At 39.7% G+C, this 129,978-nt stretch overlaps 3 protein-coding genes across 3 annotated transcripts; 2 read left to right on the forward strand and 1 right to left on the reverse strand.

The window, feature by feature from the left end:
* The first annotated feature begins 5,877 nt into the window (after window positions 1–5,877).
* On the forward strand, window positions 5,878–11,586 carry NCOA4 (nuclear receptor coactivator 4). Its single transcript, XM_082002146.1, has 8 exons — window positions 5,878–6,027; window positions 6,476–6,616; window positions 6,737–6,825; window positions 7,275–7,383; window positions 8,006–8,077; window positions 8,737–8,880; window positions 9,094–10,098; window positions 10,473–11,586. The coding sequence occupies exons 1-8, from the start codon at window positions 5,887–5,889 to the stop codon at window positions 10,638–10,640; spliced, it is 1,869 nt and encodes a 622-aa protein (XP_081858272.1). The 5' UTR covers window positions 5,878–5,886; the 3' UTR covers window positions 10,641–11,586.
* Window positions 11,587–17,458: 5,872 nt separating this feature from the next.
* On the reverse strand, window positions 17,459–36,099 carry LOC309407133 (mitochondrial import inner membrane translocase subunit Tim23; the record flags this gene model as incomplete). Its single annotated transcript, XM_082002586.1, has 7 exons — window positions 17,459–17,574; window positions 26,597–26,707; window positions 29,326–29,384; window positions 31,867–31,951; window positions 32,178–32,271; window positions 35,366–35,424; window positions 36,003–36,099. The coding sequence occupies 7 exons, from the start codon at window positions 36,097–36,099 to the stop codon at window positions 17,459–17,461; spliced, it is 621 nt and encodes a 206-aa protein (XP_081858712.1).
* Window positions 36,100–36,548: 449 nt separating this feature from the next.
* On the forward strand, window positions 36,549–107,346 carry PARG (poly(ADP-ribose) glycohydrolase; the record flags this gene model as incomplete). Its single annotated transcript, XM_082002239.1, has 18 exons — window positions 36,549–36,723; window positions 39,847–39,913; window positions 42,394–43,377; window positions 45,890–46,073; window positions 47,212–47,334; window positions 48,663–48,746; window positions 49,733–49,807; window positions 68,040–68,132; window positions 70,305–70,462; window positions 83,806–83,885; window positions 86,320–86,380; window positions 87,058–87,133; window positions 89,938–90,085; window positions 95,738–95,816; window positions 96,626–96,734; window positions 101,081–101,186; window positions 106,127–106,255; window positions 107,025–107,346. The coding sequence occupies 18 exons, from the start codon at window positions 36,549–36,551 to the stop codon at window positions 107,186–107,188; spliced, it is 2,895 nt and encodes a 964-aa protein (XP_081858365.1). The 3' UTR covers window positions 107,189–107,346.
* Between the last annotated feature and the right edge of the window lie 22,632 nt (window positions 107,347–129,978).

Genomic DNA, 129,978 nt, shown 5'->3' on the forward strand with positions numbered 1-129,978 from the left:
CCGAACGCCGGTAAGCGCGGCCTCGCCGGGCACCGCCGGCCGCGGGCTCGGGGTCAGGGCTGGGCTGGTGGCGGCTGCGGGCGGGGGGACACGGACGGACACGCGTTCCCGAGCCGCGGGCGGGTGGACGGGGGTGGCGGCGGCGGTGGTATGTCGTTAATGTCCGTGAGGGTTTTCGCGATCGCGGCGTCGCCACCTGCTTCAGGCTGGTTTAAGAGAAGCGCCCGTCCCTGTTGTTTAGGACGTGGTGGCCGCACCCCCGCGTGTCGCGGCGCTGCGAGGCCGTGTTTCCGCGCAGGGAGCATGGCTGGGCCCGGCGTGCCGCCTGAGGCCGGGCGTCCGCCGCCGCTGCGGGGCCGGGCCCCGCCGCTCTTCGGCGGAGGGCAGGCGGCCCGGCGGGCCCGGCATCCCTCCCTGGGTGCGACCCAGGAGTGATCGGCTGAAGGTCGTGCGGGGGGCCCGGCTGGGGCCGGGCGTGACCGGGCAGGCTAGCCAGGAAATTGTAATTCCGTGGTGGAGGGCTAACACGGATCGAGTATGAAGGTGTGGGTTTTGGTTGGGTTTTTTTTGTTACTAATCTTGTTTTCTTTTTATGCGAAGTGAGAAGTTAAGCTGCAAGCACTTCTAAAATCGCCTCGCTCCTTAATGGAAAGGTCAAAATAACTGCACTTTTCAAAGGTTACATAAGCAATTAGCAATCTGGGTTAGAAACTATCGGAGTCGTCGTGCACCGTGTTTACTGAAAGTTTGGAAAACGTCTGTTACTAAGTGGATTGAGCCGGAGCTTTCAGGGTTATGTTAGTCATTCTTTCAGCTGTAAACTCCGAATTTGTGGCTGAGATTAAAGGGAAAAGCTGACAGAGGAACAAGATTGTCTTTCACTGGGGTTTTAGGGAAGGTGTGCAGTCACAAGAGGGGAACAAAGTTGACGGTCATTTAAAAAATACCATTCATAACCCTGCAAGTGCATAACGTATTGATGGATATACAAAGAGCATGGCACTGCCATCTTTGGGGCCAATATGCATCAAGTAGAGCGAGGGATTTGTCAGTTGTTTTCCAAAGGGTTTTAAATATAGGGGTTTGAAAGATGGTTGTGTTGGAACGTGAAATCTGTATTAAGATAACATTGTGTCTTTTTTGCTCTGGGATATCTACTTTGGTATTGTATATGTGCAATATTGTATGATATTGTACTACAGTGCTTTGGTATTGTATGTAATTATGGCATAGTGATTTCAGGCCTTCATGCTCACATATTTTGTGATTTTAATTATGTGCCTGCTGTGCTGTACTTAAAAAAAATATTTACAACAGATGGAATAAAACGATGAGACTTCTTGTCTCAGCTGCACTGGTGACTTGCGACTCTTCGGTTGCATGCCTTCAGGTTTGTGGCGCAGATCCAATATGGCACAGGCAGGTAAAACCTATTTGAATTTTAGAAAACATATTATCTGAAACTTTAAAAATTATTATTCCTTCAGGTGTTCGTGTCACTTTCTCTTTTATTCAGAACTGTTGGAAGTAATTTTTCCTGTATGTGGCTTGTGACTTACAAAACACGGTGGTACACGCTTGTTTCGGAGCAAAATAATCTCCCCAGCAGAAGCTCCACACAGATGCTGGCTTGTGATATTGATGCTGTAGTGTATAAAATGCTTGTTATGTTTGGATGTAAATGGAAATTTCTGAGTCTCAGCTCATGTACTTACAGTACTTCCCTCCCTGACCACAACTCCCACGTACCCAATTTGGCATAGTTACTTAAGAGGAACTACTGTTTTTTGGTGGGGGGAAATGGAAATGAAGAGGGATTTCGGTTCAAACGCACCAGCTGGTTTAAAACCACATGAAGTCAGGTCAGAGAGACCTTTGGAACAGCCTTGTCCAGCTGACTGAAAGACATCGTTCCATATTTATAAATAGCATCTGTCTGACATGAGGTTTTGTTCCCTTCAGAAGCTTTTCCCCAGCAAAGGCTCGGCACGGCCATCATTTTGAGATTGTTCAACACCCATATGAAATGGAAAACAATGATCTTCTGAGCAGCAGCGGGGATGCCTGTGCTGGAAGCGAAAAGCTGGTAAAGCCAGTTTTCTGCTGGCCTGTTAGCAGATTGAGGAAGGGTTGTCCCCTCCTCCTCTGCTCCCCAGCCACGTGATATTTTAATTAAAATCTTAAAAAAAAAAAAGATTTTTGATCTACAAATAAGGGCAGAAGGTGGCAAATATAGGATGCGATACCTGGGGGTTGTGGCAGGCAGCCTGGCTGAAGACGGGGGGTGGTCCGGAGCATTAGAAGCAGCCCTTGTGAAGCAGGCTCTCTGCGGTGACAGCCCTCCAGTGAGGCTTTTGGGTGTGAGTAGAGACAGCCAAAAATCTATTAGTGAAGGCTGGTAGTTATTTTGCAATCAGGAGCGACAATATTTTATCTTCCCGCCTCATCTGGGCAGTTTTTCGGTTTCGTAGCCGTAACTCGTGTGCCGCTTGCACTCAGGGGTGTACGCGCGCCTTCTTCCTGGGTGTGTGAAATGGCGGGGACAGCGGCTGCGTGCCTGAGCGCCCTTCCCGTACCCGCAGGAGTCGGCCGCAGCCGGGCGGCCTGTCGCCGGGAGGATTTCAGGAACGCGGCGGGCCGGGGCTGCGGGGCCGGGGGCGGAGGCTGTCCGGAGGCAGCCCGGCTGCCGCGGAGGCCCCTCGGCCCCCTTTGCTGCATAAGCAGCGGGCGCGGGACGGCTCGGCCCCCGGGTGCGCTTTTTTGCATTTGTTACGTGAAAAAGGCATGTGGCCACGCTTCTGAAGTTGCAAGAAATGGCGGTTTTGTTGCAAAACTTGGTAGGTTTGCAGTTTAAGCGGCCGGTGGGGTGCTGGGAGGCGTTTGGTATTTCAGATGAGAGGGCGGGGACGGCAGCACGCCCGGGGCTCCGCCGCCGCTTGCTCGCCGGGCAGGGCCCGCCCTGCAGCAAGGCTTGTGCTCGGCGGCCCCGCCGCAGCCCCCGGCTCGGCCCTCCCGCGCCCCCGGGGCGGTTCCGGAGCCGCCCCGATAACGGGCGGGCGGGGCTGCGGGGAGCGCCGGCTTTTCCCCCGCTTTGAGCTGGGTGGGATCGCGGCCGCGCGGCCAGCGAGCGTTCGGAGCGCGGTTTGCCAGCGGGGCGGAAAACAAGTTGTGTGCGGCTATTCAAAAGCAAGTTTGGAGTCCGTGCTTCTGCTGGATGGGAGGTTGAAAATGGAAACGGCTTTATGAAGCAGAGCGCTGCTGAATTGCGTCCTTCGCCCGGAAAGTAAGTGCAAGTTCAGCTGGTGGGGCTCGGGGGCATATCCCGTGAGGCAGCATGCCCACGGTGGGATACCTCCCTGTGCTTGGAAGTGGTTCCGTGACCTGCAAATCGCCAAAAATTCCTATTTAACTCTGTATTGCAACCGTGTATCCTGTTGCAGAAGTAACCGTATTTTGTTACTTTTGAGCCCAAGTGTCTGATCTCAGGTATTTCAGAGCATGGGAGCTGAAAATGGCTTTAACTCCTAGTGCAGTTTGGTGATAATTGGGAAGCAAGGAAATAGGTGGTTACCCCCACTTGTTTTTTTGTTAGAAGCTTGCAGAAATTGAGACGGGTGGGTTGACTCCCATCCTCTACTGTAATGTTAGTTTTATTGGCTAATTCTTGACAAAGCATAAGAACAGCCATTTTACAAGAGCTGGCTGGCTGGAGGAAAGCAGCATTCATTCCTTTCTGTATACATTTTGGAGAGATACTCTTGCAATCAAATGAAAAACCAGAAAAGCAACAAACACAGGTATTTTCAGAGCTAATTCAAGGAGTATGTGTAAGTTTCTTAAATTTGACTGTGCCAGTATGAAGTTGCTAATGCAAAGTGTGAAAAAGTAGCATTTCTTCAGGCATTGAGCCCAATTCCCTGGTGGCATAAATTCAGAAAACACATAAATGGCAATGCAGCATACTTTGGACTTGGTATTTGTAGATACACAGTTTAACATAATTTTCACAGAACTCTTTTAAGTACATTCTCTGCTGTGAGCAAACATGGCGATTACATTTAGCCATTCAGACTTTGACTCGTTTGTTACATAAGAATATGATAAATGAAATAATAATGGACAATATGATTTTTTTGTTTGTTTACTTTTGAGTAAATGACAGCTTTTAGTATCTCTAATGTCCTTGTTTTCTTGGCTGGGTATATCTCTGCCTTTGCGTTTTTACCATGCCTTTGCATGTTTTAGATTACATCCGAGGCCTAGGATTCCCACTTACATGTTCCTGTAGGTTGGACATGAGAGACTTGACAAGCAAGATAAAATTTAAAAGGGCTGTTGTGAAGAGAAAGTTTACCTTTTATTGAACATTGCTAGCAAAGTGAAGGTCATGAAACTGTACAGAATTGAATGAATTAGAGTATGCAAATAAGAGGACAAAACTGGCATTCGCAGCACAGAATGGAGAATGATGTATTTTGGACTTCTCTACCCTGTTTAATTTGGTGTAGAACTAATGTAAGCTTAAAAAATAAATTAACGTTCACTTCTCTTGTATTTGTGCTCTGTGCTTCCTAGAAGATGAGATGCTATGGTGAGGATGGGGTTGAGTTGGTGTGGCTTCTGTGCCTGCTCTGTGCCTCACAGCTGGGGGCACCTGGGAGTCGGGAAGCTCACAGTGTGGAGGAAACCAAGGGAGATGCAGCCTCTGCCACTGCCTTAGAGCAAGCCTTGCTTTTTCTGTCAGCTTCCACTTGCAAACCATTCCTATCCCTCTGCTCTCTGAAATACACAGCTTATATGTATCTGGTGGGTCTTGGCTGCAGAAGGATTTTTTGAGTTGCAGTTTACTATGGTCATGGGGCTTGGAAATTGTAGGGTAAATAGCTGCTCAGTAATACAAGCTCTGCAGTAGTCGTACTCAAAATACTCTTTTCGGTTCCCTCCAGAGGAGTGCTAAAATCTGTGAAATATTGAGATTTGTACATGTGTACACTTTAATTAATTCTGCTGGGAATTTCCGTAGCTTTCATAGCTGAACGCTTGCTTTAAATAGGATGTTTACTATGAATCTTTAGTTAGTCCTTCAGGAATCCCATGAAACTAACAGGAGAATTGAAACTCTCTGTTAACAAGATACCTGCTGTTCAGGAAAAAAAATCTTATATTGATGCTTCCCATTTTTACTAAAAATCCATATTTAGCTTTTTCCCCTGACTTGCAGAATCCTTATCAGTGTAACTTTGTAGAAACTTTGTTTCTGAGCCTGTTTTACTTGAGGATATGCTGGAGCTAAGTAAGTTACCAAGGCTGTGACCACAACAAAAATAATGGGCAGCTGCTATAAGTTTTGGCCTTTGCAGCTTAGTAGAGAGGGATCTGTGTATCAACACTTGGTTTTTCAGTTGATCAAACTGTATTAGAGTTTTCTCATTTATGGGAGCCAGTTCATTTGCCTGCAGCTGATAAAAGGGTGACCACAACAGTTCCTGCCCCGTGCCTGGCCATTCTCCCCCAGCTCTGGCAGAGCTGCTGAACCTTGCCTGAATTAGCCCTGTAGACATAAAAGCCAGAGGAAGGTGAATGGTAGGGGAGGATTGCCTAAGCTCCTGCCGTTGAAGCTGTTGTCAAGTATCTATTGGTTTTCCTGTGATTGTGCAAATTCTGTGGACTGAGGTGTTCGGGAGACCATTGTTGCTCCTTGAGAAAGCTTTATCTATGTTTAGAAAACTGCATTGGTGCAGGGTCTGAGGGGGGTGGGATTTTTTGTTCACCTTTGTAGTGAAGTAGAGCAGATGGTTTTTGGTACGATGCTCTTCCTCTTCTGTTAAAGGGGAATAGAAACTATTAAGAAATTTTTTTTCATTGTGTTTTAGGAACACTTCAAGAATGAGTCCACCACAAGAGAGAAGTAGAAATTCCTGCAGCAGTGAGCCTCTGGCAAAGTGCCTTCAAGCAAAGAAGGACTTGGAAACAGCTATATCTGGAATTGTCAAAGCTGAACAACAGATTAAAGAGAACTGGCGGGAGGTAATTTTAAACTATTTTTTAATATGTTTTAATAACTAACATGACTTTGACAGTTTTTGTTACTTCAGAGTACTTTCTATTATGATGATGGTCTGAAATTTTCCTAGAGACTTGCAAGCATCTTGTATAATTTGGTCATGCTCTTGGTAAAGGTATTCCTGTATTACTAGCTTAGGCCCGCAGAGTTTACTAAAGCTGTTGGTTGAAACATCAGAATCAAGAGATATTGCAAATACTATTGTTCTTTGATACTTCTTTAAAAGTAGCCTTGGAACGTTTACTAATTTGAGTCACATGGTGCTGTGGTTGACTGTGGTTTGTGTTTGAGAAATAAATTACTCCAAAAATGCCACTTATCTGTGACAAATACTATTTTGTAGTTGGCGCGGCATAGGCTTGTTTGTACTCTTTGACAGCTGCTCTAGAAATGGTACATGTTACCTTACAGGTAAAAGCCAAGATTCACAGCCACATAAGCCGCCACCTGGAATGCCTGCGCAGTCGGGAAGTTTGGCTGTTTGAGCAGGTAGATCTCATCCAGCAGCTGAAAGAGGAGGCGTTGCAGCAGCAGGCGCAGCAGCTCTATTGGGTACGATTTGGTTGTAAATTGTTCCACTGGCACCTTCATGTAAACTTTGTCCTTGCAAGTGTTTTCTCTATTTTAATCTTAGAAGCTGAAACAATAGCATGTATTTTGTCTTCCCTGCAGTATTTGGGACAATTCAATTGCCTTATTCATCAGCTGGAACGCTCCTACAGTAACGAGCTAGCAAAACAGATTTCAGTTTGCCTGGAGAGGTAAATATAGTCTAATATGCAAGTTAACACAATTGGTATTTATTTTGACTTATGAAGTTAGTCTGATTTTTGATTCTAATAGAACTAATAATAGATCTAATTCACTGTTTCCCCATTTTTAATGGTTCCTAGAAATAAGATCTTTAAAGCAGTCTGAGATACGATTCCTCTCATTTATTTTTATCTTGGATTGAAAATACAGGACTATAGTGAGCAGTGGAGGTACTCATTTGCGCAGAGTATTTCAAATACAGTTGTTGATGGCAGATGAAGTAATAAGGAGAACATTGTGTTTTGCTGGCTATTTATTCTGTTCTTGGTTTGTGGATAGGCATCTCTTTATTTTTATGCAAGTATTAAAAATTTTTCTGTTACCTAATTAGTACCAAGTCAGATGAAGATTGTAATTTTTTTTTCTTCTTTTTGTAATTATTATTTTACTGTTTCAGACTGGAAAGTCTTACTCTTAAACCAGAGGAGTCTTCCATCCTGAATTTTGAGGCTGACACATCTAACCTTCGCCAGGCTATTACCTCATTTGGTTCAATTAAAACGATGGTAAGCACCAAGACTTGCCTGGGTTGGAATATTTGGAAAAAAACCAAAACACACAACAACTTTTTTTTTGAGGCAGTAGTGTGATATATTTCAAGTGATATTTCTACTTTTAGTTATAGCTTCAGTGATCTTGTGTACAGGTCATATAGTTTTAGCTGTATAATATAGACACAGTGGTTTATTAACTATTGCATGTAGCTCTGCTTTTGACTGAGCTTAGATCTAGTTATGTAGATGTTGTTTTAATGTATTTTGGCCAAGACTGAGGGAATGATGGTTATATTCTTACTCTATTCTAGCAACTGAAAATTAACATGGTTTTCTTTAAATATTAAGAGTTATACATAGTAGATGGCTTTCTGTGATACAAATATTCTGGGATTCTTATGTAAGCAGCATATCTTCTGTATTATTGTAGTTAATTCCCTTAAAGGAAGTGGACTGAAGGTAGTGTTTTTGTAGTAAATCTTTCTCCATTCTGTTTTCAAATGTTGAGAAAATTGTTAGCCACAAAGAACTGACCAGTTGTAACTGGTTTTACTTCTACTTTATAGCAGAATTCATCCTAGAAACTGGACAAAATTGAGATTTTAAATTACCTCTCACTTTTCTTTCCTTACAGCAAACCTCAGAGAGAGAGAATACTTCTCCCTGGTTCCCAGGGCAGAACTGTGCCCTAATGAACTGTGAGCAGGTAAAATTAAGGCTTGTATCTGTGAATGTTTAATTGTATTAAAGTGAAAAGGAGAACTCAAGCACAATACATTAGCTTGCTTGAATAATGACTTCTGTTTGTTTGTTAAGATGTTTGAGTAGTCTACTGGTCGCTGTGCTGAGCATTACTGATTGATGTTTTAGCTGCTCCAGGAACAGATGTGCAAGAACAGAGTATGAAAGTGAATTTGGAGTGTGACTGTCAGCTAGAAATTTTTAATTGAATATTTCTTGATGTTGTCAAGTTAGGACTTAAACTAGCTGATTCCTTTCAATACAGAAATTAATGGGAAATCTTCTGTTGGGCTCTGCACAGAAACAGTGTCAGTGAAGGAGGTAGCAAATTAGTAATGGGAATTGTGGAAGGGTTATGGTTGGGTTACACGTATCAGAACTGTACGCTGTAGAAATGTCCCTTTCTTGTCATTTGCCCTTTGAAGAACCTGGGATCACAAAACAATCTATTGCAGTGGCTTACAGTCATACAGGCGATAGATTTACTTTTTGCTTAATTAGAAGGGACTGGTTTTTCTTTTGGTTCAGAAATACTGATGCATGTTGAATGCCTGTTTTGATGTTCACCATAGATTACCTCAGCAATTAGACTTTCTCATAACTAAGAACATTCTTTCTCAGCAGAAAACATTGTGTGGGACAGTGAGTGACTCGCTTGCTGACTGGTTACTTGGAAGCAGACCTGTGAGTGCTTGCCAGGCTCCGTATGTTCCCAGCACCAATCTTGAAGAATGGGTTACACAAAAATGTGTGTCAGAGCCCAGCCAGGTAAGCCTTTTATGCACTAACCTAGTTTTTAATAAAGGGGAAAGCGCAGTATCCGATTGCAGGCAGAATATGGTGGGAATTAAACCTTCTGTAATTCTCCTCAACTAATACTTTTGCACTTACTCTCAGAATGTGCCAAGCTGTAACCGTGCAAGCAGTTACTGAACATTGTCTTTTAGTGTTAATAGATGCATTTAAATTTGTCTTTACTAGGATTTAAATTCTTCCAAAGTCTGTTACTTTGAGCAAGCCTGGGGAAATCTGAAAGATTTGGAAAACTGGCTCCTGCAGAATCAACAGCGTAATGTTGCTGGGAAGACAGACTCCCCTGGACGCAAGGAATCCACATCTACTTTCAACTCATCCTTTTCCACTATTGAAAAGCTGGAGGAATTGGAATCCCTTGGACAAGAAGAGATGGACCTTTCTGACTGGCTGCTTACTCCTGACACAAAAAATGGCAGTGGTGCTTCAGATGAGAAATGGAAGTATGAATTTAAACCTTTTAGGGAAGAATTTAATTTGAATGATTGGCTCCTCAAAGCTGAAACGTGTACCAGTTGTCGTGGCAGCCAGATCAAAAGTGTGGAAATTGAGAACCTGGGAAATCTGAAGTGCCTGAATGAGCATCTTGACGGAAAGAAATCACCCACTACATCTGCTGTAAATGCTTGGCTTCTTCAGCATCCCCAGGCCCCATTTAAGGTGGAAGATGTGTGCAAAGCTAATGAGCTGTGTGCCAGCTTTTCTGAGTGTGTGTGTGATGAAAACTGTGGAAAAGAGGCTCTGTGTAAATGGCTTCTGAAGAAAGAAGGGAAGGATAAAAATGGAGTCAGCCAGAAAGATGTACCAAACCCTGAGCACGAGAAGACAAAGTCTGCTGCCAGTACCTGGCTTAACCCCACACAGCAGCTCACAGGGGAACCTGTTAGTTCAGAGAAAGCGGATTATTCAGCAGAGATCGCAGAACCCTTGAAAGTATTGCTGGAAAGGCCCCTGACGAGCTGGCTAGCCAAGTCTGAGCACACGGCAGAAAGCGCAGAAGAGAAGGCGTGTAGGGAGAAAGCAGATAATAATTTCAAGAGTCCTTTCCTAGACCTCTTGGCTCCATTCCACCTCCCCTTGAATGTAAACAGTTGGGTGTTGACTTCAAACAACCTAGAAAATGCTAACCCGCCTCCAGCAGAAGATAAATGGCTTCTACGCAAGAAAGCACAGGTGAGTATGCTCCTAAGTTACTGCTGTGTTCTTAAGCCAATGTTCTGGGTTTATTGTTTTACTGAATTTAATGCCTGCCTTCTCTTCCAAACTCATAGCTCTTCTGGATGATACTGACTGACAATTTTTAGGTTTCTTAGCACTTTTAATGTTTTCAGTGATTATTACTAAGTTACTTAAACGCTGGCCTCATCCACTTAACACAAAACAAGTTAATTTTGAAGTACAGTTAGGTGTGCTAAAACGAAGAAAGTATTCATCCCCAAGACTCAGAAGTCAGTTTTATTTTCTTTGTGAACACTTTACAGAAGTTGAAGATGCATCAGAATGTATTTATGTTTGGAGATCAGTAATTAAGGTGACTTCTCTTTCAGGACTTTGGCCTTCCTACAGTTTGCGACCTTTTTGCCTGTATGAAACTCAATGGAGATAAAGAAAAATGGCTGTATCGGACTCCTTTACAGGTAGGATGCACAGAATATATTAGAACAGCTGAGCCTAAACAAAACTCGGGGGTACAGCATACAGATGATGGCAGCTAACTGACGTCTTCAGAGTTCTCTACATGTGACGTTTAACAGCATTGTGATTTTCTCCACATATGCCTTTTTAATAGCTTGGACCATTCTGTTTTTTCATTATTCCTCCTCTTTTGATTGCAAGCCAGGGAGAGACTTACGTTCTTGCATAGATCACTCTTCAGCTGATTGACAGGTGGTAAAATATTGGTAACTTCTATTGTAACTAAAACGTGCAATTATTGTCTAAATTTCCAGGCAGCTTCTTTCTTATCTTGGTTGTGTATTTACAGCTGATGTCATGTTTCTTCTCTCTGCCAAGATAACTCTTTTAACATTGTTTTGGAAATTAATGAAAAAAGTTCTTTCTTAGCAGGCGTACTTCAAACCCTAATAGGCAAGAAATGCGGTTCCAGGAAGTATTCAGTATGATTTTTTTTTTTTTTGTCCCATAGTATAATTTTTTTTTGTCTTATACATGTTTGGTTTTGTTTTGTTTTTTTTTTTTTTTTCAAAAAGTGTTGCTCTCTGTTTATCAAAGAGAATAACCCAATTTTAAATTTGTTTAGATGTGAAGAACTGGAAGCATTGAAATCATCCCCTTCCTGCTGATCAATCGCACATCACGCTGAGTGACTGCAGCCACCTGAATTCCTGTGTTTGTGTTTGGCTGTCTGCTTTTTCTTCTAAAATTATAACAAAAAGAAAGATTACTCATATAACAGAGTTATGGTGCAGAAGATGCCTTTTTGTTATGATTAATTCTGAAATGTAAACCCACTGAGTATAAGCAATCTGATACTATAGAGGTGTTAGTAAATTGGCATCTGTTACGGGACTGCGTGAATCTTGTTGAAGCCAGTGCAAGTATAAAGCAGAATCTCCCTGGTGCTGTGAAACATCCACCTTTGGCAGTGACTTTGGAAGTGTTGCTGTTCCTTTCAGCTGCTACAACTTTGTCATGAATTGGGTTCCAGCTTACTGGGATTGCAAGATACCTTGGACTGTATTTGGAAGCAATTTCTTTTACTGAGCAGTTGCTAACTTTAAAAGTTTCATTTGCATCTTGTATTGGTGCATCTCCCAGCTGAGTATGTGTAGTCCAGATTTTGAAAAACACTGAAAAAGCTGCAAGATGAAATGTGTTTGTTTCTGCTAGTTTTAGATAATTCATAACGAACTTTTATTGACCCAACCACTGGAAAGCAGGCATCTTAGCCATGTAATAGTTAAAACGTAGTATTTAGGAATTTGATGCCTGCTCATCAGATTGATGTCATGCTTTTTTATTGGGAAACACTAACTTTGCAGACTGCGTGGCTCCTGCTGATCTGTTTTAAAGCTGTTGAAGCTGTGGATTTCCATGTTACTATGCATGTGAAAGCAGAGTCGAGTCACTCTGATCCCTATAGCTGTGGACATAATATGACCAATACCTCTTTAGGTACGTAGCATTTTGAACCCGTAGGAAGGAGTGTGGAGATGTTTGATGGAAATGTGGGTCACGCCTGCCAGCTTGCATGAAAAACTGTGACTTTTTTTTTTGTTTCTGGTGCGGCTTCTACTCACTTAACCAATTGCATTTAATGACTATAAAAATAGCCACCCTTTCTCCCCATCCCTGCAGCCTGCCTGGGAATAAAAGTGATTTCAGTTCTTCACAACACTTAGAAACGTTATTAGCAAGATCCAACCTTGGTATCATTTTGCAATGTGAAGGCATTCCTGTCTGATAGAACCTGTGCATTTGGTTAAAAATAAGTTTTTAGTCTGAGAGGTGGACACTGCACATCTGAAACCAGACCCCAAAAGGGCTTAACATCAGGGACCACTTGAGGCTTTCATACTTTCATAGCTGGGGCTTTCTGCTGGAAGCAGGAAGGTGTTTTTGAAGTTTCCCTTCCCCTTTGAATGTGTCCTTGTTGCCGTATGGGAAGAGTGCACTGTGACTAACTCCCATAATAGCCTAATTTCATTAGTAGTTGAAATCAAAAGAAGGTGATTGACATGCAGCCCACTTCTTATAATTCCTCGTAGTTGTCATTGTGTGCTATTTTGTCAGTTCATTATGAGCCTTTAAAACTTGGGGGTATGTATTCCTTTACTTACTCAACTGACTTGTTATCACTAATTGGTATTTACGTAAAACATTGATTAGTCTTTTCCATTAAAAAACAATTGCAACCAGAGGTGTGGTATGTCTCCTTTGCAAGATGGTTAACTAAGAATGCTGCGGCACCTTGCCTAGATAACTTCTGTTTAGAAGCCACTGCAGCTCTGCTTCCATCCCCGTACTGGACTCACATGTTTTAGTTCTGGCCCTGGCACCCTGAATACTCCTCACGGGTAACTCCTGTCAACTGCTGTGCTGAAATGTAAGCCCCTGGACAGGCAGCTGGTATCTCTAAGTCACCCGGCCCTTACTCAGCTGCTTTAAGTAGTACAGATTTAGACAGTGATGTGTCTTTCTTATCACTTTCAAACACTTGAGGAGGATTTATGGATTTTAGTGGCCTTCAGTCCTCCCATGGCTGTAGAACAGCTCTGGTCTGGGTCCACAACTGGAAGTTAATTCCTGTCTGGCTCTTCTGTTCTCCTGGTTTTTGAGCATCAGACATGTTTTGTTCCTCCTTTGAGGATTTTTCCATTCCTTTAAGCTGGTAGAGGTGACTTAATCCAGGCTGCATTGTAGCATTAAGAGAACGTTCTTATGAGACAGCATGCAGCTGGGCCTGGCAGCCTTTCAATGATGATACCTTGAATTTCATGTGTGGGTGTGCACACACACAGTTCTTAAAATGGACTAGAGGTTCTTTGTTAGAAGCAGCCACGTGCAGAACTCCTGAACATCTATCCCGAGAATAGCTTTCAAAGAGAGGGAGAAAAAATACTTCACCTCTTCCAAAGATGAGGAAGACAGAGTAGCTGGAGCAGAGAATGCTATTCCTGGCTTCTCTGGATAGCAGTTGGAGACCTTTTTTTGATTATCAGGTTGTACCGAGGAATGGGGTCCTTTCTGAAATGCTTAATTCTACTTCTCTCCCTCCCTGTGGAGCTGGAGCAGCTATCTCCCACTTCTCCCTCAGCTGAGTTTCTGTAACAAACGAATCCTCCTAACTTGCTTCCATGCCAAATAAATAAACAACATGCGTTGTGGTCACATATGTATATATTGGTGGAAGCATGGAGCTTTATGGCTAATCTCAGGCGGGAGACTCTTCATGAGCTGAGAGCGTGCCTGGTGCTGGCCTGTTCAGTCCCTGCCGCCCAGAGCTGCTGCGGGCAGCAGGGGCTGGCACCCAGCTTCAGCTGGTGGGGGGCAGAGGCCGGCGCTCGGTGGGCAGCTGCTGATGGCAGTGGTGCAGTCTGGGCGAGTCACGAAAGCGAACTGCTTTCTCTGCTGGACACGCACGGAGCTGGGGATGCCCATTGCAAAGGTGCAAGCCAGCCCCACTGCAGAGCCCTGTAAAGGGAGGAGCAGGTGGGTGCCAGTGGCAGCGGAGGCATCCTTCCCTCACCGGCGCCGACCTGGAGCCGGGCTGCTCGCGGGGCTGCTGGGGCACCCAGACCCCCGACTCCTTGGGCTCAGACCTGCTGCGGTGGAATTCACAGGACAGGGAGAGAGGGTGGCTGACGGCGGAGAGGGACATCCGAGGGGAACATAAGGCCGGTACTAATGATGCTGTGGAAGCACCAGAAGAGGCTGTAGTGCCCTTTGGTGTCACAGCAGTGCCTGGCATGCAACAGCACAGGCCAGTACTCAGAGCGTACACAAAGCTCCACTTAAAACATACCAATTTCCTATCTAGAATTTATTAAGTACAAGTGTAACCTTCTGTTAAAGCAAAAAAAGGATTTTTCTCCTGCTTTTTCAGTCACAGATTAGGTCAGAGGAAACACAGGCTATGAACACTGGATCATTTTTCTGCCCTAACATACATTTCTTTCCTGTTTTCAGAAGTAGCTTCCACTTCCTGGAGGAAGCTGGAGATTCTACCACATGACTAGTGATTTTTCAACAAATTCCCCCAACTGTAAGAGAAGTTGCCTGCTGACAGGGAATGGTCAAAGTGGTTTGCCTTTCTCTGTTCCAAAGACTACATAAAAGCAGCTTTACAAGATTCAGAAAGCTTTCACTATTCCGTTTGTTTCAAATTCCCTCACTTACTGCCACAGCATGGAAAGCTGTCTCAGATCTATCAGCAGAACTAGATGCTGTGACTGGCACTGCAGGAGGATAAAACACCACTCTTCAAGATGGCCAAGGTCTCCCATGCTCACAGGTAACATGACATGGGAGGACTATTGCTTGCTTGCCACATCCTGTTTACAGCTTGATTTTAGTTCTTTTTATTCCTATTGAACTCAGATATACTTTTGGTCACAGTTTTAAGTAGCAACTTTGTACTGATTAAATTGTGAACACAGCAAGTCTTGACATAGAACATCATAAAGATGTTCTCTGTATTCCATACTTAAAATTCACCTCCCTCACTGCTGCCTCCATGTTGATTGTATTTCACTGCTCAAGCTATGGGTCACTCCATTTACAAACAGGTTATGAACAAAAGCTTTTAATTGCCCTAGAAACACAGCTATTTCAGAAAAATAGCTATTTCAGAAAAACGCACTCAGCTATGCGCAAGGCAAGCAATTCCAGGAAATTTGAGGTTATTGCAGATCCGATAACATGCTAAGTTGTCTCAAGAGTCAGCCTAGCCTTAAGGTTGTGGCAACTGTGAACTTGCAAAAGCTTGTTCCTACATTATCTGCAGTGCACCTAAAAGGAAATTTGTGAAGCTTCACAGTTTTCCCGCTTCAATTAGGGACAGAGTGCTTCTGGCTTGTATTTCAGTCCTGAAAAAGTCTCTAGCTAAACTGAAAGACACCTTTCAAAGTTCCTCACACTTAGAAAGCAGCCCTCCCCCACCACCAGCCACCAAAGCAGCTATCAGTCCTTCATCCAGCATCGTCAAGGGCATAGGAGAATAAGTCCTACTAAGAATAACAGAAACATGGGTGGGGAGGAACACACCGATGCCTATGGGCAGAGAAGAAGCAGCAGCTCGGGAAGAAAGCGCATGCGTTTTCCTGATGTCCCACCCAACAGTGCTGTGCAGCTGGTGCCTATGTCACCTTCCTGCAGCCTGTGAGAAGGACAGTTTCTTTGGTGGCACGGCCCTCAAAAAATGCATGCTGGGAGGTCCAGCTCTTACACCACAGCAGTAATGGCCCACTGTCTTTTAGCCCACTAAAAGACAGCAGAACATAAGGCTTAACAAGAAACAGCATTTACAAAGCAGGTGAGAAAAGACCTGTTCTCTTTCCTTTATGGTACATCTAGTTAAGTGCTGGCATATAGCATCTGCTGTGTATCTAAGCAAAGCTAATAATTGGGTTCAACTGTGAAGCCTTGTTAGCTAGAGCACTTGCTCCATAAAAACCTAGTCTCAGTAGTCATTATCTCCTAAAGAGGCTTCTCAGCAAAGTTGCGTTTCTCATCAGAGGAAGGTAAGAGCTACTACCTTCCCTCTATTGCTTTTTTGAAGTTTCTGTTTTGTTGTGCAACAGTTATCAAGAGCTGTTTAAATAGGGAGAGCTCAAAGTAAATTCTTTGTTTTGCATTAAGTTGTCTACCGAGCAGCAAGTTTCTCATTTTTCCCTTGCCCTGCCTTTCTGCTGTCTCAGACCTGTTTAATTATTTAAAAACTTAAGGAATGAGATGTTACACAGTAACTCTGATTACTGAACTAATTCACAATTTACTGTTTAATTTATCTGCAAACAATGCTTGGTACATGGTTTAATTTTAACACCAAAGAAGGTGAAGGTTCATCGCACTTCTTCATTCTGCCGATAACCTGCAAACATTATTTTTTGGGGGAAAAAGCTTGTCACTGATTAAAAATAAGCAATGAGAAGAGTATTTATATTGCTTGGTTTCTAGCTGTTGGCTAAACGAGTTCCAAGATCCTGGAGCACCCAAGTGTTCTGATGATCCAGTGGCAGCTGTTCTGCCACAGCAGCTGTACCTCATCCAGAAACCACCAGTTCCTTATTTATTAGAGCACATAAGGGGATGGAGTCAAGCCCTGGTATGCCTCACCACTACCTCGCATCAGGAGACAATCAGCCTGTTAGTTCATTTCCCCTCACCCCCTAGGTCCCCCAGGATTTTATCACATCAGTCCCTCAAAACAAAACTGTAAATAAGAGTTGCTGGATGTGGCACATCTTTGCCTTACCAGCAGTAGGAACAGCAATGCATACAGACGGTGTTGCGGAAGTACCACCCGTTTTATTAATGAAGATGTTCCTTTTTACCGCTTACCCTGTGCTGCCAGAATAACAAGCCGTGCTCTGTGCCAGCTGCTACGGAAGGCTCCTGCTGGCTCCAGCTGCCCAGGAGCTGGCTGCCTGGGCGATGTGCGTTGAAAGACTGCAGTGAATAGCTCTATGGACACAGACTTTATTACGCAGCGCTATCGTTGTAGTAGGCGCAACCGAGCAACCTGGTCGTGCAGCAGGTACAGCTATGGGACTTGAGCATGCCTCATAGCTCTGGCCCAGGGCTAGCTGGTGAGCGTGTCAGGGAGACTCTATCTCGGTGGCCACTCTGCTCACTTGTGGGTCCAACAAATATTGCCGCCTCTCCAGCAACTAGCTGGCAGGAAGGAAAGGGCCAGTTCAGCTATGTGGTGTCAAGAGGTTCCTCCCAGCATAGCTTCCTTCGGTTTCACGCTAATTGTAAATAAAATAGGAAGGGGCACCAGACAGATCTCGCAACTGATTTGATTGGTGACTATGCAAGTGTGTCCTCCGTCCAGCGCTGGCTGCCCTGCTCAGAGGGACTGCCGGGTTATAGAGCCCTTCATGTGCTCCCAGTTGTTATAGAGAGCGTAGAGGCCAGTAAGTGTCAGACCTGCAATACCACCTCGTGCTATCCCACGCACTCCACCTGAAAAAGAGAAACAGATTAAAAGCCATTAAAGTTATGTCCAAGGAAATGGTCAGCTACAGCAACTCCCAAGCAGCTGTTCAAATCCAGAGGCATCTTAATCCAACACAGTTTTTCTTTGAGTAACCTTCTAAAGTGTACCTGTGCTAATTCCACCCTCCCCAAAAAACCTGCTGCCAGGCTCAAGAAAGGTCATTCCTGATCCTGACGCTAATTCTGCTGGTATGACTTCCTCTCAAACTATGTTTGCACTACTGCCCGAGTGAACCACTACAGAACACTTGAAGCAAAGATGGCTTTTCCCAAGTCCTACTTTACCTATTCCATCTGTCTTCAGCACAGGTGTTTACAGACAGATATGATCTTTTCCTGCTTTAAGAACTTCTCTGATTAGGATTTTGGATGAGGAATAATAATAATGTCTGTATGTTATGGTAACTAGGTTTGGGGGGAAGGAGAAAGTATGGGAGCAAAATAAGTGAACACAACAGCAGCTGATCTGGACTTGACCTTGGGTGCCACAGATTCATGAGGGTCATCATGCAGCACATCACTGCTTTTGTCTCTTTGGAATTTTAAAACTTTTTGGAAAAAAAAAAGTATATGAAACCAATCAACTGGCAAGAATTTACTAGGGCATACACTGAACAACTTTCTTTATTCTTACTATTACTAATCTTCAAAATTGTAATCGTATTGCAATGGCAAAAATTGAGTCATGCAGGTGATTAAAAAAAAATTTTTTTTTAACTGCCTCCTCAAAACTTGAAGCTCCTGCAAGTTGTGAAGGTAAAAATACAGTGCAAGTTTGGCTACTACTGGCAGCCAGCACACGTGGCTGGAGCTGGGAGTCATATGGCATTACAAACCCAATTCCACCCATGTGAGGGTTGTGGTGTACAGGGGCAGAAGTAGAGACTTCTGTTTCTTTTACTAAACAGCAGAATGTTTCTATTTCTCAATAGGAGAAAGTGCCTTGGGAAAGCTCCCAGTATGTACTGTAAATGCACAGGAACACCTGAGAGTATGGTCCTCACCACTAGGAAAATTTCATAGAATTTGATTCTGCAATGTTTATCAATCCCAGCTGAAGCAAGTTAGATAATGTGTACAGTATATAGAACAAGGCCAATTTCACCTTACAGCTTGATAAAACCTGCCTGCTTTATTGGTAAAACTGATAGTGGAATTCAGGTTCCTCAAACTTGAAAAGAAATGCATCTCAGTAATCGGTGGTGGATTTTTTTTTTCCCCCCATCATGGGTCATAAAGTTGTCTCACTTAGGCTTGTGCATTTAGGCTTGTACTGGGGCAAAAAGCTGTTGGCGTCATCTAGACTGAGACTGCATTACCTGTGCTACAAGATTAAATGGATATCATTGGAGTTGTTAAACCTACTTGCATTGCCCAGGCACGTAACTAAACCAAGAAGCTGCAGAAGTGATAGCAGAAGTTGGACTTTGTACTGGAGATCATGTCTAGCCATAGTTTCTAGAAGTTTCATTGCCAGATTAGCTGTGATGATTCACGTTTTTTTGGGATGTAAGTCCAACTGAGTTCACTGCCCTACAAGAACTCAACAGCTCTAAGGAAAGACACACACCATTTATGCACCTACGTGCCTAAATCAGGATTTAGGAACATGAATGTAGACTTCTATTTTTAATAATTCGTCCTGAGGTTTTTTCACAACAAGCTTTTCATATGAAGGGGCTGCAGCTGGGTACACAGAACTAACCATGTGCAAGCAGCTTCTGGCAAAAAGCCACAGGTGAAATTTAAAGGACACTTTGTGCAAAACAAATATTTGAGATAGTCTGTAAAAATACTAACTCCTCATTACTTTTGGGAAAATGAATAAAATGTTAGAGCCTCATTTTTCTGCTGTTCACATTAGGAAGCAATTGCTCAGAGATGGAACCCCCAAACAGGGCTCCTAACCATTCTGGTGTACGGGGAAATGCACGAAACGTGGAACATCTTCATAGAACACAACACAGTACAGAGTTATGACTATTCCTGCAGACTCTTCCCTCAGCCCCTGTGTTCAATTCCTCTGCCTCCTTAAAATCCTATTCTCCCCATGGAAGAAAGGTAGGTTGAAAGCTGATCAAGCCTGGTTCCAGATTCTGTCAAGTCAGGATTGTACAAGAAAGGAATCTTCTTTAATTTGGATAGCTGAGCCACTTTCTAGCATCCATGCAGACTTGGACACAGTGCTGCTAAGATGTACTGCTCCTAACACAAAAAACGTTGTTAATGTTTTCCTGTGCTGAGGTCAGCCAGGTGAAGATGGCAGCTCTGAATCCACTTACAAAGTGTCAACCATCAGGCCTAAAGCAGTCTGTAGGTCTTGCAGACAGCTCAAGGACTTTGCTGAAGATGTTTCAGTGGAAGCTTGTTTCATGAACGGGAACTAAACTTGTGCAGTTGGTATAGGTGCATTACTGAGTGAGTCAGAAAAAAATCCAAGAAGAAAACATGTCAGAAATGTTTCTTACCAGGTTCCCTATGCCTCTGCTATAAAACTTAACCAGCAATTTGTTTTGTAGCAGTTGCACTTGGTTTCTGAGCTATCCGCAGTAATTACAAAAAAGCGAAAGAAAAAACTTTCCTTTCCCTAAATGGTTAGATTTGCATTTGAGTAAATACCTCCAGGTCTGTGGCAGACTTCAAACAGTAATGCACTGTAGAATGCAGACCAGTTGCTGGGCAGAAAATGTTAAGACCTCTGAGAAGATTACATTGTTTAAAAAAAAAAAAAAAAAATTCCACTCCCATCCCAGCTGTGTTTGCATGATAGAACATGTTCCCACCCCTCCTCTGCAGTCACTCTCTGCAAGCTTCTGATACCAAGTCTGCCTTGACAAACCCTGCTAGAAATATGGTCGTAAGCCTCTAATCTTGCATGTCTGAGTAAGATAACTTGAAGTTCCAGCTGACAGACGTTTCTGAAAGCAGGTATTTTGAGATCAGGCAACTTGCACAATAGCTGAGAAGCTGCTATGGGCTTCCAAAGATACATCTGATGCTGTCTAAATGAGAATTTGGTTCTCTGTTTGGCTTTAGCTGCTGCACCCTTTCACCACAGAGTATTGTCCATCTTCTACGCACTTAAAATAGGTTTCAGAGCACACTATGCAATGACACACAGCATCCTAATAGCACAGCTTTGCATTTCTTCATGGCATGATCCACTCCTAACACTGAATTGGACTCGTATAGTAGGTAAAGCCAGTACCTGTATTTCATAACGAGGGCAAAATCTTCCATTCAGGACCTTGCTGTCTATATTTTCAGAATGTGTTACTACACTATCCTGGGATAGTTCTGGGGATCTTTAAAGCAAGAACCATCCAAGAGCAAACATCAGAAATATTTTAACTGAAAACCCCAATGCACGTATTTATGCCAAGCAAAAGAAGTGTAATAGACTGGAAGACAAAAAACTAATCACAATTTGTCTCAGATATTCAGAATGCAAACAGTTTCTCCTCCTTCAGGGCTTCCAGGAACAAAAATATTTTAAGATGTTTTCAAGAACTTGACTTTTCAAATGTACAAGGCAACCTCAGTTTTGCTCCAAATTCAAGCACAGTGGTAGCTAACCAGATTCTCTGAACCATCAGGCAGACAATTGTTTTGTGGGTGGTCTTATGTCAGTAGAAAATGTGAACAGTTTCCTCCTCCTGCTCCCCAGGGGTCATTTTATGAAATCTTGTAAGTGTGGATGAAGTCTGTGGGTACAGAAATTACTGAAGAAACTGATAAACTTCTTTTCTGGAAACAAGATACATTCCAGAAAAGCATGTTCTGCTTACATACTGCTGCAGCTAAGACAGTATTGTGGTTAAAATACAGAAACAACAAAGCTTGAAACAGGGAAATCTTCCTGTGGTGTGAAGGCTAAATTAGAAAAACGGTAAGAACTTACGATTTAATTTACAAGTATTAAAGCTATTGAAATTACTTTGCAAACATTAAAATCCCTATTTTCTCACGGAGTGAAAGCAGCAGCACCTGACTGACAGGACACTACTTCAGCTACTCTAAATGGCAGCAAGAAGCCTGCAAACCCCTGCAGCACTGAGAACTTAGTTCACTGTTTCTTCTGCTTTGCAGAGCTGGGCAGAAGGCAGCGCTGCTCTCAGTGGCCACACGTATTCTTAAGACATTAGCCTTCAAGTAACAAAGCTAGCTATCACCTGTAGCGCCTGCTTGTACTTTGCCCTTAGCTTTCTTATTTCAGACCCGAAAGAAAATCCTTTCATTAAGCACCATTTGATTAATAGTCCCGTAGACTTGCTATGATAAAAGCAGGTTTTAACAGAGATTCTTAATTTCTAAAATGCCTGACAACCCTGAACTTCAAAGTTCACAAGCAAGTTCTTTACTTGCTTTTCCCCAAATAATGCAGAAAACTAAGATATTCCAGAGCCATACCTGCAGCAGTCTACAAAAAGCTCCTCCTTTCCCCCTCCCCACCAAACAAAAACAGGAAAAAAAACCAACCCTGTCTGGCCCAAAGGAAAACACAGATTGAGCCCAAAGGAAAGAGGCTTTTATAGCTCAAGAATTAGTTAGCTAACACAAGTGCCCTGAACTCCTACCCACTGAATGTCACAAAACTGATCTTTAGCTCTGGCCAGACTTTACTGCTAGCAATAAAACATTTAGCCCTTCTTAATGAATTCATAATGTATTGACTTTCAGGGTTGTGTTCTGAGGTCTTGAAATGACAACTACTCCCTTCAGCTATTGCTAGCATGCAATTCCCTTCTCTTCAGATGCACACCATTTTATACCAGATAATGTAACATCTATTGTGCAAAAGGCATGAGATGCTCTATCTAGTATCAGGTTCCTACTGCACAGAAGTACAATAAACAAAATAATTTAGTTTGTCCAAAGCATTATTCTTTTTCCTGCTTCCCCCAACCTCCAAAGGCAAAAAGAAATTAAGAAAAAGAACATCTACAACCTGTGTAACCCTCAGATAAAAGGTAAAGGTTATTTAACTTTTTTTGCTTACTGAAGTCTCTGTCGGGAATTTCAATGAGAAATTAATGGCTGTTATACTGTGTCAGACCAAAGTCCCACCTAGCCCAGTATCTTTTTTCTGAGTGATCAATCTTGCATGCTTGAGGAGGAACATAAGATCCTCAGCCAGCTGCACCTTTGACATGATGACTGGAACCACGTGCATTTCCATGGCGGGAGGGAATAATAGTGACATAGTGCACAATGACAATCGTCTTTTTGATTTTTGCTACTTTCAGACACTAATACAATTACGAGGAAACAAACTGAAGATGCTTAATTTAGAAAAGAGGTTGAAAATGCATGCAAGAGGGCTAATGATTTGTTTTAAGCTCTGTTAGTATTTGCGCTTTGTAACTTTTACCAGAAAAAGACTTGGCATAACAGATCTTAATTTCTGCCTTTGCTTGAAGTTGAAGAATAAAGAATAGTATTTTATTAAATGGAAAAGCCATCCTCGTGGACTTAGGATAGCAGACTCCCTTTTAGCAAAACTCAAACAGGCTTGGCTAAGTTGCAACAACATTTCTACTACAGATACCGCTGGCAAAGGAACACAAAGAGTTTTCTTTCATCTGTTTCTCAACTTCTACCCAGAACATCCAGTTTAAGTTGTGAACTCAAAACACACCTTCCATAAAGTTGCAAGTCTCGTGTAACAAGTTAATACTGTACTCATATTGCTACATTTGGGCTAAAATCTAGTAAGTGATCTTGGTATTAAATTTCATTTCAAATAAATGTGAAAGCTAGAGATCGCTTTGGTCAAAGGGATCAACTAGTATGCTGTTTCAAAGCTCCTCAAATCAGTTTTGCTTTCAAACTCAACTCAGCATCTGTTAACCTAAGCCATACAGCGTGCTAAGACAGATTCCAGCTAACAACTAACAGTATCTGACTCACTCCAAGGAGGACTATCAGAAGTCTTGGGGACTTACTGCCTTAGTCACTTGCAATGGGGAACTTTCAGTGATTAAGGCCACTTCCAGTGAGCAGAGTAGGGCTGAACTTCCACAGCTCTCACTTGCAGACTTTTTAATCTTCTTAGGCACAAGCTGTGCGTTAAGTAGCCTTGCACACTGCTCACAATCTAATGGTTTTGGAATGTGGGTATTTTGGAAAGCCTTTTTTTTTTATTGCTGGCATTTTGGTAATGATTAACACCTCTACAAGGACAAATTGTGAAAACTGGGACCAGTTTTGGGCAGCAAATCTCAGCCTTCAAAAAGTCTTCTCACTACTTTTTTTTCTTGTCCACTAAACCGCCTCAGCAAAAGCTTAATCATTTGTTTCAGAAATTCAATCTAGGCTTTGTAATGTACACAAGAGTATTTTTCAGTGCAGTGGGGTTGCTGATGTTATTTTTCCATAAGTAAGTGCTATATTTAAAGATGAACCAGAAAGTCGTAACAATAAACTTGCCATACTTTTACAGTTTCTTCTTAAATACGTTCCTGATCTCTTTACAAAACAGGAATGATGGAAGTGAGAAACCTGAGTGTTTGAACAGCACTGCATCCAACTTTGTATCCACCCTTTGTGGATTACAGAACAGCCTTGATTTGAAATGGTGTATCTGTGGGAGCTCCCAGCTGACACTAAAATACAGGGATTTATAACAGACATGTTGTGACGGCTTTCAAATTTTCTTTTTTTAATGCCAACACAACATGGCATTCTGTGTAACGCAGGAAATTATAATAATCTTGATATGTCACAGAGGTGAACTGATCATTTGCATATGGTTTAAATATTAAAAATTTTTAAGGTAAATATATATTGATGCTGGGTAAAGGTGTAACTTAGAGGGAAGCTTTACCATACAGAATTGGGAAGGGCATTCAGGGGTAAGGTGACAGGAGAGGAAGCATTGGAGAAGTGGCAGGAGGGACAGAGCATGAAAGAAAAAAAAAAAAAAGGAAAATAAGACTGGAATTAAATTTTTCAGATGTATTATCTTTTTCACTTACAGAACTAATCCTTCACTTCTAAGGTCCATTGTACCACTCAAAGCTCCTGTATATGGTGAAAAATGTTTCTTTGGTGTTTCTGTGCACTACAGTTCATAAGTACAACACATTCTTGAAATACAATACTGTTACGAATAGAGACTTATTCACTACATTTACCTTTATCAGTGTTACTGTTAGCTCAGCAGATCTTATGTTACAAAACAAAAGCCCCACTGTGCTCTGGTAAGAAAATTTTTTGTAGTCTCAGATGACTGTGCATGTGACTGGAGTAGTTATCCATGGTTGCACTGTGCCAGAAAAAAAAGATTACACATAATGCCAGCTTTATACTTCTGAAGGGGGAAGCTTCTGCTGGAATGTAAGATGGCAGTTCTTCTTAATGATAACTTCCTGCAGAAAATATTATACTTCTATACTGCTACCCTATCCAGCTGTTGTTGGCAATCTGGCATATCACTCATGAAATCCCAAAAAAGTAATTGATTACAAGAGAGCCATGTGCTGTTGCAAGATTAAGTGCATAAGCTTGTATTTATGAAGGCTGCTCAAGACAGTTATTTCTGGTTTCAGTTAGTCTAGGCCAACAGGAAAGTAAGACTTCTCAAAACGTTTTGCCTCATATATAAAGCTGGCCTTCAGGAACACTTCTAAGATGCTGGGGCTCAGTGACATATGTGAAAGTACATAGACTAATTCTAGAATTATCTCCTCAGTAAAACACACGTGAATCGTATAGACAAAACTTTATTGAGGTACTTAAAACTTTTTTCCTGTGGTAATGTCAACCTGTGGTACCTAGTAGCCCTCAAAAGAAAATAAAAAGATAATCCCTCCAGTTGTTGAGCTTGGAGTACGTGTTAACAGGCATTTTGCTGATGAAGCTCAGACCCTCTGTTCTGCAAACAATTCAGTATGCATCAGCAAACTAACCTTAAATCCACACTGTTCTCAAATAACGTTGTTTGTTGGTTTTGATCACTATGCAAAGACTAGAGTCCTACCATAAAACAACAGTTTCACAAACAGCTAAGTAACAACTTTATAAATATTAGTTTCTTTATGCATGGTTTAGTGATGTGAATATGTAAAACAAGTTTACCAAAATCTTTTGTCTTAAGGAAAAAAAAAAAATCTGTGTTAAATTTGAATTCCTGATTTGCACCTTCTTGGGAGTGAATTTTTTATTGACCCTGATTTGGAAAGAAATTTTGTCTTACGCTCTACTTAGGATTGTACTGGATGAATACCACTGTTTCATGTATGCTTAGAGAAGGTAATCTCATCTTAATATTTCTGGTTATTGTTGCTTAATCTCAGAAGTAGACAGCATCAATTAAAACTTTTCCTGTTTGGCATAAAAAATTAATTTCAACAGCTGAAAAAAGACACTTAGCTGCACTGCATCTATCAGATAACTGAGCCCTATTAGTTCAATATCCCCTAACCTACACATTGTTTTTCACACAGCTATGACTTACCTAAGGAAAAGTTGTACTTACAAAAATATTAAAAAAAAAAAAAATCCAGATGAATTAAATTGGATTCTTTCCAACTCGGACTAATAGGACTAACAATAACCATGAGAGCCAAACTATGTCTGTTATACATATATACTGACTAAACACTCACAATTTTTACTCAGATTTATAGTGAGATTGTATAAAATACATACCCAGCTCATTCTTAGCCATGTTTTTCAGGTATAGCAGGAATAAAACAAATAGTCTCTCAAGTCCATGAATGGATGCAGGTAAATGGGAACTACCTTTCAAAGTGAAAGCAGGAGGAAGCAACACACAACACAGCTTAACTGTTTCAAGATGAAACTCCCTACAAGTGGTTCATGTGCTAGTACCTAGAGCTGCAAAAAACTACATTCTAGTTCTGTGTTCCTAGTGTAACATTTTTACACTGTCAATTTTCAGAGCAGGACAGTAGTTAGTAAAAGTAATGAGAATTCTGGGATAAAGCACAAGAAGAGGAAAATTAGACACATTTTGCTACTCTACCAGTGCTTTTGTACAGCATTCCTGTCAAGGTTCCAGCAGCTATGGTGTTCAGGTCATCTTCTGCACCTCGTGTTTTTTCAATGATGACTCCGAACGCACTGTAAAGAAGAGCTGGGAAAGAAAAACATATTAAAAAAACCTCGAGTTAAAAGTCCTGTTCTCTGAGATTCAAGGCTTAGAATCCAGCCTCAATGTAACTACTTAGACTACACTTCCGAAGCTCAGATTTTCGGTTTATTTAAAGAGGGGAATCCTCTGCCAAATCCTGTTTTTGGTGGTTTTTTTACAGACCTATTTCTATTTGACTGATAATTTTTCTTTCTCTAGCTATAGTTTGGTTGTAAAGTAGCATTCTTCATGACATCTAGTACTGCCTCAAGACATGATAAGTATGTGACAGAAAACACTGACTGAAGCTTAAGCTCATTTTGCTAGTTCAAATTTGTTTAAAAAAAACGTTTGAGGGTTTAACTTTGTACTGGCAGGCTTTATACTGTCTTCTGTGAATGCCATGAAACTACACGCAGCAACACTTTCTATGTAGCAGAGAAAATTGTTGCCCACGTGTGACCGAGATGAAATGCAAGTTAAGTGCAGCATTCCGGTCATGTTATCAAGGGCCGGAGTATAGTGGGCTACATTTGTCTCATAAATGACTATTAGACTGCTTGGGACTTGACATTTCACAGCTGCTTCACCTCTGTCTGCATATGAAAACCTTGTCCCCAAAGGGCTTTTGCTTTGGGAGAACTTTGGGGACTGTCCTGGAAAGGATTAGAAAGAGAAATGCATGGGCTCTTAGTATGGATGCATATATAATCTCTGTATTTTGATGAAGGGAGAAGGCACCCCCGTCCTTGCTTCTCATGATATTTCAAAGAACAGTAGAATATGTCATAATTTTCAAGTGATAAAGACATCATACCACTTTAACTCGTCCCTTGTCATCCAAGAATTTAAAATCTTTACTTCTGCTAAAAAGCATGTAAATCCTTCATAAGCAACTGTATTAATGTCAATGAGTTGAACAGTAGAATCTTTCCCCATTCGGCATAGGCAATAGCATTCTACCTTGTCCTTAGTAGCATGTAGTATTAACAAAGAGGGGAAGGAAAGGCTAAATTCAACAACATTTTTTAACAATAGTTTTAACACAGACCTTGCTACCTCTGTTCAGGAACAGAATAACAAAAATTGTGAGTACTGACAAAAGGAATCTCCGAGGTACAGAAATGCTGCACAAGTGAAATAAGATGCAAAAATACTTCAGCTCCTTGAAAAGAACTTCTCTGGTAGCTAGAACAAGGCAGAGCTATACCAAATCCCAAAATACCAAGTTCTGCTTCACTCAGTGACTTGGGAGACCATATTTTATAAGAAAAATAACAACTTGTTACCGGAATGCACAAACATTTTCTGGAGTAATCTTTCTTCAAACACAGCTGAAAAAATCTGTTAATGTGTCACTGAACCTGGAACCTTGAACTGCAGTGTGCCTGCATCTCAGTTTTCAGACATGTTTTGATGAGATTTGGAATAGAAAATAAGGAAAAAAAATCCCACAACACCAAAAAATCAAAAAACCAATACCCCACAAAACTCACAATATGCATCTCACGAAAAGTGCCATTCTCACCATAGTTCAGAATCCCATCTCTAACCATAGCTTCTACATTATGCCTTAAAAGCTGATATCTGAGTTAAAAGGCAAGCTAATCTACTCTTTAGAAATAAGACTGAGATATAAAATGTAATAAATGCAACTTAGCCCATGCTTTGATACATTTCTCAAAATTCAAATATGTGGAAGCTGGGTTATAACATGATGTAATCTCTGTTTTAAATAATTGCTAATTTCTCTTATTACCACTTTGTGGGGTAATGAGTTCATTAATCTTCAAAATAATTTCATCAGTTTTGGATTTCTCCTTTCAAAGTAGTTGAGCACTCTTTGCTTTTTTAAGATTGCAGAGGGCAGAAGCTGAAGAGCTTGCATTCTCTAGGGTGTTAGTTATTCTACTGACTTCTATGAAACCATTTGAATGTTTTTCTGAGGCAACTGATATGATTTTACTTCCTGCCCCTCTCCCCCACCAAACCTCACTTCACAGCAGTTTTTCTCCTATATCAGGCTTTTGATCACTTTATTTTCTCTTTTTTCTAACCCGTATTAGTTACAAGCAACATTTAGATTTAAAGTGGATGGTATCAAATGTGATTTTTCTAGCTAAGCTACTGTCATGAGAGGATAGATCTTCGTAGTCACTATCACATTTCTTCTACAGATAAACATTTTGTTGACTCCTTAACTGGAAACAGATATCTGGCAGTTGCTCACATGACCACTGAGTGTCTTCTTAGGTTATTGAAGTTATTTCAGAAGTATTCAATTACATTTTTTGCCTTAAGTTGTGAATTGACTGAAATTTATTAACAAGTAAGCATTACCTACAATTTTCAGTTATTCCTGTTATTCCACAGCTAGAGTTCTTGTTTGTAATATACTAAATATTTTGGGGTTTAATTACAGGCATTTGGCTACCTATGCTTGAAAACCTATTTTAGCCTTTAATTTCCTTTTCAATGTCTACTGAAATGCCCTCATGTCCTAAAGAAAAAAACCTGCAGTTTTTCCTGATGGATTTCATATTGAAAATTTAAAGAATACACTTTCCCATCAAACAGTTATGTCTTTAAATTGTTTTCCCTACAAAATAAAGTTTACTTACCCAGAGATCCCAGAGTGTTAGCCCATAACGCTCCTTGCCTTGTCACCATATTTAGAATTCTGTAAAGGTGTTTAAAAGTATTAAAACCTTTAGCGCTCTATTTACACTGAGGGAGTGTTTATGACAGTAGGTGTAATATGCATATACATTTGATTAATAACGCCGGAATAATGAACCAAAAGCCCTTCAAAACAAAACAGTTAAGGAAAAGCACACAGCTTGGTGTTGTGCATAACCTCCTCTATCATGCATACTATAAATAGTAATGCATGCAATACTGAAGGCAAATATTTAGTCCTGTCAAATCTTAAGAAAATTCTTCTTTCTTTTCAAGTCAAACTTGCAGCTTAACAGGAATCCAATCTCTTCCCTTCAAATAATCTTCTAGCCCAAGTTGATAAATGTTCTTTTCTAGCCCAAATGATAAATGTGGTGACTACACACAGCTAGTGAGAATGACTGATGCACTTATGCTGACTTAACCAGGTAAAAAAGTTCCAAGAAAGCTAGAGTGCTCTTCTAGAAGGTGCAAGCAATACAGGGACAATCTGTCAGGGAGCATGGTGATGCCTGAACAAATGGCACAGGTATTAAAAGCAAGTCAGGAAGAGAAGAGGCAATCTTTTGCACTTCCATTTGTCAAACTTAGCACTCAGCAAAAATGCCAAGTATTTTTGTATGAGTATGAGTATTTCTGTATGCCTCCGGACTAGCACTAAAGAGGGAAAACAAGTCTTTAGTGCACTCTCAGGGAAGCACAATGCCACTTCTTTTTGGTATACACTGTCTTCAGAAGCAGCAGCCAGAAGAAATGACTGATATTTATCTCCCAGCAGTGTAACACTATCACAGGCACAGTACTGCTCTGGACAGCTGACTACCGCTGGAACACAGTTTATCATTTAAAGCAATGGAAGTGTCACACATTATGTTCCTTCTGATTTGAGTTCATTTCCCACTACTTCTCCTTTTTTGTAATTTTCATTAGGACACACAGGCCATTATTGAATATGGTTAAGAAATGAACTAAACAATAATGGAAAACTTCATTTTTAAACAAGTGAAAAAAAGCCTAGAAGCAAGGGTATTGTCAGTCTCCTCCTAATTACAACCCCACCTCCTTTTTGTTAACATTACATCAACTCTGAGAAAATTCATAATTTAATAACCATGACATATTATGATATCTGACAGGTGATTAATAGCAAAATTTAAAGTCATTAAAAAAAAAACCTGTGTGTACATTAAGGCTAAATGAAGGAAATGTAGCTAGGCAAGTCTCTTCCCTGCATCTGATTAGGAAAACATGGAAGGAACTTAATACAGTGTTTCAAGATGATGACCTTCAACAGGCCTCCTCCCTTGAAGAGCACGGATTAACAGCAGTGCGTGCAGACTGCCACCTGCTGGGATCGACCCATCAGTTTGCCCTTAACAACATGTTTTTGTCTGGCTCGGTCCATTCCAAATACATAAAATACAATTTTGTTCATCTAGAACACTATGGAAGAGTCATAATTATAGCAGGGAATTTGGTTCTGTATCTAATTCTAGAGATGGTAAAGAAGGGGATGAAGAATACAGAAACAGAATTTAAAAAGGAGCAGAGCCAGTACAAACTGTATTAGGAAATATTAAATTCCTCCTCTCAAATTCCTGTTTTCCAGAGTATTGTGCAACTGAAAATGGTTTCCCCCAGTTACTTCACTTCTCTAGTTTCTTATGTCTCCTTCACAGGCACTTAAGTTTTCTTATACTTATGTCTAAACCACTGATAATACTAGGAGAAGCATACTGCAGGGAAAAAAGTGTTCTTATCTTTACTCTGTTCTTTCAAACAATCAGGTAAGATGAAAACATGGGAATGCCAGGGGTGTTTGTGGATGCTGTGATCCAGAACAACTTCCAGAGAGATGTGGAGTCTCCTTCTCTGGAGATCTTCAAAACCTAACTGGATGTGTTCCTGTCCAACCTGCCCTAGGTGATCCTGCCCTGGCAGGAGGGCTGGACCAAATGATCTTCAGAGGTCCCTTCCAACCTCTATGATTCTGTGATTCCACTGTGCAACACCTGCTCAGCAGCACACCCCTATGTCATCCCTAATGCAAAGCTAGGCAGGCCCAGCTTCTGCATTTTAATCTCTTCCTGGTTTTCGAAAGTTTGGGAAAGAAGAGAGAACTTGCTCTCAGATAAGTGACAGAAAAAATAGGTCAAACCAAACTGTGCTGCTCTAGGAATATTTCAACATATAAAACCACTGTTTTGACTTTGAAGTAGATTTCTAGTAAGTATCATAGTAGTAATTTATTCTCAAATATTTAAGGTAAGTCAGAGGACATACCAATTGTCACTAAACAAAAAGCTTGACCTGAACATCATTATAACATTTTATAACTTGATGAAGACAAACAATGACCCTCATTTGTCCCCACTAAAACCACAAAAATACTTATTTTTACAGTATATGCAGATCTAACTTTGTACAAGCTGGAAGAAACAACTCTGTCACAAAGGTGTATTTTTTTGAGATTAAATACTTACTGTACATTTCTAGGTTTTGACCATGCCATATTCTGCGTCTCCTTCAAGCCAAGTCGCAAACCATTCAGTGCACCAAGTGCTGCCCCTATTTAGCATAACATAAGTTATTACTTTTTAAGAAGAAGAAAAAGGAGCAAAAAGAACAATACTAGATGCAAATAATAAGAATAGACTTCAGTGTACAGACTGAAGTCAAATAGCTGTTTATCTAAGACTAGACTGCAGAACAAGACATTTACAATCTTGTCCATTACTGTAGTACATAGGTGTTACCTGGACAGCTGGGAAAAGTGAAAAACACAACCACCTACCTGTCATACAACATCCTCCAATGGTAAAAAAAGCGAGCTCAAATCTGCCTCTAGTTTTGTTGGCTCCTGTGGGCAAGATAAACTCATCTGTATCCTGGAGGAAAACAAAACAAACATACACTTTTGTATTTTGCAAGTGTACCTGCTTCAAAATGTAGGCCCTATTAAAATTTTTTCTTTAATCCATACATGAGCTAAAGAAAAAACATACAACCAGTGTTTCTGGAAAATTGCCTACACTAGCATGGAGATGGAATATACTACTTGTATACTTTAATAAATACCTTAAAAAGATAAACTAAGAGCTTTTTTTACTCTCCTAGCTGTCCTAAGTTTTTATGAGTTACATCAGGCAGCCAAGGAACTCATATTGCATGGGTTGTTGAGTTTGTTTCTTACTTTTTTAATGACTACTTGCTTAATTATTATATCTTGCAGCAGGCAATGCAAGACACTGCCCTCTCAAAACCTTCCTGTTGTCTGATTATGCATCACTGTTTCCTCGGTGAGCAACCTATACTGATGCAATAATGCATTAATGTTTCCCACTACTCTGACACTAAAGAAAAACAGCCTTTGTATCAAAAAAAGTATTCCCTTGCACTGAAATAAATGACCTATTTTAAAGACATGAAAAAAGCAAGGAATACATTCAAAACCAGTGATGATTTGGTGTGAAATATGTAGGGTTGGTAGTTTTTTACTTGTGCATCTTTCTCCCACAGGGATAGACTTGGTCTAAAAAGATGAACAGCCAGTGAAACAGTCTGATAACTAGCATATGTATAGAGATAAGGTCAGCCAAAGCACTTTTTCAATATGAGACATTGATAAAATGCACACGTGTTGGTAAGGTGCTAGAGCAGTAAGATTTCTCTTTTTACTTCTGTGCTTTCCAGTCATAGTATTATTCAACCCCTGTTTAATTGATATATGACCATGACAACTGCAGGCTCAAGTAATTGCATTCTAAGGGGTTTTCTTAGTCCATACTTGGCACTGAACAGGGATGGCAATACAGAAAAGATACACAGCTTCTATAATTGTGAATACTTTATCAATAAACTGAACTTATAATATGGTTTCTATCTTCCCTGTAACTTGATATTCAGTGTGTATGCTAGTTTAACAATTTCTTACAGTTTTCAAACCAAAAAGTCAGGATGAAGTAATCACTGTCTGTATGTAACCTGTACATTTCTATAGAGACAACAACCTAGGAAGCCCATCCTCTAGTTTCTGACAAAGGCTGTCATGCTATTTTATAATGGATATCTGCTGAAGGTAACAAAAGCATTGCAGAAAACACATTGTTTTGTGCCTGCATTAATGGACTACCAAAGAAAGTGGGTTTTAAAGTCATGAGTACCACTGTAGCATTTGTTATTATGGGAAAGATAGGATCAAAATGTAAGGTTCTCAACGATAAGGCTGACTTGCCCTCTGCATTCTGAAAGCAAATGGATGGTCTTTAAATACAGGAGACCCCCACCCCTCCATGCACACCTTCACAGTCAACCCAATTTTAAAAGCTAATAATTAAAGTTCTTGTCTTTTAAAATATTAGCTACATCTTTTTCTTTGAATTTTTAGGATCACAGCATGGTTAAGGTTGCATGGGACCTGCGGAGACTGTTAAGTGCAATCCCCCTGCTCAAAGCAGGGTCAGCTAGGGCTGGTTGCTCAGGGCTGTACCCCAGTATTGTGCATCTGCAAGGATGGAGACCCTACAGCTTGTCTGGGCAACTTGTTCAAGTAAAAAAGTTTTTCTTCACATTTAAATGGAATTCCCTTTTGTTTCAATGTACTTGCTAGTACTAAGCACAAAAAGCAGTGAAGTGTTAAAACACAAACTGTAGCCTCTAGTGTTACGTCAAAAGGTATTTTTAGAACTGTTTTAGAAGTTACTCATGGCACTAATGCCAATACCTTCTTTTTTTTCAAAGCAAGCTTAAAAAAAAAAACAAACAACAAACTATTAGTACACACACACACTTTGTTCCAAAACCTCTGTTATACCATTTTTAACATGAACATGTTCCCAGATATATGCTTACTAACTAAAGAAGACAACTGTAGAGAGTATTTTTGGAAGAGGTCTATATAATCACTTAGCATCTTTTTGACCACTCAACAATAGCAGGCAAGATAATCATGCTAGTGAATCCACTTCAAACAGAGGCAGATGCAATGTTTTCTACCATTACGGGAATATTATGTTGTAATCTTGACTATAACAGCTTCTAGTGAAAGAGAAATATAAAAAACAGCCCGCAGAACTGAATTCAGAGCTTTCCACTTACAAAAGCAGCAGTGACCCAGTGTACCATGAAACAAGAGACACACAGATTAGCAGATACTATACAACTGTTGACCTTCAGTGCTAATTCTGCAAAATTTAATGTTCTCAGATAATATAAGCTATATTTAAAAATACATAGAAAATATTAACTAAATAAAATCATTAAGACATGCCTCCCTATTGGATTAACATAAGCCTTTTCAGCCACAGTTAACATTGCTGAGAAAGAAAAACATTATAGAATTTTAAATTATTTTATTTTCTTTATGGTGGCCTACAGGCCATAATGTTATGTTAACAAAAATTAAGCTGTGTAAGCATGACAGCTACATTATTCTGTAGAATAAACCAGAAAGCTTTACTTCATGATGGTTTCCCTTCAGCTAGGAAATAACATGAGGAAAGTGGTGTGAAATTTGCTGCTGCTGCTACAATGACAAAGCCTGCATCAGGTATGGGGTTTGGCTGAACACCTTTGTAATGTGATCGAACTCATCACAGTACAGAAAGCTAATCCATCAAAAGAGTGGGGAGTTTCTGGCTGCTCTTAATGACTGAAGGGGCTTAGTGGAGGGTGTGACAAATGCCAGAACATGTGCAAGGGCACGTTGGAGATGTATGCCTCCGAGTAGGGAGGGAGACCTCCTCTTTTCAATAGTGGCAGGCTTATATTACCACAACAGTCTTACTTGTCCTCTATATTAAAAGTGGTTTTCTCCTCCTAGATAACATGGCATCGCATGAAAAAATCGTTCCTTTCAACTGTTCATCAGTTCAAGACTTCAGTACACACTGCACAGCACTGCAGGAATTTTGAGGTCTTCACATATCACCATATAAACAATGGAATCGAGTTCAACATGATAAAAACAAGCCACCTTCTCACCTGTACTAGATACCTGGGATCCAAGTTTAAATACGGGGACAAAGGGCTCATTCCTGTTACTGAAAGGAAAAAAAAAGAACATTTTAACACCAATTTCCCTAGTAACAATTTCACATCCAGCGAGTTAAAGGGGGCAGACCGAGCACATGGCAGCAGTGAAAATCCTGCCGTTAAGTTGCACAATTGATTAAAACACAACACCGACAGGCAAACCCCCGTTTTCAGGCCGCGCCACGGGAGCAGCACGGATGGGACGGGCACACCGCCTCTGTAACCCGTGCCCGTCGCAACACGCTGCCAGCGCCGTGGGACGGGCCGGCTGTAGCGGAAGCCGTCCCTTCCCCGCTCCCCGTCGGCTTCCCGCGGGCGAGGCGGCTGGCTCGGCCTCAGCCCGTTGCCGGCGCGGCCCCTCAGCCGCCCCGCTCGGCCGGACCGGCCCTCCCCCCAGGCCCCGCCATGTTGATTTCCGAGAGCGGCGCCGCCACCCCCGGGCCCGCAGCGATCGGCCATCGGCTGCCCGGCCCTGCCCCGCCGACGCGAAACGGATACCAGCCCCCCCCCGCCCAGCCCCGCCACCCGGGCCGCGGGCGGGAGCCGCCGCAGGCCTCGCCAGTCACCCCTGCGCGCAGGTACTCACGCGGCACCCCGGCCAGGTCGGCGTGGGAGTACCCTACCCCGCCGGCGCCGAAGAGGCCGCCGAGACCCGTGCCCTTGGAGTTGCCGCCGCCCTCCATGGCGCCGCCGGGCCCCGCGCCCGCCGCCTGCCGCCCGCAGCAGCAACGACCTCCGCGCGCCGCCGTAAAGCGCTCCTCGCGCCACACTGCTTTCCGGCCCGCGCGCCCGCTATCGGCGGGGGGAGGAGCGCGGTCGCCATGGTGAGAGGGGTGAGGCGGGCGGGGAGCCATTTTGCTGCGAGCGGCGGCAACCCACGGCCCCCCTCGTTGGACGCGGCTCGGTCTTGGCCCCGGCCCCGGCCCCGGCCCCGCCGCTCCTTGCGCGCCTCCCGCCGAGGGGGCGGCCGGCGGGACGAGTCCGGCGCCGCGGGCTGGAGGATGCGGAGGGGTAGAGCCGCCGCCGCATCGTCGCGCCGTCCCCGCGGGGCGGCTGCCGCCTGGCCCCGGCAGCCGCTGGCGGGCCCGCGCGGCTGAGGCGCGCTGGGCGGGCGGAGGCGGGCCCGCCGAGGATGAGTGCGGGCTGCGGGCGGGATCCCCCTCCGAAGAGAGCCCGGCCGAGCACCGCCAGCCCCGGCGGCGGCTCCCAGGGACAGCGGCCGCCGCCGCTCGGTCCTCGCCAGGAGGTGCCCGGGGGCAGCAGCAGCTGCGGCGGCGGCAGCCCCGCCACCGCCGTGGGGAACAAAGGTTTGTACCGGCCGGGGCTGTGCCCTCCCCGGAGCAGGGGGAGCGACCGGGCTGGCGCTGGGCGCGGAAGGGTGCTCGCCGGTGTTTCTCCCCCCGCCCTTCGGCGGCTTGGGCGGTTTCGGGGTTCCGGGGGACGGCTCTGCCTGCAAAGCCTGGGCCGTGCCGAACTTGCCTAAGCCGGGCCGGAGCACTCCTCGGCGGTCCGCGCCGCCCCGTCCTGGCGCCACTGGGCCCGCGCGAGCTGCGGCCGCGCCTGCGGATGGCGGGAGGAGGCGGCTGGGGCGGGCCAGGGGCTCCGCCGAGGCGCCGTGTCCCTCTCGGCTGCTTATTGCATTTCTGCTCTGCTGCTGTTCGCGTGATACGTCGACGGGAGGGCAGCGTTAAAGGGTGAGAGGCCGCTGGTGCCGGTGCACGTAGCCTCCCTGGAGGTGGGCTGTGTGGTTGAATCGTCTCTAATTTCGCTTCCCGCAGCGAGCGTGTGCCGTGTGCCCGAGCCCGGTGGCGTGGGGCAGCGCGCGTTGCTTCCCTTTGAAGACGGCTTTGGGTATGGGATCGTTATCCTGGCTTTGTGCCTGATTCTTTACAAACTTTCAGTAACAGTGCAACCATCCAAGCGAGGTTTCTCGCTTGCCGCAAGAGAAATGACAGTCAGTGGGGGGATGTGCCAGGCTATCGCGGCAGGGAGAGCAGAGGTTAGTGACAGGAACCCACGTGGGCATGTGGCTGCAGGCCTGGGGCGCTGCTGGTCGGGTGGGGTGCTCCCCCTCCTGGGTGGCAAAGCTGCGTTGAGAAAGCTCCCACACGGCTTCCTTAGGTTACTTTTATTTGGAGCTAATGCCGTCAAAATAGTATTTTCATGTGCATTAAAGTACCAATTTCAGGAATAGAAGGGAAATGAGGGAAGAAAAAAAAAATCAAACAGATTTGCTATGGTCTTCTGTTGATGAGTTAAATCTCAGTAATGAGTAACTGAGAGGCAACTTTGACTAGATAATATTTTGACCTTGTATGTATGCATTCCTACAGAATGATAAACAAGAATTTTCTAAAAATTATTTTTTTTTCCTCAGTGGCAGATTCTGAGGAATGGTTTGTTTTATGGGAATGATTTGGGGAATCCTGAATAGAAATTGAGAGACCACTTTCATAAAAAAATTACACCAAAGTCTGTTTTTATTATCTACACTGAATGTAAGCATATGTTGTCTTTTTGTTGCCTTGTATGTTTTTATCACCTTATCTGTAGCAAAAAGAGATGCTAGTAGTATTAAATAAAAATTTTATGTTTGTTATAGGGCTTAAATGGCTAGTCAGATGTGAAAGTTCAGACCAAAGCCATTCTGTTCTGTTCTGATGCTGCTGCTATCATTTCTGTTTAGTATGCTCATGAATAAGTATTCCTTCCTCAACACAAGTTTATACCTTGAGAGGTAGTCAGCCGCCTTTGGAGAGCCTTATTCATACCATGTTTTAACATGTCTCTTCAGGTTTTTTTTCTGGCTGCTTCTTTACCCTTTCCTGTAGGCAATTTGTGTTAACACTTCAAATATAAGCTGGTGAAATTTGGTAAACAGAATTACTAATACACTTCAGTTTTAGCGAGTCTTTAGAAAAAAAAAATGTTTATAAACCTGTTATTTTTGTCTGAGTGGGGTGAAGCTCAGCATTTGTTTAACAATTAAATAGCTGAGTATGGCACAGGTATACTTGTGCTTTTAATGTATGTATGGCTTGGCGATACTCCATGGTGACCTAGTCATGTGTTGCAAATTTTGCATTATTGTTTGAGCTGTTTCAGAAGAACTTAAAATTATTTAAATAGTTTCTGGAGATTATTGTTTCATTCTTGAAATTCTATACTTTTGATGGTGGATATTTGATAACCAGCTGTGGAAAAGTGTTCAAGGCCTTGAATGTTAGGGAGAGCGTTTATGAAACAATGTCTCTTAAGTTACCTATGGCCTAAGCTACACCTATGCTACAAGTTACACAACCTCCATTTGCAGTAAAATGCTGAGTCTTTCAGTAGTGACTATTAATCAGAAGAGCCAGATCTGCTGTACTGGTTTTTAAGTTCTGCAAAACTACTGCTGCAATAGGGGAACTACAAATTTTACCTACCCAGTTGAAAGCAGTGAGTAAATGCCTTGCACAGTCAGCAGTGTCCGGTAGATAACTTCTCTTGGCAAATGGAAAAGAAAGGGGACTGAAACCAATTGCCAGATTTTCAGAATTACATCTAAACAACAAAACTAAACCAATAAACCCTTCTTATACTAATGAAGATTACTTTCCAGTTGTGAAATAACTGCTTTGAGTTTTTCTTCCCTATTCCCCTCCTCGAGTCTCTACCATAATTAATTTGTGTGCTGCTGTTCTAGGGAAAGCTTGGCTGAACTGCAACATCACAGAGATAAGACTGATCACATTTAGTGGAGCGGTGTTGTTGGTAGTAAATCTGAAAAAAATGTGTCCTTCACGTTTTGCTGTCTAGGGGAGTAAGCATTGATAGGCTTTACAAATTGTTTATGGATGGAGGGGAAGAAATAGCCCTTTTCTCAGCACTTGTCACTTCTAATCTGTACAATCTTTATATAAAGTCTCATGTTTCACTGTGTGCTACATAGAAATAATGTTCTCAGCTGGGTCTTCTAAGATACCTAGTTGTTAGTTTTGTTTGTTTGTTTTAAGTTATGCCATGTTGCCTCTTCATTCCAAAATTCAGCAGAAGTCTTTCAGGGCTCACTGTGGTGGTGGTAGTAATTAAAGGTGATAATGAGAGCTCAAGTTCAAGTTGCCTTTTTTTACTTTTAACTCTAGAGATTCACTCTGATTTTTTTTAACTGTATTAAAAAATGTTGGATTAAAAAACCCCACCACATACCAATCCTGGTATTTATAAAAATTATTACAGAACCTACAGCTGCTGACTGATACAAATTAAATATTGCATCACATGTAGTTTTAATAGTGTTAGTGTCTGGATGCTCTCTGTAGTAGAGATGATAACGAGGACTTGAGACGTTTTTATCTTCCTTCAGTACAAGTTATCATATTCATATGCAATCATGGTGCAGTTCTATCATCTTTCATCTAATAATGTAGTGAACTATGTTTTTTCAGTTTGTAAACAACGAACGATTACCACTTGGTTGGAGAATAAAGGACCCAAGACAACTGAATCCAAAAGGTAAAATCCAAAAAAAAATTCAAAAGTTGTGTTCTTTGAGCCCATCTGTGGGGAAGTAAAAGTGCAGGTTGCCAGTACAGGTAGCTACTGAACAAAAGGCAACCCCATTTCTGCTGCTTTCCTTACCTTGGCACGTCCTCTTGAGTATAACTAACTGACAGACTTTCACTACAAAAAGCGAACTAGTCCCCCACTCCTCACTCCTAAGCCCCCAATCCCAAACTTTTTGCTGTCTTAGCTTCCAGAAGCACCTCACTGTTTAGGTGAATAAATACTGTTGGTCTTGCAGAGAAGAAAGATGGGAACCTGCAGCAAGGGAAGGCAAAGCAGGAGTGCCGCTTCCAGTGGCAGCCAACCACTAGATCGAGTTAGTTGTAATATCAGACTGTGTCCTTAGTCAACATCTCCACTTTTATTTTTGTTTAACATAGGGCAATAACAGTTAGAGCGTTTGGCTGATGTTCCTGCATTCAACTCACAGTTCTGCTGTTAACGGATAAAAGTCTGGTTTTGTTTGTCTCATTGGACTGTGATTGTAGTATAAGCATTGCAACTTGATTTAATTTGGACCAGAATTTACAGGTGTTCAAATGTGCATTCAGGTTATTCTCTGAAAGATGTTATAAAAGTTTTGCTACTGAATGATTTTTTGCTAATGTAGTCTGGGAGTGATGTTTGCAAGGCAATGTTAAAATTGAACTCCTAAGAGTTTAACTGCCTGGTGCAGAGGAATGTCAGCTATTACTTTTCTATAATTGCAATTGTAAATGTGGTTGTTTATTTTTCAGTGATGTTTGTTAACAAATAGAAATTGAAATCTGTAGCAGTGCTAAAATGTTCAAGAAAAGCTAGGAAAACTTGTGATAATGATTAATACAGCAGTACACAGGGCTCAATTACAGGCTCATAGGTTGCAGTAAAGCAAAGATGTTTGTTTTTTTTTTAAGATTCACTTTAGAGTATTGCTTTTGTATGTCCTCCTCCAGCCTTGCTTACAGATTACAGCCTAGTCAGCTTTAAGCAGCGGGTTAGTCATGTGAACACTTCATGTGCCTTTCTATTGCAGTTAACATCATAATTTTAATTTATTTGAATTTTGACACTGTCTTTGTGCTAGATTTGATTTCTCATCTTAAGTTGACAACAGATATTGTCAATACCCCTAAACAGTCATTTATTGAGATGCAGCAGTAACATAACTTTCATTTTTGTTTTCTAGAGTTTTCAGTGCAGGAACAAATGCATAGATGGGGAATTAAATTATCATAACATGAAACCCTCTAAAATACTTTTGTTTTTCAAATAATCTTCTGATGGGTGAAGTTCCAAGCTATCATCTGTTGCTCCAAGCCCCTTTATTTTTTTTCTTTCTGTTCTGTACTGGGAAAGGTGTGAATGCTATCTCTTTATCCAGAGTGCTTTTTTAGAAGAGGATCTGTTATCATTCCTGGAGAGAATTAATGCCTTCAGGAATCTCTTAAGATGTTCAGCTGCTGAATTTAGGATAGTGTGATGATTGCGTATTTTCCTATTTAGTGTAGATGGGGAAACTGGGGAATGACCAGACAGTGCGCTTAGTTTGCATTGGTTATATACAATGTTGTAACAACACATTCTGGAGAAGGTATTGTTCAGAGTGATATATTCACCAGGACTAGTCAGGCGTTTTTTAATATTCATGTGGCATCTAAGTATTTTTCTTTATCAGTACACTGACACAAAAATTGGTACGTAAGTATGAAATGACTCACCAATGCCTTCTTGAGAAGTTTGAACTGGTCATCCAAAACTCATTTCATTTCCCTATGTAACTGTTAGGGCACATGGCTTTCTGTTCTTTGTGTATGACAGTGCAGAGCAAATTAGGTGATTTTTCTCTTCAAAAATAGTAATTGATTTAATGTGCCTTTTAATTTTTATGAACAGTTCTAAATATTTTTTTTTATGCTTTTGTATTGTGATTTTTTTTTTTTTTTAAGGGAGTCATGAGCTGCTTAAAGTAAGGAAGTAATAGGATGTTGTTGAGACTATGGACTACTGTGTCCTGGTCTTCTAAAAGATGAATTTGTGGCTCTGAAGGAATGGCTACAAAACCATTGTTTCCTTGCTTAGTGTATTTAACTGATTAAAATGAAAGTTGAGGAGGATTTTATCATGACTTCTAACCTTTTTCATCTGAGGAAAATAACGAAATAATAACTTAATACTGCTTAGATTTGAAACCAAGGGTAGTGAATCACTGGAATAGATTTCTGAGGCAAGCAACTGATGCGTCATGCTTTGGAACCTTTACGTGGTTGTTACTGAGCTGCATTCCCCAGTGCAGTAAAACTTGTTGATTCTTGTAGTGCTCGCTTACAGAGTATAATGGGTAAAGTTCTGTAGTTTCTATTGTATGTTTATAATAATTTCTTTTTAAAAAAATCACAGAAATTTCATTTGGAGATAAGACATTAAATTCCCTTACTTGTCTTCCACAGCTTACACAGCAAAATTAATAACAATACTGAAGCAAACCCCAAGATGACTTCCATTAAAAAAGAGAACTTTTGTGAGCATGATGTGAAAAAGCTAGAGAATATTTGTCAGCAGAATTATTCAAAGGTGTCTGTGGAAGTTGGTGCAAAGCATGTAAATTTGCCTCAGACAGGCAGCATGTATAACTGGGAGGCTGAGGACAAAGATCTAGTCTTAGACACAGAGCCTGTGAAGGGGACTCAGTCTGGAGACCTCTTTAAAAACGCCAACATTGATCAGATGCACAAAACTAGCAAGCAGGCTCAGAGAGGCTGTGAAGAAAGCAGTGACAATTGGACTCAGAGGAAATTATCATCAGGCCGGTCTTTGAAAGTGGGAGATACAAAACTTTCTTCAAAAGACACTGAGACAGGTGAACAAGTGGCTTCATGCAATTCATGGAAGCTGAAGAGTTGCAATTCTGTCTGTTTGACGGGTGAACAAGAAGAAGGGAATGTAGTTCTGGAAAGTCCACTGTCAGATACTGGTTGTGATGCTTGTGTATCTGATCTTGGGGGACCTGGGAAATTGACCAAACGTCAGAGCAGTTCAGGGGATTCACCTGCTTTTGAGAAAGAAAGTGAACCAGAGTCACCGATGGATGTTGATAATTCTAAAAATAGCTGTCATGGGTCAGAAGCTGATGAAGAAACCAGTCCATTTCTTGATGAGCGAGAGGAAATTAACATGTCAAAATCTGTAAACAAATCTTTTAGAATTCAATATGGGGATGCTGAACTGGAGTCAAGTCAGTCACGTTTTTCTGCCAAGGGCTGTGAAAGCTTTGAGGAAATAGATAATTCTGTTAAAGAGGATGGTCTGCATACAAAGTCACCAAGGATCTCTCCTGCTTCATCATCAGAATGCAAAGGTGCAAAACAAGGTGTGAAGAGAGACTCCAAAATCACCTCTCACTTCATGAGGATACCTAAAGTTGAAGACAAAAGGTAGTGTTATGTCTGCACCTTGATTTGTTTTTTCATACTCAAAAATTTCCTCTTTGGTTATAGCACTTTGGTGCTGGATTGTATAAAGAGTTTTGGAAAATGTGTGTTAAGGCACAAAGATAAACCTGATGTAAGCTTGAAATAACTTATTTTTAGGGACTACTTGTGTTTTTTAAAGGATATGTTTGTCCAGTGCAATTTTTTCCAATCATTGGACACCTGTTAAAATTGGGAATTAAAGACATTGTAGGAAGTTGATTTTGCTCCTGAAAGAAGTGATTTAAGCTCATGGGATTTTTAATGCTTGAAAACAAATTGTGGTACAGGAGTGCTTTATGGAGTGTAGCTCTAGCATGCATTCATTTCATTCAGATACTTGAGGAAACTGGTGTTTTCATGGTGTTGGTTTTTTTTAGTTTTGTCTGTCAAAAATACTGAATCTACTTTGTTGAAGCATTGGTGCTGCTGATGCTTTGATTGAAAGAGACATGAAAAGTTTCACTTTTGAAAGCAGTTGTATAGATGTGTAGGAGTGCTTTTCAGAGTTTTTTTGTCTTTATTCATAATTTGGGGGAGAGAAGGACTGGTGATTACATACTACAGCAATGGAAAGAGAAGCCCTGAGCACAACCCAGGACTTCATAATGCTAGATGTTGTAAGGGCAAAAGGATAATCTCCACTCTGAAGAGTGTGGATTTCAGTGGGAGCTAAGAAAGTGAATAAACAGCAAAAGAGTAAGCAGAAACGAGAGGACTCTGTATGTTGCTGTAATAAGCAATTATCTCAGTAGACTCAAGCCCTTAAGGTAGAGCAAGAAAGTAGTTTTGCACATCTTTACTGGGAGATCCCTTCTGGATGTGAGGAGCAGCACAAACCATACCTTTCAAGGCAATGAACAAGAGGGTGACAGAGAGTCAGCAGTGGAAGCTTGCATTTGAGAAATCTTAAATGATGAGTAGACTGGGAGTGGATTTGGAAAACAAAAAAGGTAGTTCTTAGGAAAAACGGGTGGTTGAAGGATTTGCTAAAAAAATTATGCAAAAGGGTGTCATAAAGTTTAAAATTTTGGGTTTAGGGAGTACTCTTTTCAATAACGTAAAATGAATTGCTGTTGTAGCAAAGCTGTAGAGGTTGAGGCTTGTGTTTGTTAGTGCTAGAGCATTGTGTGTTACAGTAAATCCATGTCTGAGAAGGGAAACTCATGCAAAAGTTTTGCTGTGTGGATAGACGGGAATCCTAGCAGTGCTTTACAGAATAATTAGTAAGGTAGAATATGAAGCTGTAGAGGTTTGGGCTGGTTTGTGGGTTTTTTTCTTCCTTCCTCCTTTTGGAGCCTAAACAAGATAATGTGAAGGTTATAAACCACAGTGCTGGGCAAAATAGTGGTATTGTCTACAGTGCTTAAGAGGGCACTTGGGAAATCTTAAAGCTTTCCTACTGGTTTTTGTTAGACCAGGTCAGATAATAGGGCAGATAATAGACCATCTCAGATATTAAATTGCAGAGAAAGCAGCAGTAGTGTATCAGGTTTCAGTCATCAGTAATGCTGTGCCAGAATTATCCTTTGGCTCTCAGATGAGCACAGTGAGCCTGTACCCCTGTGTCATGCCGATGTGGCTACACCATTTGCATGTCACTGGCCTGGTTGGAGGCATGGTCTGCACCTGAAGAGATACTGGTGAATGCATAGATGCAGCAAACAGGTTGGACAACGTCTTTTTCCAAGGGTGGAGTAAGTTCACTAAGGGGAATTTAGAGGTCTGAGCAATACCTCAAAAGTGCAGGCTTTTAACTTGTTTTGCATTTTACTCAGAACTTTCTTTTGCATGAGGAACATACGGTATGTTACATTAAATATAGAGCAGGTTCAGGTTATTCTTCCTCAAAACATCATAAATCCATGTAAATACCTTTGATCGTTAAAGAGGATTAGTTCATCTCTCTTACACATATTTGAATTTTGCAAGTGTTTTTTGAATTACTTTAAAATTTCTATTTCCATTGCAAGTATTTCATGCCTGGCATGAACTATACAACCCTAGAGAGAAAGGGTTGTGAAGTTTTTTTGTGGGTTTTTTGTTGTTGTTTGAGGAAGGAATGCGTGCATCTGTGCACGTGCATGTGTTTGTTTTCTAACAGTTGAGAAGGGGCTGTAGAGGGTATCCTGACAAATGCACACCAGTGAGTTCGAGTCCTGTCCCTAGATAAACAGATCCTATTGTGAAAGAGCATGGCTTTCCCTGCCTTGCTAACCTGTTGCAGTTCTGTGAAGGTGTTTGAAAGCCTGTAGAGTATTTTGGTAGACATCATGTGCTTACCTGTGTTGGGGAGGAGGAGGTTGTTGATGATGGGGGTTTTCCCCAAATAAAGCTTTGGCCTGGGGCCACAGCACAGGCTAGCGAATGAACTGACTCCGTTATAAATGTAACACTGGAGTGGAAGTTTGTGTATCTGCCTACCAGGTTTTTCAGTGGAAATAAAATGTCTCAATGTATTTTATTTTAACAACAGGAAAGAAAAGTGTGAATTCAAGCCCCAGAGACCAGGAAGGAAGATTCCTAAATATGTGCCGCCACCTCTTCCAACGAATAAGAAATGGTTTGGGACACCCATTGAAGAGATGCGAAGAATGCCTATGTGTGGGGCCTGTCTTCCTCATCTGCGACCCTCAGCTAATCATACAGTAACCGTCAGAGTACGATAATTCATTGTATTACAGGAAATAAAATTTCATGCTGAGTTGTTCAATAATACAAAATGCTAAACGTTAGTCTTATAGTATTAGCAGGTTGTAGAAGTCTGTCTTTGCCATTCCTTGCAAGCAGATGGGCAACAGATTTTCCTGAAAATTGACTTTTCTGATGCACAGAATTATGATATTAAGATCCAGAAGAAATGTAATTATGATTTTACTGCCTCTGGCTTGTTAGGGACAAGTATTTTTCTTTTGCATAGGGGGGGTGTGTACTTCCTTGTCCGAGTTGTAAACTGTGTGAATTTAAATACATCTGCAAGTAAAATTTCAACATTTTCATGTTCTATTTTCATTTTAATAGATTCTGTTTTGGGTTTAAGATACAGAAAAAGCTCAAGATATGAAAAAATAAAAGAATGGAGAGGAGTTTGTAGCATTTTTACCACTTTAGATCAAATCTGATATACTTGCCTTTAATCCTTTGGAGTAGTATGTAGTCAAATTATTGTTGAAATAAAATGTGTGACCAGAAACCTGTAGGGTCATGGATAAATCCCAAAGAAAAGCAAAGCACGTTAAGTTTAAATGCAGGTTCTGAGGGAATCAGTGCTACCAGAAGGCTGTATAGCAGATTAGGTCTTTAAAAACACAGTGTTATTTACTTTTACGTATCTGGTATTCTGTGGAGTGAACTTGAAGTATTGCTGTGTCTATAATGATTTCTCATCCTCTTCAGTGTTAGGTTAAAAAATATTTCTGCATATGACTATGCTTATATTTCAAATTAATTTTGAAAACATTTGGATCAATCTAGGTAGATACTTAAATTCGTAAATGATGAAGTCTTTAGGTGATAATTGAACATGAAATAATTGCACATATTGCCTTTATTTCAGTGTGTTTCAAGGGATCAAATGATAAGGTGGTACTCTTTTCACCAAGTATAAAGTAAGAGCAACAGATGGAGTTTTTTCTTACTGAATATCCATCATGTGGTTGCTGTGTAGCTTTCCCCTTTCCAAAAAGGGTGGTTGTAGATGAGAGCTTTTTAAAGTAAGTTTTTGCTTACTTTTTATTTCTTCCATTTAAAACCTGGAAAGTAGATCTGTGCTTCCCCCCCGTTCCTTCTGTGTTGCAGGTAGATCTTCTGAGAGAAGGAGAGGTGCCTAAACCTTTTCCAACTCACTACAAAGATTTGTGGGACAACAAACATGTTAAAATGCCCTGCTCAGAACAAAATTTATACCCTGTAGAGGATGAGGTAAGATAAAGTATTTACAGTTGCATAATCAAATAAGTTTGTTTACATACAGATGAGTTTTCAGTTTAGTGCATTTGCTCAGCTGGCAAATTGTGTGTATGGAATTGGAAAATCAGGATGATGAACATACCTGGTCTGAAAAGCTGGAGCCTGGGTCAGGACGCTTCAGACAGAGCAGAAGATTTTTAGTTTTTTTTCCCCCCATGTAATTTTTTTAGCTAGCCATTGATTTGATGGTGTATATATTTCTGTACTTGTATGGAATATAAGCTTATACTCCATATAAGTTATATATTTATATAAGTATATATTATTTTTGTGTGTGTGAAGCAATTTGGGCTGGCCAACAGATGCAAATGAATTTGTAACCATGTTCTGATTGTAATATTCTGTCAGGTATTGTTGGTAGACTGAGCTGTATCTGACTGCTATTCTACTAAACCAATGGCAGAGAGATTAGAGTTGGCCCTGCATGGTTTGTTTATCTGGTATTTCTTGTCACTGCTCAAGACTTACTTAAACATACCCACTGAAATACTTTAGACCGTGGTGAATAAAATGAGCAAGCGTATCCTGTAGTGAAGGCTGTATAATGACTACTGATACTTGAATCTGGAATAGAGAATTTTTCTAGCTTTTAGGAAATACTCTCAGTCTTTTAATTTATCAATTTTACAGATACAGTATAAAATGAATTAATTGATATTTCAAAGATAGAGTGTTGATAAGATCTTTGTCGCCAGTCGAGCAAGATGAGTTGTCTCTGCCCTTGTGGTGGTCTCATAAGAAATGTCATTATAGCTTGCAGTGGGCAATAAGACTTCTGCTGAGGAAAAATATTACAGGATGTCTTAAATTTGGGTTGATGCAAGAGTCAGACATAGCAATATGATTTCATAATCTGTGCCCTTAATGTTCTTAATACTACGTTTTTGTAAGGCTAGTTCAGTTTATACTTTTGAACTGTGGATTTTATAAACTGTGGTCATGTTTTATCTGCAAAATCCACTTTCTTCACAAGGACTGTGCCGAACATTATTTGTCATCCTTGAGATGGCAGGAGAAAGAGTGCTGCATATGAGAAAAAGAGCTCTATGAATTTTGTGAGTGCTGCAATTAGAAACAACTCTTAAGGAAGTAAAATGCAGTGAACTAGAAGTTATAGAAGTACTTTACAGTTACTCAAAATAGATGGTTTATTTTTGAAGAACTTCACAAATAAAGCAAACTTTATTTAAAAAAAATGTGGCAAGGAAGGCAATTATTAGTAAATATGACGCTGTTTTGAATAAGTTAATGTGACTTTGTTTCGGGCCTTTGTTTTAAAGAACGGAGATAGAACTGCTGGAAGTCGATGGGAGCTAATCCAAACTGCCTTACTTAACAAATTTACTTGCTCACATGATTTGAAGGTAAGCTTGTCAATTTGAAATAATGTCTATATACATATAAGTACATTCAGGCTCTCTCTGAAATGTTAGTGATTCTGGTTCAGCCCTATTTGTTTAATCACTTGTGAAAATAAACAAATCTATGCTGTTCAGGGGATTCCCTAGTGAATTAAGGGTCTCAAATAATGCGGCCTAAGTGTAACCACTGAATTTATTAGGTATTATTAAGACGAATTGTCTTTTATAAGTCTACATAAAACTCTTTGTCCAGCGGTATCTACTAGTTTGTGGTAAATGTAGCATGTAGGCTTTTTCTACAACCAGATGGTAGGGCAATGCACAGGTGAGAGAGTTTGAAATGGTAACTGTTCACACCAGTGTACTCCACTAAAATTGCAACAATTCAAGCTGCTGAAAAAAATCTGTAAGTTTTGGAGACTAGTGCTTTGTTGTTAACACTTACAGTTCTTGTTGAGTTTTAATGAATTGTGATTTGGAGCAGTTTAGAATTGCTATTATGTTTTTTTTGTGAAGAATAATATAATTTAGATTATACTTGAAAGTCAGGGAAGGAGAAAAATGCAAAAGCTACAGATAAACTTTAAACGATTAGAAAGGGCTCCCCTGACAATGAATAAAATTTCCCTTAATAATACTTTATTTGGTATTTTTTTCTTGAGAATTTTTTAAAGGTCATTATTGTTGTAATGTGCCTATTCCATCTTGTTGTGTTTCTGATTTTTTTAAGTTCCTAAAGTGCTAACTTCTGCTATATTGCTGAGGTACATTTTTTGGTATTTTTAAAGAGAGCAACCATGGGATGGGGAATGTTTATGTTGTGTGTTGGAGATGCATCATATTAATAGAGTGTTATGGATTTTGTTAGGCTCTGTAACAGGTTTTAGCCACTAGATGGTACTGTTCCTTCAAAAAGGAATTTAATAAACTTGTTTTTCTTCTGTTAATAAGTATCTTTTCAGCTTTATTTTGTTGTGCTCTTTCTGTAGGAGGCTATACTGAGATACAACGTTGCTTATTCCAAGAAATGGGATTTCACAGCTCTTACCGACTTCTGTGAGAAGGTAAAACCAAGTTGATTTAACATAGAAAGAAAAGTACTTTGTATGTCTCAATGCATTTGGCTTTATTTCCCTCTTGAAGAGTAAAAGTTTTGCAGTCATCTCTATGTGGACAGATATTTGGCTGGTAACTTCAGTTGAAGTTGTAATTACACTTTACAAACTGGATTAATTTTAAATCTTAAGCAATAATTTGGGTGCTTCAGTAGTAGCTAAGGTTACTGAAAGTAAGAGGAGAAATTCCTTTTCTCTGTTTTATGAAAACTAGATTTATTAATAAATTGTATTAATATTTCCAGTGTAATGGTTTCTTGTTTTTGAAAGTGTTGCTCCTTTTTTCCTCTTTTTAAACAACTTTATTATATTACAGTGGTGGTGGTAAAGACTGTGCTTTGCTGGTCTAGCAGTAAAATTTTGCTATATGCTGAGATGTTGAATTTAAACTGTAGAGCCTTTGAAAGTTTGGGGTGCTTTTTATGATTTCATGTTACCTTCCTGGGAGAGGATGGAAAAGAAAAATGAATAGTAGGTGGCAAAGGCACGTATGACTAATGTTAATGTATATCCTGACTGATGATCAGAAACTATGGTAAGTCAAGCAGTATGGGAGATTAAATGGGATGCAATAGAAATTGTTATATTTTTCTTCCACCAGCTCAGAAGTACTTTTAAAACATGTGTGCTTGTTTTCTTGGGAGGGGCTTGCTAAACTGTATAAGGTTCAGTGGAAACTAACTTGATTTTAAGTTCATTTTGTTAGTTTGTATGTTTAAAGTACGTCTGCTTAATTCATGTGATTAGAGGAACTGTTCTTTCTATTGCACATTTCCAGTGCATATAGGGGCTACTATTTTACAACATGAGTTTTGTTTTGCAGGCAATGCAGTGTTGTTCTTACTGACAGAAAGTACCACTAAAAACACTGCTGGTATCAGACTCATTGGCCATGATTGCTACTGTGTTTGCCCATCTTGCCAGTTTAGTGCTCCCTTCTCTCACCTGTGGGGTTCCCTGTTTTTCGGGCTGGATGGTAGAGGCTGTGGGCATTTGGCATCTTTGTTCCTGTTGACTCTTGTACTAACCAAAGTTAACTTGGCCTGTTCAACTGTTCACTCTTGTGTTATTAAAGAACACCTATATTAGAGTGTTTTAAAGTACAAGCAAACTACTTATTTAAAAATCTGACTCAGGAATGTACCAGATGTGCATTGTATTGCCTCAAATGTGACTGAGCTTGTCCTGATGTGTACGTGTCATGCATCTGGGAGTTTGGAAATGATGAGTGATTAGATTCAGAGATGATCAGCCAGGGAGAGTAAGTAATATTGTCTGTCTCCAGAGAAAAGAAGAACAATAGGAAAATAAACTATCTTTTGGGCATCAATCTTTTACTGAGGGTGAAAAGGCAATTCCTGTCACCTGGGAAAGGTGATTTATTTGTAAGGTTCACAGATGAAAGGAGAGCTGTTTCAAAACATGAATTTTAGACCAAGGTGAAGAGTGTGCAGCAGTATATTAAATAAGGAACAATGAAGCACTGCAAGACAGTGGCTCCTTGTAGACCTTTTGCTCCAGGAGCAAAATCTTACCATGGCTTTTTTTATTGAATATATTGTTTGGTGAACAGAACAGGTGGAGGGGATACATCTTGTAGAAAGGTGTTTAAATCTCTTATTATTAAGGGATGCATGAACTCTTCCAAGTTCTGTGAATTAACAAGGCATCTGCTTTCAAAAACTGTTTGCAGTCTTCTTAAGTGAGCGCTTACTGAGTAAAAAATTGAGATCCTCTGTGGAAATGACCTAAATGTACTAGCTGTAGTGAAGTGTAGCTTTTGAAGTTACTGTGTTAGGGAGTTAATGACTAAGGGCTTAGCATTAGCTTGTGTATTTTTTTGTTTATCTTATGGTTTTGAGGGAACAGAGGAACTGTTTCATGTGACGTTTCTCAGTGTGAGTTGAGAGGCTTGGTTGAAAGGAAAGCTGGCTTGAGGAATCAACCCAAAGGGAGGAGCAGCAGCTCAACAGAGGGAGCAATAGTCACAAATACATATTAAAAGAAAAATATTAAAACAGCGTCTATGATCATCAAGTATCTATTTATATTCTTGGGCACTATTGACTTCTAATACATTCTAAACAAGAATTCTGTGGTCTGATTTGGAAGGGAGCTACGTCCATGAATGTAATGGTGTCTATTTTAGTGATTCATTTAAGGCCACTGTATTCAGATATTACTTCAACAGGTCTGTGCCTGGTAAATTATAAAGTACCATTTGTTGTTTTATCTTCTGACCCTGGACACAGCTCATCTTATCTATTAATCTGTTAAATGTTTTCATAGCAGTCTTACATTGTGTTTCCTATTTCAGGTAGTTTCTTTCGAAGTTACACAGTCAAAATTCACATTATTTTTAAATCCTATTTGTAAGATTCGAATCAATTTCCTTGTAATAACAATAATTATCAGTTTCTTGGACTTAAGTTTGTTTTCCTGTAAGATTAAAACATTCAGTTTTCTTAACTAATGGGAAATAAATATCATGTATGTGAGCCAGGATTTTTTGCAAAACAACATACCCTGACATGTACAGGCTGACCAGTTTTACGGTTTGTCCAAAGTGTTGTCAGAAGAGGGAGCCCTCACACTATTTTAAGAAGATTCTTTTGGATGCCAGTTGATGTATGGAAGTAAAATTCCTGTTTGTAGAGTGAAGTAAATTTGGGAGCTTGGGTGGTATTTTTTTTTCTTTTAAAAAGTTCATAGCACCCATCAGTAATGTGCTTAAAGCTCTCAGTAGCTTGTTTGCTTCAGTCATCTGACAGTTTTGTTGTCCTCTATGGAATTTCCACACTGTTGTATTGATTTGTTTTGCCATCAGTTTGTTAATATTGGCAAACAAGCTTAGGATTTATTCAGGTTATTACTTGGTGGATGAAAGTTGTTAGTGCTAACATTTTTCTTCTTATTTGCAAAGTTCTTGTCACTTGGAAATCATCCTTGCATCTGTTTGCCCAGAACTTACCTAGAAGCCAGACAGGAAAGAGTAAACAACCAGCAGAAAAGGAAATGTGAGGAAACCACTGTGGATGGACCTGTCTCGGGACCCGCAGTGTGTTGTAGATTTACATGAATGGTGATAGGTTGCGAATTTATTACATGCTCACATGATCAACAGTGCTATGTACTGTAGTAGTTTTTACTTCTCTTTCTTGTAGATTTGCGCTTGCACTTGTAGGCAAGACCAAATTATTTTTCTTTTTCCCAAGTGCATGAAATAAAAAAAATAGTAGTGAGGTCATTCAAGGCCTATCTCCCAACAACAGCAACTTCATTTAAAGGGAAAAATAGGGCTTTATCATTTAAGACAGCTACACAGTCTGCTGCTTTAGTTTGGGCCTGCTTCTTCTTTGTTTTTATTGTATTGCTTTGAAGTCTCTTAAAGCTTAAGCATGATTCGTGTTACTGTTGTTTTATGAACTCTTCTTATTTCTTGCATCTGCCCTCTTGCAGGAACAGAGGAGTGTTTAAGTCTGAAAGTGACATGACATTGTATAAGCAGTGCATAACTTTCTTTAAAGTGATTCTTCTTTTAAATTCAGTTTTAGTTGCATGGTATACAAGAACTGAAGTCAGCAGGTTTTATGTTGTGAAGCTTCAGGAACTTTCATGATGTAGAACCTCTGTCATTAAAATCTGAGCTCTTCTGAGATGAACAGTTGGTGAGCAGCCCCACAACTTGTTTTGTCCTTTACAGTAGAGCTGTATCAAACTGAGTTATATAGTCACATCTAAAACTTATGAGCTTTAGCAGCAATACTTAAGTTAATAACAAATTTACTGAAAAATATGTAAGATAGTCACTTAAAGTGACAAAATGGAACTCTGCAGGCAATGAAGCAACAATGGGCACTTTCATTGCTCATGTGGTTTAATTTTAGACTTCTAAACTCCTTTGAAATCTGGAGAACTACAGCATTCACATCATTTTAGTGTTAGAAAACAAAGGAATATGCTTTTCAGTTCTTACTTGCAAGTTATTCAAGTTATATTCTCTCCTCATACGCTTCAGCAAAAGGAAAGAATCAGATCTAGTTATCGGATTTTTAGCTACTGTTGCTGCTTCTTTGCAGAAAGAGAGGGACTTGTATGCAGGACTGTTAGTATTTAGGATTCCCCAAATATTTGTGTTTAAAAAGTTATTTTGTGAAATATTATCTGTATGCTATTCAGTGCTGATAATGATTAAATCCAATACTTTGTCTTTTTATTACATGCCTAAGTGTAATCTCTGGTGATTACTCATGTATTGAAAATCGCAAATGGTTTAGACATAAGTTTGATCTCTTACAAAGCATAGGCTGAAGATTGCAGTTTAGGTAAACTTGTGTGGCATAGACAGTGATTGTCTCCGAGCTTCTGTAAATACTCTGAGAAATGGATCACAGTACATCTTTGTGACTGGTGCACTTGACCCCTTGACCAGACTGGTGGTGGTTTGGTGCAGGCTCCGGAGGAGGTGAAGGCCTGAGCCGTGGCCACGCCGTGAACTCCTCTAGTTTCAATCTCTTCTCTGAAAACCCACAAAGGAGCGGAGTGACACAGTGAGCATTGATGCATATGGGCTTGGAACACCGATCGTGCGATTGACACATGAGTAGCGGGTGGCTTTTCCAAGACTTGCTTATCAAGGAACAAAGGAAATTGTGTGTACAAGGAGAGCCTCATGCATACCTTTTCCATTGCATGTAATTTGACTAAGAGCCAACTACTTTATCCCATAAATACGACAACCTGAGTGAGCCTTCTTTGAGCTCTCCCTGCTTGGCAGCACGACTGCATGGTGGTATCTCCCTTTGAGCTGGGACACCCCTCGATGTTGCTTCTTGAGGCAGAGAACTTTTACCATTAGCAGATCTTTGGTAAGTGACTGATACTGTGCATAACCCTGTAGTATGATAACTTTGATTTTTGCCTTGGTAACTTTGATTGCATACTGAATTGATGCTAATGAAACATTACATAAACTTTGCATATATAATCCTTTAGCCATAAACCGTTGACTAAGTCTGGATCCAGCCATAGCTAGACTTCTCTCTGAGGAGTTTAGAAAGGAAGAGAGTCCATTCTGAACCTTGTGACTCAACGGGAGGATCTTCCTTACCCATTTTATCTCTAGTCTCTCTGTGAATCATTCTAACTCGAGTGTAACTCAATTTTACTTTTTGTATTTTCCCTTGCAGTAATTAATAGAGTGAACTTTGCCATTGAGCTTTGGTAAGTCACACTTCCACATCACCACATTATAACCACCTTTGCTAACATCTTTGACAGTGATTCTTTAAGCGATCTAAATCATCCATCCATGACAAATTGGCATAGTTGGCAGGATCATAAATGAGGATTCGTGGCAATCTTGCAGATGCTCATGTTGTATCCATCACTATTTTTATGTTTGGACTCTCTGAGCTTGATCATCTTGGTAGAAAGTTTGTGTCTGCGAAATGGAGAAGATACAATGAGAGGAGTCAGGAATAGTGTAAAGGTATGTAATAGTTTCCACATGAGGAACATCTAAATAAGCTCAGACTGTTTTAATCTTTTCATCTTAGTTGAGAGAAGTGAGGAATGAGTATAACAGTGGTGTCCAAAACGAATATAAGAGAGGGTGAAGAGGAAATGGCTGTTTCTTCTTCCAGTATGACAGTTAAGGGACGCCAGATGAGTGTTCATAGCAGGTAAGGGTTTCAAATCAGACAACAGCAATTACTTAGGTGCTGAATAAAGGGCTGTGGAACTCCTTGTCAGGGGATGTAGAGGATGTTAAGGTTTTACATCAGGTTTTGAAGGGATTTGGAGAAATTGCTGGTAGAAAGGATCCCATTGACATCTACGCAGATACTGTGATGGACTCTGGAAATTTCTGAAACTGATTACTACAAGTAAAGAGCGTTGTGAGGAAGTGCTGCTCATTACTTGCTTCTCTTGCTGTTAGACTTCTCTAGGTGTCTTTTGTTGATCACTGTCAGACAAGTTTTGGGCTTTTGTGAACTTTTGTCCATTTTTACATTCTTACGAATTTGCTGGGTTGAAGTCGAGAGACAGAAGTGACCTTGTCATGCAGGCCCCATTGTGGTGTAGTACCAGTATGAGATATTGCTGACAGAAAGGCATGGGGATCTATATGCTAGCCTTTTTAAGGAGGACAAAATAATAAAGGTAATTGACATTTTAAGTGAATCTCACTTGAAGGCACTTATGCCTTTGAAAATTTGTTTTTCCAGGCTCTCTGCAGAACTTTAAATCCTTGGTGCCTACTTGATGCAAGTAGGAAGATTTAAAGGGGATATGCTATGAGTACCTTCGCAAAGATACTGTCATTTTCCACTGTATAATACTCAGTCTCCAATTGTTAGATTTGGCTTTTAGTGTAGGAAAGAGTGCATGTGTGTGTGTCTGTAGCGCCATTTATGGATATCTTGTGGTCTTTTTGTCTTTTGGGAAAGCTGTTTGAAGCCAATCAATCTATTTAATAACCAGGATCTGCATATTTCCTGTTGATTCCCATATAAATTTAGCATTCAGGAAACCCTTTTCTATTCTGAAAGAAGCTGTATAACTTTTACTGTTGGGTTTTTCTATGAGGTTGAAAGAAATGTGATAATGCCCTGTAAAAATGCCAGTCTCTTGTCCTGTCCTTAATTGCAGAGAAGAACCTTCAGCACAAAGGAAAATGAAGAATGTACCAGACCATTTGATCTGTGCTCCTTTTTTTCCTTTTGCAGTCAAGCATGAGTTCACTGGTTTTAGCCTCAAACCTGTCTGTTAGTGGGGGGGGTTTATGGTGCAAGTCTCAGCTTGTCCTAAAATCTGATAAAAAGCTGTGTAGCAAGAAAACAAGGTCAGTTGTCAAGCTGAAGGAATGTATTACTATTTTTCTTCACCCTTTAGTTAGACTTTTACATGATTAGAATATGGGCTATTTAAAAATATTTGTCTTACAATTACAGCTGTAATTGATTTTGAAATAGGATTAGAAAAGGAGTCCTTGATCTCCCTTGCTTCTTTCCATTAAAACTTGCATGCTGACATACTTCTGGATGCTAGATCCTTTTAGAAGTTACGAACAGTCAGGATGCGAGGCTTCACTATCGTCTGCTTTTACATGCAAGCATCTATCTGTAAACTTCTAGAACCTCACTCAATACCTTTTTCAAATTTTCTTTTGAGTGTCATTTACAAACACATAAATATATGAATATAATATGCAAAATAAATATGTAAACACATTAATTTATAAATAGAATTTTTCCTCATTTTCATAGATATCACACATCCATATTATATATGTTTTGCTCTTCTAAAAGTCTGCTTTCCTTTTCTTGAAAAGTGGAAGTTAATCATTGTAATAGAAATTATTTTTCATTTGCACGAATACTTACTATTTAGATTTTGGCCTAGCAGTATTCGTATGGATATGTGCAGATGCTTTCTAAGATACCACTTTTTTCTACAGATGTTCTGTGCAGATTCCAGAAAAAAAGTGGAGGAGTGGTGGAGCATATTACAATGAGGTGGTTTCTCTTAGTCAATGCTTTGCACTTAGGAATAATTAAAATAAGTAGAAGACAATTCTTCTTTCACTGAAAAGCCTAACAAATGTGTGTTACTGAATTGCTGCATTGTGTCATAAATCTAGTAAAACCTGGGATAATATCTACAGAATGTGCTTAGTCTATTTTTTTGCCAAACTATAGTTTTGCATTTGAATGTGTGTTGCTACATAGTACACTAGCACGTTTGCCCTCAACTTGCTACTTTCAGGTGTCAGCTGCGAGTGAGTTAAGACGGAGCATATTAAATGTTTGAGAACTGAGAAGAAAAATCAGATGTGCAAATACTGGCAGTATATCTGCTTCTCTAAGAAGAATTGGTTGTGTTTTGAGATCATTGAGCTGATTTGAATGAAATTAAGAAGCGTTTTGTCAATTAAATACTCTAATTGCAAAATTTGAGCAGCCACAGAACCACGCAGCCTTTAAGTGTGTGTGGTCTTACTTTTAATAACCTTAATTTAATAACCTTAAACTTCATTTCCAAAGTTTTTTAAGGTTACCTGGACAATTTTGGAAATCATACTTCCATTTTTACCATTATTTCCATTTTTCATCTAAAAAAAGACTGTCAATGAAACATCTGAAGGTGATGTGACTGTAGTATAGTCTAGTTGGATTATGGTTGAGCTCTGGATTTTCACTCATTTGAAAAAGACCAGACTGATTCAGAAAACCTGCTACTGTTAAGTATGTGCATATTTTGGTAGATTTTCATCTGCTACTAAGGCTTTACCCCACTCTTGTCTCCTAGCAGGTCTTATGAACCATGTCAGTCTTTCCTGTAAGTTTTGTTGTTTGAATGACCTGCTTGAAAAAATGATTGCTGTAATCAGTGATAGTGAAATAGAAGGCATTTTAAAGTGCCAAATTGTTCTGGTGACTGGGTTTTTGATAGATCATTTTTATAATTGTCTGGACAGTACAAACAGAAGTGAGCATTGTACAGAGATGTCAGCACTACAAATGTAGGCTTTTAAGCAAGAAAAAAAAATGTCCCAAGGCTGAAAATAGCCTATCCATTGCTCCTTGCTGTATTTCATTTTAGTCCAGATGTTTTCAAACAATTTTCATTACATCAGATTACCTTTATAAAATCTAAGCTGAAAAGGTCTTTTGAGTGTGCCATGAAGGGTTTTCTTTTCACAGTAGCAGAAAGGAATTTGTCCCCATGTTGAACAAAATGTGAGCTTTTCGGGGGGGGGGAATATGCATCTTGTACACATTCAAAACATTAGAAGCTAAGCGTTGTAGAGGAAAAGTAGCATGGAGTACTGAATTACAGGCTTATTCTTCTGTACTTTCTCAGCGAAACAGTTGAGTATCTTTTAAGTGGTGTTTTGTAAGCACCATCGCAATGACTATGGCATCAGACTGTTCACTCTGAATTACCAGGGAAGGATTATCTACATTTACCAGGTGCAGAGTTTTGATTATGTTGTGTTTTAAGTGTTTGTGGATACTTAATATTTTGAGAAAATGTAAAGATACATCCTGAGGATCTCTTCCATAGTCTTTCACTCTATTGAGAACATTCCTGTTCAAAAAAAGAAAAGAAAAAAATATAGTAAATATAAATGCCCTGGTTTAAAAGCTGTCTTCTGATAGTTGCTTTTTTGTTTTGTTTTGTGGGCAGGGGGCTGACAAACAGATTTCTTTGCTTCCATTGGACTATGTGTAAATCGTCATTTATCCATGCTGACCTAGCTATCACAAATGACTAAGAGAAGCTCCTTTCAGTTGTGGTGGCTTTTCTTAGCTGCTTTGTGCCTTTAGTGTTGGGGTTTTGTCTTTTTAGTTTTGGTTTGTTTTTTTTGTTTTTTAATGTCTGAAGCAATTAAAAAACTGCTGATGGTCAAAGCTTTCAAGAGAAACACTCTCTGAAAAAGTGTATGTGGAAGTAGGGAAGCGATAGAGGCATTGGCTTTGTAAGGATGACTGTGAAGGCATAAATGAAGTGTATTGTAACTATAATCCAAATTTTCCTCCTGCTTTTTCATCTGAAAAACTGGATTTTCTTTTTTTATATTGCTTCCTTGTGGAGTTTGTTATTAGTTGTCATGTGTTCTTTAGAGAGCAGGTTTGCAAAGATGGCAGTGTGTACCCCAGAGATGGTCTGAAGTTCTCATTTGGCCAGTGTAATCTTTAATTACTGGCCATTTTTCTCAAGATACTGGTTATTTTGAATCTACAATACTGACAGTCAAACAATAGTCTACAGACTCGTTGAAAATCAGCAATGCTGTTTTGTTATCTTTGGTTGATCCTTTCCCCGCCCCCCCCCGTCTGTGCTTGACATTTTTTTTGTAATGTTAAAGAAAATACAGCTTTCGTAAGGGCAATAACTATGTTATCTCATGAAGCTTTTAGTGCCAAGGTCATTGGTTTCAAAAGTGGTTGAAAAAAGTTGTAGTTAAATATCTGATGGCTTTGGAATGCTTCCTCAGTATCGTTCTTAGCAGATGTTTTTAAAATCATAGCAGTATTAACATTTTTTCCCCCGAAGTACTGTGTTTAGAGAGGTAAAACTTTTGAATGAACTTGGAAATGGATTGTTTTCACCCTTAGCTTGTGTCAGTCACATGAAAGATACTCTTTTTTGCCTCATGTTATAGTCCTGCGGTAGAAACAAAGTCATTGTCCTCTCCACTGCTTTGTACTTCCCAAGAGTAACTCAAAAGTAGAAAGCAGTATTTGATTTTTCTTCCCAGGACTCTGCCACTGCTTTGGAAATGGATGTGATGCTTCTACTCATGATAGAATCACCTGTAGAGATTCGGGATTGAGGTTTCCCTCATTGGTAATGAAAATGATTGAGGTTAGATTTCTAGTACTTTGGAAGTATAAATGGGACTTCTAAAGCCATTAAGAGGAGATGGAAAAATGAATACACATTTTTCTCTCAGATTTTATTTAAATGTTGAAAAGCTTTGAGAACAACGCTGCAATTGTTAGGGATATACCTGAGAGATCATTCTAGGATTGGATTGGCAGAAGACGTGGATGAGCCTTCGGTAGGGGGAAATTAAACAAAAATGAATTAACCACTGCCTTGTAAGCTGTCTTCCTTTTTCCTTTTGAAGTGTCAGTTTGTGGTTTTGATAAATGTCAGAAGCATTCTTCTCAAATAAGACTCTTCTCTGTGTAATCCAGTGTTGATTTTCTTTTTCCCCCCTCTTCTCTCCAGCGATTACTTTGTCCTTCCTCTGGTTTCTAATCAGACAAGTGCTCACAAAATGGGATGGATTTGACAGCTAAGTGCGTTTCCTACTAAATTAGTTTTGTAAGGGAACTAAAGGAGGTAGATGAGAGTTTATGCTGTCCTGCAGTTCTGGAAGTTCATTAACTTAATGGGAACTAGAATCCTCTCCCCCACTGTGCTTTGCTTCTGGGTCTCAATCTTGTTTATACGTAAAATATTTTGTATTATGACAAAGTCTGTTTTACATAGGCAGACAAGTTAGCAGGCTGCAGCCTGATGCCTCTGTCTAGGTATCAGATACACAGATTGTTGTGGCACAATGTGTTTAAGTAGAATTTATCTACTCCCTGTCCAGAAGAAAAGGCTCTGTAGACAGCATGACTTAAAGTGAAGCTCAGTTTGGTTTCTTGGGGATGTATTAAGTTACATGTATTCATTTTCAAAATCACATGATAATAACTTGTTTAGGCTTTTGTTTGTTTGTGTTTTTCCAGCTGTTCCAAATAACATGCTTTTAGAATTCTACAATGTTTAAAAGCACTTATGACAAGGATTAGGGGAAGAAAGGGAGTACAGGTTGGCAGTCTGAGGTTGGCTTACTTTCAGGTAAAAGGCTTTGAATGAAAAAAAGCAGCATTTTAAATGTTTATGGGTAGAAAAGACTGTTAACAGTCTAAAAAAGAAATAAAGCCTTCAAACACAAGTTCCCATTGCCCTTGTTCCCCAGATACATTTTTTTTTTTTTTTTAATCTTTTTTCAGTTGTTTGCTTTCCCTGTTATCCTCACCAAAATTGCAAAATTATGAAAGTTAAACAATTTTTTTTTATGGGACTGTTCTGAGTTGTCTTAGACTTTGTGGCATGTTCCACCTGCATATTCTTTGAGTGCAGCACTGCGCAAATCTTTCTGTTTGTAAGAATGTGAATAGTATTGGTTTGTTCACATATATTTCTTTGTTATTTTCTTTGGATTGCAGACTTGAAGGAGGTTTAATAATGATGTTATATCTAGGTAGGCTATATATGCCCGTAATTTCTACACATCTGTTTGCAACCAAGTTTTTCACCTTTGGTAGTATTCATCATGTGGACCTTAATGCCCTGTAAAAATATACAGAGATATTTTTATATTTGAGACAAATTGAAGACAGTGGAGAAGGAAAAAGAAAAAAGTATTCTGGAAATTGTGAGAATGATCTTACTGTGAATAGAGTACATAGAAGTTATGCAGTTTGTCTAATTAGTTAGGAGGCTATTACTACCTCTAACCATATGATATCTTCCAATAACAGCTTTCCTAATTATTTTAATGTAAGTTCAGTATGGTAACTGATGATACAGAGCACTTACAAACAAACTGCACCAAGTAGTTCTAAGAAAGTGCGTAAGGCATTGTGGCTGCTGGGAAGAAAAAAAGTCAGAAGGTCAAAATCCATTAGAATTAGGAAATAAAAGTCACAAAGTCTGAAGGAAGCACTCTGGTTTTCCCCTTCAGCCTGAGGAAGGTGGTTCAGTTGGTCCTTGTCATGCCACAAAAGTTAATATGGGAAAATAAAACCAAACAAATTGAAAGCATTAAGCCATTGCTGTCTTAGCATGCTAGTTGCCTGTTGGCATGATGACTCTACCTTGCCGTGTGATAGATAGAGCTGTCCAAATTTGTGTTCTGTATGTGCAGTTTGTTTGGTTTGATGAGCTGTCAGATTTAGATTTAAACTCTCTACCATCACTATCACCCCATGCTACCTCAGATCCTTCTTATTAGGACTGTCAGGCAGGCTCGTTCATTACGTTTTGGAGGACTGGTTTATAGTGACAAGAGGCCATTACTTATGGCGGTGTTTAGTCAGGCCTCTTTGCTGCAGTATAAATGTTCATTTTTGCAAAATTGCAATGCAAGTTTGGCCAGGAGCTCTTCCCTCTGCTGTGGCTCGCTGAACCATTTGCATCTTATGAATTGGAGCCCTAAGTCATGTTCTTTTAATCAGTCACTTCGGTGTAAATACTGATGAAAACACCAAGTGATTTCTTTGGCAAAAGGCAAGTTATGCTTTGCAACTCTGATTCCATATACTTTTCCCTTGGGGTATAACCCCTGCTTTTATTTCATTCTTAAATAATTTTTTTGTGTAATTGGAGGACTACAAATAAAGCCAACAGTGTATTTTTGGTTTTTATTTCAAATCCTGAAGGAAGCTGCAAATGACATGTATGCATAATAAGGAAAAGAACAACTGATCAATTGTTTAAAACCAAAATTGCTATGATACTGTCGTGGTTTAGCCCCAGCCAGCAACTAAGCACCACGCAGCTGCTCGCTCACTCCCCCACGGTGGGACGAGGGAGAGAATCGGAAGAGTAAAAGTGAGGAAAGTCATGGTTTGAGATAAAGACAGTTTAATAAGTAAAGCAAAAGCCGCGCACGCAAGCAAAGCAAAACAAGGAATTTGTTCACTACTCCCCATGGGCAGGCAGGTGTTCAGCCATCTTCAGGGAAGCAGGGCTCCGTCACGCGTAATGGTTTCTTGGGAAGACAGACGCCATAACTCCGAACGTCCCTCCACCACTTCCTTCTTCTTCGTCCCAGCTTTATATACCGAGCATGACATTATATGGTATGGAATATCTCTTTGGCCAGCCTGGGTCAGCTGTCCCAGCTGTGTCCCCTCCCAGCTTCCTGTGCATCCCCAGCCTGCTCACTGCAGGCCAGCACGAGAAGCTGGACTGTCCTTGACTACTTAGCAACAACTCAAAACATCAGTACCTTATCAACATTTTCTCATCCCAAATCCAAAACATAGCCTCACGCTAGCTTCTATGAAGAAAATTAACTCTACCCTGGCTGAAACCAGGACAGATACTTAATGTATTTTCCTTTATGAAATATTGTTGACAACCATTTTGTATTTTAGAATTCCTTAAGTTGTAAAACAGATGTTATTTTTTTAACAATGGAGATCCAATCCTTTCTCTTAATCTCTGCATAGTTGTAGCCTTGAAAAAGATTTTATACAGTTAAAAGCACATTACTGAATTAATACTAGGAGATTGACTTCGGAGTGAGGTGCTTGTTAAAACAGCTTCATACTAACTAAAATAATACTGCTTTTTCAGTGAGAAGAGTTGCAGCTGGTATCTGCCTTTGTTAGCCCATTGACGAGGGGCGGGACTGGTTCTGTTTCACCTACCATCCACCCTGCACAACATCTAATAATCCATGACTTTTTGGTAGGCTCATTTGACTTATTAGTGCAGAGGAAGACTTCCCCCTGCCCCGCCAAGTTATTTTCCTGTAGTGTTAGGAAGCTGAAGGATCTCAGGAAATTATCAGATGAACATTGGAACCGGTGAAATGTGTGTGTTTGGGGAGATAGAATGACACATCCCTCTTTCAGCAGCTACAAATAAGTAGAATATGTAATGTGACTTTAAATATGCTGGATTTTACATCAGTTACAAGTCACTGCTTCCTGAAGAGAGTTTCTTTCTAAATAAATCTGCATTCAGTTCTGTGACTGGGTATTCTCTGTGCTGTTGCTAGGTTTTCCCAGGTTGGCATTTGCATTGTGGGATGTCTGTCAGATGTAGCTGTGGTGGCAGCACTCCACGTCCTGGAATCTTTTTAGTTTCTGTGATTGAGTGTTCTTTTTTGCTGCTTTCAAAGTCTGAAAAGACTGTCACAGATAAAACCAGGCTCTGTGTTGCACTGAGCATAGCTGAGAATATGCAGTGACAGCGGTTGGTCTGTGGTGGCATGCTGGTTTAGTGGTCAAAAGAGGATGAGGACCAAGCAGCCACAGGGGTTTGCAGGTGTTCTTTTTCATAGAAGCCTCAGAAGAGTGTTACCTGTATGGGAAGAGTCCGTGGGCAGAAAGGGGAAGTTACGATTACATGGATGTGGCCATAACTCAAGTTACTTAGTTTTTTTAGAAACTTAAAGCAAGGAAGGATACATATTTCTGGTTTACTGCCACTGTTCAATACTGGGTTATAGCCTCAAGATATAAATGGGAAGCACAGGACTGAATAGTTCCCCAGTGACGTATTTTTAGGGAGAAAGGGTTTTTTGTTTGTTTGCTTTTTTGTTTTGTTTTAAAACAAACAGCACCTGCAGTTGAACAACAGAGTTCTTAAATTACTCACTGCAGCAGCTATTTTGTGAAGTTAAAACATTTCTGGGAAGAACCAAACTATGTTTGAGCTTGAAAACTATTGATGTGCTTCCCTCCAGTATTTAGGAGACCTTTGCCTAAATAGGGGAGCATTCAAAACAGGGATGCTCAGGCTGCTTGGTGGTTTGATTAGAGAACGATGCAGAGTTAGGAGTTTCTTGGCAAGGTCTGTGAGTTTTGCATTCACAATGATCATCTTTTTAAAGTTGTGGGGTCCTTTAAGTGACTTATCTTGTGAAAATGTAGTAAGGTTTTCATGGCACCTAGTGCTTTTCACAAAAAAGAACCCACCTTATTTGTCACTTACATATAAGAATAACCTGTCTGTAGTCCAATGAGAACACTTCTTGGCATTAACTATGTTAAAATAGCTCCAAATTTTGAGGTTTTCATTAGTGGAGGTATAGTAAAAGTCATGCATAGGAATAATGTAGAGAGGAGAACATGTTCTGGTACAGCATTGGGAAGGTGAGAAGAAGGAAAAGTAGAATTGCAGAGAATTGCATTCACTTTAAGAAGTGAACTTTATAGTTACGCATTTTGTGTCAGAGCTGAGCTGTGCAATTGCTGGCCCTGCTTCTGTTTTGGGAAGAAATTGTCTGGTACTATTATTATATTGTTTTCAAAGGAGCATAAAGAAAGGGTTGAAGTCTTGACAGCTATGACAAAGTCCAGTGCCATAATGTGTCACCAGCTAAGTGTTACTGTATAGTTTGTGGCAGTCAGCAAAGCACAGCAGCCACTATTTATATGTCAACTTTAAAAGAGAGGAAGTGTTACCCAAAGGGGAGAGAATATCAGAGTTTGACAGCCTGGTCAACATCTGAGGTTAAGTGTCATCTTTTGAATAGATTTAACTTAAATATTCATTTTATGTACTGGGATCTGAAATTCCAGCCTTTAAATGCTCATTTTGTTACTTTACGGCACTTAAAAACATTGTGCCTTAGAACAGAGCAAAGTTTCCTGCAAGAGCAGATGATGTTAAAGGTTAGGTCATAATTTTCAGTATATGACTTATAGTGTGTAAATATGTAGGTGCATACGCAGACAACAACAGGAGAGAGATGCATCTTATTTATTTCTTAAACTTAAAAAAAAAATTGACTTTCAATAGTAACTTGTATATTCCTTGGATTCCTCCTCTATTACATCAAATGATTTTCATGTTTCCTAGGCTTCCTGTTCTTTGTAAGTTCTTGTATCAAGTTTTAAAGTTAAAACCTTGTTTGTATGTCTCCATGAGCAGCATACATAACGCATGGAAAGTATCTGTATAGGTGTTGGGATAGTTTTATTTCCCCCCCTTCCCTACCATGAGTTGTTTGTCCTTTGAGGATTTGTTTGTGTTTTGTTTTTTAACTTCCTGAGTACTCTTATCCCTTTATATCGCTTGGGAAGGGAGCGAATAGAGCAGAGATACTTCTATAGTTATTTTAATGGTCTTGGAAGAGCAGAAGTTGTTAGCCTTCAAACAATATTTTCAGCTTGGCATTTATGGGGAACAGTATGCTTTGAAACAGAGGCACAGTATTTTATGCTTCTCAAGAAAATTGCCAGTATCTCTTTTGCATTCTGAAGTCTGTGTGAAATTTTCCATTGAAGTGTGAATTGCAAAGCTTTGATTGTATGACTAAAAAGATCACTTTCCGTGATTTCACAATTAGTCTTAAGTGTTGCAGAAACTAAATTGATAATACCTTGATGCTGTTTCATCCATTCTGCTTGCTATTGTTTTTGTGTGAAATTGGTAGTAAATCCAATTGTTTTCTAACAATTTTACTTGAAAAATAATATTCTATAGTTTTAAAGCCACAGTTTCATCTTTATTATTTTAGTCTAAAAACTAGTGGAAGGTAGTTGTCTCACATACCTATTCCCTGGATGCAGGGGAAAGAGAGAGGCAGAAGGCTGAACTATGTCCTTTGTCTTCCATTCCCCAGCTGTAGTGCAACCTGTGTGTTCTCTCTGCTTTTTGCCTTTTATGCTGCATGCAAGTCTAACAGCCAGTCACACCTGGTGCCTGGATCCCTCGATCAGGGGAAAAACTGCACCACTGCACAGGAAGATGGAGAATGTGCTTTTCTCTCCTTGATCTTACTTCAGCCTGTCCATATGGCAGAATGTGAGACTTTTGAGGACATGGCATGCTTTTGTACCGCTTAGCATATTGCAACTGTACTGCTTTATGTTGCTTTTCTTTTCTACAACCTCTCATTCTGTCCTATCTTAGCTTTCCTTAGAGTGTTGCCCACTGTAAAGAACCTTTCGCACATTTTAAAAATGGGTATATGATACATAAATGGGTGTATAGACTGTGTTATATGATGTTGAGCTCAGAACTGGCAATTGCAACTTGTATTCAGAGAAATTCCAGGATCTCCCTTGCATTGTCTTGATATGCTTTGGCAGCCAAACATGTCAACAGTGGGCCAGACAGTGTCAGGAAAGGAACTGAGAATAGGATGAGAAAGATTTGATGTGACTTGGTCTTGAGTATAAAAGCTTAGAGAAGCCTTGTGAAACATTGGTGTGCCCATTTTTGAGTGTTGTCAATTCTAGTCTCTCCTTCTCAGGAGAATGTTAGAGTAGGTAGAGAGGGGCAGCTAAAATAGTCATAGGATCAGTGGTTGTACAGAAGACAATGGCGGTTGCAACTTCAGCGTGCAGGACGATGCAGGCTGCACCCTTTAACATATGTAATCCAACAGCTGTAGTTCTTGAGTGAACATGGTGGTGATGGACAGCAGAAAGTGCCCAGGCTTGCATGCTCTTGCTACATAGCATTTCTTGTTGTGGCTGCTGAGGATCACTGATCTGACCCAGCAGTGCGTTTCATATGTCATTAATGGGAGAACGTCACAGGTACTTGTCTTGGACTATGACCTGTATATGAAAGTTAAGTAAATCATTCCAGTACCTTTGTGGTTTGGTAGTGATTTTTATCAGTTGAGAATTTGGTTCATTGCTTTGGAAAGAATCAGATGATAACTTATTCAAGATTTCTTTATAAGGTGTTTGGTGATATGTTTTCTCAAGTGCAACTTTTGAGAGTTTTTTCTGTATTTCAGTCGGTGGATTATTGCAAGATAAAATGCAGTGAGGTACTACAGATTTGCATGAAGCTAATAGGACCTATTTTTATTCTCTTGTTTCTTTTGGATGGGTCCTGTTTTCACAAACTATTTGTACAAGCATTATTTCTGAGATAAAAAGCCTTTTTTTCTTTCTGTTTGTCTGTCTTACAGGTTCTTGAAGATGCAGAGGCTCAACATTTATTCCAGTCCATTCTTCCTGATATGGTCAAGCTGGCGCTCTGTCTCCCTAGTATCTGCACCCAGGTAAGTAAACACAGCTAGCCAAATGCTCTGTGGCAGACCACTTTTCTGCAAACTGTAACTAATGGCTAAGGTCAAAACATCAGGATCATGCTATGTTCTTAATAAAAGGAGAATTTTTGTGTTTGAATGTGGCTGAGGCCTAGGGAGCGGAATGGACAATGCACTGCTACAATGATACAACAATGTAAAAAATACAGATATCACTGTTACATTTTTAGCCTGAGCTTCAGTCACACTTTCCTTTCTGTATGCTGGAGTTGCTTCTTGCTTTTTTTAGATGAAATAACCATGAAACCTTTCAGGTTTGAAAATCACACTTATAAACTGAAATACTTGAATGATCTTAAAACATCTCATTTTTTTACTTCAGAATTTTTTTAATCCTAGTAGTATTTTCATAAAGCCTTTGTTTACTTGGGATCATATTTTATTCTAGTTATAGCATCACAATACTTGTGCACATAGAAACCTTGACTAATTCTTTATTTTTATGGGAATCAATTCTGTAGGTAGTAAAGCTGATAAAGGTGAATAGGACTGATCAAGTAAGCGAGGATGTGTGATACGTAATACATTAGCAAACTAACTCTAATTTGTAAGCTCCTCTGTTACAATTTTCTAAATTGATTTTGTTGGACAGGAGCAGGGAAAATCTCCCCCTACTTTATTATGCTTCAGGGGTCCTACAGTACATAGATAATTTTAAACAGTATGAATATTTCTGAATCTTTTTACTAGTCACTTGATCGGGGAAGTTTTTGAGAATGCTATGAAGTTTCTGAACACAAAGTCAAGCACAAGACTTGCAAGTTCATGTAGTAATGCCTTTTGTAAAGATGGTGTACTGTTAGGCAGTGTAAATCATGAAGAAATTTTTCAGACTGATTTTTTTGGTTAGACATAAAGCTAAATTTGTTCCAATATAATATACTGTCAAAAATATCCTAATTTTTATAGGCTTGTAGCACTTCTTAGAGAGAGCTTCTGAGGCTTTTTTCCTCCTATAGCTGTGTGACTTCAGACATCATCATACAGCTTGTTAATTAAATAGCCAGAAAACAGAATGAGATTCAGTGAGTGTGAATGTAGTAGTTCTAAGAATGAAGGAAAACTTGTTTGTTTTGTGGAGTAAACAGGGCTGTGTATTCAACAGACTAAATTAGTAGCAATTTCTGTATTCACAGCTAAAAGGATTAAAAGATAGCTGCTCAGCTCTCCTGGAGCTAGGCAGATGATGATGGAAGAGAATATTGGAAGAAGTGAAAACTGTGTTCTTTCTCCTGTCAAGTGGGTTTATCATAATTGTTTCTGGACTCATTAGCAGTCAGAATGACTTCCTGCCCCCCCCCAGTATTATCACATAATTAAACAAACAAACAAAAAAACCAAACAACACCCCCCCCCCAAAAAAATGCATGTGGTGAGCAAAAATTCCAAATCAGGAGGCTAAAGCCTGATAAGATGGAAGATGTATAACTCTTCAGGGTTTTTTTTTGGTCCATTCCCCCCTGCTTTGTTTCTTTTTATATTAAAGAAACTATGACTAGAGTCAAGTAAAACTTCAAACTGAAGACCAAAGTGAAGCTGAGGTGTTTGTTCATTCTGATTATAAAACAATGGATAATCATGCACTTTCTGCAAATATCAGTGTTATTTCTTCAAGTAGGATGGAAAAAAAATCAAAGCAAGTCATAGAGCGATGATCTGCAGTGTGACTTCCACATTTCTTTGTAAAATATAAAGGATGGTTATTGTAGCTGAAAGCATTCCTTAAAGGTTCTTAACTATGCAGCTATTGAAAGTGGGTTTTTACTTCAGTTTTTAAGGTTGCCCAGGATTTGCAACATCACATCTATTTTTTTTCCCCTCTCCATTCCCCATGGTTTTGTTTGATAAGTTGTGTTTTCTTGGTCTTTCTTTTTATTATTGATTAGAAATCTGCAGTTTATCAAGCAAGCTTTTTCTGAATTGTCTTGAATAAACTGTTCTTGACTTTAATGGTGCTGCTGATTAAAGGGTTCACCAATAGCCTAAATTACTCTTGCTCTAATTTAACAAATGTAATTTTGTGCTTCTGTTTTTTCTTTTAAAATGGGTAAGCTAATTATTTTCCTCTCTCCTTCCCTCCCTTCTTCCCTACCCCTCCCTCCCCTTCACTTCTTTTGTTGGTAGCCAATACCTCTGCTGAAACAAAAGATGAATCACTCCATCACAATGTCACAGGAACAGATTGCTAGTTTTCTAGCCAATGCTTTCTTCTGTACTTTTCCACGTCGCAATGCGAAGATGAAGTCTGAGTATTCTACTTATCCAGATATTAACTTCAACAGGTATGGCACTCTGGAGTAAATGAAGCTGATAACCCTTCAGTGAAAATATTTTTGTCATTTAGGGGAGAAACTTGTTGTTTCTTTCATGTTTCTGTCACTAATTTCAGTAGTTTGCTTTCTGTCTTTTCTGTTTACCTCTAAGGGACAAGAAAACTATGCAAGTATGTAAGAAAGGATTTTGTGCACAGGAAGATATGCTTAATATTCCAAACTTTTCTTTTTTTCATGCATGCACACGCACAGACACACTCTTGCTCTGGCATAATTAGGCTGATACAATTCCCTACCTCCTCATAAGCCATTCACCTGTGAATGGCAGATTTCACTTGTGCTTCAAGTGTTCTATAGGTTTTTAAATTGAAGGTCAGTGTTTCCCCAGCCATTTTTCTCCTTTGTGTCAGCAGTAGTGATCTTCACATTAAGTCAGATCAGTAGGACTTGATTCTTCAGCATCCATACAATCTCTTATCGTTTTAAGGCAGTTGTAGAGCTGCAGGTTGAAGTAAACCTGTCCTTTTTGCTAGAAGTTAGACTAAAAAGGTTTCAAGACCACAATAAGAATTTATTTAGAGATACTCGCATTTCTAAACAAACACTCTTTTTTCCTCAACACTAACTTACAGAAAGATTTGATTAGAAATTTTTCTTCACATCTTTTATTTTTTAAATATGCTTATTTCAGTTTTAAATGGGGGAAGAAGATGGAGACATTTCCTCCTGCAGAATATTAGGGTTCACATGGACTTGTAGATTAGAAATGAGAGTTTGTCGTCTTCTGGGCACTTCTGTACAAATCTGTGTAGATCAACCTTAAGCTTTTTAGGCTGGAGCTTGGATAGATTACTGACAGAGAGCTTTTCTTGTTCCTCACGGTTAACATATGTAGTGTATATGTTCTGAAAACTGAGATGAAATATAAAAATACTGTTACCTGTGATCCAGCACACTTGGGTACGTGTGTCATTAAGAGCTATATTAGACTAGAACTTCCCAGAATAAATTGTCAGGCATGCCTATATACTAATAATGGTTTTGGTGCTTTCTGTCTTTAATTGTTTCTCTATACTGTGTATTTCAGAAGAGACCAGGGTCACTGTCTTGGTGTTCATTCCAGTGGGTTACGGAAGAGAAGTGTGGGTGGGCATTAATATGCCATACAATTCAGCATATTTTTGCATAAGAACAAACAAATGAGAAGTACCATCCATGCATTAAAATGGTCTATGTTTACCGTCCTCTTTCACTGCTCTAAAGTTCTGGAAAGAGTTCTGTTTGACTGCACCAGTTACACACTTCTGGCTGAATTTTATGTTTTTTTGAAGGACTTTAAGGTACCAGGTTTTGTTGTAACTTAAGCATGTTATAACTCAAGCAGTTAAATTCTTACCAACCACAGAATAAAATGTTAAGGAGTAAATTCATATTCTCTTCTATGAACACTGCACAGCAATGTAAAGTCACAGCAGTACGGCGTTAACTTGGGGCATAATATTTTGAACTACTTTTTATTTTAAAAAGCCTTGGCAAATTATTAGGTAAATAGTTTCCTACCATAGACTTAAAGAATGACCAGTATAAAGTATGAACTACTGAGGATTTTCTGCCCTATTCCAGTCAGTCCTCCTCTGTTTTCTGACTTTGTTTCCTAGTGCTATCACTCGTAGTAAGTGCCAACAGTTATTTAAAAGGGGTAATACAGCAGACAGCCTTCAGGCCTTCCTCTTGCATTATGGATGAAGTAATGCTCAGCTTTTAGTTGCATAGGGTAGAAAGCTATTTTTTATTCATGTAAGTGCAAGAATATTCTTGCCAAACTGGAGAAAAGAAGGGAAGCTGATGTTCCCTTGTTCTTGAGAATTAAAAGTGGAAAGTGGCTCTTCCTCAGTGTTTGCCAATTTATGTGATTTTGATCTAATTACAATTTCCTTTTTCAGTCTTTTTTTTTTTTACTTAACCATTTGTTGGACCAAAATCCACCCCCCACCTCCCCCCCCGGCCCCTAATGACGAGCAGATTAGTGAAGTAGAATAAAAGGTGTGACATGCAGTGGATAAAATAAGAGGGAATGTGTCAATGAGAGGGGGACTGGCAGGATAAAAGCAGAAGGAGACTGAAGAGAGTGTTGGGGAGAGTACTACCAGAATTTACAGTTTTCTATTATCCTACTGTATATAACCTGACTTAGTTGAAATCTAAAATGAGGGGGGAGAAAGAGGGTGGATAGTATCTTACTTCTTTTTCCTCCTGTCAACCTTGTACTTTCTTGCCCTGAAAAGTTAGTTCTTTAGTAGCAAGGAGAGAGAATAAAACATCATGTTTTCAGTTATTGTTTCACACTTGTAAAGATGACAAGGTTTGGTCCATTGCAGTGTGTATTTTCAGCTTTTACGAAAAAGCCTTTTGTGAAGCTTGATATACTCAAAAGGCAGTAGGTAATGACTGAAGTAAAATGTTTGTGACTTTTTTTTTCCCCCCTCTTAATAACAATGTTTTGATGTAAAGGTGTTGGAGGCTGCTGCTCTGCTCTCTCTGCTTAGGGATAGGCATAACTGATTGTTCCACACAGCAATCCTTACTCCCCACGGTATTACGGTCTGCAGCTTTTTCCAGACGTACTTCTCTCCTCAGCATAATTCATCTGCTACATGACTGTGAGTGAATGACTTTGTTCTTTGGGTACATAAAAATAGTCTGCCATGGTTTCCTAATGAAGCAAGATTACTGAGCAGATACTAGTATTTGAGGGACTTTTTCTTTAGCAAATGTGGTGTTCCTCAATTCCATGGTGCATGCCCTTTCTACGTTCATACAAAAGGCTTCCACGCTGCCACCCAACTCTTTGAGACTGCAAAAATAACATTTGTGCCTTAAGTTAGAAACACAACTCTGTTTTCAGTTTTACACAGTGGTCATTTATCAATTCACTTTATGCAGACTTAAACATTGGTACCTTTCTATAGACCATAAAATAGTTACAATTTCTACATTTAAATGCTGTCATGTTCCCTCTTCCCTCCTGGTCTTCTCCCTGCTTTAGGTTTTTATGTGGTATTAATTAGCATATTGTGACTTCCACCCCTGCCCCCTGCTACGGTACAAATCTGGTTGACAAAATGACAGTCAGTGCAAGATATTGAGAATTTACTTTTTTTTTTTCTTTCTTTCTCTGTTAAGCATTTTGTGGGACACCGGTGCTTGGCACTGTTACTACAGTAGTGATGGCAAGTTGTTTGAATGCTGCTGCATGTGCTAACAACTGCTACTGATTGGAAGGAAGGCCATTGTATGTGTTAGCATTAACATAAGTCATCTATCCTTTACCTCTCCTCTCCTGCCTTTTGGTTTTGCCAGGTGAGAGGAGGAAAAAAGGGAGCATTTTTCCTGCACTTAGTTTAATAGTATGTTGTGCCACCGACTGTCTATTTGGATTGTTCATCATGCTACAGACTGAAAGTCACCTGTGTATAATGAAACACTCAGTAATTTAATTGAATTCTTCCCTTTCATGCTTGGCAAGGTGGGCCTATTATCATTCTTAAGTCATTAATAATATAATTCATTTCCAATGTAGTTAATAAAATTGACTTTGTAGCTTAACTTTGAGGGCATAAATATTTATGAATTCTAGTAGATAGAATGACATCTGTTCAGTGGCCAAACAGTAGATCATACTAAATAGCATAAAATACTGCTTCCACTCGAAATAGCAAGCTAAATTTAGAGAGTTCAGTTCTTCTTTTTAAAAACACTTTTATAATCATAGAATCTTTGGGTTGAAAGAGACTTTTAATGTCATCTAGTCCAACCTCCCTGCAATGAGCAGGGGACAACTTCAACTAGATCTTCATACAGATCTTCATCTAGATCAGGTTGCTCAGAGCCCCATCCAACCTGACCTTGAATGTTTCCAGGGATAGGGCATCTACCACCACTCTGGGCAACCTGTGCCAGGGTTTCACCACCTTTTTTGTAAAAAAAAAAAAAAAAAAAAAAAAAAAAAAAAAAAAATCTTCCTTATATCTAGTTGAAATCTGCCCTCTTTTAGTTTAAACTCATTGCCCCTTGTCCCATCGCAACAGGCCCTGCTAAAAAGTCTGTCCCCATCTTTCTTATAAGCCCCCTTTAAGTACTGGAAGGCTGCAATAAGATCTCGGAGCCTTCTCTTCTCCAGGCTGAACAGCCCCAACTCTCTCAGCCTGTCCTCACAGCAGAGCTGTTCCATCCCTCTGATCACTTTTTATGGCCTCCTCTGGACCCTCTCCAACAGATCCATGACTTCCCTGTCCTGAGGGCTCCAGAGCTGGATGCAGCACTGCAGGTGGGGTCTCACCAGAGTGGAGCAGAGGGGCAGAATCGCCTCCCTCGACCTGCTGGCCATGCTGCTTTGGATGCAGCTGAGGATACAGTTGGCCTTCTGGGCTGCAAGCACACATTGCCGACTCATGTCCAGCTTTTCACCCACCAGTAAATAATAATTCCAGAGATAGATTGAGTAGCTTTATGCAAAAATATCTCATAGCAAAAGAAAGAAATTATTAAATTTGCCATTTTATCCCTCTTACTGATAATTTTTCCGTGGAAGTTGCATGCTGGTTGAATGTAGAGTATGAATTGCATTGACTCGTCTGAGATCACCTCTACAGTTATGATGTTGGTGACACAGTTTAAAGTAGTTTCTTGTGGTGATAATTAGGGTTAATTAATCTTCTTTGAATAGTTTGTGGTTTGACGTAGTACTTTCATAAAAAATATATTCCTCTTAAAATATATTAAAGATAAAATTGAACTATGCTTTCTTGCATTTATTTTTCATAAGATGCTGAAACAGATACCATCCGCTGTCACACAAGACTTCGCACTATGGAGGTTTTTCTTTCCCACTGTTGACCAAGTTATCAGACTTGTGTTTTAACCCTATAGAATTTGGTAATTTAGGGAACTATGTGGTTTGATTATATGTAAAAGCAAAGTATAAGGAAGAAAACTTCAGCAATCTTGAGTCGGTGTTCCGGATGACTGAAGAGACAGGTTTGTCAAGGACCCACTTTGCTTTTGCTGTGTCTTTGACCTGCTACAGATCCGTTCTTAGCTGTTGTGTCAAGTTATAGTAACTCCTCTGTTTTCCTTTTTCAAAAAACTGCTGTAGTTAAACTGGAGATACTATGCATCTGTAATAGCTCCCATCAAAGCAATTGAGATTGAATTCATAATTGAAGGTACTATGTCTAATGGCATAAGCCTGGTGGATCTTTTGGCACATATATTACTGGATTCCTCTAGGACTGAATTTATTCATCTTTATCAAACATATATTTAAAGCAATTTCAAGTGATTGGAGATGGGAAAAACCCAATAGTTAAGATATATAATACATGAAAGGAAATGGGCAAACTGTATAGTACATTTATGCAGGAGAATTGAAATCTAATTTACCAGTAATGCAATTGTCTCTTCATAAACAACATAAATTTTGCAACACTAATGAGTATTCTCTGGAGAATAAATTATCTAGCGACTTCGAGTGAATTGGTTTGGACTGAGAGATGCATTGCGCCTCTGAAAAGTGGTTCTGAGTCTTCTGAGCTTACAGACACTGATCCTACAAAACTGATTCTGTTATGCCTGCCTTAGGTATGTGTTCTAATTACCCTTGGATGGAATACTTCAAGTAGAGTATAATTAACTGGAAAAAAATAATATCAACATCTGCGTGGTAAATGATGAAATATTCTTTAAATGGACAACTCTAAAAGGATGCTGTTTTTAACAAGTGTGGCATAATTACTTTGCTGTGGTGACTAAAACAATATTCAATCTGAGTACGTTTTTCTTAGCTTAGTAGATATAGTAATTTAGTCTGGAACTTAGTTGTACTATGCTGTGGGATGTCTTCTGTTTTAGATCAGGGTAAAACATTTTACCCTGCTATTCCTTGGTGTTGAGTACTTGGAGTTAGCATCTTATTTCATCAAAGTCAAGTATCAATCTGATGTATTTTAAGACTCCTAAATCACTGAAACTTTTTCTTAAAACAGGTTTATAATACTCCAAGTTACTTGCCCCAATAAACAAAAGTACAAAATGAAAAGCACAGAGAACAGAGATGTGTGTATATGTGAGTGTCTGAGACAGAACGTTTTTGCATCTAGATTACCAACAAAATTACCATTGCTCAATTTTTTGGTTATACAAATCTTAAAAGTCACTATTTAATCTAAAGATGAAGTTCTAATTAAACGTAAGGGTGCTGAGTAGTTAAACAACATTGAGATGATGACAGCTCGTACTTATGACACATGACAGTAATTAAGAAATTGCCTAGGAGGTCAAATCATTGAATGTATTGTTTTTCTCCTAATTGACACCAAGGGAATTCAAAAACTCTAAACTACTTCCTGTATAAACAGAGAAAAGGAAGGCGGTTTTAATGCAGAAGGATGAAATTCATGTGAAGTGGAAGAGATATACACTAGGCACCAGAAAAGCAGAACTGAGGTTGCTGTACCTGACTTGTGTAAGGTTGTGCTATGCTTTCCAATTGGAAAGTGGCATTTCCTTTTGTGCTGTCAGAGAGATGGTCAATTTGTCTGCCTTTCATATCTCTGGGAGAAATTTCTCATCTGAATTATTCTGCTTTTGATTTATGTGAAGTTCAAATTTCATTAATTGAAGTTTTGATATTCTGAATAGCTTTACTTTTAGTTCTCAGTTAAAATATTTTCAATGGCTGCAGGACTTACTAGAAAGGGTTTATATTTTATATTGGATATAAGAATTAACCATTTTAAATTTGCTAGTTTCTCCATCTTACATCATGTAATTGATGTTTAAGTATTTAAAGCTGTCTACAGCAATGGTCTCCAAACTCTTCTGATAGCATGTACCTATCGGTAAAAAACTTTTGCGCATACACCCCCAGTATATGCATATTTATTTACTTATAAATTACATACATGTGCTACTGTACTAGCATATTATGTTCTAAGACATGCACAAAAGAAGAAATTGAAAAAGGGTGTGCTAAAGACGAAATAAACACTATTTAAAAATATTTTTCATTTTATGACTGGTACAAAGATATTTTCTGCCTGCATCCTAGTGGATTGTCTTGCACACCCCCATGGAGTGCTTTGGAGACCAGAGTGGGTCTGGGCTATTGCTATTCACAAAATACAAGTATGTAAGCAGGAACGAACTGTTGTGCAATTAATTTTTCTTGATAAGGGGAGTGTAGCAATGGTAAATGGTAGCAATGAAACATTTGCTGCAGCTCTGGTCTTCATGAAAAGTCCTTGACCAGTAACTGACTGGACTGTCTTCCATCTTTTTCGTTGAAGTGAAGCTTTAGTGATGTAGCACTCTGGTTTAAAGGGCAGATAAATATTTCTGTAGCGGGGGGGAACGCCAGCCAGTACATAATCAATTGAAACAGCTTTCTTGGAAAATACCTGAGGCAAAGGATAGGATACAGGTAATTAATGTAATTCCAGTTATTTCTATACGGTAGGCTGAATTGTTTTCATATATTTAGAGAGTGAAAGAGATTGTTCTCTATCCTGTGCAATCATGTGATAAGCACATGTAATTATATACACATTCCACTCTTATATGATGGGGTTCTCTCTGTGCATATTAATGCATACAGATTTCCTAGACATTAGATATACTAATATCTATAGGTAGTCCTTAATATGCGTGTGACTAGGGTTACTTTGAGCACAATTGAATAAAAATGTCAAATAATATTGTGACAGAACCCTTACTGAAACAAAGTGTGTTTGATCAACTGTGCTTAGCATTGCAAATCAAAGCTAAAACTCCCACTTCATTGCACATATGATACTGTTTTTGAAAGGGAGAGTTTTATTTTTCTCTTCTGTTTGTGGAACTCCACTTATTTTTTCCAGGGGGGAAAAATTGCGGGAGAAAGATGGAAGAGATGCTTCTTGTTTGCTCCCCAGTGCAGCCAATGTAATGCTAAATGATGAGTTTATTGTGCCGTTCAACACTATATTAGTTTTTCCTTTAGGGTTCCCTGTATCAGCATGAAATTTTAATAGTTCCCACTGAGACTGCTAGCAAGTGAAAATGCTCAGCCTTCTAATGAAAATAGCCCTCAATCATATGGAGAGCAACACAAGTTTGAGAGTAACGTATGTTAGCACAGTATTTGCACCCCTACATGTATACATCACATAAGCTTAGGCTTGAAATGCAACAAGATACAAGATGCTTGGTTTATTCTTTTTTCCAAGTGTTTTGCCAACTCATGCATTGGGATTGACAATTGACAGTGTTCAGTGATTAGTTCTGTTCTTGAAGCTGAAGGTAATGTCTATTTGGTATTTTCAATTCTGCCTTAACTTTCCATCCTTGCCCCAGCTCAGTCCTTGCTGGCTGAAATTCATCTATCCATACTATTTCCTTGTAAATCCTTCTTCCACTTTTATTTGTAGAAGAATGAGGGTTTAGTAACACATCTTGCATTTGCATAGATGTTATATTATCTTTATTGAGATCACACTAAAATACAAGAAACAAGTGTGTCTTCAACTATAGTAGTAAAGAAAAAAGGTACTTTTTGGTGGCTGTGGTAGTAAAGAAAAGCACAGATGGTTAGCTGTGGGGACCATAACCATAAATTTGTGTATCCACACTTCTACAAACAGCACACATGAAATGCTGTGGATTTCTGGGAAGTATTCTTTGAAGTATGATCCGTGCTGCAAATTTTTGCTTATTGTTACAGTGTGGACAGTTTTATGATAGGTTCTAATTTCAATTTAAAGATGTGATTATAGTCTTTGAAAAGAAACATTGAAAGGAAGCCCAGCTTGGGGATAGGAAGATAGAGGCTGGGGATGGAAATACCAATGTGAAATTATTTGACTGGGAGGTTAAAGCACATGACTGTAACGGTTCCTTCTGCTTGTAAAATTACTGGAGACAGTTCTTCGAGTAACAAGAGATCAATTTAGCTCCTTGGAAATTAAATTTTATAAGTAATCTACTGTATTTTAACTCTTACCTTAATCGGAAGCAGTGTATTTTGTAACTGTTTCCTTAAGCTGTCTCAACTTTTCCCCAGTAAACTATATGCATGCCAAAGTAATTTTTGTGTAGCTCTTAAATGTTCTTAAATCATGTTGATGTTGCGTCATTCAAAATGCACCCCTTAAAGTACCTTGCAGATTTGCCATGTGCCAAGATACTTCTAAAAATCTATAAAGCACCGTGTGAGCATGAATTACTCCTACATGTCTGTGTTTGATGCACATTCTTTGCTTCTGTTATTCTTGAAAAGATGACGCACTTGTGCAGTAAGGCTGAAATTACCGAGTTTTTGGTTACAGAACTGTTTGCGAATAGAAGGTGCAGCACCACCCGCTGAGGCACTCATCAAAAGACATAGGAGCAGGTTCTTCAGAGCTTTTGGCTCCAGCTTTCTAAGGTGGAAATGCTGGTTGAAAACAAGACAATTTTGAGTTTGCAGTCAATGAGGCTGCAAAAACAAGACTATTGATTACACTCTTAAGCTGCTTTTCTGCCCTAAAATTTTAGGAAAATGCTAATACAATAAAATGTACATTTTTTGTAATAATTAATATTGAAACTGTATAAACTGTTGCCTTGTAACTTTACTGTATATTTGCTGACAGTTAAGTAATTTAAATTTTTGAAAAATATATTTCTGCAATATCGGTTGTTACTATTTTTAATATTTCTCACATATAGGATTTCTCTTCAGAGCAGCTGAATATGTGTCTGAATATTTGCTAGGAAAGAGTTCTCATTTATCCACAATACTTAAAGAATGTACTTTATGTTTATGACACTGTTCACACATCTGCTTGCGTGCTTTTTTCCCTAAATCTCTCAGAATACTTAAGTCTCTCTGTATAGTGGTCTGTTATTTGATTAACATTGCTGCTACCCTGGCTTGGAAGCTGGAGAGCCAGAGATAAATTTGCAGCTGTGTTTGGTGATCAGCCCTGCAAGCTTTCTTAGCTCCTGTATCTGCTAAATTGAAGTTAGCTGCGTGGCAGCAGGAACATCTTGTACAAAGCAAAACAGCTTACGTATGCAGCTGCCAGTAATATTTCAATGACTTTGACTGAAAGTGGGCTTGCAGCACTTTGCATTTGATCTACAGTACACTCCATTTGGATGAGTTCTTTAATTGGAATTAATTGGGTTTGGCCTTGGGTTCTTCTGTCAAGAAATTGATTATGTGGTTTCCACTTACATTTTTGGGTGTTTTTTTAGTAGGATCTGTGTCTCAGAGCTTGAAGAACAATTTTATTTTATATCTTATTGATGCCCTCATCTAGCTTGCTCTTTAAAATAGAGATATTTGCTTCATAAATAATACTTCTCATAATGTTGCCTAATTGATCCTTTCAGAAGTAACGTTCAAGGTTAAAACGTTCACAACTTTGCCATGTTACATCCTCACTTAAATTAATGGGGCAGGACTGAGCCTTGTAAATAGAATTGTTGTAAATAGAATTGCTTTTCGTGTTGCATTCACAAGGATGACTGGTTACTTTGTGCTGCGCTTAAGAAAGCTTGGCTGCCTGCATGTATTTGGGGGTGGTGGTGGTAGTTTTTCTCTTGTGCTTTTCTTTCTTCTTCTGACTTTAGCGTAGCTTGGATGTCTCCTGAATTGCTGATGCCATTGTAATAAGGCTTCTGTGGAAATTTAGAATAACATGTGAAGCAGTCAGATTCAACTGAATGAGTATCAGTAACTTGAAATACTTAGATACTATGAGGGTTTAAGGTTAACTTGTACCCAGTAAAATCTGTGGGGATTTTTCCACTGGTTTCATTGGCCTTTAAAAGAAGTTCCATTGTAACACTTTTACTTGAAATAGCTGAAAACAAGAATTCCATGGTCTGATTGTATGAAAATATGCAAGTAATACTCTCTAGTGGTTTGTATATTGTAAACATATATAATAAAAAGCATGTTTGGAGACAGCCGTTTATGGCAGGTTGAAGACACCATGTCTTTGATTAATATCTTGGATTCACATCATATTTTCTGTGTCTAGAATTTAGCTTTACTAGGGAGCTAGTGGCAAATTGAAGATGGCTATCATTTTAGGAGTGCATTCAATTTTGGGCAGACGTTTGTGGTGGATTCAGTCCTAAAATGTGTGTCCAGGACTAGTGTTGTCCACTTCTGTTTTTAGCAAGTAAATAAATTTTTTTAAATGTTTTTCAGTATTTAACAACAGCGGTGGATTTTAAGAGAGAAAGTACATTTTATGTTGTGTCATACCAGCAAAAAGTAAATTCTGTGAGGAGAGGGGTAATGAGAGCTGTTGTGCTAACTGCTATAAAAGATCTCATCATCTGATGCATGTAGTTTCTGGATTCATATAGCTACTAGGTCAAAATACAGTTAGTTTTTGAATGCCACAGTATTGTTCTGTCCTTACGGTATGGAGTATCCCTCTATAGCAGGGGATGCCTGTGCCAGAACCCAGGGCTTTTCAAATTCTTTTGTGCTGCCCTGTGGTTTTTACACAGCGATATAGGGCTAGAACAGAAAACCAGATATCTCTTCTCATTACTGTAATTATAGATGGTGTTTTGGGGATATTTATCTGCTGTAAATGAGATTTTTCACCAGCAAATCATCATTATACTAGCTTTGATCCCAGGGGAGGAAGAAGAGAGGTATTTATGACAGCTTTTAACAGCCGAACAGTTCAGATTTAAAAAATAATATTTTGTTGAAATTCCTTAATTGATAGAGTGACTACATTTTAGTGAGTAATTGTAACAGATGAAACCAAGTTCATCTGCCCTGCTATTGCCTTTTAGCTTGATGTGACTTATTCCAGGCATAGTTTTTTCCAGTTCTGGACTTCTCCCCAGTCAGCTAGTTATGGCAAATGATGTATCGCCTTTGTGACACGAAGAACGCCCTGCTGAGAGTTTGCAACATAAGCAAGGTTTCAATTTGATGTAAGAGGCAAAACACTAGTGAAGGCATGATTGGCCCAATAGATAAATTAATAAGTTCAAAGGTTTCATACCAAATGAGACTTCCAGATAAAAGATCAGAGATAATTGATGCATTTAGGCAAGACCTGCATGTGTGCGTGCACACACACATATCAACTCTTTTTATGAACTCCTTATTAGTTGTATAAGCACAACCCCTTGATAGAACTTGCACATTGGCCCATTTTAAAATAGACTATGTAAGTCTGGAGTTTGCCACCTTAAAGTCTTGACTCCTTGTCCAAAGAATAAGGAAGTTTTCATAAAACATTTTTCGCCTTTTCAAAATAGTTTCTGTGACTTAATATAGCTTTTGGATGAAATTGATCTCTACAGCATGTATACTTTGTAAGACTCTTTAAATACTGAAAAAATCTAGTTCACATCACTACTGAAAGCTAAATTCACCTGACAGCATTCTGGTTTTAAAGGCAGGTTGTCATTCCAGCACATGGAAACAAATGAATAATGTTGTGTCATTCCTTTACTTAGACTGTTTATTGGGGGCGAATCTTACATCCTCGAGGCTTTCACTGTATCAGACATCTTTTAGTGAACTTCCTATTCAAAGAATATTATTTCTGAAGTCGCCACTATTCTTCCTTCCAGATAAATTCCATTATGTGTTGCCAATAACAATGCCTTGTCACTTTGCTGGAAGTGAAATTAAGTAATGTGTGTTCAAGTTGCTGGAAGATAGATGATGCAGTAAAAGTATTTCAGCTAACCTTAAAAGAATACATTCACTTAATGGCTAAAAATAGGATGCTTCGTTTTAATGCTTAGGTTTTCACAAATGAATGTTAGCGCCAGTAGTAGCCTAGTGGGTGAAGCTGTTTCTGTTGGGGGTGGATTCTTTTCTTTAGAAATGCTGCTGGTGCTGTGCAACTCTTGAAAGCATTGTGGTTCCATTATATTCTTTGCAACTCACTGAACTGAAAGTAGAATAAGAAATTCAGATCTTGGAGTATTCAACATACGTATTTTCACCTCTTGGTCACTTATTTGCAACAGACTGGCTTGGATTAATATAAAAATAGTAGTTTTCCTGGGCATTCATATTGAAATTATATTTTTTGATATTGCAAAATCGGTGTGAGATAGGCATTTGCTTAGTATCTTCATCAGAAACTTAGCAAGTGAGTGAACTTGTCACCCTTACAGACCTGTGTCTAGAGAGTTCTTTCCACAATAGCGTATATAAATGCAAGATTAATCAAAATATATGCATAATGGTTAAAAAAAAAAAAAAATAGTAAGTAGCCTAATTACTATGCACTATATCCCTGAAATCTAATTAATTGCTTTTATTTCTTGTTTTTCAGATTGTTTGAAGGACGGTCACCAAGGAAGCCTGAGAAACTTAAGACCCTTTTCTGCTATTTTAGGAGAGTCACAGAAAAAAGTACACCCTTTATTCTTTTTTTTTTGAGCTACAAAGCAGACACATGAAAAATTTAATCTCATTAAATTTAGAAATGGCTATGCAGCATTATGATGGAAATGTGTAAGAACAGACCGCTTGCTAAGTACACTGATACTCATATTAATGTCACTTATATAGGTGATACATGCAATTAGGTTTTTTGCACAGACCTTACTGTTTTCTTTTTTGAGATATACACATGGGGGATGTGTGAAATATAGAGATATACTTTTATCCCCCTTTATTTTTTATATATATAAAGTGTGTGTATATAAATGTGTATATGTGTATATGTATAAATATACATACGTGTACTGTTTGTAATATATGCAGCTACTTGCTTCTCCGCATGTGGAGGGAGTTTGGCACTATATGTAGTCATTAAAATCACAGGGTTAAAGATTCTGAATCAAGCTTCAGATTTCCTGCACTATGCAGATTTAGTCGTTTGACTATAATGTTTGTAGTTCTGAGGTATTTAGGGGTTTTCCCCTACTTGTGTTGATATTTTGGGTTTTTCTCTTCTATTCTCCCAAAGCAAAGCTGTCGTGAAGTTTTCCCAGTTCAAATAGAACAAGCAACAGCAAGACATGAGATATCCCCACCTGTTTTAGAAGTTAGTGCGATATTTTCTTTAGTGTGAATAGTCAGGTCTTTGAATTTGAACATCTGCATAAGCTTTCAAAAATAGATTTATTTTTGTGACAACTGTATCAGAGCTTATATGTTGTATTTTTGGGGAGAAAGATATTTTACTGCAGTAGCATACATCTGCAGCAATATCCTTAATTACACTTTTTTTTTTAAGAACTTATTTTTTACATGTTGGTATTTCACTATTAGTTTCATATTCTCTCGGAAGGGTTTGTTTTAAAAAAAAAAAAAAGACAGCTTTAAGCTATTAATATAAAAATCCCTTTACTTGGTTCAGTCCATCTTCAGTTCATCATTTTAATTCACCACAAATTAAATGCAGCTACACCCTGTTTCAGCTATCAAACTTTCAGCAATGCCAGTAGAGGTAAAAAGTAAATTCTGATACATGTGTGGGACTGCAAAGAGATATAGTGTTTTATGGTGTATAATTTTTATACTAGAGTACTAATATTTTCATGCAAACCAAATCCTAAATTTATGCAGCTGTCCCTGACCCCCTGTGCATATGAAATCTGTTGGGAACAGGTTTTATGAAACTACTGTATTAGATTTCTTAATGTTATAACTTTAAATTGAGATTCTTGAATGCTCTTTTCATGAACTAAAAATTCCTGTCATACCTTTAGAAGACTTGTTCTTTTCTGTCCAAGGAATTAGTAAGACTGAAGTAACTTAGCTCTGTAAATTACTGTATATAATTTTGCAACTCTTACTATTTTAAATGGTAAAAGTACACAGTGGAGACTGTATCAGTTGAAGACTTTGTGCTCAAAGGGTGAATGCTTAATTTGTAAAATATCACCACTGATTACCAGAGTTCCCTTGTGGAAAAGCACTTGATTAATGAAAGCTATACACTTTTTTTTTAAGAGTAAGCAACCTTTTTTTTCCTTAAACCCCTATAATTTTGAAGAAAAGCATAGGATTATTTAATGTTTTTGGAAGGATATGTTTGTGCTTTACATACTGTTTTCAATGTTTTTCACAAGTTAGTGCAGTAGACTTACTGCAAAAGGTGCAAAGACATGAGTGTCAAAGAGATGAGTGTCAAATGAAGTTATTAGGATGACGTCGCCTAATAAAAGGTTATTAATTTCTTTCTGTTGCAAAACTGAACCTTTTGAGTAAAATAAGGAGAGAAGATGTTACTACATCCTCCCTGCAATGAGCAATGGCTCCTCTTTTTCTCTTTGAGGGCAGGAGTCTTTTCTCAGTTGAAGTACAGTGAATTTTACTAGCATCCTGGCAGGGCTGAAAACTGCTTGATTTGGAATCCATTAACACTGCATCTTTATTGACATGGTAGGACTTGCTTGGAAATACGAGCTGCTGCTTCATCCATCCATAGGTTGAGTAGTCTGTGTGTTGCCTGTTGGCATCAAACGGTAGTCACCTCTAAAGGTTGACAGTTTCTTTATTTGTAAGTGGCAGCATGTTTTACTTTAGCTATCGAGTCTTTTTAGTAGTGTTTACAGTTTAAGTGAAAATCACTTAAGAAATAGTTTTCCCTTGATCTGTTATATATAATACTCAAAATTCAAAGGGAGAAGAGAAGTGAATAATTTGGTCTTCATGTTACTTGTTTTCAATTTGAGCATGGGCTGTCGGGAAGATTCAGAGCTGCTCTTGAGGAAAGTTAAGCTCTTGTGTTTCTGCCAAGGATGCTGTTTGTTGTAATTTTTTAAAAGTTTACTACTTAAAATAATCTAAGCTCCAGCAGTTAATACATTTTTCTCTGGGGTTGGTTTGCCTTTAGAGCCTACAGGATTGGTGACATTTACAAGGCAGTGTCTCCAGGAGTTTCCAGACTGGGAAAGGTAAGTGGAACATCCTGTTAATGTAAGAAATTTCTTAAATCAATGATAACTGAATCCCATTCACATGGAATTGATTCAGTCCTGGAAGTACTACAGAAAACAACATTTGATATGGATTTTTAAGGAGAAGTACAGAGGGAATTGGGTGAACTGCCACAAGTAGTTTGAGTGCCCTGAGTTTTCCAGTACGTTTGTTTGCCTGTGAAGCCAAAAAGTCTTACATGAATTTTTAAAATCATAGCACATCTTTGGTGCTGTTGCTTGAGTGGGGAAAAAAGAGAGGGATTACTTGACTTCAGAAATGGCAAGAAACATAATGAAGTACGGGTGATAACCAGCATGAAAACATAAGTGCTGCAGCTTTCTTGGTTAGCAAGTTAATGTGATACAAACTTGTGTGAAAAACATAGAACTTCAATTTCAAATTTGGGGTTTTATGATGAAAGAGATGGAGAAACTGAACAATGGACTATGTCAAACCTTTACAGATTGTTTCTGAACGGCAAATGCATTTTCTTTTAATCCATCAGGGTGGGTTTGTTTGTTTTTTTTTAAACCACCTTATGTTAAAGTGTGTTAAGAAGTTTGGGTTTGGATGGGTTTTCTTTTAAAATGGATGTCTTTATGTGGAGATTCTGTAATCATCCTTTCTGTGCAATATTTTTCCTCAATGATAGATCTCAGAAAAAACTGTCTAGATTGCATGTTACCTATGAAGGCACTATTGAAAGCAATGGACAAGGTATGCTACAGGTAAGCACATATAACAGTAAATATGGCTTTATGTCATGTTTTTGTCATACTTTTATGGTCTGCCAGCTTAAAGTTATTTGTTTACACTCAATTGACTTAAATGACAACATGTTATGCAGTGTAAAAGAAACATCAAAATTAATTCCATGGGCAGTCTTAGTAACCGTCAGTATTCCCCGGCTCATCTAGGTTTGCATATGTACCTGGTGCAGAAAGAGCTGACAGAAAATCACAAGCCGTGGACAGCTTCAGGTCTTTTGGTTCAAACCAAGATCCGAGGTTGACAAGATAAAAGTTTCAGGCTGTGATCTTGATGAGTTGTCAAGAGTTTCAGTTTATTTTTAAAAAATTATTCTTGTGCCCCAGACAGTGGCCAGGTCAGTAGTTCAGGACACTTGCTGCTGCCAGCATCACTGTTTCGGTCTGGGAGCCAGTCAGCTAAAAGAGATTCATAAGGAGGATGTCCTGTCCATATCTATAGCAAGGGACATGTTTGAGTTTTTAAATTATGTTGTTTAAAAAAATATAAAAAGTCTGCCTTCTAGAGTTCAGTTACCCCAAAAAATTTAAAGCTTCTTTAGCCAGGAACAAGTGGTGCAAAGGAAGAGGAGGAGGGAGAATAGGAGGATTTTCTCTGGAAAAAGCAGATGCCAGAGAATAGTAGAAAGCTGAAATTTGCTACTAAAATAATAAATGTGTAAATATGGAATAAATTTTTAATTTTTTTTTTTTTTTACAAAAAACAGAATATGAACTTATCTTTGTAATCTTATGATTCCCCTTTCTGCAATTAGTTGCATTTATTCTGTTTTGTCTAAAATTCAACCATTATATTTTTCCGGGTGGGAGCTGTCTGTTGTGCTTTTGGGCTTGCAGAGCAGTTGGGGTAATGGAGTTATCTCACCTTCTGTAGGTATTGCTGCAGGACAAATCATAACATAATTAACTGCTTAAATATCACAGTTGTTATCCAGGTAGCAGAGCTCAAAAATTGCTCATGAGCATAGAGGAAACGCTGAACTTGAAGGGCACAGTCATGTGATCTGTACGATTTATCTGTTAAATGAGACTAGCTGAGGTGTGTTACTGGTCTGGTATTCTGCGATGCTTTTTCCTCAAAGTTTAAAATGTCTCATGACTCTATGAAACTTGAGCTCTCAATGTGCATTGAAACTGTTGTGAACTCAGCAACAGCTCAACTATTCCTTTTTCTGCTATTTCTCTATTCAACTAAGTTATAAACTCAGAGGTGAAAGAAGGCTGAATTATGCTTTTTTGTGTAGTGTTTAAATATCTGTTGCAGTCTTTAAATTTGAGCACAGCCTAGGGGGTGAGATTTTTCCTAGCTATTTCAAGTCTTATCAAAGAAAATACCTCTGTTTGGACAAAGAGCACTCATTCCATGAGGGAGCAGGGTGACCAAGCAAAACTATCCATCAGTCCACAGTGACCCCAGCCTAGGCTGGCAGGGTCACTGGTGAGGACAAGCAGAGCAGGATGGTGACAATAACAGTTTCTGCTGACAGGCTGGTGGTCATCAGACAAATTCAAGGTGATGAGTCAAGGACACCAAGGTCAATACTAGAAGTCCAGTCAGCAAGTGGGCATCAGCAGAGGACAGGGTTGGACATGGGCCCATATTTGACGTCTCAGGTGAGGTCGAGGACAAGGGGGTGTGTTTGTATGGGGACCATGTGCCAGGGGCTGAGGATGGGGGCCCAAGTGAGGCTACTCAGCACAGGTAAAGTATGTTGGGGCCTGGACACACTGAATATTTGGGTAGTGTTCATGTTACTTTTTTTGTATCATAGTCAAGTTCAGTAAATCTTAAACAACTGAAGTATGTTGGTATTTCCAGGATAGATTTCAGGAACGCTTGCTGTTGTTGTGTCCAGCTCTTGGTGTTCTTTAGACTTGACTCTGACTGCTGAATCCAGTTTGTAAGCTACACAGATGTTCGTGTCACTCCAGCAACTTTTGTTCCTCTCCTGTACACGTGGTCTCATCAGCTGTCTAAATAAAAAGCAGTAAAAATCTAATAGCATTTGAAAGATGATGTGACTTTTTAAAATTATAAATTTATATGGGCAGTTAATTTGCATAAATAAGAATCACTTTATTGAATAAACCAAATCTTTTTAAAACTGTTGTCTAGATAAAAATGGAAGTTGTAAAATAGGTATTATTGCAGCAAAAAGTAGAGTCCAGAGCCTCTCTGTTTCAAGCAGAAACCTTAATGATCAAAATTACTTGCCTTGTTCAAGTGCATTTCAAGGAGAATTTGTAAGAAATTCTTTTAAGTACAGAACAACTGGTGCAGGGACAATGCTGAGCTAAAAAGTCTTCAGTGTGGACAGCTGGGGCAGAATGCTTATTAAAGGACAACTTAATAATACTTCAATGTCCATAAAATGCAAAAAGAATACTGTAATTTGCTGTTTTCATCTTTCCTGTGAAAGACGTGTTTCATGTTATATGTATTTTCATGTTACTGGTGTGTTTTATTCTTAAATATGTGCTCTTTAAATAAAACCCACAAAACTTGGATTCAGAGCATTTGAGATGCAAAGCTTTATTTTGCTGTCTAATACCTCATTTGTCTTGCTTTAAGTTTTCTGAGTAGTAGAAAGAAAACATAGAAAGGCATGCTGTTAATCAGGCCCTGTCCTGCTGCTTGTATTTTTAATTGATAGCAGCAGGTTTTAACAGAATTATTAAAATTTTTACTGGACTTTACCTTGGTAAGTGAAAGGATTTTATGCTGTTTGCTTATCTCATAATCCTCCTGAATATATTTTTGTTAGGTTGATTTTGCAAACCGTTTTGTTGGAGGTGGTGTGACTGGGGCAGGACTGGTACAAGAAGAAATCCGTTTTTTAATCAACCCAGAACTGATTGTATCGAGGCTCATAACTGAAGTCTTGGATCACAATGAATGTCTTATTATCACAGGTTAGTCTTTGCAGAAAATGTTTCATATATTGTTCTGGTTTTATATGTAGAAAATATATTTCAAGTTGAAGCTTAGTATGTTTAAATGCTGTAGGGATAAAAAAAATACTCATTTGACAAAGAGCTTCCTTCTTCACCCCACCTCTTAAGACCATAGGGCTGCTGTTCCAATAGATGTTTTGTGAAGGAAAGAAAGCAAACAAACAAACAGAAAGTGACAGCAAGCAGACAGAACTTTTTTTTTTTTTATCCTATATATGTATTTGAGGACTCGGTGTCTTTAGGCTTAGCTAAAGAATACTGTTGGGCAACAGAGGTAAAAGCCACAATTAGCAGCTATTGCCTGGTCCCAGCTATTAGCAGGTAATGCTTCTGTTACGATACAGCAGGGCATTTTTTGTTCCTGTCTGGAATTTGTAACATTTGATGTGATTGGTGGGATTGGTAAACTGAAGGCAATTCCGCTTCTCAGACTGAGTTTTCAAAAAGGGGAGGAGGTAGAAGAGGAGAAAAACAGCATCAATCAAAAAAGGTAGAAAGTCAGGAAATGTCTCTTAGGGAATTTGATCTGGTAAGTTACAAACGTGTTTGTGTTACATGTAAGTTACTTATGGGTTTGTAATTCATAACATCAAAAACTAAATTTCTTCTCCAGTATGTTGAGAAGCTGTGTATGGAGGAGTGCTGTCCGTCCAGTGCTTTCCTTTTGTTTCCACCTCTGTCATAGAATTTGGGATGTTTTATTAGCCATTGAATCAAAACAATTTGTTTTGGTTAGCATCAAAACAGCTATTCACTGCTAAGAACTGGAGAGGCCTCAGTTCCATACACAGGAACACAGTAACACAGCTAGATACTTCATTACTGAAAAATAAAATGATGCTATAATATTTTTTTATTTACTCTAAAGAACGGCTATAAAGAAAAAATTATATAGTATTATATCACATATAATTTATATTGTAATATAAATTATTTATATTTTATATTTTTCAGTCTGCTACAATAAAAATGTTGGTTTTAATTACCTCAGCTGCCTCAACAGGCACGAATTCACTGAGCTATTACAGTACATTTCTTGGAAAAGTCCTTCCAAAGCGCTTGTTCTTTACCTCATGAGCATGCACAGTAGAAATTTGAGCTTAGGTCTTGCAAATCTTACCCTGTCCTGAAGCTATTGATTGTACTAGGCAGAGCATCATTTGGTTTTAGTTTTATCCTTAGTAATCTTTTTAAGACAGTGTTTTGTTTTGTTTTTCTACCCTGCCAAAATTAATGCCTTTTCTGTGAAAACTTTTTGATAAATTGGCTTTTGTGATTTATCTTTAAAAAAAAAAAAAAGGCAGGAAATTCTTGGCCAATGCTGATTTCTGCTGTGTATTTTGGATATGATACTATAATAAGATTAACATATCTTCCAAGCGAGGCTCTTCTGGGGAGCGTAAAAACAGAGCACAGCTATCAGTCTGTGTAATACCTTATTAGAGGGAAAACACTAAATGAATGTTTTGAAAGACCACCTTCCATTCTCCTGAAAAAATAGTGATTTGGCATGAACAAATAAAGGTGAGGATGTTTTTTCACTGTGACAATAGTCTTTTAGGTTTTTTGAGCCATTGTACTTTATTGGGTTTTGCAATTAGTATGTGTGATGTGGTGTTCTCTAATGGAAACGGCCTTTCCATCATTTTCACTTCATCCCTGGAGCTCTTCCACTTCTGTTCTTAGCCAAGTCTCCACTATGTGTCACAATCCTCTTGGTAAATTACGTTCTTTGTGATGCATCTTGACTCAGCCGCCTAATGGGTATTGTGTAGTGTAAATTTGCAGAAGAGTCTGAGAAATTGGAGAGAAATTAAATTTGTTATGATTGCAGAGTATCTGCTTAAGATCACTGCAGTAATGAATATGGAACAGGTCATGCAAACAGTTGAGTTCTTCAATACAGACATCTGCCTACAGGAATAGCAACAATGCCCAAGATTCCTGCAGTTGCGTTTCTGGAAGACCTGTGAATAAGTGTCAGTGTTTTTCATTCAGGTTTTCTTCCCCTCCTCCCAAGTTCATGTATACTCGGGCAGCATTAAGAGCAGATGAAGCTGTGTTCCATGTTTGCTTTAAATCCACAGGTTGAACAACATCCAGTCCCGACTGCATCTTAGCCGTGCATTTTCAGAGACTTCTAAGCACATTACTTGCACGCTAAAAACTTACTAAGAGGGGGAAAAACTGTTTTTCAGCTGCATTTTGCAGGCTGATTGCGCCACTGTCCAGAGAGCCAAAAGACTAACGGTGGCGCAAGATAAGGATCAGAAGAACTGTCTGAAAGGGAGAGAAGGACCTTCCCCTCACTTTTGGCAGTAAATGTGCTTTTATATTGGTGACTTCAAAACTCTGCTCTTGTGCTTTTCACATGTACTCCTTTTTATTCAGTGCTAATGGTACTGCGTCTGCAGCGGTTTAATTTCTAGCTCGTAAGAAATACTAGAGGGACGGTATGGTGGGGTTTTTCCCCAATCCCTGGGAACTTTATAATGCCGTGCTGATCACCTGCAAGTGACAAGATGGACTATGGAGTCTGAGAAAGGTATATATTTATTTTTAGTAATAATTGCAACTCTTTCTAGATGGATGAGGTCCCATAAGCACTAGCACTTGGCAGTTTCACTGTTTGTCTGATGCTGTAACTGTTACAAGTTTCACAAAGAATGTCTTTTTGAATGGTACTTGTGTATACTTTCTTTTGACTTAGGCTTTTTTAGGAAAGTTCTGATGGAACTGTGCTATTATGCTGTATTTGCGGCTTTGCTTTTTTACGCCTGTTTTTAATGAGGAAAAGAAGATTCACCAGAAACATTAGCATATCTGATTTATCCCATATTGCTTCTGTTCTCCCAGCAAAAGCAGTTTGTATCCCAGTGATTCAACTGGTAGCACTTTTGCCTTTGAACAACCATTTTTATTTGACAAATTTCCAGACCTCTACTTACAAAACCCCATTGATTTGCATTAACTTTGGGTTTCTGGGACATGAGTTTAGAGTTCATGTGAATTCTTTGAGTTTCTCTGTTATTGATTTTTTTTATATATATATAAAATAGAATCACAGAATCTTTAAGGTTGGAAAAGACCTCTAAGATAATCAAGTCCAACCGTCAACCCAACACCTCCATGCCCATGAAACCGTGTCCTGAAGTGCCATGTCTACATGTTTTTTTGAACAGCTGCAGTGATGGTGACTCCACCACATCCCTGGGCAGCCTGTTGCAATGCTTGACCACTCTTTCAGTGCACTTCCATAAAAATTGATGAAAACAACGAACCTTGAGAAAGTCAGCTTAATAATTTGACTGTCATTTAATATCTGTTACAGTATCTTGATAACCTAGTCTTTTCCACATGCTAGACACCAAAGGAAATGCTTCCTTTTCAGACCTGGAAGTTTTGCTAGGTCATCCCCTAAAGAGAGCTCTTGGAAAAGTCACACACTTTCCTTGTCTGTCTGTTTGCTCAGACACTTTTAAACCTGAATTTTACCTACATCAGGAAGTCTTACTGAAGGTTAATAGCCTACAATTCCATTAGAAGGCTGATTTCTGAACAGTAACGCTGCTCACAGTCGTTCTTTGTACGAGGGCATGGATGTGTGTGAATATATAGGAACATTCTGCCATCACAATTTTGGAGACTTTGATTTTGTAACAAGAAGTGAATTCTTGCTGAGGAACTTTTTACCATCCCACTCATTTTGCATGGCAATTTTTCAAAATAGCCTTGAGTGGAATTTGTGTGCTCTCACTATGGTTAATCATCTAGACAAATCTAAATAAATGATGAGTGGATAATAGGGCAGATGAGTTAAAGAAGTGCTGCTGAGTCAGTTCAGTTAAAATCAATTTGGGTAAATGGGGAAAATGTCTTGAAGTATATGTATCATTTTAAGCAGTTTTTAACAGCTTGTTTCCTATGCTTGTGACCACTGAAAGCAGGCATTCAAATTCCCTTGTCAGATGAGGTTAAAAGTGAGTAGTTCTATATTTCTGATTGTTCAACTTTTATATTTGTTTAGAGATTGAAAAACTTTGAGATTAGATTTAAACATTTGTATTTTCAGAGTATCACAAATCTGTGCAATAGTTAGGCATCACTCTTGTCTTAGTAATCAGATGTTTTGTGCTGTCAGCTTACAAGTCCTTCCAAAACCTATTTTTCTTTTATATTTATAGGCATAGCTGGTGTCACTGTTTGTGATTAAGGGGTTGCTTAACAGTTCTCTTCTTACTCTATTGTTTATAACTTGTGCTAAACTGTACCTGTATGAGCTGAAATTTTCCAAACAAGGTACTTTCTTCAGTTCCCTACTTCTGAAATTCAGCTGCTGCAAGCTCAAAACAGGGGGGAAAGTTGTGATTTTGCTGTGCGTTACTTTAGGAGTATTTCTCTGAAGCATTTGTGTATCCCCAGGTTTTGAAGCAAGGTCCTGAATTTCAGTAAAATGAGGTGAAAGGCAGCCTTTTAGAAAGGTTATGATACTTACTCAGTTAAAATGCTCTCCTTGGTCGTGAAATAAACCTTTGAAAAGGAGTTGGCATAGCAGAGAGTAATAGCTAAAGTTACTGGAGGTCATAATGAGCTACTTTCTTACAGCCGTTAATGCTTGCCAAGTCATTGCCAAGTCCTCCTGGACTTTTTCAGAGCAGCCAAGTATGTTCTAGACCATGGTTTTGTGGGTCCTTGAGCTTTTACAGAAGTATCTTCTTGGTACTGACTGCTGCAACTGAGAGCAGTGGCCTTTTGGCCCATTCAGTGCCACTAATTGCTGTGATATCTGAGAACTCGTGTGAGGAACCATAGTGCAGGAACCGTGCTGAACAAATGTAAAACAAAACCATAACAAGGGCAAGAAGTGTATCAGGCAACAAGACTAGGAAGCTTAACAGTCCTTATGTAAGGTTGCCCTCAGGAGACTGTAGGGCAACAAACTGGGTAACATTGGCATGTTGGAAATTGCTTGGTTTCTGACCAGCAGGGTTTTCTTTGGTGTTTAATTTTTGTTAGAGGAATAAAACTTGTTAGAGAAATAAAATGTATAAACATACAGCTCACCACATACGCTTTTGGATGTCTATATTTTTCTTCTTGTGTTTCCTAAACTGTCAGCCCAGATGTTTGCTAAATTGTGATGAAGTAGGGTTGCCACATTTTCAGTAGTGGAGTGACTATTTTATCATCATGTTTACAGGTGGTAGCCTGAAAAAAAGAAAAACAAAATGCTGGAGGCGCAAAGGTTCATAGTCTTTGTTAACCAGATATTAGCCAGTAAAACTTTAAAGATGACAGACAGTTTATTGAGAAGCTATTGAACTTGAGAGTGGCAAATTTGAAAACCATCTTCTTGTTATATACTGGATAGCATACATATATCTGCACTTGTAATGTTCTACGGTGGCTGCTACATGCCATCTGTGGAAAAGAAGCAGCTTCTGGTTACAAGAAGATCTTGTATTCTTGGTGCAGATATGGATCTCTATTTTCCATTGCTTCTGAGAGCTGTGTGTTCATTTGGAGAAGTGGTGATTCCTATGAAAGGTTTGCCAAGTGAAAAAAATGCTACACACAAAATATATACATATGGAAAATCATTTGTTTCAGGTGCTGAGCAGTACAGTGAGTATACAGGCTATGCAGAAACTTACCGGTGGGCAAGAAGCCATGAAGATAAGACCCCAAGGTAAAGTTCCACATAAATATTTCAAGTGAAGGAATAAATTCGGAAAACTTGGTGCTTTAAGTATTTGCTAGCATTTGCCTTAATAGAGGATCTGACTGATCCAGCTCTCTTCAGTAGAGCAAACAAGCTAAGAAAGTTATCTCCTATTAATAATGATATGTTAATGCTCATAAATGATACCTACTAATATGCCAGTTCTTAAACCAACATCTTTTACAGTTATACGTATTTAATCCAAATTTTTGTTAAGATACTGACTGAAGTGTGGATTGTAATGTCACAAGACGTTTGACAGTGAAACCTCAGATGCCACGGTGGCATGACACACTGATGTGTGGCAAAATAAGATTTAATATCATGAATCTGAGTAGAAAGCTCTGAGCTCTTGAATCTATTTCTCCAACAATGTTGTTATAGAGTATACACAAAAATATTAATGTGGTATGGAAACATATACAATGTACTCTCATTTAAATGTTGGGGGAAGACAGAGAGCCAAAGTGCTTTTCTTTGACCTTGCGGTGTTCTTACATGCTTAATAAATAGTGCTGTGTAATTAGACTTATTTCACGTTTATGCCCAAAGTCTAGCCAGAGTATTTCTAAATTTATAGGGAGACCTGTCTCATTCCTGATGCTGCTTTCAATCCTGACCTGCAAAGAAAAAAGTGCCCCGTTGTTCATTATGAGCTCACCTTTCGAGCTTCTTCTAACAGAAGCTCTGCAGAGAATTGCTTATTTTGGATCGTGATTATATGACCAATATTAAATGACTAATGTCATCTACTTTTCTCCTCCCTCCAATTTTAGGGATGAATGGCAGCGACGCTACACTGAAATTGTTGCTATAGATGCATTTCACTTCAGACGTTTCCTTGATCAGTTTGGTCCGGAGAAAATTAGAAGAGAGCTCAACAAGGCCAGTAAAGTCTTAAAACGGCCTGCAGTCTAAGGCTGTTTCATTAATGTTTATAGTAACTTGTTAAATATTTTTGTGGTATTATCTTCAGCTAAGGAAGCTCTTGCTTACTTGTGTCTCATAAAAGGTGTACTTCAGGGTTTTGCTGTCCAATGTTAAAGGAGAAGCTTGTGAAATAGAATGACTCTTAGCCTTTGATATGCTATTCAAAGGTGTATTTAACTTTCAAAAATATAAATGAAATTTGGATATACATTTTGCTAACTCCTTCCCTGTCCTGCTTCTGAATTATGATTTTAAGTTTTCTTCCCGTAATTGGCTCTGCTGAATCCTACTCAGCCCTCCAGTCAAGGTGGAGAAGGGGGTGCCTCATGTTTTAACATGGTGACAGTTCATAAACACGGTGTCACTTGCTTTTCTTCTGCCTTTCTTCTTTGCACTTGAGGTATTGCTATATTACCTGGGAGTTTTATCTTTTCATGTATTGATGTCATCTTGAGATTAGATCCAGCTCTTCATAAATATCTATCTTTATTTGCACAATAGCTATAAAGGCTGTTGCAACAGAATATGTGTATATACATGCCAGTTAGAGCTTACAGAGATGAGGGTGTTCAGAAGACTGATAAATCAGACCACTTTTAATCTTTGAAACAAAACGTCTAGACTGATGTTCAGAAACAGCACACTTCCTACTAATAATTCTTACATGTTATGAGTCATTATCGCTCTGTTCAAAGCAGTCAGCCCTTGACCTTACCCTGTGTTAGCTGTGTGTATGCAAAACTGCACTGCTCCAATGGCTGTGGTCCTTTGATAGTCGTAGTTATCAAAGTTGCCAGGCTGAAGAGCTCTTTGACAAGGGAACCAGGAACTGCAGTGGGCGTCTTTTTTTCACTCCCCTGCCCTCCCTAATTTGGAATCTTGTTATAAGATATCTGAGTTTCCAGATGGCTCCCAGCCCTTGGTCTCTGCCCTGGACTATGTGCTGCATAATGTTTGGGAATGTGGGGTTACTTTCCCAAGCCGTGGCAGGTGCTTTATCCTGTTGCATCGTTGAGATTTTAATGTTGTTTGTTTTTCTTGCTGTGTGTCCTGGTTTCAGGGCTAAACCACGACACTGTGCTGCTTCTTCTTTTCTTGAAGCTAAAGCAGTCTTTTCCCAGCTCTTGAGCTTGTACTTTGTCAATGACTAGTAATTGCCATTAATGAGCTGTTTGTAATTCTGAGGCCTTAGCTTTCAACCTGCGCCAGTGTTTTCAAGGTCTTTGCTGTTATCCCGTGTATAAATTTTGTCTCCTAACATGAGATGCCTGGTATCAATCTCCAGTTCACATAGCAAGTTCTCAGAAGTTAGTAAGAAGGTTAATGGGCCAGAATGAGAGGCTTGCATGGTTAGTATAAGGCATAGGTGGTGAAAGGTCTGTGGCCTGTTAAAGGAATGGCAATGCTATTTTTTACTGGGCAGTTGAGTACAAGAATGCTTGTACAGTTATACTATGTTAGTGTGCTTATATTTGGGTTCAAAACAGGCTAAAGATAGTCTGCTTAGTGTGCTTCTACATTTATAGATGCAACCTCTTCTTTAGCCAGGGTGTTAAATATAAGGGCACAATACTACCGTTGTTAGTGTCCTGCTTTCTGCAGTATAGGAGGGTATAGAATAATATAGGATGCATTTTAAATAAATTGAAACATAGGGCAGTGTGTTAATTATCAGCTGGAAAGGTAATATACCTGAAAGCTCATCACCCACCCCCTCACCCCCCAAATGAAGGGGACTGATGGAAGATGCTGAAGGACTAATTTAATTTAGTTGTAAAACCTTAGCATCTTGACTAAAGTAACATTCATCATAACATTCATCAGCTTGTTTCTTCATGGTTGGTAACGAAATTAGCCCTGAAAAAGACAGTAAATAGATTTTGTAAACTTCAGTGGTATCTTAGTACAAAATTCAAAGTACCTACTCTAGTGAATTTATGATCTGCCTACAATTTTCAATATTATTGATTAGATTTAGATTTCTAAAATAAATTACAGTAGATTCATGCAACTTTTATACAGTGTGTCAGTTTGGCTGATGTTGTTTGATAAGGACTGATTGGTATTTAAAGAAAATTTTAAGCCTGAGTTATTTTTACTGTAGTAAACAGAGAATTTTCATTAAGTTTATTGCAGGTTCTGTAATATTTTAACAAATCAAGTATTTTTTAATTTACTGTGGTGTTTTTTTCAGTTTCATTTAAAATTAATATTAACCTTAAGATTTGTCTATGGATAAAAACAAGTTGGAATGGAACAATGATGGAATAAACTGCAACTCTATTTCTATTACGATGTAATAAATCAGGAGTCAGCACAGTATGCGCACATAAGCCTTGAAATACGAATGTATTATGTATTAGTAGACACAGCTCAGAATCCAGAGGTTCTTTTGTCTTATTTTGTTAAACATTAGGAAATTATTTAAACAACTTAAAAGTGATTCTTCTTGCAACTTATATTTTCTTATAAGCCTATATGATTTCTCCTTTATAAGACCCATTTGTCTTCAAGACCAGATGTTCACTGTTGGTTAGTTTTCTCTAAAGGTAGCTGGCTGAGGCTGACCCTTGTTTGTGGTTTAACCCGTACTCAGAAAACAAGATTAATATTGTCTAAAGTCAGCTGTTCAGAATAAGGAAAAAAAAAATCATTGTATCTGATGTCAGCATTAAAATTTGCAAATACACATGTAAGAGATGTCACTGTTTCATCCTTGTTAGCCCCTTGAGATTATTGCCTAATAAAGACTCTCACTGGCAGTAATTTTTGCAGTTGCAAGTTCCACTGTCGAAATCCTAAGGAACAGCTGACTTATAATTGGGCTTGCAATCCCATTCATAACTGTCACTTATGCCTATTTTGATAGTCACCACTTTAAAGAAGCTACAGCTTCATATTTGGCAAGAAATGCTTCCCTAAGAATTATGGTATGCAGAACAGTTGTGTTTCGAATGGTGTTAACTGAGAACTATATAGAACAGTTTTATGTGAAAACAAACCAACTGTAAACATCACACAACTTCTAAATAATATAAGATACCATATATATGAAGCTGTGTATAACTTAAAAACAGATTCATTTATAGAGTTGAAAAGGAGCAGCTCTTCTACTTCCTGTATGGAAGCAACTGCTTTAAAACTGCACAGAAAGCTTTCCTATTCCTGTATTCCTAGGTGAAACCTATTTAAAATATTGGTGCATTGTCTCTTCTTTTAAAAAAGTGATTAGTTTAATCTTTATCCTTTATTTGCTATGAAAAATCATAGAGGAGCATTTACTTCGATATTTTTCTTCATTGCTGCAGAAGTCCTTCAAGTATTTGCTGACTTTCTTATTGTGTCTGACGAGACAGTTTTTGTTCTCCATGCCCTGGCAAGTTGTGAAATATATTCCCATTAGGTGAAGACAGAAAAGAAAACAGGATGCCTCCTGTTGCAGCGCTAATCCATTTCCCTGATCGGGAGGATGGAGTTTGAAGAGCCAGAGTACTAGCTAGCTTGGCCCACTAGTTCCGTACAGACGTGCTTTGTACATTGAACACACCAACAGCTCTGACTTTAGACAGCTCAAGAAGCTGCATGCTCCTGATGAGGCTTAAGTGCTCCTTATGCAAACTCTGAATCATGGTGCCCTGCTAAATTTATAACTAACAGAAGTCTGAATTTATAGCTTAGATCAGATTGGAATTAAACCGTGGTACTTCAAACTGCACCAGACAATTGTACCAATTCAATAAATTTTTGTACTGTTGAAAAACTTCCCAAAGAGATTTATCCTTTTTTCTATACATGGAAGCACCTGCCTTTGCTCAAGATTTCTTAGTGAATATCACACTCTTGCCTCCTACCCTCATTTATTGCATTAGACCTGCATTCTAAGATGCCATTTTGTATTATATTTTCAGTTTTGAGGAATTCCAGTAATACTGGACACAGCAGTTCAGCTGTCATGTATGTTAAATGGGCCAAAAAGCAACAAACATGATACAATGTGCTGTATGTTGAAGTTACTCTCTGCTCTGGCTATCCTGAAAAGTTTGCTGTATCTGTGATGAAATCCCTAGGAGTCAGCACCTGTATCTAATTTTTAACTTGGATCCAAATAAAGCAAAATTCTTGTTGCCTTAAATTCTTTAGTGATTGACCTTAAATTTAAAAGGAAGACTAATGGTATATTGAAGTAGTTTGAATTTGGTATTGCTAGAAGACAATACTGATTATTGTTATCATCTTACTGTTTGAAAATAACACACCAGATTGCCTGTCAGCTTCATCTTCTGACTCTTGTCTGCCTGCAGGCCTACTGTGGCTTCTGTCGACCCAATGTTCCACCTCAACATCTCTCTGCAATAGCCACAGGAAATTGGGGATGTGGTGCCTTTGGAGGGGACTCCAGATTAAAAGGTAAATTGTAGGAATTAATTGATGTCCAAATGAATCAAATAACTTAGATTTTGATTCTTGACCTTGGGGGTTGTTGTTTTTTTTTGTTCAAGTACACTTTTTGGTTTTATTCATATTAATATATTTTAGCCAAGAATTGGAGTAATAGTTGAACTCTCCGTAGAACTAGTTCGTTAGCTTTGATCTTTAGGCTATCAGTAATGTGGCCTTAAACAATAAAAACGCACTCTGCTTTTATATACCATTTTCAGTTTAAATTTTGAGGTGAGTATGTGATGGTGAAATGCCGGGTTTACAAGGACCTGTAGCACTGAAATCATCAAAAGCACAGACACGCAATAGTAGTTCACAACAGAACATGTTCATTGTAGTTTTCAGACTTATAAATCAGTTGACTTTTCTGGAGCAGTCTTTTTAGATTATGCCTAAAATTTGTATCTCTGCAAAGCTGTTTAAAGTACCTGGTAATTTGCAAGGCTTCACAAACTTGCTGGCACTGCTTAATGTTTAGTGTCGCTCCTTAATACATTGCTGTATGCCAGAGAGGTTTCCAGGCACTCATACATGCTGCTTTCTTTCCTGATTTGCCAGCGATATCGCTCACTTTCTCAGGTTCTTTTATTTTTTATTAGAGTATTTATAATGCAGCAGATATCACATGCTTACATTCATTTAAGACTTTTTCCCATCAAGTCAAGAACTGATGGATCCTGACGTTTAAGTTGATGTCCTGATTCATATAGTTCTAAGTAGAAATTTACATTTTTGTTGTTTTCAGACATTTAGAGAGTATTTCAAGTTTGCTTTTCTGAACAGCTTTAGGTAGTTACTTTGAGACAAACAATCTTCAGGCTACCAGCTTCATTAGTCTTCTTTCTTAATGTGTTTTATTCATTGAGCGTCTTTTTTTTTTCTTTCTCAATGCTTATTGATTTCCTGACAGTCGTTTTTTGATTTCCATTAGATAAAATGGGCTGCCAAGTGCAGATCATCAATATTAGAAGTAGTATTTACTACAGGATCTGATCATACTTGATTATGTTAGGAAGGTTTAATAAATGCTTTGATTTGCATAAGGCCTCCTCTTGGATCTGAACTGTGATATCCCATGTCTATTTTTTTTTTTCAATGTATGTGTTTCTGATAAGAATATGGCTCATCTGATCTAAGCCGTAATTTGTTTGACACTGGATGTAACTTTCAGAATAGGGATTGCTCACTGCAATGCTTTACTTCTTCTCCCCATTGGTCAGAGCTCAAAACTGAGGCATCCTGACAAAGACCACCAATGCCGAGTCCGTTTGGTGAGGTAGCCCATAAGAGAAGTCTTTGATGTAGACAAAGAAACCATCAGATATGGTGCTTTGTAACTTGGATATGAACTCTGGGTAGAACAAGAGCATGTAAAGACTTAACTTTCTCAGTTTTATTTTAACTTTAGTTTGAGCTTTCATTTATGTAACTTTTCCTCTGGCTTTGGCTTAACCTTATTTTTTTTCCAACGTCTGCGAGAATTAACACTTAACAGCAAGTTACAGCACTGCTGCTGTTATGAAAAATTCATCTAAATCTATGTGTGTACTCTCAAGTCTTCTGTTCTTTTGGCACACCTTACATAAGACAGACATTAATTTAACTTGCACTTAAGTTACTCTTTTTGTAAACTCGGCCTAATTTTAGTTGACTCTGAAAAATCCATACTTAATAAAGAGAATTGAATGATAGTGATGTGCTATTGGATATGGAGCTAGTTGTTCAGTATGTGACATTTTTCTCTGAGCTGATGCTGACTAGAAATAAGGTGGCATCATTTTTTTAAAAAAACTATGAGCTATGAAAAGAGTACAGTAGGTTATCATCTGTGTTTTTGTCAGAATGGAGTTGCATTTGATGTGATACCCACATGAAGTCTTTTCTAGTTCACAGATACTCCCTGCACACTCATAAGTGCTAAAGGTGTTTCTCCCTTTTGTTCTAAAATGCTGCATAGGGTTCTTCAGAACTGCAAATTCTTTCAATGGTTTCACTTCATTATAAGCAAATGTCTTACACTGGAGAATAATCTTTTACACTTCGTAGAGTCATAAATTTTTCATTTCAGAATATGTTTTAGAAAACTCTGATATTATCAGTATCACAGTTTCACTGAACCCAAATAAATAGCTGTTGTTGACTGTACAGGCTTGACAGGGTAGCGCAATGGCAAAATAGAAAATAGTTCTCATAGTTTAAAAATCTTGCTTTTTAATTTAATGTTCTTAAATATACACCCTTGTCCTTCCAGCAGTAGTATCTGGATCCGTAACAGAGACTTCAGAACCACCAAAGTATTTGATGTAATTGGAAATAACTGGATAAGTGCCATAATGCATTATGATATTTTATCATTATTTTTTTCTAGTCATGAATTAAAGGAACATGATTGTGTATAAAATACAGTTTCACTCAAGGTCACAGATGATGGGAAAACTGAAGGTTTCTTAAGGGAGGGAAGGGCTTTATAAATTAAAGACCTGGTACATAAACAAGACAGATTCCAGCTAAGTTAGGGATATTTCCACAAAATTTTTAGTATGAACTGAAGACTTTCAATATTGGAAAAAAGTATGTTTATGTAATTGTGAGAAGTTGGAAGATCTTGTCTTGCTTTTCAAACCAGAGGATACTTGAACAATTACTAGCTGCAGGGGCTCAGTGCAACTGTCTGAAGATTGGAAAAGTCTTGTTTTATTGAAAACAATAACATCCTTTCCCCTGCATGAAAGGGACTGAACATGTAGGGCCTGTGAGGATAGTTGGATCCTCGGAGGGATTTGCATTCTGCTTCTACCACCATTGCTGGGTGGTAGAAGAAGATATGTCAGCACAGCTGCTCCTTCAGGTGTGAGTCCAGAAGAGTTAAATGAGATCATATCAGCTGGGTGCAAGGGGCAAGAGAGGCCAAATCCCTGCAGTCCCCCGTACCACAGGCTCTATTGCTCTTCCTGTGATGCTCCTTTCTGTATCAGTAGCATGGAAATTTCACATGGTATTGTATATCGTTAATGCCCAGAAGATTGTGAAGCCTGATTATTGACAGAAATGTTGACCCTCATTTCATAAGATTAATAGCGATTCAAAATAAACAGCAGGATATTTTTAGTATCTCCTGTAAAGTGAAACTGCATTGTTTGTTTGGAATGAATAATAAGATTCATTCTGTTCTGTTCCCCTATGCAAGCTAGTTTATTAGACCCTTTAACTACTGAAGCTTTACCAAATCCACAGCTGGTTCAGTAGTTTAATTAAAATATCATTCCCAGATTGAGATTAATTTCACATGTGAATCATGTAATTTATAATTTTAGCTATGGGTTTACAAGAGTGGTTCTTTTATTCAAGAACGCAGTATTTTATTAGGCCTCAGTTTAAAAATGTGGAAGATTCTTGAGCTGAGCTATGAACAGCTTTCTATTTAGTTTCTACTAGCAGGTGGTGATGCAGTACGTACACTGTTTTATTTAAAATTAATCTTTACAAAGACAATATTAATCACATTTTAATTAACTCTACTGGGCAGAAAAGAATTAATATCAGAACCACACCCATAGGCTCTAAACAAGACAAGCCGTGATAGATTAGTTGCTGGGGTCTGTTATTTGGACTGTTGTAATGTTACCTGAAATGAATGTCTGACTGATTGCACGCGTCTGTAACACTCCAACCTCGCAGTACTGGTTGGTGAAAAAACTGTGCTCTTGTAATAGTTTGGTGCTACCTAAAAGGGTCCTGGTTTTTCTTCTCCCCTTCCCTGTTCTTGGCTGTATGGTCTGGTGCCCTCCCTTGCGTCAGCTCTGGCTCTTAGCAAACCCTTCACTCAGCCAATTCAACTGCTAATCTAGCAGAAAACAATTAGCTTTTATGCTTTTGTCGTATAACTTTTCTGCCAGGTTGGTGAATGGAACTGGCTCAGTGAGATGTCTGATGAGTACCCGAGAGCTGCCGAAAAGTCAGGAGGTGGGTGAGAAGGGAGACAATGTAGGTGGACCAGAGCCACTCTCTCCAGTTGCAGTGGGTCATTAGCTTGGCTTAGCTGGACCGTTGATCAATACCCTAGAGGATTTCTTAAGATGAATCTTCAAAAATCTGTTTCCAAGATAGGAAGCGTTCTTCTTTTCCATGTAGTAAAACAAAGTCTGTCTCTTTTGTAATGCTAGCCACTGACAGAACTTGGGATGCAGCTTGGTCCAGCGAGTTTGACATAAAGCTGGAAATTAAATAACCTGAATTGCATTCCTGGCATTGCCACCTGCTTTTTATAGGTCAGAATGAGCCATCACATTTCATGCTGCATACTTCTATTATAGGTATAATGGACACCTTAAATTGTGCAGCTAGAGGCTGCAGAACTCTAGATCTCCTCTGGGGAGCTAAAAGTTGGGTCAGCTCCTGCTGTGTGTGGCTTACCTAGTGAAAGGGGTGGCTCCTTTCCTTCTGAAGGCTGGCTAGGATGGAAGTTGTGATGTGCTAATGGAGGCTTTTTACCCCACTATTTGTGACTCAAATGCAAGCAGCTTAAACCAGGATGTAAGGTGGTGCTCTGTCTTTTTACGCTGTCGCACACATTTATTGGATAATTAACGGCTGCATGCTGCTTCGGGGGAGGACATGGACCAAAAAACCCCTTTGATTTTTAAGCGCATTGTTTATCTGGCAAGTAAAGGTAGTTGTCACTTGTGACTCCAGCAGAATACTTCAACACTCTGAGCTGCAGTACCCAGCATTGTTTACTTTATATTAAAAGTGGAAGTAATACATATCTGCCCATTGTTCAGATTGTTCTGCAGCATTCACCTGGAGATGCGTGGTGTAATTATTTGCTGTAAACTTAGGCTGTGTTTTTCCCTTCAGCAAATTGTTTTATCCAGTATTCATGTGTGCAATCTTTTTTGTTGTTTCAGCCTTAATACAGATATTGGCAGCTGCTGAGGCTGGACGTGATGTTGTTTATTTTACCTTTGGAGATGTGGAGCTGATGCGGGATATTTACAGCATGCACACTTTTCTCTGTGAGAAGGGCCAAACTATTGGTGAGCATAAAAAAACCTTTTCATGCAGCAGAGACTTAACCATCTCTATAAGTGGAAATTGTCCAATAAAGAATTATTGTCATGAAGTCCTGCATACAAGCAAATGCCTCTCAATTTATTTGCACCTGTTTCCAGAGTGAGGAACTCTTCTGATTCAGGGTCAATGGCACAGTGTTAAAAGGCTTCTAGGATCCTTTTGTAACCCACTTGGGAGTTCCACTCCAAAATTTGGAAAACATAGGCACATGTGGTAGACAGTTTGCAAAATTTTTTAATATAACTCAAAATGCTTTAAAAAGGGAAAATCTGCTTATGCATTCCTGTTATAGACTTGTCTTACAGTGGTTCTGTCTTGATCCTGCAAGATGGGTTGGTGCTCAGATGTGTTATCCAGCAGCAATACAAGAAAAGCAGTGTATCCATTGCCCCAATGTAACTGTTCAGTCTCTTTAATTCCTGGGACAGAAGCACAAAGCTAGATAACCGGCAAAGCCTGTAAGCAATACGTATGCAAGCCTAACATTCAGAAAGCTTGTGCAGGAAGCTCAGCAGAAAGTTGAGGGAGCCCAGCCTATGCTCTGAACGAACTTGGAAACAGTCATGTTTCCCCTTAGGCACTTGTCCAGCTCTTCTTTCACTGCTCATTTAAAGAGACGTTCCTAGCCACTATCGCAGTGTGAGTGTGCATTTCTAGTCTTCAGTTGCAATCATACATTCTTCATATGACATGATCTTACGTATTTTTTAATTATTTCTTTTTATTTTTAAGGGGACATTTATAGGCTGTTACTGAGATATTACAATGAAGAATGCAGAAGCTGTTCTACTTCAGGACCAGATGCCAAGCTGTACTCTTTCATATACAGCACCATTGAGTCCTATGCAGATTCTACTGATGATGATGATGAAAAAGGATTGTGCTTTGAGGATTAAAATAAATGTATTTGATCAGAACATAGTTCATCTCCTCCCATTGGTATATTGTGTGAATTGCTGGGTATAATGTATGAAGTAGCTTAAATTAATATATATTGAATACTTTGGTAGCTATGTGTAACACCCAAACACAAAAAACACCTTTGAGAGATGAGATTTTTTCGTTTGATGGTTTCATACATGAAAACCTTGTTTATGTGTGTACAGAAAAGATTTCTCTGGTAAATCTGGTTTGCATTGTACCTTGTGAAGCAGGATATTTTGGTACACATTTGTATTTCAGTCGAGAGAGCTGAAAGACTTCAGAAGATTTCTCGGTACTCCTTTGCCTTTATTTTTCAGAGATCTTATGTAGATTTCTCATGTAAGCTTAGTGATGGAGTACAGGCAGCAATGTAACTCCTGGGATGATTTTAGAGAGAAGCATTGTCATGATCATTCTTACTGAAAATTGTAATAACTTGATTACCTCCTTAAGACAGCCACGGTAACTTTATTGTTCTTACCAACTTTTTCATTCATTTAACTTAAAATGTCCTGGGTTTAATCTATTTTTTAATAAACGGTTAAGAATTGAAATATCCTGGAAGAGCTATAAAGCATTTCACAACTGCATTGTCTTTATCGAATCAGACATAAAAGCATGAAGAAGTAGAGAAAAAACGAAGTATGGGAGGGTGGGAAAATTAGAAATGTGACCAAAACTAGAAGCAGAGGGAAACATTTTCAGATGAAACTCTTCAATACCATTTTGGTGGTGCTATCTGTAACAACATTGAATAAGGTCTTAGACATGTTAGTATATTTGAAGTTTCTCAAGGCTCACTGTTGTTGGCGATACCATTTGAATTAAGGTCTGCTAGCTGTGTTTATATTGCCGTATCAGTTCTCCTTTATCACAATATGCATATCTGTGAGTATAAGATCCTCATGGGGTAATGTGAGTGAGGAAATGGAAATCACTTGCATATCAGTGGGAGGAGTGTCTGCAGGCTACAGATAAGAACATGAGGAACTCCTTGTTAGGAGTTTGTGCCTGTGTCTTTAGGCATGGGAGTGGTAAGGATGAAGAGAGGGCAAAAGGTGTAAAAACTGTGCTATTACTATCTCTGTGAATACCGAATTAGTGTTGCTGTAGTACATTGATAGTTTACACAAAACTGCAGATACATCTGTGATAAAACTTTTCCAGGTCTATGTACAGGGCCAATCCAGTGAAACATTTGTCTGTTAGTAGATTAAACGCTGTTTAAGTTTAAGCCCAAATTGCTAAGTTTAGCCTCTTCTGTGTTAGATTTTCTGGTCTGTCATGGTTGCTATTACCAGTTCAGCAATACAAGTGAAAACTGTAGCAGGAAATGTAGTGAACTGAGGCTCTAGTAGCCACAAATCCTTTCAGCTAATGTCAGATAAAACCTCTCCAAACCTGAAACAACGTAGTAATTAAATGCTGGAAGCTGTTGGCAGTCTGGCTTACAATAAAGCTCTTGCTGCTTGAGCTGCTCTGGTGGAAGCAGTAACAAAGAGCTTGGGTCATTTATAAACACCTTCAGGGTGCTGCATCTTTGCTAAGTGGGCAGCTTGGAAGTGTGTTGCTTGGAAGGTGACACACATGGCAGCTGAAGGGTTTCTTCCTCTTTTTCCCACCAGCTGTAGTTTTCTCCACCCCCATCCATTATAAGGAGAAGATTTGGGATAGAATTGCAGGCCCCTTTCTGTCTTTGCAACTTGTGTCCTCAGAGTTCGCAGAAATCTCTTCTCCTGCTCCTGGTGTTTCAGTGTTGGCTCAGACTCTGGCGATAGGAATAACAGTGGTTTATAACAAGCTTTTACTTGGGTGGTTAGGTTCAACTATGATAGTGCTTCTAGATGCATTGGTGGTGATAGATTAACCCTGTTAATTAAGACAAGTGATGGAAAATTGGTGCTATCTGCCAAACCTTCTTCACCTTATTACTCAGGATTTCCTATAGAGAACGTGAACAGAATTTGTTCCTAAACAACTGGAAGAAAACATAGCAAAAAGCTTTAGGTGGCTAGATATGACCTCCCTTTTATTGTAAATAAATACATCTTTATTAGTGCAATATCAGTTTTTATTGCAAGGGGAAGGGATTTGTCAGGCATGAAAAATGTACCAAAATAAGATGGCATAAAATTCTACTTCCACTCTAGAAAGAGAAAAATATATTTAACTTTGGAAAGATTCTCTGAAGATCATATTATAGGGTATCCAGTTAAGAGAGTTTTTGCAGTGTCAGGTGATTCCAGGATAATCCTAGTTATTTTGTGCAGTCTGTATTTTCACTGATAACTGAGAATTTTCTAGGATGGGGAAGAATGCCTTTTATTTGAGATCATTCTTTAGGACATGTTTACTATACTTTTTTTTTTGTCCCCTATGAAATATGGTTGTATGGACAGGAGAAAAGGAAAATAACTCATTTTCTGTTTAATGTGTCATCTGAATAAGAGTGATATATCCTGCATTCTGCTGTGTCCCTGATCTCATCAAGGGCAATGGTGTAAGAACACTTCGGATATGACTTCGCAGACAGGCTGAAGATTATCTTTTTTTTGGTTGTTTTGGGGTGGGTTTTTTTAAAGCAAAATAACCCACCCGGAGTTAATGAAGTAACAATGGTGTTACATTCCCGTGACTTTTTAATTCAATGAAGAGCTAAACTGCCCAGAATGCTGCGTGCGGAAGCAGGAATTTTGCATCAGCCCAAAACGTGTTCTGCATCTGTCTGTCTTTTTCCCTCCACCCACCGTTCTCCATTTACAAACTACCTGACAGGTTTTCTTTAGCTACTAGAGACGCCCTTTGGTGCTCTGTTGGAAGTGGTGTGAAATGGAGCTGCTGATGATCTCTTCGTGCTTCAGTTTCGCTCTCCTAGAAACTGTTTATGGAGTATTCTGGTTTTTGGGGTTTTTATTACTTTAGGGATGTTTGCTTATATGATTTAAAATAAAAATAAACTTCCTACCCAAAACTTTTGTTTTATATTTTTTAGCAGCTAAATTGAATGCTTAATACGAAACAACAGGCAGGCATGTAGATTGCAATGTTGCCTCATAGTCAAGTGTGGTGTCGGAGCACTTCTGTTGTTTTACAGCTCTTGCACCTAAATTCCTCAGTTTTGAGGTGTTCTTATCTAATGATGAGTACCCATTACTGTATATATTAATTTATAAACTGCTGAAGTGTTCCTGACATTCTTCTAAATTTACAGTTTATGCACCATTATATTATATTAATTTTTCTGGACCTGTATGCTAATGTTTACATGATTTTGTAGGAATAAGATTAAAAAATTCTGACTGAAGCAATATTGTGTGCTTTGTCTCGTGATATACCTTCCAGGACCGAGAGATTCCAGCGCATTTGAATGTATGTGGCACGACACTAAAGATACTTCTAGTAGTGGATTTAATAACTCAAGTATTTTGACACATAAGATATAGCTAAGCAATTTGTTGTTACTGTGTAATAGTGCAGCAGTTGCTCCCACCTGCGTAGCAATGTAACAAGGAAGCAGTGACTGTAGATCGGAAAAGTGTTGGCATGAGTGTGAGATTTCATGTGCGTGTATGGTCACGTGGAGACGTCCGAATGTTAATCCCCAATTTGCTTTTGGCAAGCAAGCAAGCGTTTGATTGTTCTTTAAACTTCATGAAGGAAATATAGCTAACTAAAAGTAAATAAAACTGTGAGAAGATAGAAATAATGAACATGTTGCATAAATGTTTGCATAGTTTGCAAAAGCAGGACTGACATCCTCCTTAAATGAAAAGATTTAGAACTGTTTTCAAAGACCTTCTTTTAAACCAGCAAGAAATAGTTTTTTAGAATTACACAAAGTTCGGATAAAATATAATTTCTGATTTCTTCTAAGGTTTTAGATGTAGCTGGGCTTACTAAATTTTGCAGCGTTAACGGTCTGTGGTCGAGAGCAGCAACTGTAAAACCACCATCGACCTGCAGGCGTGTCCGTCGAGGCAGGGAGCAGCAGCGTGGTGGTGGCTGTGCTGGGGTGCCCAGTGCAACATGTGCTCTGGCGTGCGCCGCACGCTAGTGCTCAGCTCATCCTCGAGCGTGGTTTGTTGTTCCTGGTTTTAGATTTAATTCTTCTCATGTAAATGGCCAAAATGATGCCATTCTCTACACAAGGCGTTTGGCTGAGTGTTGGATAATCTGGAGATGACGGATTTCTTGATGGTGTAGAGAAGAGTTGATGCCCATCATGATGTGCCTTGTAAATCCTGAGTGACAGGGAAGCAGGAGAAGGTGCTTCCACTCTGCTGTGGCAGTTGGGGGAGCAGCTCTCACTCTTTCCTGTCCTAAGCTGTCACTCATCTAACTGTAAGCAGCAAACACCCTCAGGAATAGGCTTTATTAATTCTTACAGGCAACTGGAGCCTGTGGAGATAACTCCTTAGGGATAAAGCACAACTGCAAGGGCTGCCTCCCCATGGACCTTTCCCATGTTTCTCCATTGCAAACCATTGGCTTCCCACCTACATCAGTACTCGGATAGAGGAGTCTCAGACAACTGAATTTCACAACTTTTGATGTTTACATTCCAAACAGCCTGCATCCACTCAGCCCAAGCAGCTTTCTATGACAGGACAGACAGACGGATGTCAGGCTTTGGGGTACCAAAAGCTGTTAGAAACTCTGTAAGGTTCACTGATGTATTTGTGTATTAGTGCAGGGTGATGGGTTTTTTCTGTTTTCTTTAAATCTGTAAAAAGTCTCCTTTTACCATTTCGTGGTATGTTTTTGACAAGAGTGAGAACATCCATAAAATCACAGAAACTGCAAGATGCTACAGCTGCCTGAAGTTGTTGGGGTTTTTTAACTAAGAATTGAGTATTTATGATCTTGTTTTGTTCTGTGTTTCATGCTCGTTTATCATTGCTTAAGTGAGCGTGACCTGGAAGCTGCATAGGAGGTATCTGTCACTGATAAATCCATTACAGCAATACCATCAATTTCTGCTTAACTGAGCTGTCAGATGGGGTTACGTTGCGCGGTTCTGGTAAGCGGCGCTGGGTACACGGCTAAGGGAAGGGCTGGTACGTCCCCAGCCCTCTTGATAATATTGTGGTACGCTGTTTGGGTGTTTGCGGATATGCGTACACTGTGCCTGCTGGCTAGTTGGTATGTATATTCCAGAAGCTTAAAGAAGGTGTCACAAACAGGGAGTGCAGGTCGTTAATACGTAGTTAATACATAGTTAATCAGCTGTAAATCTACCAAGCAGAGGACAGCGAGTGCAACCTGCGCACCACAGAGAGAGAGACTGTGCTATCTTTACAGTCTGGCTGGGCTGGCTGGCATCCACAGTTCACACACCTCAGCCTTTACAGTCTAGATCATATGGAAAATGGATTGCACCGAAAATCCTTTCCATAGCTTATCTGCCTAACAGCAGCAAGAAAGAGGTGTTTGTGTTTTGTTTTGAATGGTAAATTGAATGGGAAATGTTAAAAATGGGAGACTTGTTGCCAATTTTTTTTCCTTTTTGAGTATCTAAGAGGGTCACTCTGGTGTTCAAGTTTTCAGAGCAATGGAATACAATGAGAGGCTTTCTTCATTGTGTGTAAAATGGTAAAAGCATGCCTGATTAGGTAAAGATTACTGAAAAGCCCCAGCTCCTCTTTCTGCCTGAGTGGTAAATGTTGGTTTGTATAAATCTCCTCTTGGAGAATTCAGGTAACATGCAGGTAACTACCTACCCACCCTGTACAGAACTTCCCACAGGAGCTTTGTCTATCCTGTTCTCAGTTATATTCACTTGGAAGGCCCAGTTCAGTGACGGCTTTTTTTTTTGTTTTGTTCTTTAAAGAGATGTCTTCTGCAACTGCTTGGAATTCTTATACCTATTATAGCTGTTTCCTTTTGCAGTTAATATTATCAAAGTGAGACTCTGCACGGATAAAAACTGCATTCACTAAATAGGAAGGGAGAAAAAAAACCCAACAGTGGAGCAGGTTTGTTTTAAAGTCCGTGTTTAAAGTTACCAAGAAACAGACTGTAACGCTACACAAGATGGTACCAGTTTGGATGCGAGTCATACATACATGTGTTAGCATTTAATCACTGTCCCTGCACAAATGCTGAACTTCCATTCCAAAGGCTGTTTTTGTAGGAAGGCGGTTATGGCAAATTATAAACTGTTTGTTTTAATGTCTCCTTATGCTGCCACTTTTTAATATGTCTGACCTTAGCTAAGGGTTAAAGACATTAATCGTATTTTTGCCTGGAAGTACAGTGTTTGCTAGCTTTTGTGTAAACTGTAATTTACATTAGGAACAATGTCTGGAGTGTGTGAGAAATTAAAGCGCTCTAAGTCTTGGCTGGATGTGCTCTGGAATGGCTATGGAGCACCTGACATCTCCTTTTCAGGGTGGAGGAGTGCGTTAAGAGGCAAAAGGGGAAAGCTGCAAACTCAAAGCCAGTGTTTTCACCGTTCTTTTACACTCACTGAAAGGGGGTTGTGGCGACGAGGGTGTTGGTCTCTTCTCCCAAGTAACTAGTGATAGGACGAGAGGAAATGGCCTCAAGTTGCGCCAGGGGAGGTTTAGATTGGATATTAGGAAAAATTTCTTCACTGAGAGGGTGGTCAGGCATTGGAACAGGCTGCCCAGGGAGGTGGTGGAGTCGCCATCTCTGGAAGTGTTCAAAAAACGTGTGGATGTGGTGCTTCAGGACATGGTTTAGGGGACATGGTGGTTCTGGATTAATGGTTGGACTTGATGATCTTAAAGGTCCTTTCCAACCTAGTGATTCTGTGATTGTTGGGGGACAGTTACATTTATTCTCAGAAATAGCTAATAGTACCTGTTAAAATCAAAAAACAAAACAGGAAAAAGAAGGCAGAATCAGGGGTAAACTTCAGTGTTTCCAGATTTGTTAAAGGAATCTGCTATAGTCATGCCTAGGTCCTCTCAGCAATTATTATCAAGGCAAGTTACAGGGTAAGGTTTTTTTCCACTTAGCCTTTACTTTCCAAATTTGCAGGTCTTTGCAAAAAGGCCAGAAAACACTTTAGGGAGACAATTGATTTTCACTTTTGTGTCCCTGTTTGCTGGGTTACATGTTGATGTCCAAGAAGAAATACATGTATAGGTTTCCTTAGGTGGCTGTTTGATTAGTTTTTCATTCGTGAAAGACTGTCCTGACTGGACGCTGATAGCAGCCTTGCTTCGCTTACAGGATAGGGAAAAATAAAAAGGCAATGTTCTTCTGAAAACAGAAATGTGAGCTCTGACAGTGTCTGGGTAAGGCATGTTTGTTTTGGAGCTCAGTGGGGAAATGACAAGTGTAAGCACCTTACGCAGCCATCAAGTTGCAACTTTAGAATTGGGAATAAGAAATTCATGGAAAACTTTCTCCAGGCTGCCTCATTAGGTCAAGTTGTTTTGCTTTGTGCAGCTGGAACACCAGAAAGTGGGCTTTCAGTGAAGTATTTCCATGGGCTTAAGCACCTTCATCAGTAAGTGTTCCCATGTTAATGTTCCTGAATAGCTGCTGTCCCCCTTTGTAATCTTCAGCAACTGGGCAAGTGCATTCAGATGTACTCTTTGCTGGGTAAAGAACTGGCTGGATGGCCGAGCCCAGAGAGATGTGGTGAATGGCATTAAAACCGGCTGGCAGCCGGTCACAAGCGGTGTTCCCCAGGGCTCGGTTCTGGGGCCGGTCTTGTTCAGTATCTTTATTGATGACCTGGATGAGGGGATCGAGTGCTCCCTCAGTAAGTTTGCAGATGACACCAAGTTGGGTGGGAGTGTTGATCTGCTGGTGGGTAAGAGGGCTCTGCAGAGGGATCTGGACAGGCTGGATCGATGGGCAGAGGCCAACTGTATGAGGTTTAATAAGGCCAAGTGCCAGGTCCTGCACTTCGGCCACAACAACCCCATGCAACGCTACAGGCTTGGGGAGGAGTGGCTGGAGAGGAAAGGGACCTGGGAGTGCTGGTTGACATCTGGCTAAACATGAGCCAGCAGTGTGCCCAGGTGGCCAAGAAGGCCAACAGCATCCTGGCTTGTATCAGAAATAGTGTGGCCAGCAGGAGCAGGGAAGTGATCATGCCCCTGTGCTCGGCACTGGTGAGGCCACACCTCAAATACACTTCAGTTTTGGGCCCCAAGAAGGACATTGAGGTGCTGGAGCGTGTCCAGAGAAGGGCAACGAAACTGGTGAGGGGTCTGGAGGAGAAGTCTTAGAAGAAGCAGCGGAGGGAACTGGGGTTGTTCAGTCTGGAGAAAAGGAGGCTGAGGGAGACCTTATCGCTCTCTACAACTACCTGAAGGGAGTCGTTGTGAGGTGGGTGTTGGTCTCTTCTCCCAAGTAACTAGCAATAGAACGAGAGGAAATGGCCTCAAGTTGCGCCAGGGGAGGATTAGGAAAAATTTCTTTACTGAGTGTTCAAACATTGGAACAGGCTGCCCAGGGGGGTGGTAGAGTCACCACCACTGGAAGTGTTCAAAAAAATGCGTAGACGTGGCACTTCAGGACATGGTTTAGTGGGTGTGGTGGTGTTGGGTTGATACTTGGACTTGAAGATCTTAAAGGTCTTTTCCAACCTTAATTATTCTGTGATTCTGTGAAGTGAGAAACACTCTCCATGCCTGAAGAAGGCAGGGTGTTCCCTCTGGCATGCAGTGGCCTTGCACGACTGGCAAGGATGAAATGCAACACAAAGGCCTTTTCCCTTTGCAGGATTTTGACCTGCTCCACTCAAGCTGCAAATTCATTTGTTGAATTAATCTGTTATGCTATTTCCACATCAGATGTCAGCTGCAAAGGGATGCTTGGGAAAGCTAATGATCTTGAGCTGTGACATTAGTGCAGATTAGCACTAAGCAGAAAGAAACTTTGTCCGCTTCCATTGAAAGCGGAGGAAGCTACATCAAATCAACCAATTTTGAAGAATGTCCACTTAAGATTAGATGTAGTTTCTCTAATCAGCTTTAGAGGTGCTTCAGAACCTTCCTGTATGGCCTGGTATCTGTGAGGACATCACTCCTCCGAGTGTGTACACTGGGCTTTCAGCTGGGAGTTGAAGGGAAGTGCTGAATTTGCTAATTTATTTCATTCATCAAAGCATCTTGGCACATGAGATGTAATAAAGATATTGTATAGATCCAAGTGCTTCACCACGGCACCAAGTTAATTTTGCTAAGACTTGAAGGCTTACCTTTTCAAAATTAAAGGTTAAGAAAGTGGCTTTGAACAGCTAAATCCTGTTATTGAATAATGACAAGATTTTCCTTAATGTACTAGGAATTGGTTGGATCTAAACCAAAACGTCATGGAAACAAATTAAGGTAATTGTAAGTGTTTTTATATAAAGGATAAGGTCCTAAAAAAATTGTATTTTCAAATCCAGAGCTAACTCTGTCTTCAAAATGCCTGCTTTGTAAGGTAATTATCCCGTTGCAGTTTTAAGTCATTATTTTGCCTGTAACCTGAGGAGTTTTACAGCAGAGCAGTATTAATAAAATGCCAGGAGTACAAATTTCATAACTTAATCTCTGTCATAAACAGCCCTCATATAAACAAAGTGGCATTTTCATTCATAATTACTTGACCTACTGCAAATGTGGGTCAGGAATGAAGGCAAGTTTGGTTCTGTGGAAAATAAAACCTTTTGCATTTTGAGGACAAAGGTGCAAAAAAAAAAAAATCAGTGTCTTCTGGGCAAGGATTGAACATAATGTAACTTTGAGAAAAGGAGGTTTCTAATTCTTCCGCATTGTAAATCTCAGCTAAGAGGCATTTAAACTTTACTGTTGGTGATGACAGTTCCCTGGGCGTTCATGATGAAAACAAGACCTGCTGATTGATTGGGTACATCCCTTCCTCATTCCGCCAATTCCATGTACACAAAAAGTAGCAGCCAAACCCAGCAGATTAAATTTAAAATGCAACAGATTCAGAGCTTCTTTTTTTTTTCCCCCCATCTGAAACTTGACTGTGTGATTGCAGCCAATCATGAGGACTAGGTGTTTTTAATGACAACTAAGTACTTCCTAAAGTCATCTGATTTCAGCATCAGTCAATCCTTTAACTGATTTTTTTGTTTGTTTTTTAAAGTTTTTGAAGTCTTAAAATTGTTTGTCAGTTGTTGGCATGCGAGAGCTGGAAACACTCAGATGAACCTGCACCTTCTGCATGTCAGTTTTGGGGTTTTTTTTTACCCTGACTGACAGCAGGAACCTCCTTTGCCTGCTAAGAAAGCTTTTGGCCCCTGGAGTTTGAAGGGCTTCAAGGCTAATCAAGTTCCTGTTTGCTTTAAACAAGCATCCCCCACTTTTTGCCTCAAATCTTGATTACATGTGACCTTCAGATAGCCTCACAATGTTAATAAATTACTTTGGGGTTGGTTTCTGCTACAGTCCAGTAAAATCTCAGATCCATGTAAAACTGTACCTGTGAAAAATGTTTAGGCTATGACTGAAATAACGCATTTATATACTTAAATGAGCAAGGGAAGGCTTTGCTGATCTGAAAATTTATGTGGCAATGACCTCACAGAGCGATGGCTTAGGGGAGTTAAATCCAGCTTTGGATTCTGATCTCTGGTAATACTCGGCCAGTGTTTTATTGAGTGCGGTGCACAGGAATGTATGGGTCACAACGACCGGCATCTTGCAACAAGAAGTAATGCCAGGTATTCTCCACCGTCTTAGTATTTCTCTAGGGATAAGACATACCACAAGCAGTAGCCAGTGGCCAAAGTATCCTAATGTTGTATTTTGTAGTGTGTATCTTAAAGTATTTCCAAAACCGAATATTTGGAACATCCCCAGGTGGAGGAAATTCTCTGTAGTGGGCTGAAGGAAAGACCGAGCCAGGAGGAGGTGAGGAACTCGCACGGGTCCCCTGCTCAGTCAGGGTCCAGCAGGCACAGGCAGCACCTCTTCCTTACAGAGGAAAAGCACAGGTGCCACAAACCAGACCTGGTGGGTGAAACCCATGTGTGTTGTGTCTCACTTTGAGAAGGTGTTAATTCCTTGCAAAAGCCTCTTTGTTTACCGAAGCACTTGCTTTATATCTCTGTTCTGGTCCGATAGCCTCACTGCCGCTCAGCTCCTCAGCTGTGTCTAGCCGATGATCTCAGCCTCGGCCCAAAAGGTTCACCCTGTCTGCAAGAGGAATCGTAATTCAGCCTTCCGGCTTGCTCCCGCTAAGCCTCTGTTGCATGCGGAGGGCCCGCAGTGACAGTATGTGCCAGCTATGCTTAGTGGCTTTAGAGTATTGAGTGAACTGTCAGCTTCAAACTAATTTACTTAAGACTTGGGCTAATCACAGTCCCCAAAGTGACATGCAATCCTTGCTCTTCAGAGCTAGATCCTTCCCTTGCTACAATGTGCAAGGGTGGTAATGAGTGAGGATCATGATTTGCTAGCTGGACTGAGTAAGAAATGACAGGTAGGATTTATTTCTTACTTTCCAAACACCTTTGCAGAGTTTTCAATTTTTTTCTTTAATTAGTTTCAGTGACAGCCTTCCACAGGCACTGTGCGCATCCCGGGGAATGGGTCTATGCAGGAAAGGTCTGTTCGTTAAGGCAATGTCTGTAATTGCCTTAGGCTGCCACAGCAATAGTGCTAAAAATCCAAACCTAGCATCATTATAACCCAAAACTCATTTCACTGTGGGTCCTGCTTTTCACTACATGATGTTGTTCTTCATGTAGTGTACTGTGCATTCAAAGTGATATTATGATTAATCAGCCTAGAATTTCACGCAGTTCAAAATGCCTTACAATGGAGCTGTAGCAATACTACTTTCACGTTAGTGCAACAAGCACCATCCAGCATCCATTGGTAACTGGGCTGTGGAGAAGACGAGAGCCGGACGCCACTATGGTGCTGCAGCAGAGCACCACAACTGCCTTGTGTTAAGGCATTACTACAATTCCATGAGCTCAGCATCGATGGGTGAAGACTCTGTAAAATAGGAGGACCTGTGTAACGTGACAGCCTGAACTGCACAGCAATGTAAGTCTGAAAGGAATTCAGAGCAAAGTTAGAAGAACAGAGTTTATAAAACAAGCACAAAACAACATGCGGGAGGTAAGTTTGGGCTGTGTTGTTGCATTTTTTCCTACAACACCAGCATTATTTTTCTGAAAATCTATTCAGTGATGTGGTGGCTGCTAATGGATTGACAGCCCATGTGAAGCATGAACAGTAAGCTCACCTTGGTAACTGAGATGCTTGGACTATTTTCTACGTTACTGGAGAACAATTGTACAGTAAAACACAGCCAACAAAAATGAAGGGAAGTGTAGAGCTGTTTCAGCTGTCAACAAGAATCACTCTCTAATATTGTCCAGCTGCGTCTGGCATGGTGAATGTAATGCTTCCAAATGGCCACCATCAGGAAAAACAAGAAACAACTGTTACTCTGCATGTAATAGATTCCATACTTATAGCCCACCCTTGAGCCCCTGGATATTTTACAGTAACCCTTTTACTGAGGGTCTCTGGCTCAGGCACCAGATGAGAAGGGGTTGGGGGCTGCAAGAGGAAAGTGTTAGAAAAAAAAATGAGAAGTTTTATCTGTATAACATGTTTGGAGAGCAGCTTCAAGGATCCCATTAAGAAACAGATATGGTGCCAGAACAGAAGTAAACAGAAAAGCCTGTTTAGTTATTGCAGAGTAACTCGGTAGGGACAATGCATCTAAAGGAACTCTAGCTTTGAGGCACAACATGGTGTTGATTAGTGCATATAAACCTCTTCAGGAGTCACCTTTCAGCAATTACAATCAGACACTGCCACTGTGGCTTCAAAAGCTTCATTAGCAAACACTGCTTGCAGTGAGAGCTACAAACCTGAGACACCCTAGAAGTTTTAACTGGTGGAGAACTGTCTCACCTTATTTATGTTCTTCCAAATGAAAGAAGCGGAAAGATAATTACACATTCCCTCATCAGGTTAAATAGCATTAAAAATCAAAATAGATCCTCCTGAGGAAAACACAGCCAGTGGTATAGAATAAGAGATGAGGATAATTTTCCAGTTGAGTATGATGAAGTCAGGGTACCTTGATGTTTTATTTTCACCTAAAGGAACAATCTAAAAAAAATGCAGTGTGTTTTAGATGTAGCTAAAAGAAAGCTATCAAAAATAAATATATTTTTCTATTTTCATTAGGATTCTCTTATAAAACACCTGCAAACATTGAAAATTATTTTCTAGCAGTTTTCTCCTAATCCAGGGGTAAAAGAGAAAAAATAGTATTTTCAATTCTTTCTTGGTTAAGGAAAGGGCAGTTGGAAGTGCTTCATTCATTGTCAACATGCCAAAAGGTGGCAGGCTTTTCTGCAGTTCCAGTGGTGATCTACTTCTACAGTTAGTTAGAAACTGTCTTCCTATTTCTCCTGCCAACGTGCAAACTTCCCATTAAAATATTAGGACAAATTAAGTTTAGTGCTTTTGCTAATTTCAACATGAATTCACTATTTGGCAGCTATAATAAATGTTGTATGCCAGAGTTCCTAACCTACCCCTCTTATTGACTCGCTGCTTTGTATATGCTGTAGTTCTTTGTTTACTCTGAGATTTTAATAATACAGTGAGATATCAGTGAAATAATTACAGCAACAGCTGCCTTTGTTCCTGTAGTTGTCATGGGCTAATTTATTAGGAAAGGCTTGTGAAACAGCCAGGTAGAAGTTGTGTTTTCCTGATTTTGCATCCAGCTCTCTTGTCGAGCTTGACTCTCTCTAACAGATCTGTGGCCAGAAAAATGGGCTCCTGCAGTTTGATTCTACCCAGGAATATGTTTGAAGAGTAAGGTCACATGAAAATAACCTGTTGGCCAGAATCAGCTGATGAGCAGTCTTTGGTGCTCTTCCAATAAAACACTCTGTACTGTAAAATACTGTTTTCTCCAGAAAAATACAGCCTGCAATTTTAGAATAGAGAACAATTAAAACCAAGATAGATGCTATCCATATAAAACTATCCATATGAGTTTGTCTGTTGACCAAATAATGATTGTATGCTTGACCTTAGATCTGACGTGACTTCTGTTGTGAAATTGGTATGAATCATAGATGCTTCAGTCAGGTTTGAAGGAATCTTGGAGGTCGTCCAGGGCAGCTTCTGCTCAAAGCGGGATCAACACTGGAGTCAGACCAGGCTGTTCAGGGCTCTGTTCAGTTGAGTCTTGAAGCCTCCAAGGGTGGAGGATCCACCATGTTTGTGAGTCCCTGTTGCAGGAGTTGTTTCTCCTCTGAGTGAAAAATGTTTTCCTTGTATCTAGATTGAACCACTGCTCTTTCACCATCTCTCATCCTCCTGCCATACAGCATTGTGAAGAGCCTGGCTCTGCTGGCTCTGTCTTCCTACTGACCCCTCGCTGGTTATCCCTGCGGCTGAGGAAATCGCTTCCGTCCAACTTCCCTGGCTGTGCTTCTGTTGGCCCAGCCCAGCATCTGCCTCACGTCTAACCTGCCCAATACAAGAAGCAGTGTGAAACTGGGACTGATTTTTCTGTCCCTCGGATATCCAGCAGCCCACGTCTCCTTTACCATGGGAAGTTTATTCTGAGGAGTCAGGGATATTACTGAAGTTTGTGGCATGCAAAGCCAAGGTTTTGGCAAGCAAAGGGAATGGAAATAACCCATGTGACATTCCCTACACAAACTTTGCTGCAGGAGGTGTCAGAGATAATCAATATGCTTCTCCCAGGTAGGACTGGGAGGGAGAAAAGCCAGATAAATTATACCAGTTGACAAGAAAGGAATATAAACTGGGGGAAAGCTGTAGCTGATTCATTAGGATCACGGTTTCACCTGTTGACTTTGTAGTAGTATAATGTGCTGAATGCAGCTGTGTAGCTACTACAGAGGAGTAGCAGCAAAGGGTATTCTCAGATGCTGGAACCCACTTGAGCCAACTATGGAAAACATCAGCACAAAGCACTGTGTTGTGCAATTTCAAACAAGCCTTCTTGCCAATGCCTAAGCATGTGTCATTTTAGGGAGTATAGTAGGTTCACCATGAAATGTAGTACTGTTACCCTGGCTACACAGCAGCACCAAAAAACATTTTTCCACTCAATGCCGACACATCTGCTAGAATAAAAACAAAAGATGTGGAGCAAACCCAGAGAAGTTTGAATGAGAAATTTGCCAGAGGAACTGCCTGGCAGCAGTCAGCAGTTGTTGGTTCCTGCTAAAAGTAATTTGGTTCTTCCTGAAAACATGGTACGACCTCCAGGCTGAAAATTATGTTTACAATTAGTATCTTTTCACACTAATTGCGTGAAGCGCACTGACAGCACAGGATGCTTAACAGCGGGCAGGATGCTGGATACTGCACAGGGAGACTAAAGCATGCAATAGCAGCAGAGAGTGCTGGGCCAGGGCTGGAAGGGGAAAGGTCTCTGTTACACCCTGGGGGGTTTTAAGGAAGAACTTGTGGTTACCCTCCCGTGTGAGCTGCTCGAGCCCTAGAGCACTTCTGGGGGTGAGGGGCCAAAGCAGCTGCAGTCAACTCGAGTGATATACCCTGCCCAGCAAAGGCTCCTGTGCTCGGCAGAGGGGGTTAATCTGGGTGCCTGGCAGATTAATTTCAGAATATTTCAACTGAGAGGGTTGCAGAAAAGGGGGAGAAATGTTGTACAAGGAATTGGTGCAAATCCCAACTGGAAGAGTGATTGCCGTTACTTTGCTACTGTTTATAGGGATTTGAAAAGTTTTTTAGCACCTACTTACTTATTTGAAATGTCTACTTAGGATAAGCAGCAAAAAACTTGAAGTCTGCCCTTTGAAAACTGAACCATTTGTTAGAGCTGTTTGGTCTAGGATGGTCTAAGGTATTTAAGTCTCAACTTTAAATATTAGACAAGCCTAATGACCAGAGCCCGGTAGAACATTCACTGTGTTTATTGTTAGGCTCAAAGTAAGAGGATGCTTTACCATTTCCACATTCCCTTGCTTTAAGAAGAGATGATACTTTAGATTTGAACCTATGCTAGTTTGTAATCTTCATGTGTAAAAAACACATTGGGAAATCAAGCAAAATGGAGTTTCTGTGCTTGTCTTAGGAGAACTTCTGGTAAACATTGTCTCAAGTGGAATTACATTACCAATAACAATTAAGAGTTGCCAAAAATACATAAATGTATCTATCTCAGGAGGGGAAGCTATTAATGAGATTGTCCTTCTATGAGTAATCCTGTATCCAGACCACCTCCTATGAGATTATCCTTTCAAGAAACAAGCCTACTGAGAAGTCATGCTGTGTTAGCGAGAGTTGTGTGAAGCAATTAACCACAGGAACTGCAATGTTGATTGCAAGTAGCTGCTTATCTGGCAAAGAAAACCGATGTACGAAAACCAAGCAAGACAGAGGCATGGCATTAGAGCGTCATACAATCCCATACTGTGGAACAAACGATGGGTCACATTGTGCCCCCAGTGGGCAACATGGTGCATTTCCAAAAACGTCTTGGTTCTAGTTTTGTTAAGATGTGCTTTGGTTTGTTCAGATAGGTTGGTTCTAGTTTTGTTAACGCACACCTGAAATAAGACATAAAAGATGCAGAAATAAGTAAGAAAGCATGTCAGATTCACACTGACATGCTACAGAAAATAAGGATAAATATAAAAATAAATCATGGTGAGGCAGTGTGTCTTTCAACACAACAGACAATTTCACATCTGACTTCCATTTCAGGGGTACGGTCGTGACTATCCTCTGTTACACATTTTATCCAGTGCAAAACTTCTCCAACGCATAACACTTTCTGAGTGCAGAGCTGGCATGAGAACGATACTAAGCAAGCTGGCAAACTTAGCTCTGTGTCTGCTATGAATTGCAATTTTTCTAAGTTTTCATTCCAACGGTGGACTTTTATTCCAGCCAGTTTCGAAGTGTGATAGTTTAGCAGGAAGCAAAGCCAGTGTATGTATCTTCCTTTGGGTGGTGGATGGGAGAGGTAAGTATACAAATGGACACATAAATGGGCAGGTAAACTGAACTGTAATTGGAAACGGTAAGAATTAAAGCTAAAATCGTGGGAAAAAAGCTCATTGTCCACCACAGAGGCTCACTGGAGAGCAATCAGGTGATTGGTAAGAAGGTATGGCTCAGGAGGTGCAAACCGGTGGCAAAGTGACACTGAACAAAGGAAAGCCAAGAGCAGTAAGGCAATGCCGAAGTACAGCATGAGGTGGTGGGGCAGGCACTGAAAGCTGAGTGGGAGAGGCAGGACAAAAATCAAGTTACAATAAATACTGGAGAATTTGGGAGTTGCTCCAAAGCACAATAAACACGAATTTTGCTTTTTCAAGCACACAAGTTCCCATTGTGTGAAGAATTCAAAAAAGATAAGAGAACAGGAACATAAACATTGAGAAATTGGGCAAAGGCTTCAGGGAACAACAAAGCTCTTAAAAAATACTGTAATATCTTAGTGTCTGTCCAAGCATATTTACTCTGTTCACTGCAATGGTATTCAAAGTCAGATTTGACATGTGTGTAAAGGGGAGGTCTTCTTGTCCTCACTATAATTTTTAATTGAATTTATGTTCAGTCAGCATAACATGATTGCTCTAAAGATGGCTTCTGTCTGCTCATAATAAGGATAAAACTCAATTAGTAGCTGCAGCACCTAACAATATTTCACCACTTGCCAGAAGGCTCAGCCAGCATCTGGCTAGCTGCAAGTAACCAGTTCGGCATGCGTTTCATTTTGCAGTGGTGATGGGTTCCCCCAGCCAGCGTGGCGGTCGCCCTCCCTGGCAGCATCATCCCTGGGACGGTGCTTCCTGTGCAATCTATTCCCTGCACTATATACTGTGCCACAAAAATGTTAACATTAAATCATTCACACCTTCACTTTGCAGTATTTAGCAATTTCCTGAAGATGCACAGCTGCTAGGAGAACTGCTCAGATGATAATAAGGCTTTTATTTATGTGAGGATTAAGATTTTTTTAATCTAGAAGAAATTAATTTACTCTAATCAACAATTGTAATAACCAATAAGCCTCATGAGAATGTGTGACCATTAGGCAACAAAGCCCTAGTTGAAGCCTATTATGTTCCTTCCTAAGGTTTTTACTTTCCATTTCTGCTCCCTTGACCCTGATAAAGTCATTTTTGCGGTATACTCTTAGCACAAAACAAATTATAGCTTTCTCTCTTCCTCCTTTTTAAGGAGTGGCCAGTTTTCCCATTACTCACATTTTGTTGTTTACCCAGAAAATTATCAAACATTGGTATTTATGTGATGGTGTCAATATTTACCTGAAATACCAATTTTAGTGTCTGTAGAGATGATTGACCTCGGTTGTATGTACTGTGTAACTTGATTAAGAGCAGGTAAATAATAAATATGTCAGGTTCTGAATTATTACAGAAAATGGATAGACATTTGTGATTTGAAGACATCCAGGAGAAAAGAAGACTTGGAAGATATAAACTAAAATTCTGCCAGCAAAGGAACACTTAAAATTGTATTGTCTTGCACTTTATATTTGGCCACATAACCTGGGACAATAACTCACTCAAAAAAATGCCTCAAATGTAGTTCCAATCCTTTTGTCAGTCTACTACTTCCAGTCTACTTTATGTACAGATTCTGGAGGAAAAGCATGAGTCCTTGGAACACTTTAGATCTCCTTTATGAAGCTTCCATTCATTCCCGTACAGGAGTTGTGTAAACAACTCGTCCTTTAGATGTGTTTTCCTCCTGTGTTCCCTTCACATCTACTCATCTGATCAGTGCTTTTGTTTATACTTATATTCTATTTTTAATGAAAACTCTGGGGCTGCAAGTCACCAAAGGACTTTCTATATACACAAAGTTTAATGCTGCCCTCTGCCATTAATGTCAAGTGCAATTACTTTCTTTCCGCTGGTATCATTATAGGCCTGAAGATTAATGTGAGAAAGGTGTAGCATGTTGTCTTCAAGGCTGGGATAATCTTTCAGATCACTGCAATGCCTCTACGCTATTCAGCTGCAAAGGTGTCTGCTTCTGTCACCAGTTTTCTTGACAATAACCTGGAAATCTTGCAGGTGGATGTTCATTTTATCCAGTTTTACTTCCTGCCAGGTAGACCTCCTGTGCGGACACCCCATGGCGAGTGGCCCAGCTGGGGCAACATCCAGCGCAGCATTGCATTCCGGGAGAGGGGACTGGAGCAGCCACGGGGCTCCCAGGAATGCCCGGCCCCTTGTTCGAGCAACCAGCACCAAGCTATTCCCCCGCCTCGCACCTCGGCGACAGCCCCAGCCCGGCCGAACGTCGACCCTAAAATGGCGTCGCGGGCGATGGGCACTGAGGGGTCGGGGAGGGGGCGTGGCCTCGGGCGGGGGCGCGGCCTCGGGCGGGGGCGCGGCAGCGGTGCCGAGGACCGCGCCCCGCGGTCCCGCCCCGCCGTGACTTCAGCGGCCGTTGCGGCGCGCGCCTCACGTGATGCAGGTAACGGTCCCCCGCCCCGCTGCTCCCTCGGTGCAGCCTGTGCCCCGGGCGGTGGCGGAGGCGGAGGCGGCGCTGCCGCAGCCGCTGTCCACCGACAGGCCGGAGCCTCCCCGCCCCCGCAGGTCTGTCAGCGCCGGCGAGGGGCGGGGGGCGGCGGGCCTAGCGGCGCGGCCGGAGCCGGCTCGGCTTGGGGGCGGCAGGCTGTAGGCGGCATGGCGGAGCCAGGCCCGGCCAGGCCCGGCCCGGCCCGTGTGAGCGTGCCTGGCGGTCGGGGTCACCGTCCCCCGCGCAGGGCTCCGGGACGGCGGGGGCCGCTTACCGTGTGGCTGTGAGGGGGCGCGCCGCAGGGCCGGGCCGGGCCCCAGAGCTCGGCCTTCCGGCAGGACGCCGCGGCTCGGGTTGAGGGGGAAGGTGGCCCTCCTGGCCCGGACTTTTATGCTACCTCAGCCTCGACGTAGCCGGGAGCGCCTTGACAGCCCTGCGGCATCTGGTCGCGGCCAAGGTGAACAGGACACTGGCGTGGCAAGGTTGTGGCGGGTGGCTGTGGAAGGATGTGTCCTTGCGTAACGAGCAGGGGCAGAAGAATAAAACCGACCCCTTCCAGATATTTCCCCCCTGCTCTTTTACAACGTTTTGGTAGCCTAGCGTCTGTGGTGATGTTATCCCTTTGGTACCCACTGAAGGCGTTTTTTTTTTGAGGGGAGGGTAATATATCAGGTAGTTTTATTGCATAGAGATGCCTCCATTGCCCAAGACTTACAGTGTATGCTTTGTGGTGAATTCATGGCTTGTAAACTTTCTCCATCCAAACAGTTGACCTGGAGGATTATGCTTCTTTATGCAGTATGACACATCTGTGCTGGAAGGAAAAGAAACATTTAGCATGTGGAGGTATATGTTCCTGAAGTAGCCTTATTTGATAAGGATATTCTATGCCTCTCTAGTGTCAATCATCCATGACAGGCTTTTGGAGATACTTTATTATCTTCATCCATTTTTTTCACTGTCAGCCTTGCTTTATTAGAATTATTCAATCTCAAAGAGAACTTTAGGAGTGAGTTGTATGGGGAATATAGGAGAAAATGACCATGATAGTGGATGAAGGAACATTTTTGTGAAATATGGACTAGTAAGGGTACTGGCAATACCAGGAGAACATTGATTCATAGGATACTAGCCTGTGCAATGTATTTCTGCTTAAAGTGATCTTGAAAAAATCTAGATAAACACTTCGCTATCAGAGTGTCTTGGTGTCTCTTTTTCATATGCTTCTATTACTCTCTAGAAATCTGGATAGAATAATTCACAAGACTGTCCATGACAGTAGGTCACTTCTAGAGGTGACAGTGCCAAGGTGAAAGCTAGCTCATAGCTTGACACACACATGCCATACTGCAGAACAGCTGCAGAAATTTTCAGCTGCTTAGGGCTTTCATTAACTTCCACCATTTTAAGGGTGCTTTGGTGCATTAATTGTCAGGTTGTTCTTTTGGTTCACTGCTTCTTTCTTATTTTTGACCTCTGGTAGAGATTTAATTAATATCTTCCTTTAGGTTGCTCTTAGCTCAGCTTGATTCCTTGTCAATCACTGTTTTCATTTCAGAGTTGATTTATGAAACATAGTGGAGTGGAACAATCCTAACTATTTCTGATTTTTGCCTGCTATCCTGTGTGCTGATTTCTGACTGACAGTCTCAAGGCTGAGTGGGTTGGAATGGTCTATGATCATGTTGGTGGTCTCCGATTCGTTTAGCTGCTGACAGCTGACATCCACACTGAATAGCGGTGTGTGTGAAAGGAAGAACTAGGAAGAAGTCAGTTTTGTTGAGTGAAATTAATCTGTAGTTGAAATCTGACTGGAATTACAGGATTGGTGGCTTTGTCCATTTTTGTTTCATACTTGCATAAAAATGGAGGCATTACTTTTTCATGAGATGGAAATAATGTCCGTGATAACAGTTTTCTTCACCCGTGATCTTTGTATCTTCACAGGAGGGACATAGCCTATATCTGCTCTTACAGATGGTGTATTCAGTAGTTACAACTTGAAGTATGGCTCTGATGCCATTTTGAACTTTAAATGGAACTGGAGGGAGGTGACTGATACCACTTATAATAGAAACAAAGAGCTTACAAGTTATGTCATTTGCATCCATTTTCAAATCTCCCTGACAAATTGTTATTTTGCTATGCGTACTTTGCTAACTGCTAGAAGAAAGATCTACGCATTCTCCAGGCAGACATATTAGGAAAAAAGAATTACCTGTACTCGAGAAGCTTGCTGCTGTAGTATGATAAACTGTGAAAAATGTTCCCCATGTTCCCTTCTCTCACAGCTTTTTGCAAAGCACTTTAAATGAGGGTAGGTACTCCTTTAGGAATGAGTGTCCACCCCTCAGGTATGTATGCAGAACTTTGGTAGTAGAGGGTGTAGAGGTAGTAGAGATTTGCAGGGAATAAGATAGGTGGAATAATCTTTTCTATCAGAATGGGCATAGATGTAAAGTCCTAAGTGCCATGGTGACCTCTCAGCTCTGACTGTTACAACATGTTGCAATCTTACCAAATTTTGCAAAATTATGTGATGATAGTGTTTTCAGTGCCATTACATCTTAAAGAGAATTATGTATGTAGACAACTTATTAACTCTGTCAGTGTTGTCCCAGTTGCTCTGACCTTTTGCAGGACTTAACCTGCTTTCAAAATGGTGCTGATAGTATTTATGTCCCTGCAGTTGCCTAGGAGCCCTACTCATAGACAGGGTGTTGACGAGGGAGGAAATCAGTGTTGTAATAAGCTTTGAATCTGTGAAATGGGAAATGACAAGTGGAGTATAGGTGGACAGGAAATAATGCTAATGTATAAGGGACTCAGCATACTAGTAGCCTAACCGTTGCCAATTTGCTGAAAATGCCAAGTGGGGAGAGAAGAGTGTGTAGTTTTGGGATTTTTGTTGGTTTAAAGGAGGATTGTATACTAGTTTTGTTGATACGATCTTGGGAGAATACTTTCCATGTGTCTGGGGACCATGGAGAATGTGAACAAGTGCTTGTTTGGAAAATTCAGTAAGCGGATGATGGCAGCTGGTCTTACAAGGTAGGCATCAGATCTGCTAGAGGATGAGAGTGAAAAGACTGTAGAAGTCTCAAAAGAGGAGACAAGGAAATTTGGTGTGATAAAGGAGGAGAGTTCACTGCTGGGATGACACAATTAAAGTCAACAACCAGACAAGTGATCCAGTCAGCAGCTTTGAAAATCTATGTTGAGTTAAAAACGTCTTGTGATGCCAGAGAAGAGCATGCAGTAACGCTGTTTTGTTC

This window comes from Phaethon aethereus (assembly GCF_964289735.1).
Source record: "Phaethon aethereus genome assembly, chromosome: 7".
NCBI lineage: Eukaryota > Metazoa > Chordata > Aves > Phaethontiformes > Phaethontidae > Phaethon > Phaethon aethereus.

What these genes read in the sequence shown, in the direction of transcription:
- NCOA4 (XM_082002146.1), top strand. Translation starts at nt 5,887, where the DNA reads ATGAGTCCACCACAAGAGAGAAGTAGAAATTCCTGCAGCAGTGAGCCT. An exon ending in CCCTAATGAACTGTGAGCAG is followed by an intron (nt 8,078 to 8,736) that starts GTAAAATTAAGG and finishes CTTTCTCAGCAG; the next exon opens with AAAACATTGTGTGGGACAGT. An exon ending in TTCTACGCAAGAAAGCACAG is followed by an intron (nt 10,099 to 10,472) that starts GTGAGTATGCTC and finishes CTTCTCTTTCAG; the next exon opens with GACTTTGGCCTTCCTACAGT.